The sequence below is a fragment of the Lutra lutra genome, chromosome 4 (genome assembly GCF_902655055.1).
Source record: "Lutra lutra chromosome 4, mLutLut1.2, whole genome shotgun sequence".
NCBI classification, from domain to species: Eukaryota; Metazoa; Chordata; class Mammalia; order Carnivora; family Mustelidae; genus Lutra; species Lutra lutra.
In genome coordinates, this window is record NC_062281.1 from 141,868,996 (window position 1) to 141,990,496 (window position 121,501).

At 37.0% G+C, this 121,501-nt stretch overlaps 1 protein-coding gene, 1 non-coding gene and 1 pseudogene across 2 annotated transcripts; 1 reads left to right on the forward strand and 2 right to left on the reverse strand.

Annotated features, from left to right (window-relative positions):
• Positions 1-14,481: 14,481 nt before the first annotated feature.
• IL23R (interleukin 23 receptor) lies at positions 14,482-79,543 on the reverse strand. Its single transcript, XM_047726341.1, has 11 exons — positions 79,472-79,543; positions 77,816-77,918; positions 74,375-74,671; positions 69,503-69,626; positions 55,858-56,018; positions 51,194-51,339; positions 43,743-43,899; positions 30,481-30,570; positions 27,660-27,765; positions 18,213-18,303; positions 14,482-15,343 (listed from the first exon to the last, which is right to left on the reverse strand). Exons 2-11 carry the CDS (start codon positions 77,883-77,885, stop codon positions 14,690-14,692), a joined length of 1,896 nt encoding a protein of 631 aa, XP_047582297.1. The 5' UTR covers positions 77,886-77,918; positions 79,472-79,543; the 3' UTR covers positions 14,482-14,689.
• LOC125099525 (U6 spliceosomal RNA) lies at positions 59,262-59,368 on the reverse strand. Its single transcript, XR_007127239.1, has one exon. It is a non-coding gene; the product is annotated as a U6 spliceosomal RNA (small nuclear RNA).
• On the forward strand, positions 61,122-61,434 carry LOC125098013 (60S ribosomal protein L36a-like; annotated as a pseudogene).
• Positions 79,544-121,501: the final 41,958 nt, after the last annotated feature.

Sequence of the window (121,501 nt, forward strand, 5' to 3'; positions counted from 1 at the left end):
CATCAAAATAGGAGTCTGCAAATGAGGCTGGCTTCATGGATGTGTGACCTGTGCAGTTGCACAGGCCACAAATTGAGAAAAGCTGTGCTTAGTTTAATTCTCTGCTGTTGTCTTCTCGAAATTCTTAATGATTTTTTAATAAGGAGCCCCATGTTTTCATTTTGCACAGGCCCCTTAGTTTATGTAGCTGGTCTAGGCTGCAACTAACTACACTTAACAATCCTTAAACAGCCATTTAGCACACTGAGTGGGAGTTTCATATGGCCAAGACTGTTGTAGATATAGACAGACTCTCTGGGCCTACTACAGACCTGCTGAATTAGAATCTGTATTTTAAAAGTTCCCCTGGCAATTTAATGCACATTAAAGTATGAGAAGTGTTCATTAAGAACACCTCATTACCATAAGTGCCCAGAGTGTAGCTAACCTCCACTCTCCTCTGGTGGGCATGTGACTTGGCCTGGCCAGCAAGAGCAGTGCATTCCTGGACAACAGTGATTGATTTGTTTAGAAATATGTATATGATGCATGTTATGCCAAACACACTGTTGGAATTTACGTAGGAACTACTCAACTGAGACTGTCTCTTTTTCCCTGGGACTGCTAACAGTTAAAGTGACCTGGGTGTGGAGTTGTTGGGGCCACCGCACGAAGCCTGAAAATAAAACCAACATTGCAGAAAGACAAGCTAAGAGGAGAAACTGAGTCTTAATACTGTTGCCTTCGCACCTGGGTCAAAGTGTACTTGAAGCTAAATCTACCTTGAACTTTTGAATTACTTTATCCAATAAATTTCCATTTTCTTTTAAGTTCAGTTGAGTTGGCTTTTCTCCTCTTGAGTACCAAAAGAGAGTGGATGGATAAACTCTTACTCATTTCTACATAAGGGGACTCTCAGAGGTAGAGAAGTATGGGTTTTTGTTTTTGTTTTTTTAGATTTTATTTATTTATATGACAGACAGAGATTGCAAGTAGGCAGAGAGGCAGGCAAAGAGAGAGAGGGGGAAGCAGGCTCCCCGCTGAGCAGAGTGCCTGATGTGGGGCTCGATCCCAGGACCCCAGGATTATGACCTGACCCGAAGGCAGAGGCTTTAACCCACTGAGCCACCCAGGCGCCCCAAGAAGAATGTTTTGCTATAATTATGTGTGTAAACCAATATGTGCCTTTTTTGCTTGAACTATCCAGTTTGGTTATCAAGCTGCAGAAATTCAGTGGATAATTACTAAATTTCCTCTTCATCTTACTTTAAATAATACCAGTCCTGGATCAAAAATGTTTTTCTTTGCTTGTATTTTTCTGCTATTTCAAAACATGCCTTTCAATTGTAGCTATTAATAAATGACCAATTTCAATGTGTAATAATGTTTTATATGTTTCAATAATGTTTCAATGTTTTCTTTTGGACTGTAACTTCCTTGGGCAGTTGACTGAGCCAACAATGCTAAGAATGAAAAACTCCTGTTTTTATGTCAGGAATAAATGGCTAAAAGCATTTCTCCAACACTTGCCCTTCCCCCAACCCCTATTCTTTTTCTCCTTTAATTGTAGCTTAAGTTATGTTATCTCAAGGAAATGATTGACCCACATTTTTTCTTCAAGGTAATATTAGAGCTTTTTTTCCTTCAAACTATTCCAAACTAAATTTTATTTATCTCTGACTACCTGGTAGGTAGCTCAGTGCCTTGCACATTTTCTCAACATGGGCCTTTTGAATTCTGTTAAATTAAGTCTACAAGATAAAGTTTATAAGGTTTGTTAAGGTAACAAATCTAATTTGAATATAGATCATTAGAGCTGGAAGGGACTGAGAGATTCTTTAGCTGAACGCTTTTTTACATTCTCTCTCCCTCCGTCTCCTTCTGGCTCTTCCTTTTTCCCTTCTTCCTTCCTTCTCCCTCTCTTTTTCCCTCTACCTCCTTCCCTCCCTCCCTCCTTCTGTCTGTCTGTCTCTGAGAAATAAAACGTCATAGATACAACTAAAGCCCACCCTACCATTCCCTCCCTCTGCCTTCCCCTCTAGGTAAGCTATATGGTGAAGTTGGTGTCTATCAACCTAGTGTATGTTTTTATATTTCTATGATGTATTTTAATGTCTGAACATTTTTATAAATGGAATCATTTCAATGTATTATTTTGCAGTGTGTGTTTTTTTTCATTCATTCTTATATTCTTGAGTTTATCCCTCCTGATACATTTGGATTAATTCTAGAACAAGTTTGTATATGAGCATAAGGAACCATGTATAGAGCTGCTCACTGCGGCATTGTTAGTAATAGTGAAAAAGCCAAAACTACTCAATGTAGGGGAATGGATGAGCCATTTCTTATAATGGAATGGCAATCTACATTTAAAACAGAACTTCTGTGTTTTACATGGTCAAGAGAGGTTATGTGAAATGAGACATGCCATTCAGGCAGGTAACAGGAAACCTAAGCCCATACCCAAGACTCTAGGTAGAAACCAAGTGCTCCTTTTTACTTAATTAACATTATATGTTGAAATAACTTCAAACTTACAGAAAAATTGTGAAAACAATATATACAAATAATTTTGATATACCTTTTACTGGATTATTTTTTATGTTTTGACACTCCCCTCCACTTTCTCTTGAAGCAATTTCTCTCTTTTTAAAATATGTTATATAGTTGACACAGAATGTTACATTAGTTTCAGTTATACAATATGGAAATTCCCATTCCCTATACATTATGCTATGCTCACCACAAGTGTAGCTACCACGTGTTACCATACAATGCTATTACAACATCACTGACTATGTTCCCTGTGCTGTGCCTTTTATTCCCATGGTTTATTCATTCCATAACTGGAAGCCTGTTTGTCATAATTTCTTTACTAAACCATCTAAGAGAGGTTGTTTGCATATATTATGTCTCTTTAGTTATATTCTAGTGTGTTTTCATATAGATAAAGATATATTTTTAAGTATTCACATTACAGGTATCAAATGCAGGAAATTTAACTTTGATACAGCATTTTAAAAATAATCTACAGTTTATATTAAGATTTTGTTGAATGGTCTCATAATAATCTTGACAGCAAATCTCCCCTCTTACTTGCTTTTGGCATAGGTTTCAATTTAGGATCTTGCAATGTATTTGGTGGTCAAGCTTAGATTTTAAATGATTATTATTGCTGAATCTGAAAATATTTCACAGGTGTGCCTTTTGTAATTCCTCTATTACACATACCTGCAGACTTTAATACATTCTTGGTGTAACTGTTATATTCTTGGTGCTGTACACATTATTATTACCAAGAAGATTCTAGCCTTGTATGGCAAATGTTGTAGACACTATTTAAACAGTACCTCCCATACCTTGAGGAATTCACACTAGGATACAGTGCTAAATGAGGGACATGGTGCAAATGAGGTGACCTGTGTTCAAAGCTAGGTAAGCGATGCAGGATCTCTCTGACCCAGTCTCCTCAGCTATAAAATGGTGATGATAATGCCTCACAAGTTGTTGGGAAGTTAAGTGAGGCATGGGAAGCTCCCAGTATGAATTTGTAGAACTCATTTATGGCAGATTTTTTTTTTTTTCAATTTGTGTACTGAGATTTAATTTTATGGCAACTAGTAGCTCTTAAGTCTGTTCACACCAGGAGATGTGGGAGGTGACACTTAGGTCATTTCTTCCCCAGTTTATGACAAAGTTACCTGGTTCCTGTGCAAACACAGAAAAAGTGCTTTCTCTTTTACATGTTATACCACATAAAACTTGGTTCCGTGCAAAAGATTTTTGTTTATGTAGGCATAGTAAAGGAAATTTGCATCACTTCACTTGAACATTTTGGTTAGCCATGCTTTACTTACATTCTGAAACTCAGTCATGTAATTTAAAGGTATTTTCCTCTTCTCAGATAACGTGCAATATCTTTATCAAGACATAATTATTGAGATGGTAAGATAACAATTATATACATTTACAAAAACAAAAACATTAGAATTTGGTTTCTATTTTAGTCTTCCAGATAGGATGCATAATGAGTTGATAATGCAATCCAGTGGTCCTTCACAGGCTTTTAAAATTTATGGTGTTTTCTTTCAGCTGAATTGCATTTATTGCCAATTCCTCTGTCTGTAATTGCAAAGAAATTGATGTAGGGAGAAGTCAGGATGGCTTGAGATTTAACCCAGTAACATTTACTGAAAGCAACACCAAATACATCTTTGTGCAATAGTCCCTATTCAATATCAGGTAAATTAGTGTATAAGAGAAAACAAATGCCATCATTGTTAATCATAATTAAAAGAAAGTGATATAGATTCTAGGAGCAAAATACAAAGCCTTTTCTTCTTAATTCTAGGGGATTGTAATATGACTCTCAATCATAAATAACAGAAATACAACTCTAAGAAGCTTAAGCAGAAAGAATGTATGATAAAAGTTTCTCATATGCTATAAATCACAAAGGTGATTGAACCTTATTAACAATTATAAGGAGGGATTCAGGTGCATTTAGGATTCCCATTCTGTCCTTCCTCTTTGCCCTTTTCTGTTCATCAGTTTATTGTTTTTGTTTTATGTCTACAGACCATCCTCCTTTTATTCTGGCCACACAGAGAAGAGCATGACTGACAATAGCTTCTAAACTTTGCATCTAAAATTTTGTCACTGGAGAGAGTCCCTGTTTTTTCCAAAATTGCTGAGGAGAGCCTTTGCTTAGTCCAGCTTAGGTCGGGTGAGCACCTCCAGCCCAATTGTTATGATTAGAGGCAAGTCCTGGGGCAGGACTCATCCACACTGGGTGAGGATACTTCACATCAGTCAATTGGTGCGAGCTGACCAGGGTGACACCAAAGGAACAGTGGAGAAAGAAAGGGGTAGTTTCTAGAAAAGGGGACCTGGGGAGACAATATAGGACCACCATAGGGGTGTGCTCCAGCCATTCTGTGAAAAAATAATTTCTGATAGCTTATTGCATCCATTATGATTAATTCAGATACAGATAGCAGGACCAACAATAATGGTCATTTCAAAGCATTATTCTTGGGGAGCCTGGCTGCCTCAGCTGGAGGACCATGTAACTTTTGACCTCGGGGTCATGAGTTTGAGCCCCATGTTCAGTGTAGAGATACTTAATAAATCTTAATAAATTATTACTTAATAATAAATTAAACAAACAAAAATATTACTGTCATATGAAAGTAAGAGATAAGTGATCCAGGACAGCTCCTCAAAATCATCTGGGACATGGCCTTTTTTCATCTTTCTGCTCCACTATCCCCAGTGCATGGCTTCTATCTCCAGGTCACCTAATGGTCCCAGATGGCTGCTGGAACTCTAGCTACTATGCCCAATTTCCAGTCAGGAAGGAGGAAGGGGGGACATGGAGGGGAAAATATTTATCCACTTTTCTGCCTCCTTCTTTAAAAAAAAAAACTTCCAGAAATCCTTCTAACAGCTTCTGTGTATCTTTCATTGACTGGAGCTTAGTCACATGGCCACACCTAGTGGCAAAGGAGGCTGGAAAATGTGTCTTTGTGGGGGGTGCATTGTTGCTTCATTACTGGAGGAGTTCTGTTAGTAATTAAGGAAGTGAGAATGGATGTTAAATAGATAATTTGAAGTCTCTACCACATTTACTATGAGACAGATACTGGTAAATGGAAAAAAGATGAATATGATATGTAAATTGATACCTATAGCCAGTCTCTAAGAAGGCACAAGGTGAGGGAAAGAGTCCAGTGCTAGATGGAGACATTAGCCCAGCAGGGAAAACATGTATCTTTTTTGTTTTACAGAGCTAAGGAGAGAAGATGGGTGAATGCAAGTTTGTAGATGGGATATCATGAGGTGGAGGGGCCTCCGTTGATCTACATATGTTGTCTCTGAGAAGAGGTGACGGAAGAATTACTGCCAAATAATAATGAACAAAGGCAAAAAGTTTCTTTTCACAAAGAGGAACAATTAAGTGGATGGTTCTCAACCCTGGCAGTGCATAAAATACCCCTGACGAAAAAGTATCAATGAAGCTGGCATGGTGAGCAGGCTTTGGTAGTTTGTTGTTGTTTAAGTTCTTAGGTGATTCTAATGTTTAGGTAAATGAGAACCACTTGCCCATTTCAAAACAGCTGATTTGCTGTAGGTTGTAAAAGGGATCTGGACTAGGAGTCAGGAGGAGGAATTGCCTCCTCCACAGATGACCAAGACAAGCCCAGCTTCATTTAGAAAAGGAAGATTTTCTAGATTGAAACACAATTAGATGGCATTTGAAACAACAAATAAATGAATAAGTATATTTTATGCACTATCTCTACTTGGCTATTTTAGGTAGAATTTACTGACATTTCTTTAAGCCACTATGAGATTGCCCAGTCTTTTAGAATTCAGCTGTTGTTTTTTTATGAGTAAACTATTTAGCTATTTAGCTCATCTTCTATAAGGGGAAACCCCTGTTTGCTGGTTTTCTTTAATACATCATGCAATTCATCTGGCCCTTATTATCAGCCAGAGAGCTGTCTAATTAGTCTGGTGGCCAGAAACCTTTCCTCCTGAAGAAATGAAAGACATTGTTTGCACACTGAGGTGTTGTTAACTCTGCCATATGCAACTCTTTGAAATAACAGTTTTGGTCAAAAGTAAAAAGTGGTTAAAAAAGCTGTCATGTTGAAATGATCTAAGGAATAAAAGAAAACTGCACAGTCAAAAAGAAAAATGTTTATGTTTACATCGTATTACTGCTTTCTCATCAATTAACACAGTGTCAGTTTAGAGAGAAGCAACAATGATGGTGATAAACTAATAGAGTTCTGGAAGAGCCTCAGAAAACACACTGAGGTCTGAAAGTTCTTGGACACCTTCGTGTATTGATTTCCTTCTCATGTGAAGCACATGGAATTAATAGATTAGACCATTGTTTATTTATTCATTTTTTAAACATTAGTTGAGCACCCCACTATGTGGCAGGCACTGTTCTAAGCATTAAAGATTTATGGGGAGAGAAAGGCAAAATTCCTGCCGTCCTGGATCTTATATTAGAGTAGGTGACAATGAACACATTGTCTATAAAGTGCAGTGTACTTGATTTTAGGTGGTAGTGAGTGCTTTGATGAAGGAAAAGCAAAGGAGAGTAGGAAATATGGGCTGGGGCTGGGGGTTGCAATTATAGATAAAGTGACCAGGGAAGGGCTAAAGGCAGTGTGTTCATGAGCAATGCAATGGTCTTGAGGAGGAGCATTCCAGGAAGAAGGAATAGCAAGAGCAAAGACTCTGAGGTATTTACTAGGTGGCCAGGGGGACAGATAGAGGTAAACTATGTAGGACCTCAAAGGTCACCACTGTGACTTAGACTGCTGTTGTTTGTGGGATAGAAAGCTGTTGGCAGATTTTAAACAGACAATTGTTGTTTCAGCAGGATCATCTAGGTACATACAGTTTTGTTAGTGAAGATGGACCTTAGGAGATTTTTATAATAACCCAGGCAAGGGATAATAGTGATTAAACTAGGGTGATCAAGTTGAGGTAGTAAGAAGAAGTGATTTAATTTCTAGATATGTTTTGAAGGTAGAGTGGGTAGGATTTCCTGATAGAGTAGACATGAAGAGTGAGAACAGCAGCAATTAAAAAAAAAAAAAAAGCCAAGGGTAATAACTAGATTTGTGAGCATTGGAAAAATGGCAATACTCTTTACTAAGATGGGGATGTCTGTGAGAACACAAGGCTTGGGAGGTCATCTCATATGGGTATTACAGGCCATGAGGATGTGCAAATGGATATGTCAGACAGACAGTTGAATGAGTCTGGAGTTCAGAATAGAGGCTGGACTGATCTGTTTTCATGATGTGTAGATAGTGCTTAATGCCACAGGAATTGTTGAGATCACCAAAGGAGAAAGTAGGGCCTGTGCTGTGGGGTCTCCAGTGTTTATATGACAGAGATACTAGGGGAAAGCGGGAAATGAGACTGAGAATGGGTGGTCAGAGAAAGAGGTCATGGGCTTGTGGTGTTCTGGGAGTGAAGTGAAGAAAGTACTGCAGGGTCAGCTCTCTGCTTTTTTTTTTTTTTTTTTTTTTGGCAAGGTACACGAAGGTCTGTATCTCTGTCCCAGAAAATAGGACAAGGAGAGAACACCTGAAACTCTAGTGATTGCCCAAGGTCACAGAGTTGGCATGGGGTAGATCTGAAAATCAAAACCCCTGATTGTTTGACCTTAATCCAAGTTCTTGAAGGGAAAATGAAGGAAGAAAATTTAGTTCACATATTTGCAACAGCAGGTATATTTGTAGTTCTACATGCTTTTCTGCAAATTTTTTGCTTAAGTGAGTATTTCCATTGCTTAGTAAAACAAAAGAAACAAAATGGAAATTAAAAAACCAAGAATTTTAAAGAGGGCTTTTAAAAATGAACATTTCATTGAAGCGATGAAGATAGGTTGAATCTATTATGTATTGTGTTTCCAAAGCATGTCTGGGTTGGTTTTGTTTTTGTTTTTTGTTTTTTGGGTTTTTGTTTGTTTGGTTTTTTTTTTGTTTTTTTTTTTTGCATTACAATTGCATTGCTCTGGGCTTTCACCAGCTCCCTCCCATCCTTCCCTCACAGGGCTTTGCATAGGCTGCCTCTCTTCAATCAAATGCAATCTCCAAAGTAGCACATTGAAGGGAATGTGCAATGAATACTAAAAAAGGAAAAATGAACCTGCAAATACATCGCAGCTGGCAGCTTCTTAAAATCCTAATCTCTTCATTTAATGAAATACAAGTGATTTTCAATTTCAGCAACCAAGACAAAATAAATCTTCTACATTGACTACCAAAGTAAAATGAGGGCTGAACTTCATTTAAATCAGGACAAGAAGAGGTTTGGAATAAGTATCACATCATCTATCAATATCAGACTTTGCTTGTTTACTAGGAAGTAACTGAACACTAAAACAAAAACAAGAGTAGGGTGGGAATTGAAGGTCAGTGTTGCTCACTAGGTGGACAGGTCTGGTCCTGCACTACCTAATAGTACATGCTTTGCAGGTTCTCCAGTGCTCTTTCCTCTCCTCCTCTTTATTCCACATGTCTACTGCCCACTGACATTCCCTGCCTCACTCTCCTCTCACATACCTCATATTCCCATTCTTGCTGCATCCATGTAGGCAATTCTCATGTGTGCGTAAGGATCTATACACCAAAGGAATTATTACAGGAATGGGTTTATCAGTGAAAAATTGTAAACAATCTAAATGTCCGTAAACAGAATAGGAAAATATATTAAAACATGTTTATTCTATGGAATACAATTCAACTGCTGAAAAGAATAAGATAAAGCTATACATAACAGCATGTGAAGATTTCCAACATATATTGCTAGGTGGAAATAGCAAGTCACAGAGCGGTACCATATGTTAACCATTTGGGTTAAAAAAAATGGGAAAGAAAAACATTAATGTGTTGAGAGTCACTAGATGATGGGGGTGGAGCACAGGAAGCAGAGGTGTGAAGAGGTACTGTCCCATTTCACTCCATTTACACTGGTATTACTTAGATTTCTTAAAGTGTCTTTTTATGAATTACTGTGTAGCTTAAAAATTAACTTTAAAAATGTCACGGTTGTATTCTTTCTCACTTCTAATAATATTCTCAAGCAGGATATGAACAGAAAGAAAACAGTCAGGTTTATTGACTTCCGTATCTCACACTTGGACTCCAGTGTTTGACTATGATTTCCTTCCTGTGCTCTGACAGAGTCACTAATTTTAGGTATGCCTTTATGGTTAGAAACAGCATTTTGCTTTGCTTGAATTTTTGAACCAATAATCTCAGGAAAGAACTATGTTTCTGTAATACCAGTATAGTATAGTGTGTTTTTTTCTTTTCATAAAGTTAGGCCAGAATCCTCTTACCACCCCAAACAAAAATAGACCATTTAAGAATAAGTTCCTAATTTGTTGCTAAATGCTAATTATGAGAATTAGAGAATAAGTTGTTTTCCTGAATATAAGCATAAAGAAAATACATCTTCAGAAAACTGATGGAAATCCTAGATATAAAAGATGCATAGTGTTTATCCTAAATTAAGTTGAAAAGTGAAATTAGCAAGATGGCTAAAGGAGTTTTAACACGAAACATTAATTGGAATTTAATGGTGTAATTTTAGCAGTGGGAAAGAGACATAATAACATTCTATCAATCCTTTGTTGGAGTTCCTTGTAATATTGCCTTAACTGTAGCATCCAAGAACGTGTTACACAATCCACTCTATGAATCAGAATCCAATTATTTTATATTGGTTTCATGCTTTTACCCAAGAGAAATTCATAAATTGTTTTTAATTACTTCTTTTATTTTAAATCAGTAGTGTCTGCCAAGTGGATAACATTTCCCATTAAAACATCACCTCCTATAATTGGTATAATTACTTAGTAAAGAGATAAACCACAACACAATTTGCCAATCTTTGGGTTTATAATATCTAATTATGTTCAACACATAGTATTTTATTCTCACGGATCACAAAAAGAGCATAATCTTGAACAAAACCCAAACATTTATGATAAAGTAATTAGAAAGAAACAAGTTAATTATTGCATATAGAACTGCCTCTTTGAGCAGTCTCTGAGAGAGAGCTCCTTTTTATGCAGCTGTTCAAGAAGTAAGGAGGTTTGAGGGCATTTTGGGTGCCCTTCACTTGGGCTGGTGGTCTTCTGGCTGGAGATGGAAGATTTGGTACAATCCCAAGATAGAGGGTTTTCAAGGAGGACCAGGACCCAGGTCACATATTTGGAAGAGAGAATCCCCAGCCTGGGATTTTCATCCTGTATGCATAGGTTGATGCAGAAGAGGGTTGTTGGGGACAGGCATGACATTCAACATCTGTTTCAGCAGATTTGCTTTCACCTATTTTACATTTTGGGCTTCTACAAAAAATTTCATTTGGAGAAAGGGTATCAGTTGCTAAAATTTATTTTTGAAAACCTCTGTCTATGCCATGGTCATGCGCTGCCTCTATGACAAAGAGGGAATGACTGAACATATATAAGAAAAGAAAAAAAGGTGGGAAAACCTTGCGATTGAACCAGGAGGGCAAACATTAGACGAGAACCACATGCTAACACTCATAAGCCTTTTTATATCGTCAGTTGTGTATCTAACTCTGGTTAAAAACACATTCCTAATTTAAAAAATAATAAAACACACACATAAACCAAGAAAACAACCCTAAACAATACTTCACTTGTGCCTTCCCCTATTGCTTCTATATAAGAAAAGAGTGGAAGAGTGTGAAGAAGATACTAGAACAGGAGGAAATTGGATGTCCCTTAATCAGTTTTAGTATTGCCTGGAATTGGGATTCCATTTTGCTTCAGCATTACTGAGGATTAATCTGCTTTTCTTTCTTTGTATTTCTCTCTCCTTCTACCCTTTCAATGGTATCTTGAGGGACTTTTTCTGCCTCTTTCTTTCTTCCTCCTGCTCCTTACAAACACTATGAGACTCAGAGAGAGAAAGTTAATAAAAAGCCAGATGGAAAGATAAATAGATATACATATTTGTCCCCCAGTCTACAGAAGATGCTGGCTGAGAATGGGTAGGTGGCAAGGGGTTGGGATTAGGGCCAACTTGTACAGGAGACAAAGAAGTAGAGATATTAGTCACTGGATAACTTTTCTATAGAAGGAATTTGAATTAGCAAACTGATTCTCACCCACTGGCTCCTACCTGTGATTCAGATGGCAACATCAGTGTCCCTTCCTGGAAGAGAGCTTCCCTGACTGCCCAGCAAAAAGTGGCCACCAAATCACTCTCCACTACATTACCTCATTTTACCTCTCTACACAACATTTATTATTATATGGAATTTTTATTCTTTATTTTTTTCTGCCTCTCCCCAGCCCTAGCTTTAGCCCCTTCCCCACAAAAATGTAAGCTCATTGAAGGGCATATATTGTCTGTTTCTTGGCCCTAGAATATAAGCCCCAAGGCTGTAGGGACTTGGCTGGTTTTGTTCACATCTGTATTGCTCAAAGTGCTTTGCACATCCAGTACTTCAGTGGATAGTTGAATAAAAGAATCATGGAAAGAAAACCCTTTCTTACTGACAAGGTTGCATTGTGGTGAAACAGTTGAAACTTTCCCTTAGTTGGAGCAATGGCAGGCACATTGCCTGTATTATAGGTAGAGCTTCAGTTTTTAGTCCATTGGACCTACAAGGGTTAATGGCAAAGATGGAACTAGAAGTATCTTCTCTGTGCTGAACAGTGATGTGGGTATGGAAAAGACACCATAGGAAGAGAAAGGAGCCTCCTTCTCACTCCAGAGGACAAGAAGTTCTAAAGGACGCATTCTCTGCAATGGAAATTTATGTAGATCAAATAATGCTGCAGTCTCTTAAGCTTGACAATAGCTTTTTTGATGTGTGGCAGATTACAGTTATAGTGAAATATACTATGAAAATATTCTTCATATGTAAACAGATGTCTTCATCAGGTTGGTAGACATCAAAGATTTGTCTCAGTCTTTAGCTATTTCTATCCCTGTACTTCCTGCCTTTTTGCTTCATTATATTCTCCCTTCAAAGAAGAATAAAGGAAAGGCATATGATCGTTTACAGGTCATGCTTAATATTAGCATTTCATTAGTGAAATAAAATATACTCCTTTTAGAATATGTAAAAAAGTACAACAAATATACACAGATTTTAGGACAAACAAAATAGAAATTCATAGTAAGGGATACGTTTTTTACACTGTGAATAGTAATGTTCCATTTTGGAGCAAATGACTTTAGTACATGACATAAAGTAAAATAAAGATTGTCAATGCGAAAAAAAGTGAATTATAACAAATTGCTTATATGCTGGGCATTAAAGTCTTCATAGATAGAACAACCATATGATTTATCATCCAAATGGGATGCTTCTAAGAGTGAAAGGGTACACTGGTCATAAATAGCACTGGAGCAAAAGACCACAAACCAGCGTAAACCAGGGTGTATTGTCCTCTTCCTCATGGGGACACTTAATGACAATAAAACAGCATTTGGGTTTAAAAAAAATTTTTTTTAAATTTAAAGTTGTTTTTTTTTTCTTAAATTTATTTGACAGAGATCACAAGTAGACAGAGAGGCAGGCAGAGAGGAGGAAGCAGGCTCCCTGCTGAGTAGAGAGCCTGATGCAGGGCTCTATCCCAGGACCCTGGGATCATGACCTGAGCCAAAGGCAGAGGCTTTAACCCACTGAGCCACCCATGTGCCCCCCCTTTTTTTAAATTTTGAAGAAAAGCCAAAACAAAACAAAATAGCTTGTTCATGTGCTTAACACACAGTAGGCAACTGGTCCTTTTAAAATTAACTGCTCAATTTATTATAATAAAATCAAACTAATTAATCTGAATATAAATTATTATTGTTGATAACTGTTCAAAGGAAAAGAGAAATTCAGTGGATAGTCTACTCTATTTTCAAATTATTCTGATCGTTAGAAAAATTTTTCCCTGGACCATAAAAATTAATCAGAATAGAGAAGTCTGCAGGATGCCAGGGTGGCTCAATTTGTTAAGTGACCAACTCTTGTCTTTGGCACAGGTTATGATCTCAGGGTCATGAGATTGAGCCCCATACTGGGCTCTGTTGAGTGTGAAGTCTGCTTGGGATTGTCTCTCTCTTTCTGTCCCTCCCACTCTGCTCACACTCTAAAAAAATTTTTAAAAAGTAGAGAAGTTTGCTGAGTACCATTTTTCAGCTGAAAATATACATTTCATATTTTAAGATGACCTATCTTTCAGTATTGACCTGGGTGGGTGATAAAGTTCACCTCCAGTCCTAGACCTTATTGAGTATAGCTATCAGGAGCACCATGTTGAGAGGATTCTGAGGTCACCTTAAGGCTTAGCAGAAAGGTGTGTGGTGATCAGTTAGTGATGTCTGCAGGAGACATGGGATATGGGGCAATGGTAGGCATGGCAAGTGTTGCCATCCCAGATTTGGACAAATATGGGTTTTAACAATGATTGCCTGACATATATCTAATACACAGTTGATTACAAAAGGAATAATTACACCTTGCTGATAATGCATCTACTACTTCAGTTCTGCCATAGTGTAATTAATTCACCAGCTACACCATAAGACAACAATGCCATCACACTTAACCTGAATGAAGACAGCAGTTTCATTATGTCCTCACATCATTGTTTTATCACTCTCTTAGTCCAAAATCAAAATAAAGGAACATCAAACCCCTAATACCTGCATAGAAAGTAGTAGAAAAAAATAATACAACAGACATGCTAATTAATGCTCCTCTGATTCTATTCTTATTTTGTTGTTGGGACTATATTTTTATCACTCAAGAGAATTTTAAGCCATAAAATGAAAATTAAACTTGCTTCTCCTCTTGCAAACAAACACTAATGTCTCAATTTTTAAGAACTATTTCCAACATTTATTTCACCACCACATATCTTGCAGTATTTATCCTTTGTACAACAGAGAGATCTGTTCTATGCCTTGCAATGAAGGGAAATAAAAAGAATATAATTGTTGATACTTCTAAAAAAAATACAGAAGGTGTACCTAATATTGGTGCTTCCTTTGTGACTATGCAGTATGTTCCATCTTTGGAACTTAACTCTCTAACTTTAAAAAAAATAGGTCGGAATTAAACTTAGATTGAAGAGGAGATGATCCAACTTCAGATTGCAAGGCAGCTTTCCCATAATCACTTTGACTATGCAGCTCTACTTTTCCAAGAGTGAAATCGTATTGAAGTGGTTTTCCAAAATATTTTGTGGAAAATAAGAATTAATAGATGGCAACTCCTCATTCATAACCCCCAAACAGGAAACAAATTCATCGGGCAACAGGGTCTGTTCTGGAATAGTTTCATTGGGTGAAGCATTTTCCAAAAGCATGGTAGTTTCTCCCTCAACTGAGTTTTGCATGTCCAGAGGGCTGCATTCTCCTTGATTTAAAATGAGGCTTAATTCTTCAAAAAATAGTGTGTTGCTTAGCGAATTCATACTTGAGACAGAAAAAGCAAAATTAGGGTATTTTTTAAATCTGGCATTTTCCCCCAGGTCTAAGGAATCAGCCATTGGTTTGAGAGTTGATGAAGATGCGTCATCATTTTTGCTGAGATGGTTTCCCCCAGTGAGAAAATTTGAAATCTGGGGTTTATACCCAGTGCTGAGACCAGGAATATACACAGCTGTAGCGTTGGTGAGTAGTGACTTCTGCAGGCAGTCTCTGGCCTCCAGGGATAATGTTTTCTTTTCTGTCTTGTAGTCCATGGGCTTGTTTTCTTCTGGGAGAAAGATTTCTATCTCTGTAATCACCGGATCAACATATAGGACCTGCTCGCTGGAATTATTATTCATAAATTCACTTTTTTCCTAGAAAGAAAGATTTTATTTTTATTTTGCAAAAGGCATTTAATAAAGGAGCTAACTGGATAATTAAGTAAAAACTGGAATTCTGCTTTCCCTCAGCTTTCCTTTCCCCTCCCTCTTCTGATACTGTTTCTCCTCTCATACAGTTTCCTCCTTTTGTTACCCTCCTCAATTCCAAGTCTTTATTAAATTCTCCCACAAGGAGACTAAAGAAAGGAATAATAAAAATAATCCTTGTTTAAAGCACATGTCTTGGTTTAAAAATTTTAAAGAGAAAAATGTATCTTGCATATTAACTTGCATATTATTTCAGTACCTTTTAATATTTGGAAGTTTAATATATTGGAATATTTCTGAATATCATGGAGCATTACTACAAGAAAATACCTCATTGCTTAAATAAAAGAAAGTGCGAGAATCCTGTTTTGCTTCTATTTTCAAATAATGTAATAATAAATGCTTTGTGCTGAAGTTCTAAAGGTATATGCAGCTATTCACAACTCAGACATGAACAGGAGGGTCAGTGAAGAGGGGTTTTATTTGTATAAAAGCCTGATGACTTTTCTGGGTAAGAAAATGACTTGAGGCCTCAGAGCTGATGGCTGGCTTCCTAAGGCAAATAACTCCCAACAACTGCTGTGATAAAATTATAGCCACTTGCTATGGACTGAATGTTTGTGTTCCTCCAGAATTTATATGTTGAAGCTCTAATCCCTAGTGTGATGATATTAAGTGGTGGGGCCTTTGTTGGGTAATTAGGTCATGAGTGTGGAATTCTCATGAATAGAATTAGTGCCCTTGTAAGAAGACATGGGATTGTTATCTCTCCTCTGCCCTGTGAGGATACTGCAAGATGGTGGCCCTCTTCAGGAGAGCTCTCACCAGGAACTCAGCCTGCCAGTGCCTTAATCTTGACTGTGAGAAATAACGTTTGTTGTTTAAGCCATCCAGCCTATGGTGTTCTGTTATAGCAGTCCACTAGAACACTACCCCTTAATCTTTAGGCAGAAAACAAAACTTCATCTGAAGGTTTGTTTCTAATTCCAGTAGCCCAGAATGGGAAGAAAGTTTGGCAAAAAAAAAAAAAAAAAAAAAAAAAAAAAAAAAGAAAGAAAGAAAGAAAAGAAAAAAAGACTTTGAATAAAGCAGCATGAAGTGTCATTCAGATTTTCTTCAGATTCAGCCTCCTAGGGAGCATGCCAGGTTTGGGTTGGGAAGGGCAGACATGTTTTTGAAGGTCAGATGAAAATCAAAGAAACTAGGCATGTTATAAGAAACAAAGAATACAAGGTGGCTATGTTCTGTAGAAGGAGGTTTTTTCTTCCGGCTGGCAACTGAGTGATGTGGGTGGGAGTCAAACTGTAATGAAGGACATGGAAGAGCAAAAGGGACCATTCCAGAGTGAAGATAATAATGGAAGAAGAGGATCTGACCACAACGAGGTCAGGGACAGTTCTCTGAGCCACAGAAAATCCCCAGTTCCCTTAGATAATAATTAGTGGAGGAATAAGAACTACCTAGTAGAAAGAAAAACAGGATTACAGTATTTATTATCTATAGTTTGATGAATATATGCTTGTCCTTCAGTTATTTGTTAACTATGTACTTCATCACATATGTAAGTTTAGTTGTTCTAGATCACCCCTGCACTATTAGTAGGCAATATTATCTCCTTCAAAATCAGCTGTGTGTACACACTTTCTCACCTTCAATTATCCAGAGATAGGAATCCTCCCTTCTGCCTAAGGTGAACCTTTTCACCTCATCCCTTTAGACCATCCCCTCCTCTCTTTTTCACAGTCTTGTTTGACCGATATTCCCTCTTTCTCTGTAGTAGTCCCTCTTAAGCCTGACCAATTTAGTATAAATATGCTTCTGACTCATGTCCCTCTGAAGCTACTGTTGTTCATTGACTGCATGCGGATATGAGTTCTGTAACAGGACCTTCTATGATCTGATCCTAGTCACCATTGCAGCAATATACCAACCATTCCTATCAAGCTTTTCAATAAAGCAATACCTAACAAGCTTTTCTCATTCTGTGCTTTTTCTCATGCTGTCCTCTGTATTTTGAATGTTTTCTGTTTCTCCTAAGCAACTCCTTCTCATCTTTCCATGTGCTTCTTGAATACCCCCCATCATGTTTGGTTTCATTTCTGTCACTGCACTTCTATCAGAGCACTGTAATGCTTGGATGATATCTCTGTCCCATCGGCTGGGTTTTGAGACACTTAATGGTGAAACCAGACTGCCAAAAAGTAGAAGGAGCACACATAGCAGAATCTTTTCCCTCCTAATAATCAGCAACAGTTTCTCCATAACTGGCAAAGTCCCCTATAGTCTCTGGGTCTTCCCTGCACACTTTCCTGTTCTTTTTGAAGTGGAAACCTGGCCCAGGCCTGGTGACATTATCTTCCACAGTCCTCTCACATTTATTTTCTCAAATCCATTGGATATCAGGAATGAAGCTGATCTCACCTGATTCTCCAATCTCATGTGAAACAGAAGACTCTTTTTGTCTTTGAGCCTCATTTTACTGAGCTTTTCTGCCTTTCTCCTTTCATCCATGAAGTCATCTATCAACTATTGGCCACAAGGTGACTGACACCTGGCCCACAAGCTTCCTCTTCCCTTTTCTCTTTTGAATAGCATTGTTTCTTTCTTCCTTCTCTCTTTCCTTCCCCTAACTTAAACCCCTCATCTCCCTTAAGTATAATTTGAAATATATATAATTCTGTTTTGACATATGTTTATACTATTATGCTAAAATGTACACACATTTATTTATTTGAACAGAAGTTCTATTCTAATTATTGGATTGCACTTTTAGTCTTAGCCGCCACTTAGTTTTTATTTGATGGTGTTTGGTTACCTGTAGCATTTTTACAACATTACTGTTTTCCATATTGGGAATATCTTCATGAAGCCACTTTGGTATTAGCAATAAGAGTCTTCTTTTAATCCTAGGAAATAAAAATAACACATTAGAAGAAGCATTTTACTTAAAGATTGGAGCAGGCAATCACATAGGAGGCCAGGAAATCACCTGGAATGGAATACATAATAAAGGTTAAACTTCCTGATGTAGATTTCCATCTCCAACTTGAGTAAGTTAAGTGGGAAGTTGATTCAATATCTTTTCAGATTTCCTCCTCTCTCTATTGTTCTTTTTTTTTTCTAACGAGCCAGAACATTTCAAAACACTCACACTAGATTCAAGTTGAGTGGGAGAACCACCCTGGAAATAAAACTATATGCGTGTGCAATATGGCTAACCATTATAAGCAGATATCAGTGTAGAAAGGATTGGAAAATATTAGGGATATTTTGTAGAGCTTTCCAAGCTGACCACAGCCACAGAAAAATATTGAAAAAGAGAATGCTGTATAATAAAATGGTATAGTTCTAGCTCCTCTAATTCTGAATTTGTTCTGTTTCCATAGAGGGTTGAGGTGATAATGCTGTCTCCAAACGTTGTTTATGTGGATAGAGTAGGAGGCTGAAGAAGTTGTCTTGCAGTTGTATGGCACAGTGAGAATATTGGTTTTTTACTTAGGTTGTGTGTTTATTAAGGACCACTGGGGTGAGGTGATGGAAAGGAAAGGGAGAAGTTGTGAACACCCCACTTCTTCCCCAAGCTACACTGGGCACTGCAGAAAGAAGCACTTTCTGCATTTTATAGTACAAATCGATTTGAGCAGAGGTTGCAATAGGAACTTAGACTAAACTGATCTCTGGTGCATTTTTACCTGTAAACAAAGTATCTGTTAGCAACAGATCAGACTTGTTTATCTGTTTAAGCAAGTTTTCTAAGGACTTTTACTGAGTAACAACCAAAATGCTGAATGAACTTTGCTCATTCAATTTGACCTATTTGACCTTGAACTGTAGGGTAAAAATAATTTCTTTACACATATTTAGACAATGTTTTATGACTCAATTTTTTTTTTACTAATTCACACTCTCTTTCTGTACTTAAAATGAGACCAAATTAATAAGTTCATGCTATTACAGAAAATTTTTTACAGCATGCCAATACAGTGAGAACATTTAGATCTATATATCTACATAGATATCACAAATCTATACATATATATCTATATATATCACACACACACACATATATATGTATATATATCTACATAGATATATCTACATAGATCTATATATCTACATAGATATCACAAATCTATACATATATACATATACACACACACACACACATTCATTTTTGGTTTCAGTTTAAAACATTTTCCAGTTTTGTTTCGAAGTAAGGCTTCTATAAGTTATGTGTAGTTAGAGTAAATAAGAGTGTCTGCTTATATATTAAAGAGTTGTATTGAAATGATCTCATTTCATTTATCTTTTTTTTTAATTAATTTTTTATTTTTTCAGCATAACAGTATTCATTATTTTTGCACCACACCCAGTGCTCCATGCAATCTGTGCCCTCTACAATACCCACCACCTGGTGCCCCCAACCTCCCACCCCCCACCCCTTCAAAATTCTCAGATCGTTTTTCAGAGTCCATAGTCTCTCATGGTTCACCTCCCCTTCCAATTTCCCTCAACTCCCTTCTCCTCTCCATCTCCCCTTGACCTCCAAGCTATTTGTTATGCTCCACAAATAAGTGAAACCATATGATAATTGACTCTCTCTGCTTGACTTATTTCACTCAGCATAATCTCTTCCAGTCCCGTCCATGTTGCTACAAAACTTGGGTATTCATCCTTTCTTTTTTCTTTTTCTCTTTTTTTTTTTTACAGCTTTATAAACATATATTTTTATCCCCAGGGGTACAGGTCTGCGAATCGCCAGGTTTACACACTTCACAGCACTCACCATAGCACATACCCTCCCCAATATCCATAACCCCACCCCCCTCTCCCAACCCCCGCCCCCCATCAACCCTCAGTTTGTTTTGTGAGATTAAGAGTCACTTATGGTTTGTCTCCCTCCCAATCCCATCTTGTTTCATTTATTCTTCTCCTACCCCCTCAACCCCCCATGTTGCATCTCCTCTCCCTCATATCAGGGAGATCATATGATAGTTGTCTTTCTCCGATTGACTTATTTCGCTAAGCATGATACCCTCTAGTTCCATCCACGTTGTCGCAAATGGCAAGATTTCATTTCTTTTGATGGCTGCATAGTATTCCATTGTGTATATATACCACATCTTCTTTATCCATTCGTCTGTTGATGGACATCTAGGTTCTTTCCATAGTTTGGCTATTGTAGACATTGCTGCTATAAACATTCGGGTGCACGTGCCCCTTCGGATCACTACGTTTGTATCTTTAGGGTAAATACCCAGCAGTGCAATTGCAGGGTCATAGGGTAGTTCTATTTTCAACATTTTGAGGAACCTCCATGCTGTTTTCCAGAGTGGTTGCACCAGCTTGCATTCCCACAAACAGTGTAGGAGGGTTCCCCTTTCTCCGCATCCTCGCCAGCATCTGTCATTTCCTGACTTGTTAATTTTAGCCATTCTGACTGGTGTGAGGTGATATCTCATGGTGGTTTTGATTTGTATTTCCCTGATGCCGAGTGATATGGAGCACTTTTTCATGTGTCTGTTGGCCATCTGGATGTCTTCTTTGCAGAACTGTCTGTTCATGTCCTCTGCCCATTTCTTGATTGGATTATTTGTTCTTTGGGTGTTGAGTTTGCTAAGTTCTTTATAGATTTTGGATACTAGCCCTTTATCTGATATGTCATTTGCAAATATCTTCTCCCATTCTGTCAGTTGTCTTTTGGTTTTGTTAACTGTTTCCTTTGCTGTGCAAAAGCTTTTGATCTTGATAAAATCCCAAAAGTTCATTTTTGCCCTTGTTTCCCTTGCCTTTGGTGATGTTCCTAGGAAGATGTTGCTGCGGCTGAGGTCGAAGAGGTTGCTGCCTGTGTTCTCCTCAAGGATTTTGATGGATTCCTTTCTCACATTGAGATCCTTCATCCATTTTGAGTCTATTTTCATGTGTGGTGTAAGGAAATGATCCAATTTCATTTTTCTGCATGTGGCTGTCCAATTTTCCCAACACCATTTATTGAAGAGGCTGTCTTTTTTCCATTGGACATTCTTTCCTGCTTTGTCGAAGATGAGTTGACCATAGAGTTGAGGGTCCATTTCTGGGCTCTCTATTCTGTTCCATTGATCTATGTGTCTGTTTTTGTGCCAGTACCATGCTGTCTTGATGATGACAGCTTTGTAATAGAGCTTGAAGTCCGGAATTGTGATGCCACCAACTTTGGCTTTCTTTTTCAATATTCCTTTGGCTATTCGAGGTCTTTTCTGGTTCCATATAAATTTTAGGATTATTTGTTCCATTTCTTTGAAAAATGGATGGTACTTTGATAGGAATTGCATTAAAGGTGTAGATTGCTTTAGGTAGCATAGACATTTTCACAATATTTATTCTTCCAATCCAGGAGCATGGAACATTTTTCCATTTCTTTGTGTCTTCCTCAATTTCTTTCATGAGTACTTTATAGTTTTCTGAGTATAGATTCTTAGTCTCTTTGGTTAGGTTTATTCCTAGGTATCTTATAGTTTTGGGTGCAATTGTAAATGGGATGGACTCCTTAATTTCTCTTTCTTCTGTCTTGTTGTTGGTGTAGAGAAGTGCAACTGATTTCTGTGCATTGATTTTATATCCTGACACTTTACTGAATTCCTGTACAAGTTCTAGCAGTTTTGGAGTGGAGTCTTTTGGGTTTTCCACATATAGTATCATATCATCTGCGAAGAGTGATAGTTTGACTTCTTCTTTGCTGATTTGGATGCCTTTAATTTCCTTTTGTTGTCTGATTGCTGAGGCTAGGACTTCTAGTACTATGTTGAATAGCAGTGGTGATAACGGACATCCCTGCCGTGTTCCTGACCTTAGCGGAAAAGCTTTCAGTTTTTCTCCATTGAGAATGATATTTGCGGTGGGTTTTTCATAGATGGCTTTGATAATATTGAGGTATGTGCCGTCTATCCCTACACTTTGAAGAGTTTTGATCAGGAAGGGATGCTGTACTTTGTCAAATGCTTTTTCAGCATCTATGGAGAGTATCATATGGTTCTTGTTCTTTCTTTTATTAATGTGTTGTATCACATTGATTGATTTGCGGATGTTGAACCAACCTTGCAGCCCTGGAATAAATCCCACTATGTCGTGGTGAATAATCCTTTTAATGTACTGTTGAATCCTATTGGCTAGTATTTTGGCGAGAATTTTTGCATCTGTGTTCATCAAGGATATTGGTCTGTAGTTCTCTTTTTTGCTGGGATCCTTGTCTGGTTTTGGGATCAAGGTGATGCTGGCCTCATAAAATGAGTTTGGAAGTTTTCCTTCTATTTCTATTTTTTGGAACAGTTTCAGGAGAATAGGAATTAGTTCTTCTTTAAAAGTTTGGTAGAATTCCCCCGGGAAGCCGCCTGGCCCTGGGCTTTTGTTTGTTTGGAGATTTTTGATGACTGTTTCAATCTCCTTACTGGTTATGGGTCTGTTCAGGCTTTCTATTTCTTCCTGGTTCAGTTGTGGTAGTTTATATGTCTCTAGGAATGCATCCATTTCTTCCAGATTGTCAAATTTGTTGGCGTAGAGTTGCTCATAGTATGTTCTTATAATTGTCTGTATTTCTTTGGTGTTCGTTGTGATCTCTCCTCTTTCATTCATGATTTTATTTATTTGGGTCCTTTCTCTTTTCTTTTTGATAAGTCTGGCCAGGGGTTTATCAATCTTATTAATTCTTTCAAAGAACCAGCTCCTAGTTTCGTTGATTTGTTCTATTGTTTTTTTGGTTTCTATTTCATTGATTTCTGCTCTGATCTTTATGATTTCTCTTCTCCTGCTGGGTTTAGGGTTTCTTTCTTGTTCTTTCTCCAGCTCCTTTAGGTGTAGGGTTAGGTTGTGTACCTGAGACCTTTCTTGTTTCTTGAGAAAGGCTTGTACCGCTATATATTTTCCTCTCAGGACTGCCTTTGTTGTGTCCCACAGATTCTGAACCGTTGTGTTTACATTATCATTTGTTTCCATGAATTTTTTCAATTCTTCTTTAATTTCCTGGTTGACCCATTCATTCTTTAGAAGGATGCTGTTTAGTCTCCATGTATTTGGGTTCTTTCCAAATTTCCTCTTGTGATTGAGTTCTAGCTTTAGAGCATTGTGGTCTGAAAATATACAGGGAATGATCCCAATCTTTTGATACCAGTTGAGACTTGATTTAGGACCAAGAATGTGATCTATTCTGGAGAATGTTCCATGTGCACTAGAGAAGAATGTGTATTCTGTGGCTTTGGGATGAAATGTTCTGAATATATCTGTGATGTCCATCTGGTCCAGTGTGTCATTTAAGGCCTTGATTTCCTTGTTGATCTTTTGCTTGGATGATCTGTCCATTTCAGTGAGGGGAGTGTTAAAATCCCCTACTATTATTGTATTCTTGTCGATGTGTTTCTTTGATTTTGTTATTAATTGGTTTATATAGTTGGCTGCTCCCACGTTAGGGGCATAGATATTTAAAATTGTTAGATCTTCTTGTTGGACAGTTCCTTTGAGTATGATATAGTGTCCTTCCTCATCTCTTATTATAGTCTTTGGCTTAAAATCTAATTGATCTGCTATAAGGATTGCCACTCCTGCTTTCTTCTGATGTCCATTAGCATGGTAAATTCTTTTCCACCCCCTCACTTTAAACCTGGAGGTGTCTTCGGGTTTAAGATGAGTTTCTTGTAGGCAACATATAGATGGGTTTTGTTTTTTTATCCATTCTGATACCCGGTGTCTTTTGATTGGGGCATTTAGCCCATTAACATTCAGGGTAAGTATTGAGAGATATGAATTTAGTGCCATTGTATTGCCTGTAAGGTGACTGTTATTGTATATTGTCTCTGTTTCTTTCTGATCTACTACTTTTAGGGTCTCTCTGTGCTTAGAGGACCCCTTTCAATATTTCCTGTAGAGCTGGTTTGGTGTTTGCAAATTCTTTCAGTTTTTGTTTGTCCTGGAAGCTTTTAATCTCTCCTTCTATTTTCAATGATAGCCTAGCTGGATATAGTAATCTTGGCTGCATGTTTTTCTCATTTAGTACTCTGAATATATCATGCCAGCTCTTTCTGGCCTGCCAGGTCTCTGTGGATAAGTCTGCTGCCAATCTAATATTTTTACCATTGTACGTTACAGACTTCTTTTCCCGGGCTGCTTTCAGGATCTTTTCTTTGTCACTAAGACTTGTCAATTTTACTATTAGGTGACGGGGTGTGGACCTATTATTGATTTTGAGGGGGGTTCTCTGAACCTCTTGAATTTTGATGCTTGTTCCCTTTGCCATATTGGGGAAATTCTCTCCAATAATTCTCTCCAATATACCTTCTGCTCCCCTCTCTGTTTCCTCTTCTTCTGGAATCCCAATTATTCTAATGTTGTTTCGTCTTATGGTGTCACTTATCTCTCGAATTCTCCCCTCGTGGTCCAGTAGCTGTTTGTCCCTCTTTTGCTCAGCTTCTTTATTCTCTGTCATTTGGTCTTCTATATCGCTAATTCTTTCTTCTGCCTCATTTATCCTAGCAGTGAGAGCCTCCATTTTTGATTGCACCTCATTAATAGCTTTTTTGATTTCAACTTGGTTAGATTTTAGTTCTTTTATTTCTCCAGAAAGGGCTTTTATATCTCCCGAGAGGGTTGCTTTAATATCTTCCATGCCTTTTTCAAGCCTGGCTAGAACCTTGAGAATCGTCATTCTGAACTCTATATCTGACATATTACCAATGTCTGTATTGATTAGGTCCCTAGCCTTTGGTACTGCCTCTTGTTCTTTTTTTTTGTTGTGAATTTTTCCGCCTTGTCATTTTGTCCAGATAAGAGTTTATGAAGGAGCAAGTAAAATACTAAAAGGGGTGGTAACAACCCCAGGAAAATATGCTTTAGCCAAATCAGAAGAGATCCCAAATTGTGAGGGGGGAGAAAGGGGATAAAAAGGGGTTCAAAAAGAAAAAAAAAAAAAAAAGAAACTATTTAAAAAAAGAAAGCCGATAAAGAAAAAAATATAAAAAGAGGAAAAAATATATATATATTAGATAAACTATTTAAAAAACGTTAAAAAAGAAAACGGTAAAAGTTTAAAAAAATTTAGCAGAAGAAGAGAAAAAGAAAAAAAAATTGAAAAAGAAAAAAAAATTAAATTAACTGCAAGGCTAAAAAATCATGGGGAGAAAGCCATGAGTTCCGTGCTTTGCTTTCTTCTCCTCTGGAATTCTGCTGCTCTCCTTGGTATTGAAACAGCACTCCTTGGTAGGTGAACTTGGTCCCGGCTGGGTTTCCCGTTGATCTTCTGGGGGAGGGGCCTGTTGTAGTGATTCTCCAGCGTCTTTGCCCCAGGCGGAGTTTCACCGCCCTTACCCGGGGCCGCGCTGAGTAATCCGCTCGGGTTTGCTTTCGGGAGCTTTTGTTCCCTGAGCGCTTTCCGTAGAGTCCGGAGGGCGGGAATGAAGATGGCGGCCTCCCGGTCTCCGGCCCGGAGGAGCCGAGAGCCCGGGCCCCCACTCCTCAGTGCGCCCCCAGAGAACAGCGCCCAATGATCCCGTCACCCTGGCCTCTGGCCGCGCTCTGAGCTGACCGAGCCTGCGACCGGTTCAAGGCAACCCCGAGCTGAGAGTCACTCCTCGGCTCTGTCTCTGCAGCCGGCTTCCCCGTTCTAATACCGGTAAGCTCTGCGACACTCAGACACCCCCGATCCTTCTGCGACCCTGCGGGACCTGAGGCCGCGCTGACCCGGCCTGGGCTTCCAGTTAAGCCTCTGGAGCGATGTCCCTCAGCGGACCAGACTTTTAAAAGTCCTGATTTTGCTCCGTTGCTCCGCCGCTCGCCGGGAGCCGGTCCCTCCCCCCGCGGTCTATCTTCCCGTCGCTTTGGATTCACTTCTCCGCCAGTCCTACCTTTCAGGTAGTGGTTGATTTTCTGTTTCTAGAATTGCTGTTCTTCTTCTCTTCAATCTCCCGTTGGATTTGTAGGTGTTTGCAATCTTTAGATAAGCTATTTAGCTGATCTCCCGCTACCCGAAGTAGTCTCAGCCTGCTACTTCTCCGCCATCTTGACTCCTCTCATTTCATTTATCTTTTTAAAAGGAATACTTACTTAAATAATTAAATGAGCAAAGAATTATTCTATTTTCTTACTTGTCTTGCCAACTATAAATTAATTTTTGTTATTAATAACAAACTTAATGTTATTTAAAGTTTCACAGTATCTTTGGACAATAACAAATATTAATATTTTTATGTTATATAAGTTCAAACTTTAAGATGTTTCTGGGGGATTTATAATCAACTATGTTTTTAAAACAACCTAAAACAAGCTTTTCTATTAGTTTACACACCTTGTAATGATATCAAGGATATATTTATTAGTGGGTAATTAAACATTTGAAATATTACTAACCTCTGAGGAAAAGCCTACATAAATTAAAAAAAAATCAGAAGTTTATCTCACTTAGAATAGCTCATTCTAAATTTTCTTACTGCCTTTTGATTATTAATTTAAAAGAAAGAAAGATTATATCATGAAGCAAGTGATGGCAAGAAAGAGAAACCCAGTGCCAGTTAGGCAAAGAACATTTGTATGGTTAAAATTTGTGCATCATTAGCTATACAGGGAGACTGCCACATCAAACAGCTCTAGTCTATTCACAGATTAGAAATACTCAATGCATCTAGTAAAATTTAGAAAATTGAAGGCTTTGCTTTCCTCAAACTTTCATTTATCCATAACTAGGCATAGATCTTTACTAATTCCATTCTGGAAAACAGTGATTGAAGGAGGTCAAGAATGGGCATGGTAGCTGGATACTAGCACGCCAGCACAATTGGTATCAGAGTGATGAATTCAAATGTTGCCACACTGCTCCTCACACTGATTCAGAGGATTTGTTTAGGTAGGATTTGAGGCAGATTATCACCTAACCACTTTAAAGAGTCCAGGCACAGTGAGCAGGCTATGTAGCAAAGGAGAGAACGTGGGTTGTGATGTCAGCCAGGTCTGGGCTCTTCTTGGCTTAATGCTTAATGACCTTGGGCTGACCACTTAACCTCCTGAAGCCTAAAGTAAGTAATCTGTAAAATAAATCTTCGGGTTTTCCTGGCAGGGTCATCACAAGGATAAACGAATGACCTGTGTCAAGAGTTTGGCATGAGTTGGTAATCATTAAACACTGCTCCTTTTATATTTTTCTTTCTCTGATTAAAAACGTTGATGGGTTTTCCTAGTAAATAACTGAAATGACTAGGTTTGCTATATGTGGTCTAAATCAGAAAATAGAAATTCTACAGAAACCTACCCAGTTCTGAGTGATCTGTTAAATATCCCAATCAAAGAAAGAATTGATAACATAACAGCAAAGAAAACCATTCCTGATAAAAGTCCAGTGTCTTGTTGCCGGTTGTCTGAAAGAAAGAAAAATAACTTTAGCTAAGCATTAGTGTCTGTGGGATGTCAGAATCATTGTCCTCTCTACTCTGTGCGAAGCAAAAGTCATTGATCTCAAAGGAAAAAGGGAAAGGGAGAACAAAATTAACTTTAAATTAACTGGGCTGTGTGTACAGTGACTGTCCTTCCAAACTGCACGACAATACCTTTTTTTCCGAGAAAATTAGGCCGCATGTATCTGATATCAGTGGGTTTCTAGAAGTGCATCTCTGGCAAATGTGGTCAGCATTAGACATTTTTTTTTTTTCTGAGCTTGTGCATGCATATTTTATATAAAACGGTTTAGTGATGAACCTCATTTGGTTTGTCTGACACAAGTGAGAATTCCCAATTGCTGGTAACAGAGTCTAAAGCTGGCCACAATCACAATTGAGGTTTATTGGGTTTTCTTTTTAACCTTTAGAGCAAGACAAAAGTTATGTAGAAGTTGTCACCATTCTTCAAAATTTATTGTTCATGAATTTTTTTCTGCTGAGAAAGGACTTTTGCTCTACTTGAAACAATATATAAGAAAGATTTTCAAGTTGCTATATATTTTGCACTCACATTTTATCTTAAAAGCAATGCTTTTCTTGCATTTTGAAGCATCAATTAATCACCCCAAATCTTTAGATAATTAATATGGTATATTCAACACACGTTACCTACTAGGCTCATCACATTTTCTCCTTAGTACATGAAAAAAATCCTATTTTCTATTTTCAAATATAGACTATCACTGAGACATGACTATCAGACTGAAGTTTGTTTTGAGTGATGATAGATACTGGCTGCCTTTCCATCCTCATTCTTTCCTTCCTCATTCCCTTTAGCAAATATGTACCAGATACTTACAATGTGGCAGACACTTCACTGGCCCTGCCCTCGGTATTTCTCAGCTGTACCTGACATGCACCTGGGGTTTTCCAGGCTGCCTGGTCCCTCTCTCAAAGCCAGCTGGTGGGCAGGGGCCAGGCCAGTGTAGCTAATTTACTCCAAAGTCCTAGGGGGTGGGGTGGGGGGGCTCTGGGTGGCTCAGTCAGTTAAGCATCTGACTTTGGCTCAGGTTATGATCTCTGGGTCTTGGGATTGAGCCCTGGGACCAACCCATGTTGGGCCCTGTGGAGTGGGCTCCCTGCTCACTGAGGAGTCGGTTTGAGGATTCTTTCTCTCTTCCTCTGCCCTTCCCCCAGCTCACATGTGTGTCTGCTCTCTCTCTCTCTTACAAATAAATAAGTCTTAAAAAACAACAACAACAACCTCCACCCTCCAAAGACCCAAGGGAGATATGTAATGAGTGTTTTTCTAGGACTAAAACTCTATTGCTGAAGATTTCATGCAACTAATGTTGCCACATATCTTTAAGCATTAGTGCCTGGGAGAGAATAGAGAATTCCCACAATAACATGGGGCCAGGCAGCCAGGCATAGGGTTCTAAGGATACAGCAGAGTGATTAAGAGGCAACTGAAGATACATGGATTCACATTGGGCTCTGCCCCTTACCGGCCCAGTAACCTCAAGGCAAAATTATAAACTCACTGAAACTCAAGATTCCTCTTCTGTAAAACAGAGATCATAATACCTATCAAATAGGGCGGCAGGGTGCTCCTGGCCTCCCCAGTTCCCACAGAACTATCAAGGTGCAGACCTGGGTAGGTATCTGTAATTAGGTATCTATACTGGGCCTAAGCACTTGATTTACATGTACACACACTGAGTGGCCTCACTTCATGTTTCTTTATGAAGAAACACTTCATATTTCTTTATAATACTTAACTGCCACCTGACTCTTTTCTTGTTGTTGTTCTGTTTATTGTTTTTCTCCCCATCTGTCCAAAATGGAAGCCATGAAGACCAGGCCTTTGGTCGTTTTCTTTTCACTGCTGATTCCCCCCTACCCAGAACAGTGACTGGCACATAGGAGTTGCTTAATGAATAAATGAATAAATGAATGAAAGTCTCAAGAATGTCAATGTAACCTGCAAAAATTCTGATACTATTCCTGCCAGATTTCAATGCAGGGAGATAAATGGTATATCAGTGGTCGGAGGTGAAATAGTTATGCCTAAAGTTTTTCAATTTGCAATTTCTATTTAGGGTATACTGGTCCATTGCACTACCTGATCTCATAATTTTTTTATGCCTAAAACATTTAGGTAAGCTCATCAAAGGAAAGTACTGGGTCATCCTAATGAAACAGGAGCTGGTATGTACAAGAAAAAGAGCACAGACTTCAGGATTTGAAAAACAGGATTTGAATTTTAGTCTGTCACTTAGTATGACTTTGGACAAGTTCCTCAGTTTCTCTGAGCTCCAGTTTTCTCACATATAAAATAGATACATAATACTTTTCTCACCTGGTTGTTTTGAATATTGAACAAATGGTGTATACAACCTCCTAGCACATGGTAGACACTCAAATAATGTTTTTTAAGAAGGAGTTTTGGGGTCGTGAGACCCAGCACCCATTGAAATGAAAATGTATCCAACCCATAGCAAAGGCTGGCTAAGTCCACCTGAATCATTCTTTAAATTCAGTTTTAAGTGATCCTTATTGATTATTTTCCTATCAAAAACATGTAGCTTATCTTATTATCAAGAAATTTATGCCTGAAACATGATTTTTCAGTTGGAAGATTAAAATGGCTGATAAGTAAAGACTACGCAAAAAACCCAAGTAGTATTTTCTTACCAGAAGTAAGACGTCCTTTAAAGATGGAAGCAGTTAGATGCTCAGAATTCTGAGTATCATGTTGGAATGATTTCTGTGTGACCTGGGGAACTTCAACAAAATGAAATAGGGTGAGCTTCTTACATTTTGCATTTAGGTTACCCAGTTTCCTAAAAGGGTTCTTCACTTGTTTAGAGATGATTAAAGTATACTTTAATAGGCTTGAATGTGGAATAAAAGCAAAGGCCTTCAAATATGTGTGTCTTTTCTTCTCCTTTTTGTTTAATTGGGCAAATCCTAAGGAAGGAAACACTGAAAAGACAATAAAAACTACCTAGGGTTTGTAAAACTTCAAGGTGTGTCCTCTAATTTCATGAGGCTTCTAGGCAACAAATACCAAGGAGCTTTACTTAATTCACTGACCAAAAAAATGTACAATAATTGGTCTCTACGTGATTCCTTCCAATAGATGATGCAATAAAGTTTAGGTTTCCTGAAGAGCCTCCAGGATGTTTCATTTCTGCCTTTGCACAATCTTTGAGATACTGCTGGGGAACAGTATCTTGGCTCCATAGAAGAAGCCCAATTTTGATTAGCAGACACTTTGAGGTTATAACACAGGTGTGGAATTCTATTAATGACTTCCCTCTGCTCCTTTCCCACTGACAAAGATCCTGACCAGCCCTGATTAGTCATAACGACTGTCCAGACACAGCTAATGAAAGCTTCTGACCGGGGTGTGGTGAGCAGCCTTGGCACCTAACTCGCTTTCAGTCTGAACCCAAAAGAGTCCTGGTGCTTTCTTACTCATCTCCTCCCTCCTGATATTTAAAAGCTCCCAGAGGTGACTTCAAGGACACTATTCTTCTAGCTGACAGAAGACATTCCTGAAAATGGTTCTAAGCTCTGCATTCCCAAGTGTGCCTCAAGCCCTATTTATTCAGTTATTCTGATTTCAGTGTTCATATTTTTCTTTTTGAAGAATTACTTGCAGGACCAGGGAGGAATCATGATTTGAGGCACCTTTAACTGCCACCATGATATCACAGGCTTGTATAACAAGCTGTATGGCCCAGACAGCTCTCTTTGAGAAAATTATCACGGAGTTTCAATAAAAAGGTTCTTATGGTCTTTGGAAACTTTTGAAAAAGGTTGACCTGGGTGCAGGCAAAAGCTCAGTAGTTTTCTAAGAACAATGGGTAGGGAATTTTAGAAGGTGAAAACATCAGAAGAACCAAAAGTTCTTTTCTGTGTTTTTATTCTGTCTTCTCTACATCGAGAGGAAAATGTTGCACTGTGAATTGTGACAAATCAGGAATTCTTTTTGGCTTCTCAATGCTTCACTAAGTCTCTTTTGTTCCTGAGTATGTGGTTTCATCAAACTCTGGGAGCAAGGTTATGCCCCAATGGTCACCAGCCAGGTTTATTCATCTAAATTAGTATTTTTGTAGACTGATGTTCAGTCTTGGGAAGCCCAAGCAGGAGTCTGCATCTACATGATTTTGAGATTTTAAGACTAGATGTATTACATTAAAATGTAATGCAATTTTTAACTTGGCAAGATCATAGGTTTATAGCATATGTTGCTAGATTATTTTTGTTTTCACTTTCATTATTTTAAAATTAGCATTTTTATTTAAAAGTAATATGTGGTGCTGTGGCTTTTAATGCAGGTTAACTTAATTCTGTTGTATAAAGTACAGGTGATTATTTAGCAATGAAATTTTGGTTATTAATTTTTTTTACATAAAAATAATGTACCTATCTAACTAGGGCTTTATTAGCCCTAATAAGGAGAATAAACACAATTATCCTTTAGGGTCTTTTTGTTATCATAGTTTCAAATCAACCAGGTGCATTAATTTAAATTAGATTAGTCATTTTTAAATTCTTTTAAGACATGATTAATTGTCAGAGCATAATTTCACAAAGAATCAGATATCTGAAGTAAGACAATTTATAAACAAGATTGTCAGAGAGGAAATCAAGCCAATAACAAAATTTTTAAGCATAGGACTGAAATTAAACTGTATATAGTGTAATTTCATGATATACTGCCACCATGTGGCTAGGTCATTTCTTTTAAATCATACCTAATATTTATCATTATAAAAGCAGTAACCTTAATAGAGAGAACTGTAAGAGGAAAAATAAAAGGGAGAGGAAAAGAACCATCCCTAATCCTATCCCCTTAATCCTTTTGCTGTTAGCATTTTATAGTATTTCCAAGTATTTTGACACAGAAAAGCATTCAAAAACGCAGAATGATGTACACACACACAGAGAAACTTTAGAACTAAAAAAACATTTGTGTCTATCAGCTCTAATCATCAGTATGTTGCCTAATGTGCCAGAAAAATACCATGATATCTTCATTGTTGATTTAATATCTATGGTGCTATAGCCATAATGAGACCATTCTGTCTGGGCTCGTTTCCCTCCTAGCACATACCTGAGTATACTCAGAAACTCAAATTATCTCTAAGTTGGTAAGAGTTTTTATAAACCTTATGCAAACTGGTATCTGACTTTAGAATTAGTCTTTTCAAAGACAGTGCATTTAAACGAAATTTAGAGGGGAGTTAGAGTGGTTTTTTAAACAAAAAATGTAGTCTCTTGTTCTTGAATAAGACTAGAAGCATATAGCATAACTACAGTCTGTACCATATCAAATGCCAGCCTATTTTAATCAAATATGCTCAACAGTGCTTGGTTTTAGTCATGATGTATTTCATCTGTTTCTGAGGGACGATACCAAATCTTTTCTTGAGCCTTTCACTCTATGGCTATACCCTGGGGCAAAGTGTGTTTTATTATTCTTTTTAGGTGACCATTAATTGAGTACTGAATATGTTCCAGGTAATGTCCTAGACATTACATGCTTTCTCTCATTTAATCCTTCTATCAACCCAATCAGGCAGAAAATATTATTGTCCTCATTTCATGGATGAAGAAACAAAGGTGTACAAAAGATAGATGACTTAACCGAAGTCACCTAGGTAGAGGTCAAAGAGTGAAAATTCCCATTCAGTCATGATGCGTAGTTTTGCTGGTCACTGGCTCCATTAATTAATAGCCTCACTTCCACAGCAGGATGGCTGTGGATGGGGCAGCTCAGTCAGCCGTGTAGCAGGGGCCCCCAAGCTGAGACTTAGTCATTGTACCTCTGGGGGCTGGCCACGGTTTGTTAGAGCTGCTTGGCCTTGCAGGACTCCAACCCCCACCACAGCGAGCTATGGTTGGGCTCACCCATGTAGCACTGATTCCTAGAATCTTCCAACCTACAGTTCTTTCCTCCTGGAAGCCAACTACTTTCTTATTTATACATATAAGGCACACTAATTGTAGGATGCTTAAAAAGTATGGAAGAGTATAGAGAAGAAAGTACTACTTTATATTTGTTCACAGACTAGAAGCAATCATTTAAAAAAAATTTGTGAATAATCTTTTGTGTGTCTCTGTACCATAGTGTAGATCACACTCTTTGCTAAGTGTTGTGTCTTGTTTTTTCCTTTCTTTCAATATTATATCATGAACATTTCCTCATTTTATTAAAAGGTGTTCAAAACTGTCATACTAATAACAATTTAATATTGTGTTTGTGTATTTATTCAGTCATCACCCTGTTGAGAAACTGTCTAGTTTGGTGGTTTCAAATAAATCTTTGGATTCAGACAAAACTCACTTCAAATTCTGGTTCCACCACCTGGAAATGCATGGCTCTGGGTAAGCTGCTTAACCCTTCTGTGTCTTCATTTACAAAATGAGATAATAACAGCACTTCACCCCTGAGATCTAATGGAATAGTTCATATCAAGCACTTAGTACTGTGCCTTACGCAAATTAAAAGCTTAATAAGCATTAGCTATTGCTATTATTGGACTTTCAGGTTGTTTCCAAATTCTTACTATTATAATTAGTTTTTGGGTAAATATCATTGTACATAAATCTTTTTTCCATATCTCTCATTTCCTTTTTTTAAAAGGATTTTATTTATTTATTTTATTTATTTATTTATTTATTTAATTTATTTTATTTATTTATTTATTTATTATTTTATTTATTTATTTATTTTATTTATAGTAGATTTTATTTATTTAAGTAGGCAGAATGGCAGGTAGGGGGGTGGGGAAGCAGGCTCCCTGCTGAGCAGAGAGCCCGACCAGGGGCTCAATCCCAGGACCCTGGGATCATGACCTGAGCTGAAGGCAGAGGCTTTAATCCACTGAGCCACCCAGGTACCCCTTATTTTCTTAAAAAAATATATTTTAGGGGTGCCTGGGTGGCTCAGTGGGTTAAGCCTCTGCCTTCGGCTCAGGTCATGATCCCAGGTCCTGGGTTCAAGCCCCATTTCGGGCTTTCTGCTCAGCAGGGAGCCTGCTTCCTCCTCTCTCTCTGCCTGCCTCTCTGCCTACTTGTGATTTCTCTCTGTCAAATAAATAAATAAAATCTTTAAAAAAAATATTTTATTTGTTTATTTATCAGAGAGAGCGATATAGAGAGTAAGCGCAAGCAGGGGAGCAACAGGCAGAAGGAGAAGCGGATTCCCTGATAAGCAAGGAGGCCGATGCGGGACTCAGTTCCAGGACCCTGGGATCAAGACCTGAGCGGAAGGCAGATGCTTAACCAACTGAGCCACCCAGACGTCTCTCTCTTTATTTCCTAAGGCTAGATTTCTTTAGTGGAATTACTGGCCCAAAGGGTATGGACATTTATAAATCTTTATTTACTTTTGCCTTTGCCAATCTTGGTGTCAAAGCCGTGCTACCTGAGGCCTGTATCTTAAAGGCTTTGACCAGAGCTGACACAATAACTTTTCTAGACCCTCCTTTCAGTAGCTTCTAGATAAAAGAGGTATCATATTAAAAGACACAGAGGCACAAAGGGTGTTTTTCAAATTATTTTTCTTAAAACAGAAAAATCTCCTTTTGGGTTCTCTCTTTCTAATTTCCTTCTAATAATCTCAGCTGTTTCACAGTGTTTATGTGCTATTTTCCCAGGCCAGTTTAGTTCTAGGGTTGGAATTTGACCTTATTGGGTTAAGAGTAATGGTAAGGATTTGACACTAGTCTGAGTCAGTTGGCAAAGCAGACGACAATGGGCAGACCTATCAAATAGGGAAAATGGTATGTCAGGACAAACTCATTACCACACCTAGAAAAACAAGTCAAACGATGAATAATTTCATGAGTTACAGTGTCATCCTTGTGTATTACAGATAGGTGGATATGCCTAGACCTATTCAAGTATTATCTTCATGCTTATGTTCCTGGCTCTAAGTACTTCCTATGTCTAGGGAGAAGAAGGTAAGAAAGTGATCACATGTTTAAAGAAAAAGATTAAGAAGAGAAAAAAGTAAAAAGCAGCAGCAAACCCAGGAAATTTTCCTAAGTGACATGGAACACACAGAGGCATGGGTCTGATGTCATTGTGTGACAAAACTCTATGTGCAGGAATGGGCAGCTTCCAAGTCTTACTCAGTAGTTTTAGATTCTTCAAAAGTGCGACCTTGCTCTCAAGCATATAGCATGTGCCAATTCCTGAGTCTGAATAGACTAGTGGACATTTGTCATTTTTTAGTTGCCCAGCCCCAGGACGTACTTCTTTGTGGGCATCCTAAAATAGGTAAGAAGCAGGTAAGGCTTCCCACTGTGGAAGCCTTGATGGAACAAAGCCTCCCTCTCCCCATTGCCAACAAGTAGCTACAAGCAGATGACCTAAACCTACCCATTCAGATGCTTCCACAGGTACAGAACATTCAGCTCCAGGAAATTTCTTATAGCAGCAGCTATACCCAGGGTCTGGTAACAGTTAGCATCATGGGCAGTCCAGACAGGGCGCAGGGCAGGTAGTGGCAATGACCACAGTGCCAGCTGCAGGGTCTTCACCAGATTCTTCCTAGGCTGCAATTTTTGGCTGCGGTTCTGGCTCTTGCTGTCCCTTGTATCCTACTTATGATCATTTTGCCAGCCTTCATATTGATTTCTAGCTATCTTTCCAATAGTTCCTTTTCTGCTTAAAAAGAACCGATTTGGTTTTTTTGCTGGCATCAAATCATAATAACTGTAAAAATTGCAATAATAGGTGGTGAGGTAGATAGGTGAGATGTGGTAGGACAAATAGTGATCTCCCTACCCCCTCAAAATATCCCTGTCCCAATCCTTGGAGCCTTTGAGTTTATATATATATATTATATAATTGATATAGCAAATATTTATTTGCTGTACTTATATTTAACTATATTTTATATATAATTATTTGCTGTGGTTATAAATATTTATTTATAAATATATAATATAATATTCATATAAGTATATTTATATAAACAAATAATATATAAATATTTAATATTATAAAATTTATTTACAAATAAATGTTTACATATAAATTATATAATTTATGTAACAAATATATATTTATATATATATATTTCTATATATAGACTTGAGATGGGGAAATTATCTTAGATTATAGGGGTAGGTCTGAATGAAATCACATTTGGTGGGATGGTCAAGGCACAAGGCAGGAGGGTCAGAGAGAAAGAGAATGGAAGATACTATGGTTCTGACTTTGAAGTTGGAAGATAGGACCACAAGCCAAGGAACGAAGTCATCCTCTAGAATCTGGAAAAAGCAATGAAACTGATTCTCTCCTAGAGCCTCCAGAAAGAACATAGCTTTGCTGATATCTTGATATCAATTTTGGATTTCCCACCTCCAGAATTATAAAATAATAAATTTGTATTGTTTTAAGCCATGTAGCATGTGACTTAAGCTTGTAATAACTTGTTAAAGCAGCAATAGGAAACTAATATAGAAGATATTACTTCTTCATGGAAAATCATAATCTTTATTCTTTATTAGTGGATATTGTGAACCTCAGAGAGATTGTAACTCTTATGCATTATTTTTTTATTCTATAGAACTCTGATTCTTTATTAGGAATAGGACATGAAGAAGATTAAATAAATGCAGGTGATTAAACTGAGTAGTATATCAGGGAACATTGTGTGTCAGTTTAACCTGGTTTAGTAACCATGAATCTACACATTTATTTACATTTATATCTCAAATGTGAATGACTCAGAAACCCCTAACTACAAGTAATGGAATTTTTGAAAAGTACAATTCTGTGTGCCTGCCTCTAATCTATGTGCGATTTAATATCATTTATATTTAGTTCCATTGACATAACATTTGTCTTTTTCTCTTATAGTCTTTATAAGTTCTGAAAAACTAATGAGAATCTTCAAGGAGTCATCAGTAATGCAACAACCAATGGTGTTTTGTAAGAACAAAACATCATGTGGTTTAATACCTTTGCTCATACTTGCCTTCCTCTGGAGAATTGTCAAAAAAAGAATAATACGATTTCTCTGGGAAACTTTCCTACTTCAAGTAGCAATTCAAGCAAGTTAACTAATCATTATGAAATATGACTGCCCTTCCCTCAGGCCTCTGACTTGTCGTTAAAGGGATTATGGAGCCTGTGCCTTTCCTTCATTGCAAAGAGACTTGTATACAGCAGAGTTGAACAACACTCCTGCTCAAAAGTCATCTGTTCAATATATATATTTCAGTAGTATTTAATTTAGGGAACTGGTTTTCACATTTACAGTGTTGGCTTTCTACACTCAGAAATTATCTTTTCCCCTTTGGGGTTCTTTCTGTACTGCTTAAAGACCCCAGGAACAGAAATTTTTTATAGTGACTTTCCAGGGTGGTGGTGTAGTAGCTCCAACTTTAGCAGTCCTCAGTGGTTCTCAGAACCTCAGCTGAAGCTTCACATAGAGAGGTGGGGCAGGGTCCGGGCAGAGGGGGTAATATGGGAGTATGATGGTTCACTGGCACAAAGGTCCTGCATCCTGTGCTTCTAGGGATCCTGAGCTGCCAAGGTGGGCTGGAGTGCTCAGTAACTCAGGAAGTGGTGGGCAGGAGAAAGAGGAGCCGAGAGAGGTGACCAGATAATACTAGAGATAATGGCCTGAAATTCTCATGTACCCACCCTGTTCTGACCCCCAAAATCACTATTACTAAGGCAATAGCTTGGGCAATCAAGTCTCCCCATTTCTGTCCACATTTCCTGCCCACACCCTACGTCATATTTCATGACACTTCTTTCTCTTAAAGGGTGTGTCTAACCCCTAGAGCAGTGGTTTTTACACTTTACTGTAGAAGTATCACTTGGCTAATGGCTCAGCAATCTGCATTTTAAACTCCTACCCAAGCATTTCTAGTGCAGATGGTCCACAGACTCCACTCTGAGAAGCACTGCTTTCTCAACCCTTTATTGGACCAAGACCAGCTAGCAAAACACATTATGAATGCCCCTGTGGAGGTCCTATCTTTTTATTTTATTTTATTTTATTTTTTCAGTATTCCAAGTGGAGGTCCTATCTTTAAGAGAACCACCTTTTCCACCTCTACTTTGTCTTCATCTCAGACTGCCCCATCCTATTCCCTGTTCTCCAGGTTCCTGGGGTCCTGTGGTTTCATTTTCATTGCCATAACCCAAACGTGCTTCCACATCTTGTATTTAGGCCAATATAGAATTAGTTGATAGCATCCTGTAGTTTCCTCTTTTCTCATGTATTTGCATTTTCATAACAAACATTACATTAAAAGTGAACTTCTCCTGGCATTGTTTTATTTTTAGCTAATGTACAGAGGAGGATTTGGTGGGGTGGCTGAGGGGAGGTTGACAAAGGACCCTCTTAGGTCTCTTAGGAAGACCAGCAAAGCCATAGTGCAGGTGCTGGAATCCCACCGGATGGCTGATGTCCTGGCTTTACTGTTACCGGCTTTAGAACATTTGAAAAAACTGATTAATCTCCCTGGTCCTCATCTTCTTCAACTGTACAACTGTAATAAAACTTTCATAGGACTTTAGTGATGGATAAAGGACAATTCGTATGTAAAATGCTTATCATGGTACCAAACACATAGTAAGCATCCAATAAATGTTAGTTATTATCTATATTATATTATTTTTATATTTTACAGATAATATAATACAACTTATGTGTTATATATAATTTATATATTATAATTTATATTTATATACTGTAATTCACATATATTATATATAAATTATATACAATATATAAGTTATATTAAACTATTTTATTTTCTATTATTTGCATACACTCTTTATTACCAGGATAAAAAAATATGCATCTCCAATCTAGAGAAACTTCTCCTGTGTGTTTGCTAAAGCCTGCTATTATATTCTGAGGTTTATTTTTTTTTCTTTTTTAGTGTAACACTTTGTTTTTCATTAAAGTCCAAATACTCAGGGTGCCTGGGTGGCTCAGTCGATTAAGTGTCTCCCTTCGGTTTAGGTCATGATCCCGGGGTCCTGGGATGGAGCCCCACATTGAGCTCCACATTGAGCCCATATATCTGGCTCCTTGCTCAGTGGGGAGTCTGCTTTTCCCTCTCCCTCTGCCTGCTGCTCGCCCTGCTTGTGCTCTCTCTCTTTGTCAAATAAATAAAATCTTTTTTTTTTTTTTTTAAAGATTTTATTTATTTCTTTGACAGAGACAGATCAGAAGTAGGCAGAGAGGAAGGTAGAGAGAGGAGGAAGCAGGCTCCCTGCTGAGCAGAGATCCTGATGTGGGACTCGAACCCAGGACCCTGAGATCATGACCTGAGCTGAAGGCAGAGGCTTTAACCCACTGAGCCACCCAGGCGCCCCTCAAATAAATAAAATCTTAAAAAAATAATAAAGTCCAAATGCTCTAAGGAAGGAAAAGAGAATAAGTGTAATAAATCATTTAATTCTTACTATAAATGAGTTTGTTTGGGGTTTTTTTGGAAACTAGGTTTTTAAAAACCAAGGGAAGTGATACAGAAGAAAGCTGGGGGTTTGCAGGATAAGCCACATCTACTGCATGATTTACTCTGCAATACCATTTCGGCATAATTTTGAAAATACATTGCTTGGAGATATATCTCTTCAGTGGTACATACATAAGGATTTTAGAGGGTAAAATAGCAAATTCCTGCATGGGGGGATATTTATTGCCTGAGCTATCTTTCTTCATAAATAAATCAGCCTTTAATTAGTGGGAAAATTGGCTGGTTAAAAAGCCCCATTTTCAAACAAGTTGGTTAATTAAGGTATTATAGAAATTGTATTTTTTAACTTTTTTGATTGTGAAGGAATTCAAATCTTAGTTGTGAGGTTTGATTCTTACTGCTTTTGTTTATAAGATATTTATAGTGCTATGTAATTTATTTTTTTATGATTGTTTTTATTGACTGTCTTCTCTAAACGTCAGAGATCTTTGTCTCCTTTGTTCACAGAGATTCTGCAAGTACATAGCAAGTGGCTGGGACATGGTAGAGGCTGCTTGAATATTTCATGAATGGCTAAATGAATGACTGTCTTTTCCTAGATATCTTTTAAAAAAGCAATTAATATTAAAGATTTATTAAAAAGCAATTTGGCAACTTGCATTAAGCATCTTAAAATTTGCTTAAGTCTTGATTCAATAAGGTCTAAACACATAAGGAGAGTTTACCTAAAGGGCTATTCCAAGAAGTTTATTGATAATGGAAAAAATGGCATGACCTAGTACTGCTGAAATGGGGAAATGATTCAGTGTATTAGAGTACACCATACACTGTATGACCATAAAATAGATTTTTTAACTCAACAAGAGAGATGAAGTAAGAATATAAAACAATATATACACTACAACACCAATCATTAAAAAAATGACAGCGAAAGACACATACCTTGATTTTACTTATATGTGGAATATAAGAAACAAATCAAATGAACAAACAAACAACCTCTCTCTTAAATGCAAAGAACTGGTGGTTGCCAGAGGGGAGGGGGGATTGGGGGATGGGTGAAATAGACAAAGGAATTAAGAGGTACAAACTTCTAGTTATAAAATAGTTAAGACATGGAGATGAAAATTATACCATAGGGAATATAGTAAATAATATTGTAAGGATGTTGTATGACAGATGGTCACTACATTTATCTTGGTGAGCACTGATTCATGTATAGAATTGTTGAATCAATGCCGTACACCTGAAATTAATATATCATTGTATGTTAGTTATACTTCAATAATAAAAAAAATGTGCATGAAAAACTAGTGTTAAATTCATTAAGATGTAAACAGCAGTTATTTCTAGGTTGTATATTATAATAAAGTTGCATTGCTTTTACAAACAAAAAAATTTTTTGAAAAGGTTTAATATTAGCACTTTCCCTGCACATAGTCACCATTTTTCATTTAATGTGTCTTGGAAGAAATTTGTATGGTTCCTCTTAGCTATGTGTTGAATTGGATAGATGCAGTTTTTCAGGAATATCTAATTTTAACTAGCATTTTTGCCTCAAGTGATTTCTTTTCCCCCTTAGGAAACAAAGACTTTACATTTAGACTCATTGTAGGGTGGCTATGGGTTCTATTTTCTTCCACCTGAGGTTTTGGACCTTTGCCTTTAAAGGAGAACATTTGTGGTCCTATATTAAACTTGTAGAAAACTTCAATAAATTGCTCCTTCACTTTGATGTAATCGGTTAAAGAAAGAACTTGATGAAATTGCTGAAAGCTGGTGATGACTAAGAAAACTTATGTTCTTGTTTAGGTGCTTTTAGTCACTAGCAATGTGCTATTTAGCAAGTCATGCCTCAGTTTTCTCATTTGTAAAATGATGCCAAGTAGACTACCAAATATGGCTGGTGTAAAGATCAGACAAGCTTATACATAGTAGTACTTTGCAGATGGTAAGTAAATATTAGTCATCATTTTGAATCATCTTGCTAGACAATTCTAAATTTCATTTAAAAATAACTGAGTTATCAACTAAATTCTCACTGTTATAAAATGGCATATAAAGTCTGAAGAACTTTTAGCAATATAAACTTAAGAAAGAATATTGTAATTTAAAAACTAACTTTTAAAAAGGAACTGATAGGGGCGCCTATGTTGCTCAGTCGGTTAAGCCTCTGTCTTAAGTTCCTCAGTTGGGTAAGACTCTGCCTCAGCTCAGGTCATGATCCCTGGGTCCTGGAATCAAGTCCCACATCAGGCTCCCTGTCAGCAAGGAGCCTGCTTCTCCCTCTCCCTCTGCCACTCCCCCTACTTGTGTGCTCTCTCTCTCGCTCTCTCTCAAATAAATAAATAAGATCTTAAAAAATAAAAATAAAAAGGAACTGCGAGCATTGCAAATTATTCCCTTGATAATTCATTTCTAAGATTTAGGCATTAGGGGGCGCCAAAAGAACTGTTTAGTTTGCCATTTCACTCCCTCTGCTTATGTAGCCGCCATCAATGTTTATAATGTATGCTAAAGTGTTTAAAAAAAAACCCACTCAATTCCAAGATGCTATATTATAATATTATAATAAAGATGGTATTAGCAATCCATGTGATTATAATTAAGTGCTTCAGTTCTGAAAAGAAAAATTTCAATCTAGTATATAAGCTACTTACAATAGGGAGACATCATGAGGTTAATGAAAGACATTGTGGAGTATTATGACATTTACAATAGATTCTCCTTGCTACTATTGAAGTCTATTTAGCCAAGATTTTACTGAATGATGTGTAAATGGATAGAAAATTAAACTAATAATATTAAGAGCAGGGAAATATCTGAAGATAAACAATAGGTCAGCTAAATTTTGCTGAGAGAATTAAGTAATCCCATGATTAAGTGTCTTAACTTTCTGATTACTTTGCATATGGTAGGTAATCAATACTTATTGATATGATTTGATTTGTGTCTCTCAGGAGAATATATTGTGTCAGAGTGGCCTAAAGAGTTTAACCTAACTCTTAATAATGTGTTTCAAAACAAAGTCTTAGATCATTATATGCCTCATGGTCATTCTGAATGCTTGTAAGAAATGCTTACTCTTGAGCAACCTGCACACCCACTCCCTTAGACCCATGGACACAGACCCTCGGGGAGCAGGGACGATGAACATATATATCAGCTGGTTTTTAATTGGTTTTTATTCCCGAGAATGTTTGAGAACCATTACATAAATTATAGTCAGCCTTAACAAAATCAAAGCAAAATGACAATTTAAATGTAACCACCTGCCCGACAATAGTTTTGTCAATATTGATACAAGAAGAGAGAACATATATATGTATATATATAAATATATAAATTATAAATTATATAAATATATAAAAATATATATTATATATATATATACGTGTGTGTGTGTGTGTGTGTGTGTGTGTATTTAGGAAAGACGGATGTCAAAAGAAAAGCCAAAGAGATTAAATATATAAATACACTCACCTGTTTCAGGTGTTTTGTGAGAAAAGGGGGAACTCCAGGGTTGCCAGTACTTTTTACCTGTTTCTTGGCATCTCACTTGAAATATATAATTAGTGTCTGACTCCAAGTAGAATTCTGACTGTTGCTCATATGTAAAATTGGCATCAAATTCCTTAACCTAAAATGAATGAGTAACAACGATGAAACAATACAGTGTTCTTTGAAAACGAACAGTTCTTCCATTTAGGCAGAAATGTATGGAGCACCTATTATTATTATTATTACCATTATTATTATGTTCTAGGCACTCCTCTAGACCCTGGGAAAACAAAGAATAGGGCCCTTTATATAAAGCATAACCATAAATAACCAAATACGTGTTATTTAACATTAAAAGTGAAATACACATTGCTTTGTATTTGACAGTGCATTCAAGCTTTTAAATCTCAAGTTAAGTCCAAAATGTAATATATTCTTAATTTTGGAGTAGCTGATTTTGATGGGATGGAGGAAATGGGGAACCTAAACGCAGTTGTTTGAATTTAGACTTTCTTCCCCCCTTCCCCTTCAATCTCTCTCTCTCACTCTCTGTGCAGTTGGATATTTACATCAATAATTCTTCATGAATATTGAAATAATTTCACTTGCTAGTGATGACTTTTGGAGAAAATTACTCACAAACTAAGCTGCTAAACTGGTCCTTATTGTAGACTTTTGCTGATTCTATAAAGCCTATATATGTGTGTGTGTGTGTGTGTGAGAGAGAGAGAGAGAGAGAAAATAAAACACTTAAGAAGGCTGAGCTATGAAAATCCAATGGAAGATAAGCATGCACATAGCTGAGGTCTAAACTTACAAATCATTTTCTGGAGCACTATGACTTGCTATAAAACATAATGAAAGGCGACCCCCTGACAAGCTGGTTCAAATAGGAGAGAAACCATTTACATACCTTCCGTATGTTGTAATAAGTGGATTGACTGAAAAAAAAGTGAAGCATGATTGAAAGTAACCATAAAACATGGCTAAAAATGCACTTAGACAATAACAAGGAAGAAACAGTTACAAAGACTCATGAAAAAGAAAGTTGAAACTGTAAAGATTTTTTTAAAAAAGAGCAAACTATCATCAACCCTACTGAGGGATTCTTCTGTGGAAACGCAATCTTAACATAAATCTTTAAAATCTGCAATGTGGTGAAAATGTAAAATTCATGAAACTATCTGTTTTGGGAAAGTCATGCTCCATCTAAAGTACCATTCCGAGTTTCCATAAGCTATGTCTCCACCCTTGGCCCTTGGAATTTTGTGCCATGTAAATATGATGGGCAGGCATCTAGGGTCTCCTGGGATCCAGGGAAGATTTTACTTGTATTTGGAAGTTTGACTTTCAAATGTACTCTGCTTCTATTTGCTTCTCTTGGAAGGGAGTTATTCTCTAGTATGTCTCTTGCCATTACATTTATAGATAAGTCCCCTTGAAGAAGAGAAATACACTAAAGCACAGCCAGAATTCTAAAATGCAAGAATTTTACAGAACTGTTAACAGACTTTTTTCCACCATGAGGCAACCCAGGTGACTACTCAGGGTCTTGTAAGCACAAGTTGTTACCTCAAGTTATTTTCGGAGGCTAAAACAAACATTGAGAGATGTAATTGAGTGCCTATGTAGAGGGTATGATCTCAAGTGCAAGAAATATGACTATTTTTGGCAGTTTATTTCTATTTAAAATCTTAATTCTGAATAGAGGTGAGGCATAGAAACTGATTCTCCATCAGTCTGAGGTACCCTCTTCTCTTAGGGTTACATTAAGTTTCCGGGAGCATCACTGGGTGGAGGGAAGGAGCACCTCCAGCCTAGTCAGACAGGTCTCTAATTTCCACTTCCTCCAGCCCTCTAGCTGGGGCAAGCCCAGGGTGAAGGAGCCCTTCTCAGGGACCTACCACTGTCTAAACTCTTTTGGTTCCTCTTCCTAACTTCCTCCACCCTTCTAACTTGCCCCTCTGTCTGCCCAGTTAATCTTTATCTAGTGTTTGGTGGAGGAGGGAGTGGGATGTTGATTGAGAAAACTTGTCCTGACTAATCACCGTTCTTCCAAGTCTTTGTGTTATACCAGCATTTACACTTTTGAAATGAAAAGGTCAAATGTTTGATCCTTTGCTATCTGTGTACTGTTCTAGTAGCCTTTCCTGGAAAAGAAAGAATGCTTGGTTTTATGCACTCCAAGAACTGAGAAATGTTTTTACATTTTTAAATGGTTGTATGAAAATAAAAGAACATTCTGTGATGAATGGAAATTACATGGAATTCAAATTTCCATTTCCAAACTTGAAATTTTACCATGCCCATTCATTTGTATATTGCCTGTGGCTGCTTTCACACAACAAATGCAAAGTCAAGGCGTTAGATCAGAGAACTTATGCCCTGCAAATTCTAAAATGTTTACTCTCTGGTCCTTGAATAAGAAGTTTTTTCACTTTCCGTGCTGATACTGCTCTTGCAAACATGGTGAATGTTTATAAAACCCACTGCATTTTCTGTAAGAAGTATAGCAAACTACCCCACAAAGTGATACAGTACAAGAAGGGCAAGGATTCTCTCTAGGTGTAGGGAAAGTGGCATTATGACAGGAAATAGAGTGGCTATGGTGGGCAGATAAAGCTGATCTTTTGGGAAAAGTCTAAAACGTGCAAAGAAGATTGTGCTGAGACTTGAATGTGTTGAGCACAACTGCAGATCTAAGAGAATGTTGGTTGTCAAGAGATGCAAGCATTTTGAACTGGGAGGAAGGGCCAAGTTCCAGTTCTAAGTTTCACATTTTGTTTTGTTATGAAGACAATAAAATCTTGGGGTTATATTAAAAAAAAAAAAAAGGTTACCAATACTCTAATCGAGTTTAGTTAGAGAAAGGAGTCACCCTTAATCCACTTACTGGAATGTGCAGCAAAGACTTCTCTGCCTTACCATCACTACAGTTGGGCTCTTATTAAAGGCAAACAATAATTTTTATAACTAATGTTTCACATGTCATCTGCATGAACTACACATTATAAAAATCATTGAAGATACAAAAAAACGATTATGGAACAGCCTGCTTTCCAGGGGATTATAGTTAAAGGATGGGGAAATAGAAGTGTAAGCAGGTAAATATACAGCACTGTATTGCTCTTGATATGGGATATACAGAAGTGAGCAAGGATTGCTGGTGAAGACTGTGAGTTTAATTTTTAACACAAGTTTGAGGTGCCAGGGAGATAATCCATGAGGATAAGCAACAAGTAGATAAATATTTTCCCCATGGTGTCAGCCCTGCAGGATCACCTGAAGGACTGGCTGGTTTTCTTCAATACTTCAAAGTCTGTATAGGTTAGTTAAAGGCAGATGAAAACCAACCTCAATTCAATAATCTTGATTTTTCAGGAGGGCTTCCTTTGCTCCACCAAACTTGTTGCATGGCTCTCCTTGAGGTTAAGGCTAAGAGTAACAATAGCCAGTATTTACTGAACTTGAACTCTATTCCAGACTCGGGGCTAACTATATTATTTGATCGTCCCCACAACCATATGGGGTAGGTGACTGTCTTATTCCTACATTAGGTATTGGGATAATGAGGCACAAAGAAGATAAGGAGCTTGCCCAAGGTTGCATAACTAGAAAGTGCAGAACCAGGCTTTAAATTCTAGTACTGTGCTCTAAGCCACATGGCTTTCTTGCATGGCTGGCTGCCTGTCTCTGAAGTAAAGAATCTCCCTCAAGTAATATGACAGAGGCACAGATGAAGTTGAAGATCAAATCTGTAGTCCTTTATATCTCCTCCTCTTCTTGCCTCTGATTTCCTGTCTCCTGACAAGGGGACAAAGACAACACTTTGTGTATGACCCAGATGAAATTGATAAAGTAGCAAATGTTAAAAATCAAACTTTCATTCTGGCTCTTACTGACTAGACTTGGGTCATCTGGATAGAAATGGTAATTCACATTTTTCTGTGTGAATGGTTATATTTAGAGGAAGCATGGTAGAAGGGATAGGATATAGGTTTTGGATTGAAGCCTGTTCTTTCATTTCACAAGTATTTTGGGGTGCCCAAAGTGACATAAGGTCTGTGAAAGGCATTTAGTTACTAAAAGTGTAAGCTTGAAAAAAACTGGCTTGAGTTCTTTCCAGCTCTACATTCTCATTTCTGTAGCGGAGCTGATACTTACCTGTCTCAAAGGATCATTATGAAGAGTAGATGAGATAACAAATACTCTCAGCTCCTTCATTTGCCTGCTTCTGGGTTACCAAATCTCAAAATGGCATAGTAGCACCAGCAGGGGAAGCAAAGAACAAGAGTTTCAAACAGAAAACGGTTTCTGAAAACTGCTCAGAGATACTGAAAGTGTAATTACTTTCTATTTTCTAAACATTCTCATAGCCTATAATCTCCTCCTAATTATGCCAAATAAGAGATTTCTGTATTATCAATAACATCCTATGATCAACACTAAGCAAAAGGCTCCAGGTGTCCTATTAGAATTAAATCCTATTGACTCAATATCTAAGAATCAGAGGATTTCATTTGAGTTGTTCCCAAATTTACCTAAATTTCACATTTGCAAGAGGACTGACTGTGGAGCTGTGTTTTATTTTTATCCTGCTTGTCCCAGGCTTTAAGCGCAGACTTGCTGGGCACACATACGCCATAACTATTTAGTCAATGAGTCCGGCAGGATCTTCACTTGATAATTGGCCAAATGATGCAGAACGTGGGATCACTTCTAAATGTAATCTAAACTATAAAGTTCATATCACATTTCTGATTTAAATGAACACGGGGTAAATAAGGTTGATGTTAGGGATTTATTTTTAGAGAACAATCCTTAAAGTATGTCATGCAATCAGTATAGTTTTACCCTCACCTTCTCGACACTCTGCAGCAAAGCTGATGGTTAGCATGACTCCAAAAATTAGTGTTAAATACATATCATTTTATTTAACTCCCTGAAAACAGATAAAGTCAAATATGGTACATAACTCTTAATTAAACAGAGCCAGAAATTCCAGTCCTTAATTAGTTTGACTAAATGGCAGTTCATTTTACTTAAAAATAATAAAATGGCATTTCTTTTAAAATACACCAAAACTGGAACTTTTTCCTCAGTCAGACTAGTGTTCTTCCATGGTTCAAATTAGTTTTTATTATGATGTCACAAGTGCTGTCATGTGACATGACTTCATTAATGAACCTTGTACCTATGACTCTCCTAAGTCAGTCGGTAACTTACCATTGGTATTTAAGGATAATTTGTCTAGACATTCACTTTTTACTTTAACTTCATATAAGACTGAGGCCTATACTAGTTTTTTAAAATTTATTTAGAGATATAATTTATTTATTTGGCAGAGAGACAGCAAGAGAGGGAACACAAGCAGGGGGAGTGGGAGAGGGAGAAGCAGGCTTCCTGTTGAGTAGGGAGCCCAATGCGGGGCTCATCCCAGGACCCTGAGATCATGACCTGAACCGAAGGCAGATGTTTAATGGCTGAGCCACCCAGGCGCCCCTGAGGCCTATATTAGTAACAAATTTTACATTTTGACTTGCATTTTTAATTTAAAAAGAGACTCTCATAAATCGGAAGTCCTTTTTTTGAAGTTATTACCAGAGATGCCTTTAAATTTCAGCATAGAATGCTTACATCTTATATATCATCACTGATATAAATTTCACTCTAGGAGGCACGGAATTAAAAGGAGCCAAATAGAAAAGGAGCCAAATAGATCTCTCTTAGTTGGATACTTGTCCATTTAACAACTTAAAAAAGGTTAAGAGGACATTTTCATGAAACACATATCCGTTTGGAAACATATGGTAATGATTATTAAAATTAGAGTGGTCTTAGGGCCCCTGAATGATTCAATCAATTGAATCTTGGCTCTTGATTTTTGCTCAGGTCATGATTTCAGAGTCGTGGGATCTAGCACTGAGTCAGCCTCACACTCAGTGCAGAATCGGCTTGAGATTCTCTCTCCCTTTGCCCCTCCCACCTTTCTCTCTCTCTCTCATATAAATAAATAAATAAAAGGAAACAGTCAAGAAAACAAAGAGGCCACCCACGGAATGGGAGAAGATATTTGCAAATGACAGTATAGACAAAAGGTTGATATCCAGGATCTATAAAGAACTCCTCAAACTCAACACACACAAAATAGATAATCAGATCAAAAAAGGGGCAGAAGATATGAATTCTCCAATGAAGACATACAAATGGCTATCAGACACATGAAAAAATGTTCATCATCACTAGCCATCAGGGAGATTCAAATTAAAACCACATTGAGATATCACCTTACACCAGTTAGAATGGCCAAAATTAGCAAGACAGGAAACAACACGTGTTGGAGGGGATGTGGAGAAAGGGGAACCCTCTTATACTGTTGGTGGGAATGCAAGTTGGTGCAGCCACTTTGGAGAACAGTGTGGAGATTCCTCAAGAAATTAAAAATAGAGCTTCCCTATGACCCTGCAATTGCACTACTGGGTATTTACCCAAAGATACAGATGTAGTGAAAAGAAGGGCCATCTGTACCCCAATGTTTATAGCAGCAATGGCCACGGTCACCAAACTGTGGAAAGAACAAAGATGCCCTTCAACGGATGATAAGGAAGATGTGGTCCATATACACTATGGAGTATTATGCCTCCATCAGAAAGGATGAATACCCAACTTTTGTAGCAACATGGATGGGACTGGAAGAGATTATGCTGAATGAAATAAGTCAAGCAGAGAGAGTCAATTATCATATGGTTTCACTGATTTGTGGAGCATAACAAATAGCATGGAGGACAAGGGGAGTTAGAGAAGAGAAGGGAGTTGGGGGAAATTGGAAGGGGAGGTGAACCATGAGAGACTATGGACTCTGAAAAACAATCTGAGGGTTTTGAAGGGGCGGGGGGTGGGAGGTTGGGGGAACCAGGTGGTGGATATTAGAGAGGGCACGGATTGCATGGAGCACTGGGTGTGGTGCAAAAACAATGAATACTGTTATGCTGAAAATAAATTAAAAAAAAAAATCCAGGGCATGGGCATTTGCAAAGACAATAAATAAATAAATAAATAAATAAATAATTAAATAAATAAAATGTATTAAAATAATAATAAATAAATAATAAACAATAAATAAATAAAATAAATAATTTGTTTTAAACAAACAAAACTAGACTGGTTTAAGGAGTAGTTGTAGGTAAAACTAGAGTGGTTTAAGGAGCGCCTGGCTGGCTGTTGGTAGAGCATGCAACTCTTGACCTTGGGGCCATGGTTCAAGCCCCATGTTGGACATAGAGATTATGTAAAAAACCCAACAAGCTAGACTGGTCTGAGTATCAGATAAACAGATGAAAACATGTGAAATAGAACATCATAAATCCATTGCAGGTTGGCTTTTCTTTCATTCACTTATGTGCTAAAATAAAGAACAGTGAAAATTAGCTTACCTTCCAAGTTTGGTTTGTTGTAGTCCTGTATCTCATTTCACAGAAAACCTTTTCAAATGTTGTTTGACTATGCCAGTGAATTATGGTCTTGGGCACTGCAGTATTTATATCCTCAGCCCTGGAAATGATGGATGCAGAAGGTATCACTAGAAAAATAAATGAATAAATAAATACTCAGCAGTTTAAAACTTGCCTTGGGAGAAATCAATATCTTTTCATTAATAAATAGACATTTTAAAACTCAAAATACTAAAAAAAAACAATTTCATGATCTAATTAACAATATTTACTTGTTTTCTAAGCTATTGTGTAGGCAAAAACTGCTGCTGTTAAGTGAAATTCTATTCAACCTAGTTTCTATTTCTTTTAAGTGGGACTCTTATAGTCCACCTTTCCTCCACCCCCTATTCCCTTATAATCCTAAATGATGAAATTCCAAAGTCTGGCCTTATTAACAAAAGAGAGTGAAAAAGAGATAAAGGAGATATCTCTTTCTTCCTGCATCTGTTTAGGGAAAAATGATGTTTTGCATTCTAAACTTAGTTCAGAGAATCTGATTTGATAAGATATTAAATTGAGACCTTTCACAATAATATTTTTATTCTCTTGTGTCATAGGGAAACATATGGAAACATATGAATAATTAAATCTATTGGTAACTTATTTTGCTATCTATTAAAATAAATCTGTACTTGAAAGTATGATTTGAACAAAGCAAGTCTCATAAGACTCTAAGCCTTTATAAATTATTGCCATGCTCTGTGATAATAATTTTCAAAAGGAAAGTGAAATTATGTTGGGTTATGTTACTATAGTTTTGTTGTACCCTATAGGAGTAATGGTGTAACTGGAATTTCTGTATTTCTAAACTGTATTAATTCTTGTACATTTGTTGTGTCTGAACAGAATTAAACCATTGGCACGTCCCATTTCTCCCATGTGTACAGTTGTTGTGTCTGAACAGAATTAAATCATTGGCACGTCCCATTTCTCCTATGTGTACCACAGAACAATGAAAACCCATGACTTTGTTAGACTTATTATTTAACAAAGAACTGAAGAGCCTATATGTGTGTTTTTAAGGACCATTATTAGAGCTTAATATTCTCTATGGATTAGTTTCCTCTTCATTTATTCTAGGTGTATAAAGGATTCTTTGGGAATATGATTGTTTAATTATTAATGATTTATTATCTAAAACTATTTGATTTAGGTATATGATTTATACAGAAATATAAAAATTAAAGAGTTGCTGTTTAGTAGCACCGTCCTATAATACTATAATAAAATCCTTGAGCTAAAGCTAACATAGGAAGGAAGTAATGACAAAAATCAGTCTAATTAAAGAGATTACTATACTGAACGTTTATCATCCAAATGCCACTGTTGATTTCTTTTTACTGGTATAGGCTTCTTGTAATGAGGATCAATATTTGCAGATTTCTGTAGTCAGAGAAGTTGTTTCCCAGGGTTCTGAGACCAATTGGGACCATTTAAGCACCCTCAGGCTAAATTACCCACCCACTCTTCCCTCTCTTTTCTGATTGGTAGAGTAGCACAAGCATTCCTGAAACCCTTCTGCAGAAAGAAATACTCCAGGGAGGAAGCAAAGTCTGTTTAGTCCTTTGAGAAATGCAGATGGAACAGTAAGTCAGGTTTAAAATAGAGTCAGCACAGGGCAGGTCAATGCAACAGAGACCTAAGCTTTTAGGTTTGCATGACCTCATATGTTTTCAAATAAACATGCTATATAATAAATACTTGACTGTGTTAAAAGACTGAAATGTTGAACGTTTGCTCCCATTGCTTAGGTTTCAAACATTCCCATCGTATCTTAGGTTTTTAAAAAACTGTCAAATTCATCAGAGATACCATATGTTTAGTTAGTCTTCATTTGTATTGAAATGAAGGACCGGATTTATAGTCTTTTGGTATCTTCTGCTCCATAAATATGAGCTTAACTGAAATCATCCCTAATGATAAAAACAGAAATAATTGGTACTAGGATGTCCAAATAGATGTCCAAATGTCCACATATATTTACCTATGTGAGAATTAACGTTCAAAATGGCAACTGGAAGACACTGCACTTTCTGCACTGGCATTTATTTCTCCACAGAAGCTGAGGCACCCCTCTCACAGTCCTTTTGGCACAGTGTTACTGCACTAGTAGCTCAGGCCTGCCTTTCAACCCAGCCATCTAACTTAATTAAAGCCCAGTCCTGTAGCTGTTATGTGGAAATTGTTCTCAGGAGAATCCTCTGCCTCCAGTTTCTTAGAACAATTCATTTATCTAACTTGCACTGTCTCATTCTTAAAAGTGTGACAAATGAGTATAGCTCATCCATTAATTATCTGGTGGCTTTGTTGGGTGGAGTATCCTACACAGTCAACCTATATTTTTCTACCTGAGTTTCTAAGAGTTTGTTTTGAGATTTAGAGGGAAAAAAAGGAGGTGGAATAACAACTCCAAACAAGAGGCTTTCTGGTCCACAGTGTGAGAAGTCAGATTTGAAAGTGGTAGCCAGATGAGATTTTCCCTTTGTGGGAGAAAGGGTGGTGATTAACCTTCTTTACAAGACAGCAAGTCTGCAATGAAATCTGGATCTCCTCCTTACTAGCTGTAAGGATACAGTATATAATTAATATATATATTATAATATATATAATATAATACAGTAAATAATATATATTGAGCAATAAGGATATTGCTCAAGGATCTTGAGCAAATTATTTATCTCTTTCTTTATCTGTAAAATGGGTACAGTAGTACCATGTATGATTGTTTCTAGAATTAAGTGTGATTTACATGTTAATTGTCTGGAACACTGTAGGCATTTAATAAATGGATGTGATGATAGTAAGATCATAAGATCACAATGATAATAATAGCAGTAATACTACTAATAAATAATTTAGTTCTAAAAGATGATATTACCAAAGTGATACAGGACATGGTAGCCTCTAAACATCCTTAATCCATTGAGGGGACCCTGTTTTAAGAAAAGGGCATTTTATGGCATCCTACCTCAAACTGTAAATTTACAAAAACAGGTGCACCATGGTCAAGAGAACTATACATTGTGGACTACATATCATAGTCAGCAGTGTTTGTTTTCAAATCCAATATTCAGAGCATAGGGACAGACTTTTCAACCAAACCTGTTAGCTGGAATAGTTGAGTTTAGTTGAAGCAGAAGTTGAGAAGTTGAGATATTAGTTCCAGTGGAAAACCCGAGTGGTCCCCAAAGAATACCCATGTTGTACTGCAAAAGGTGTCACATCCCCTAGATCACTAATCAGCAGGGAAGTTGTCAGACACATACCATGCTTTTAAATAAAGACTGAGGATAGAAGATGAGGATATTGGAATTGGAGCTTCCTAGCTCCACAGTCTCAAAATTTATAATGCTTCCTAGCCTTGATTCCCTTAAGTAGAAATTATAGTCTCTTCTACAAAATAGGGTTGTTTGGGGGGTTAAATGAGGTAATTTATGTAAAAGCAGTTAACACTTAAGAAAGCGCTCCATAAATATGAGCTTAACTGAAATCATCCTTAATGATAAAAACAAATAATTGGTACTAGGATGTCCAAATAGAGGGTGATTCACTTGGTGCTCTTTGGCTGAACTTTGGCTTCAGGACTGGGATGTAGCTCTTAAAAACTCAGGGGCAATTACCTTTTGGAATTTATCTTAAGGGGAAAAAAAAAAAAAAAAAAAACCAGGGATGCCTAGCTGGCTCAGTTGGTTGAGCACTTGCCTTTGGCTAAGCTCATGATTTCAGCGTCCTGGGATGGACCTGAGTTGGGATCCCTGCTTAGTGGGGAGTCTGTTTCTCTCCCTCTTTCTCCCCTTCCTGCCCATGCTTGCATGCACTTTATCTCTGACTCTCTTAAAAATAAGTAAATAAATAAAATCTTAAAAAAAAAAAAAAAGGAAAAAGAAGCAACTATTATGAAAAAATTTATCCAAAAGGTTGTTCATGGTACTATAGTTTATAATGGTGAAAATTTGAAAGCAGCCTACATTTCCAACAATAAAAGACTGATTAAAGACATTCATTAAAAATAATATTGTAGATTCAAAAAATAGAAGTATTTATATTATAAGTTTTAGAAGGGAAGTTCTAAAATATCTGAAGCAAAACCTGGCTGGTAAAAACAGAGATGTCCACATAATTCACCATTTTTTATGTTTTTTGTAAAACTTAAAAAAAAACCCCACAACTTCCAAAATAGTATATACAATAGAATTCTTTAGTATGCTGTACTTCTCACAATGTAAGACTTATCACAGTTTATTATAATCCTTGTTTCTTTCCATCTTCCCTGGTAGATTGCAAGGTATTTAGGGCCGTAGATATCTTTCTTATCTTATTATCCCTAGCCCGTAGAACAATGCTTGAACATAAGAAGTTCTCAATAAATAAGTGTAAAACCACATGCATCCATGTAGAAATAAGACTGGAAAGATATGCAACAAAATGGTAGCCGTACTTATCTTTGAGTTGTCTCGGGCTGGTCAATTACAGGTAGTTCTTGTTTTCTGTATCATGACCTGCAGGACCTTTGGGGGAACTCCTTTCAGAGCTAGATTTCGTTTGACTAGGTCAGAACAAATGAGTTGTTTAGTTATAAAGACATATTAATTTCTCATTCTTACCTATATCATCCAGATTAATTTGCAGTTGTTTTGACTTCTCCATACCCAATGCATTTGCAGCTTGGACCCAAACCAAATATTTCTTGCCACCTTGCAATGAATCAGTAGAGATGTTAATACAACTTGAAGAAAGATATTGTTGCTCTTCTTCTGTCTCTAAACTTAAAAAAAAAAAAAAGGTTATGATGACCAGTTATGTTTGGTTTGAATGAGTTATTCTTCAATTTTTAAAAATATTTTATTTATTTATTTGACAGAGAGCTAGAGAGAGAGCACAAGTAAGCAGAGCAGCAGGGAGAGGGGGAGAGAGAGAAGCAGCTCCCTGCTGAGCAGGTAGCCCGATGTGGGGCTTGATCCCAGAACCCTGGAATCATGACCCGAGCTGAAGGCAGCCGCTTAATCAACTGAGCCACCTGGGCACCCCATTCCTCAATTTTTTGATACTACTTTTTTAGCCTGATTTCAGAATACAAAATTTATTTAATTTTGAAAATTTTCAAAAATAAATTCAAGACTCTTCAGGGCCACACTATGACTTTCATGAGTCTTATGTCCTTTTGCCTTTATGGATTGATTCTTCTACCCGGAAAAAAAATAGTACATGTGTGTGTGGGTATGTGTATACTTATATAGATACATATATATGTTCATATAGATTATGTTCTATTACTGTTGATATAAAAGCAAATATATCAGTATTACATCTTGAAACATTTTCTTTGACCTAATGGTTTTTTTCTTCTGATTTTATTTCATTTATATATTTTTTAAAGATTTTATTTATTTATTTGACATGGGGAGGGGAGGGAGTGAGAGCAAGCACAAGCAGAGGGAGAAGCAGGTTTCTGCTGAGCAAGGAGCCCAATATGGGACTCTATCCCAGGATCCTGGGATCATGACCCGACCTGAAGGCAGCCGCTTAGTGCACTGAGCCACCTAGATACCCCTTTTCTTCTGATTTTAAATGAAATTAAGCATTTTCATGGACTCCTAAAGATATCATTGGCCCTGGGCATTATGCCTACAGGATAAGTTGACTCTAGACTGAGCTTGAAATAAATGAGTACCCTCTGGGAAGGAGCATTGCATAGGAGCTCAGTACACGGGCTTTGAGTCAGACATTTCTATCAGGTATAGAGTGAGGGGTAAGAATGGCTTGAAGGATCAGGATAGGGTGAGAGATCTGGATGGGGTAGAGAAAGACCAACCTTCCAGGGGAAAAAAAAAAAAAAACCAATAACGAAACCCCCCCCGGCATGTTGTGAAACAAATAACTGAAGTGGCATGCCATTTTCAAGAAAGTTCAGCATGTTAATTCTCTGGAGCATGAATGTGCAAGAAATAACTTGAAGTAGACAAGATCAGAAAGACTTCCTGTGGACTTTGAAACGAGCACTGGCTGGATCTGGTGGCTGATAGGTGAGGGGAAAAGGAAGTCATTTGCTGCCAAAGAAGATGGAGAAGATAGAGGGGAGAAGCACAGTTTGGAGTGAGAAATAGAGCTACTAAATCATCACTTCAAATTATATTTATCTAAGCTTTTATAATGGAATGAGTGAGGGTCTCTTATCAGCCAGTTTAACTTAGTGAATTTTCAAATGTTATTTGTTAAGGCTAAAATTTTAAATTTTATTAGTTTCCACTGGCTTTTGTTAGCAAGTTTGAGCCTCTCAGTTATATCTGTTAAAAAATTTCTGGGGCACCTGCCTGGCTCAGTCAGTAGAACATGTGTCTTTTGATCTGGGGGTCCTGAGTTGGAGCCCCATATTGGGTGGAGAGATTACTTAATCTATCAGTCTTAAAAATTTCTACTCCACAATATTTTTAGGGGGTAGAGGCTGGAGGTAGTGGTGAGGAGAGTATTGGGAAATGTTTCTTCCCTTTTCTTCTGGTTTCAGTGAGGAGAAACTGTCCTCAAAACTCTTCTTTTCTGTCTTGTCCCTCCTTCCCTCATCCTTCTTGAAGATAGGCCTGATTCTACTAATGAAGAACTGGATTGCACACCTCACAGTCCCTTCCTCTCTTCCAATTTCCCTTGGGAGTCAGAAGACCACAGAAATGATCTTTTCTGGTCTTCTCTAATAAGCTATAAGATTTAGAGGAATTGGTCCCCAAGTGGGGTTGTGCAGCTGTTTAATACTGGCTGTGATTGAGAGCAACGGCAGTAACTCTGTTTATTCTGGGAAGATCAGTATTAGAAGGTTTACTTTTGCCACATACCAAAGCCATGCTCTCCATTAACAAGCTTCATCAGTGATAAATATTATAAAGTATTTTAAATGTTTCATTATTTAAATATATATTTTAAAATATTTAAACATAACTATTTTTATATTTCTGTTTTCACCTATTGGCTTTTTGATTTCTCTCAGTTGGTTTAGAATTCATGAGGAAAATCTGCAGAGATAAATATTGAGCCACCTCAGACTCTTAAACACCATTATCTGTACTCAGATCCATTCATAACATAAAAGTGGTTTTCATTAGACTTCACTAAGTTTGCATTTCTTGAACCCTTTCAACTACGAACTCTTTTGATTTCCTTTTCTTTAGTGTCTCAATCAGATTTTCTATATCTTGGTAACTACATCCAAATTACCATTTCCACTTGTTCTTTAAGCTTTTTGTTGTGACTTCTGCCTTCACTTTTCCCATGAAAATACTCTTCTAAAATGGTGTCCTTTCCAAGGTGAAGTCCTCTGAATCCTCTTTGTAGCAGTCATCCCTCTTGAAAACTTACAAGTCTTACTTCCCTTGGCTACCCAGACCCTGCCTTCTGAGTGAAAGAGCCTACATCTTTTTCTCACACATGCTTAGTGACGTCTTTCCTTCTTCGGCCCTCCACTTGGGTTGCCCTCTCTACTCCTCTAACCCCACCACAGTGAGGGTCAGTCTGTTGGTGCTTACTGTTCTTTCAGCTCACTCAACTTCCTGGTCCAGTGACAACAATGGACAAACATTCCACACATACAAATACTGAATATCTGCACTCTCACTGGGAGCTGCATTGGTATATCTGCCTGAGAACAGAACTATAGCATATTTATAACTGAATCGTATATTCTTCTTCTTGCCCATTTCTCCATTATTGTCAACAGCATGCTGCCTTTCTGATGTCCTTGGTTTGCCATTTTAACAACTTTTCCTCCATCACTTAAGAGCCAACGATAGAAGGTGAAGTATTTCTTTAACTATTACTTTCTTATCTTTTGTTCCTGTTTTGATAGCTATGGCCAGGGTCTAAGCCTTAGCTCTATATTATCTGTTTGGTATGTTACTTGTAGATTCCTATGTTAATTATATTACATTGTGAAACCTAACAATATAGATCTACTAACTTGGAGGGAAGCAACCTTGGAATCTGAACAAAGGTGAAAAGACAAGTACCCTAAATTCTTATATTTGACAAATAGGAATGCTTCACAAATTTGTATGTCATCTTCGATTAGGGGCCATGTTCGCTTTCTCCGCACTGTTCCAATTATAGTATTTGTGCTGCTGAGGCAAGCACTGCTCGGTTTCTTTATCTAATACCATCAACTTTTTCTGTCCTGGGGGACTGACTTGATAGGATTTATGTGGAAGGAAGAGTTTAAAAATTACAATCATTTCACCTCTACAGCTGCACGCTTCAAGCCCTATTAATGGGTGCATCTACTCAGCAACTCCCCCAATTTCTCCAGTATCCCAGCCAGGATTATAACTTGCCGGCCACTATGATCTCTTAGACTCTAGAGTGGCTTGTTTGCTGAGACACAGAACTCCAGGGAGGAAAAGAGAGACCAGCCTCACTCTACCAAGAGATAACTGCATTTATGAATCAAAATACTATAGAATTTATATATCTGTATTTTTAAACTTATAGCCACCACCAGAGCAGGAGAAGCTCAGCAGGCAACCAAGGAATCTCTTAAGGCTGACAGGGATAACGTGGATAAGGGTGAGGAGTCTACATGGCATGGAGGTGGCAGTAACTACTCCAGTTCAGCTCAGGTTTTTAACCCTCAGTGTATAGTTTCCAGTGCTGCCTCTTTCCTTTCAGCAGCAGGGAGATCACTATGAGCACCAGGCTAGGACAAGGACATGTCATAATGATGAAAACCTCAGTGCATGGGTTTTAGGAAAAAAACAAAACAAAACAAAACCTAGGTTCAAATCCCAGCTCTGCCCCTTGATAAAATGTGGGACTTGGAGCCTGTTACCTAACCTCAGTGTACTTCGGTTTACTCATCTGACAACAGAATAACATGGTTGTGATCATGAGTAATAAGTGAGTGAGATAAGGAAGCATGGAGCAGGTGGTTTCACATGCAATAAAGGGCTTATTAAACACAATAATTATTTTGAATTAAAAGGTATTTATGATAAGACTTACACATTCTACAGAATACAAATGAAACCTTTAAAGCTGTTATATTTCGACAAGCAACATTTCTTTGTATTACTTGTATATGAAATCAAATCCTTCCATTAAATTCAGGTGTTTGCATAGTTCCCTTATATTTCTTTTGAAATAAGATGGAATGTAAATAAATTACGGAGAGTTTGTTTCTAGGTATGCTAACCTCGAAATAATTTCGAGGTTATGAATTTTATTCATGCTCAATAAAATTTCAAATGTGAAAATAAGAAAATGGCAAATATAGGTAAGTAGCAAGTAGGGCATCTCTGAGTATTTTCCAGTTAAAGAAAACCACATGCATGTCCTTGGTTTGTGGCTAATTCTTTTATCTTTTATATTGAGACCACAGTCAAAATGGAAATATATTCTTAAACCGACATTAACCATAGTTATTAGGTAATTTAATTCTGCTTTTAAAGTCTAACTTCATATTAGCACCTAGATCACAAACACTGTTTTAGATGAAGAACTAGTAATAATGAATGAATGACTATAACTTTGGGGCTATTTTTACATGAAACTGTATATTGCAAAGTTTTCAAATTTCTTATTTCTATTTCTGGTTTCGGTGTGCTTATTAACACATAACAGATTATTTGTTGAAGGGAGTCAGCAGGATTTATATGTCTCTGAATTTTCCCATACACCTCACCCTAGCTGTTTTTAATAGATTTTCAGTAAACACTGCCAATCTATGGTAATAATGGTGAATGGTGTTTTCTATTTATTTAGCCACTCATTCAACAAATATTTATTTAACATTCACTATGGAGCACTCCTTAAGACACTGGGAGTACAACAATGGACAAAACAGATAAATGTCCCTCCCATTTTTTCTTTCTGAGCCTATAGCACTCTCACAAACATGGAGAATGTTCCTAAAATCCATCGGACTTTCTGCAAGAAGTATGGCAAGCACCAACCCCACAAAAGTGACAGTACAAGAAAGGCAAAGATTCTCTTTAGGCCCGGGAAAGCAGCCTTATGAAAGGAAGCAGAGTGGTTATGGTGGGCAGACTAGGCCTATTTTCCAGAAAAAGGCTAAAACTACAAAGAGGATTGTGCTGAGGCTTGAATGTGTTGAGCCCAACTGCAGATCTAAGAGAATGCTGGTTGTTAAGAGATGCAAGCATTTTGTATTGACAGGAGATAAGAGAAAGGGTCAAGTGATATAGTTCTAAATGTCAGGGTCAAGTGATATAGTTCTAAACGTCATATTTTGTTTTATCATGAAAACAATAAAATCTTGAGGTTATGTTTACTTCATTTGTTTGCAGTTGGTCTTTTAAGAGGAAAATAAACTAGTGCCACCAGTGAAGTTCCTCTTGTGGGGCAGTTTGTGCTTGATAACAAACAAAATATAACAGGTAAAGTCCCAGCCTTCATGGAGCACGCATTCTGGTGGAAACAAATAAATACATGATATGCCATGTGGTGCTAACGTTTAGAAGAAAAATAAAGCAAAAAGGGGGTAGGAAGTGCTTGAAGCAGGAGTGGGGATTTTTTTCTTTTTCTTTCTTTCTTTCTTTCTTTCTTTCTTTTTCCTTTCTTCCTTTCTTTCTTTCTTTCTTTTTTTTTTTTTTTTTGGAAGGTGAAGATGAGCAAGGCCTGTCTAAGAAGGTGACTTTCCTCCTCTCTGGAGAAAGAGCATTCTAGAGATACTCAATGACTCAGAATCTTGCTTGTCCTGTTCAAGGAACAGCAATGACATCAGTGATGTTTGGTTTAGGCAAGACTGATAGAAAGGGATTAAACATGAGATCAGAGAGTCTGGAGGAGGGAAATTTCAAAGTTATTATAAGGTCACACAGAGCCATTGAAAGATTCTGGCTTTGATCTGTGAGTGAAATAGGAGGTTTTGAGCAGAGGAGTGACATGATCTGAGGTGCATGTGAAAAGAATTACTGCAGCTACTTGTATATAATAATAACTATAGGAGGGCAAAAGTGGAGGCTAGGGCACATTTAGGAAGTTCTTCTACTAACTCAGATGAGAGATGATATGGTTTGGCTCAGGGTTGCAAAGTAGGTAGTAAGAAGAGGTCAAATATAATAGGTTTTGCTAATTAATTTTGTTAAGGGCATGGTGGGGAGGAATCTAGGACTCCAGTGATTTTGACCTAAATAATATGAAGATGGAGTTGCCATTTACTGAGAAGGGGGAATGCAGTGTGAGTAAAGGAAAACAGGGTATTTGGTACTGAACAGGTTGGCTTAGAGATGGCTTTTGGATGTCTAAGAGAGAGTGTTGAATAAGATGTTAGATATATGGTAGCTGTGGACAGAGATGTCGAAACTTGAGGTAGATAAATTGCGAAGTTTTACACTTTGAATTTGCATTATGTCTTTTAGGTAATGAGTATAGATAGAAATAAAAGGAGATCCTAGGAATAAAGCTATGGGGACCTATTACTTTACTAGAAATGAAGAGGCAGTGGCCAAAGAATCTAAGAAAAAGTGTCCAGGAAGTTTGGAGGAGAATCAAAAGGCAGCAGTGTCCTCCACGCCAAAAGAAGGAAGTGAAAATCTTAATTAAATGCTCCTGATAAGAAAGATAAGGACTGAGAGAAACCATTGGATTTGCTAATGGGGAAGTTGTCAGTGACACTGATAAGACCTGTCTCAGTCTACCACAAAAATTTGACTAAACTAGGTTAAAGATGAGAGAGGAAGTAGAGAGAGAAAATACAGACAACTCCTTGAGTTTTGCCACAAAGAGGAGCAGAGAGGGTAGTGGGGAGAGGAAGGATCAAGAAATTTTGCATTTTTGGGGGCGCCTGGGTGGCTCAGTGGGTTAAGCTGCTGCCTTCGGCTCAGGTCATGATCTCAGGGTCCTGGGATCGAGTCCCACATCGGGCTCTCTGCTCGGCAGGGAGCCTGCTTCCCTCTCTCTCTCTGCCTGCCTCTCTGTCTACTTGTGATCTCTGTCTGTCAAATAAATAAATAAAATCTTTAAAAAAAAAAAGAAATTTTGCATTTTTCAAGAGGGCAGATGCTGCAGCTTGTTTGAAAGCTGGTGGGAATGAGCCAGTAAAGATAGAAAAGGTGACCATGCAGAAAAAAAGAGAGGAAAATTGTTGGAGCAGTGTCCTCCAAGAGACAGGAGGGGTAAGATCTAGCACATGAAGTGGAGAGTTGGCCTCAGGGCAACTGTAGTTCATCCACAGTAGTAGAAAGGAAGACCAAGTATTTGGGTCAGATGTTAATGCATCAGTAGATGGAGGAGGCTTATGGTATTTCTCATTGCTCCTATTTTCTCAGTGAAATTAGAAAGCAGGTCATTAATAGAGAATGAGGAGGGAGAAAAGATACTGAAGACTAGAAATGAGAGGGAAAAGTAATGAAATAATTATTGACTTAGTAGGTGAATGACTTGGCCAGTGATAAGTAGCAGGATAGTGGGTGGCTATCTGGGCCCATTGAGATTAATGGCCATTAATATAAAGTCCCATCAGTCAGTAAGTTTGTGTTTGTCCCCAGTCAGAATTAGCTTTTCTAGTACGGGTGCAGAATCAGTGAGAAAATGGATTTAAAAACATGAACTGCTTATTAGGTCCTAGAAGAACTACTGAAATATAAGATCACAGTCTTCAGAATATTTAGAATCATGCCTAGGAACTCTTTCTGGTTATTAGGAATATGCATATGGAGGAGAAGTAGAAATGGCCAAAACAAGCAGAACTTATGAACTGACAGAATAGGCAATTGACCTAGAGGGTCTAAAATAATATTTCATCTAAAAATAATTGCCCTACTGATCTCTCACAGTGCCTGAAAATTCCATCATTGGTGTTATTCTAATAAGTTGATGACCTTGTCATGCACAGAAATGGTGCCTATCTATAAAAAAAAAAAAATCTCTAGAATTTAACATGGTAACGAGAAGTCACAAAATGCTAAATAAATATTTGCTAAATTAGCTTGAATGGAATAGAATGAAGGGCCATCATGCATTCATTTTTATCCAAAAAGTATTTATTGAGTAGAAGACACTGCAATAGACATTGCAAGAATTTCCAAGATAAAGAACATATTTACATGAAGCTGTTGAGGGTAAGAGACAATAGTAGGTAGCTGTTTATTAGCAGAGTTTCTTCTTCTTTGGTTTCCCCTATCACCACTTATTGATATATAGCAAAAGACAGAGGGGTAGAGGAGGGGGTGCGAATTGCTGTGCAGTTCTTCTGGTGGGGTTACCACAAAGATACTAGGGAGAAAGAAAGCTTTTGTAGCAACACAGATATAATTCCTTTCTTTCACAACTTAACCCAACACCAGTAGGGAAGCCCTGATGGACCCACAGGTTGCAGTGGAGGGAATACCACCTTTCTGCCACTAGTGGAACAAGGTGGGTGGACTGAGGTAAAATACCTCTTCTGTATATGTGATTTTACTGGAAAACAGAACCACATGGGTTGGAAGTGAAACCTTGCAAATGCTGATCTCTATACCTATCTGCCAAAGTGGAAAACACCCTGAGAACCAAGGATCTAGAATAACCTTTTTAAACTATCTCAACCACAAACTTTTTTCTGGGGGAAAAAAACCTTTTTAATGGTTATAAAAATTAACTTTATTTTCTCTAATTTTTTTCAACTCATTGGTGTGTTTTTAATTAACTATAAGATGAACAGATATTTATTCCCTTTCCAATTTGTCTTAGAGGAGCTCTTTCTTTGAATTTGCTACAGAAGAATGTTCGTTTTTATGCTAATCCTTCACATCTTTTACATCCTTTTTAAAATATGATAAAATTACATTAATCTGGACTTAATTCAGAATCTGGGTTAAGTTTGTCTGAGTTTGACTATAATTTACTGTTATATTTCAGAAATACTGTGAAAAAAGTTTTTCTAATATGTAAGACTTTATATTATTATTTAACTAGACTGTGAAGGGAGAATGCAGGAAATGTCTTTCTACTTATCAGAATAATCACTCAATAAATATTAATTGAGCAGTTACAATGCAGCAGGCCCCAGTTGAGGCTCAAGTGATAACAGAAGTGAACAAAAATTCTTGCCCATATTGAGTTTACATTTCTAGTCTGAATGAATGTGTGGAGTTTTCCTTTGACATAAGCACAACAGCTAAAAAATTAGTCTTACTTGTATTTTTAATTATTTTTTCTAGGAAAGTCTTACTTTTAGAGCGCATTAAACATCTCTTTCTAGATATTCATCTGTTTACAATAACTATTACTTGGAAATAATGTAAGTAAAATTATTGTTTATAATATCTTATAAATGATCATTTTTAATGGCTTTATGTTAATCTCCTCACCCAGATCAGTTTTGTTGTAAGAACAAATCAAACAAGCCTAGGATGTCAGCCTTGAGTGTTGCCATAATACTCTGCCTTTTTGTTGTTGTTTTTAAGCATTTCCTATTTGCAATTCATTTTTTATAGTTTGTGTTCTTATAAACTTTGGAACCCAGTATGGTATTATCCTCATTTCATAGGAAGCTACGGCTCGGCAAAGCTAAATAACTTTTCCAAGATCACACAGCTAGAAATTATGGCAGATACTGTTAGATGATAGTACTAGATTCTAGTAACAATACTCTTCTCCTAAGTACCCATCCAGATAGAGTAGACATGTAACCCAATGGGATGCCATGGAAATCTGTGGGTGGGGGGGATGTTATTTTTCCTTCACCACTTTTCCTGCCTGGAACTTGGATGAGAAGCCTAGAGGTGCAGCTTCTAAGGATTAAGGTCAACACAGTAAAGCTTGTAGAAAAGAAAGGTGGAAAAAGCCTTGGGAATATCATGCCAGCTTTGTAATTCCTACCACTATGGCTTGATATAAGTAAAACCCGATTTGTTTAAGTCATTGCATTTGGGTTTTCTGCTATTTGCATCATAAAAGACAACTAACTGATCAATCTCAGGACTGGAAATCAGAAGTAAACCTTGAAACTCTCTGTTCTTTCCAATGGATAGTTCTGAAAGCATGCTCTTTTAATAAATGTATTATTAACACTTTAAAGGTGACCTTTTGAGTACTGAGAACAATCTCAATACTCATAACTGCTACGGGTATTTCTCACTTTATAAGCTAGATGTATTTCTCAAAAAACCCATGTGTAAATAACTTAAACATATGAAACTGAATGCAATTAATGGATTTTAAGAGAAACTATAATAAATAGTCAAAATATTTGGAGAATTTTTTTAATGACACAAAATAGGGAATTAGGTGGTGGTTGGCAAATTTTTATTCAACAAATATATTTTCTCAAATTGTGGTATGCCTGTTCCAAATTTATAATGCAATTTCATTGTCTGGAACCTGAGTTGGCAAGTAAGTGGGACCTGAAAGAATTAACTCATATCCACTAGGTTGGCAATAACCAATAAGATAAAAATAAGAGTTGGCAAGAATGTAGAGAAGTTGGAATCTTCATATACTTCTGGTGGGAATGTAGTTGTTTTAAAAGACAGTATGGCAGTTCCTCAAAACTTTAAACAGAATTAACATATGACCCAGCAATTCTATTCCTAAGCACATGCCCAAGAGAAGTGAAAACCTGTGTCTACCGAAAATCTTGTACACGAATATCTCAGAAGCATTACTTATAATAGCCAAAAAGTGGACACAACCCAAATGTCCATCAGCTAGTGAATGGATAAAGTAAATGTGATCTATTCACACATTATTTGGCCATAGAAAGGAATGAAGTACTTATACCTGCTAGACCACGGATGAACCTTGAAATCCTTGTGCTGAATGAAAGACCCACTCAAAAAAGACCACACATTGTATGAAGTGTCCAGAGTAGGCAAATACCCAGTGGATGCCTCAGGATGGAAAAGTTGAGGGAAATTGAGTGATTACTAATGGATATTGTTTACTTTTGGCATAAGAAAATGTTCTAAAATTGTGGTGATGGCTGCATAACTCTGTGACTAATCATTGAATGCTATACTTAAAATAAGGTGAATCATATGGTATGTGAATTATACTCTATGAAGCTGTTATATTAAAAAAGAAAGAAAGAAATTAATCAATGAAGATCAGTGGACCCATGAGGTAGTAAAAATTCCAGGAGATAGCAAAAATCATCAAGGTGCCATGCTTTCTCTCTAAATCAGGCACTATCTAGTTTTTCTGTGAGCTTCCATTGTGGGGGCTGCTTCCATACTGCCTTCATTTTCAAATTTCTAAAGTTGACTTTATAAGGAGACTCTTGAGTTTTCTTGTCCTTGTGTCCTCTTTGCATGTCAAAAGGACTACTTTACCCTAGAGGCAAAGGGTAGAGGTTAAGTCTCAGATGTGTGTTAGAACCCAACTCTCTTGCCATCTTGGCCAAGTGACTTTGGAGTGGTTATATGAGCATTGTAAAGTGGGGACAGTAATGATAGTTACTTTACAAGGTGGAGTTGAGGATTGAAGATGTAGTGCACCTGACAACACAACCTATGCCTAATATCCATGTTTCCGTGGATTTCTTTGATACCCAGCCTTGCCTCTGTGTAATCCCTTCTTAGAATGAAAGGTGTGAGCATCTTGCCTGTGGCATGTAGCTGGTGACTGCAGGCTTTGCCTAGTTTTTACACAGAATTTCTCGAACAAAAAGGTTTTTCCTTTTATGTTTCACTTAATTAAAATTATTCTGAGTATGTCACAGGTGGAGAGAGAGAGCAATATTGGAAGATTTTTCTCTTCTACTGTGATGAGACCTGGTTATCATCTTTCAAACATGCCCTGTGGTCTGGTTCCCACACCATATCAGCAGAAAATAACTGAATTGGGAAGAAGGCAGTCAAGCCAGCCCAAGTTCAAATCCCGCCTCTCCCTCTCTAGCTATGTGGCCCTGGATGTATTGTCTAACCCCACCGAGCCTCAGTCACTTTGTCTACAAAAATCAGAAAAATAATCATATGTACCTCACAAGGTTGTGTAAGGGATTAAATGAAGTAGCACATATAAAGCTTGTGGCTGAATGCTTGGCAAATCGTAAGGGTTCCATAAATGCTTTTTAAAAAACAAGTAGTTTGGGAAATTTTTTGAGAGTTACAAACAGAAAAAAGTATATCTCAAATACACCATTGAAAGCATTCTTTAAAAAAAAAAACAAAAAACTAAACAAAATGAGAAACATGGATGGGTGACCAACTTAATCTTTTTTTTTTTCAATTAATGGTTTTATTTCCAACTTTAACACTAACAGAGGATTCCAAAACAGACTAACATACATGAATATAGTTTAAATGTAACAAAGAAAGAATTCAGCTATGTACATTGGAGGGAAGGAGATTTTTTTCTTATCAACCTTTTCCTATTTTGCCATTTCTGAAAGAGCATACATGTTTCCCAATTTAATTTAGTACATAGTAGTACAACTTTTATGGTCAACTATTTGTTTAAGCATAAAACTTAAGAGATTTTGGCTGCTTGGTCATCTTAGCTCTTGAGGTCTGGTTATTGTAAGAATGTAACAAAAGAGTATTTCCTCAAAGTCCTCTGGACTCCAAGTAGAAAATGATCACTTTTACTCAGTTATTACTTTCAGTTTTAAAACTGAAAGTCTTGTGTCCTGGGAACTTCCTTAGTCTCAGAAAAACCAGAAAAGATGGTCAACCTATACAGACATCTCTCTGCTCAGCAGGGACCCTGCTTCCTGCCTTTCTCTGCCTGCCTCTCTACCTACTTGTGATCTCTCTCTCTCTCTCTGTCAAATAAATAAATAATAATCTTTTTTTAAAAAGTTTTAAAAAAAAGATTTGGAGATCATTATTAATAACTAATGGCTTCCATGAAATAATGCTAATGGTGGACCTAGCCCTGTGCTACATGCTTTAAAAGCTAAATTCCACTGAAAGGATTAGAAAAAAACCTGTGCATTAGGTTCTATTGTTATGCCCATTTTAAAGGTTAAAAAAAAGACAATTTGGAGAGGTTGACCAAGTTGCCTAAACCCTAGAAAGAGGATAGAGCTGAGAGGAAAACAAAGGTCCTTTTAAAACTATTGTGTGCTATATTGCCATTAAGTCCCTGCCCCCAGTTACATACCAATGAATTAAAGGATAGAAAGTTTATAGAACATATTGTCCCAGAGAGTGAAAACATGAATGGCCCAAAAAGGGTGTGGGTAGCTTCACTGATGATAATTAGGGAATTGGGGGTTATCAGTGTACATTTACTGTTTAAGGCTCATTTTTTTGGATCCCTGCTGGAGGCAGAACACTGGCTGGACTGGAGCAGAATTGCTCATGTTAAACTATTGCAGGAACCTACCTCTTCACATACACCACATACTTTGTATCTATGTAGGTGGGCTTCCCAGAATTCCAGGTACAAGTCATGTTGCCTGAATATTCATAAATGACACAGGTTACCTTGTCAGGAACATCTGGTGGATCTGCAACAAAATATATCACTTAGAAGCCACCCAAGAAACATGAAAGTTCTTTATCAAGTAGCTAGTTGATAAACTTCCCATTTTATTTAGGAAACCAGCCCAATCAGCACTCAGTACCTCCCTCATTCCATCACTACCATCTCATCTAACAATCTACTTTACCATCAAGCATTGCTATTCTTTGTAATACTTTACTATATTCTCTACTCCTCTGGGGGTACTAATATGATCAAGTTTCTCTCATCAAAAAAAAAAAAAAAAATCACTCCTTAAATCCTCTTTCCTCATCTACTACTGTATCTCCTACTCTTTTTTTTTTTTTTAAGATTTTGTTTACTTCTTTGACAGAGAGAGAGATCACAAGTAGGCAGAGAGGCAGGCAGAGAGAGAGGGGTGGAAGCAGGCTCCCTGCCGAGCAGAGAGCCAGACGCAAGGCTCGATCCTAGGACTCTGAGATCAATGACCTGAGCTGAAGGCAGAGGCTTAACCCACTGAGCCACCCAGGTGCCCCTGTATCTCCTATTCTTAGTAGCTAGGCTAAGGGTCCTATATTATACTGGTCATTTATTTCATCTCCCACTTGCTCTTTATATGTATATAAGTAAATACACTCCTAAAATACATCTCGAAACAAAGTTATAGACAATAATTTAAGTATCTAGCCTCTGGAAAGCACTAGAAATACATTTAATGAAAGAGATTCTGGCCATATGATAAAGTGAAAAATGCAGGTTTCAAAATAGTGTAATATAGTGATCTCATTGGAGAGAGAGACAGAGAGAGAAGGGATTGGGAAGGAGGAGAGAGGGAGAAAGGGGGAGAGAGAGAGAGAAACTAAAACTTAAAAGACATATTTCAAATTATCAAAGAGGGATTGTTAGTAGTGAGATTATGGGAATATAGAGACGATGGGTATTTCCTTTCTGTTGGTCTAAATTTTTAAAAGCTTTCTATATTGTATGCAATTTGATTTTACAATTAAAAAGCAATTTCAAGCAGTAAGAACATACTAAACTACTTTAAAACATTCTGGTGAGTTGTAGCATTGAGTTACAATGGAGAGAAACTGGACTCCAAATTAGTGAAAAGAAATATTTAAGTTTTATTTGGGTCTTAAAGGAGGTGGATCTGGAAACATAAATTTAAGTCATTTTGAATATTGATAGAGTTGTGGTCCCTCACTGATTGCAGTGATTTGTGCTAAAGTTATTTTCCCCCCTCTAGTTTTAGACAGAGTATCATTGATTTGGCCATCGTAAAAGACAATGGTCAATCTTTTGGGCTATGTTATTCCACAGTATTCTCTATAAAATGAATGCTCAGGGTTATAAATGCCTCATGGTTAATTAACTTTATAAAAGATCAAATAGAGTATATACACACATGCAAATAAGTGCAATATTTGTTAATGTGAAGTATATGAAGATGGGAGTATGATTATAGTTATGAGAGTAAGACCTTGTTGTTGTTAATCTCATTGTCAGTTTACCCAACATCAAGGAGGAAAAACCTGCTTGATGGTCAGGTATCACAGAATACTCTAAAATACACAAGGATGAGGCTTATGTGTTTGCTTTATCCTACCAGTCCCATCCCTCCCCTATTATTGGAGCACTTAGTAATCACAGGCCAGATTTGTTAATTCAGAGTCTAGCCAAGGATCATTTTCTACTGAGAGTTTCTTGAAGGTGGAATCCCTCTTCTTTTAATTTCTATCATTTAAAACATTTTTGGTGCATGGCAACCACTAAGTAAAGATTATCTCATAATCTGATTAGCTTTATTAATAAAGTGATAATGAGGAGAATTTAAAATGAATGGAGGCCCAATGTTTCTGGCAAAGATCACTGAAATTCCTTTCTCAAGGAGAGCACAGGCTGGCCTAATTGTGCCAGGAATGATACGAGGTAGCAGTGTTAAAGACAAATATTAAGGGACCTTTTTGGATTAAGAGGCTGTTTTTCCCACAATAAGTAGAGATCAAAGATGGTCAAAATTTAAGTCAAAGATATTTAAATTTTTAAATAAATGATTAAATGGAAACAGACTGTTCCATGTATGGTTTACTTTAATTTGGTATTTGTAAATGAATAAAGACATATTATAATATTTTATCCCATGATTGGTATGAAACTAATAAAACAAACTTCCCATAATATGTGTGCATTTAATCACAGATGAGATTCTAGGAGCTGTTTAAAATGATGACTAAAAATGGAGATTGTGATATAATACCTTATATTTCACAAATTACATTTTAAAGTACAGAAACTTCTAAATATATTTGGATTTCTTTTCAAGGAAAACACTGACTCATTTATTTTCTCTCTCTTTTATGATCTGTTTCCAGTCTAAAAAATACACATAATCATTTTATTCAAAACAGTGATGATAAGTTAACATAGCAAAGCTCACAGGACAAATATCCTGTGATCAAAGTAACTCAGTGAAAGCAATGTGATTTCTAGAGTACCACAAAAACCTTCAAAAAACTTTTTTTGACCTACTTAACTAGGAAGTTTTGTTTGCTAAGAATGCAGAGCCCAAGAACTTAGGGGTTCTTGGATCCAAGAGTTAGAGTAAATTCTTACCTGGCAGTTACAATTGAACACTCATAACCAGAACCCTATGTAAGAAGTCACAAAGTACATAAATGGAAAGAGTGATGTTCTTTCTAAGCAGCTAGCCCCAGTGAATTGAAATTCTTCTGTGATGTTGTCCCAGAGGGGAGCAAAGGCCATTGCCTGATCCTGAACATGGCCTGGTGGTTGCATTTGGGGGCAATACTAGAAGACCCGTTGGGGGTAATTCGTTACTCAAATTTCATCACTCAAATTGCAACCCAAGGAAGGAGGCCATACTTCTTTTGGCTCCTTTCTTCCTCTGCTTAAATTAAAAGCTAACCTTTCCTCATATTTGGAGGAAGTCCTCCAAATATGGCCAACTTTATTCTTTGACCCCAAAACTTACTGTGGTCCTTCCTCAGTTCACTTCTACACCTCCCGTAGCTCTTTTTTATTTTGAAAATCATGCAAGATCAGGTTCCCAGAATTAAGGACAACAATGACCTTATTTAGAACAAGGAAGCCTCTTCCTTCTCAGGTGTCCACTCTAGGGGCAAGTGGTGACCACCAGGTGGTCTTGTTCTTGCTAGTTAAGATCTGGAGATGCGGAAGAATAAGAACTCATATTTGATTGTCAAAAATATGGAGCATGACAAAGACACCAAAGCCGTCTCTCTTTCTTCACTGGAGTTGAGTCCAGATGCTCTAGGGAATGAATCTCTGGGTTAAAACAATGCTGAATTTATTGATCTATTTCTCATAATACTATAACCAAGAATTAAGTATGTAGTTATACAAGTGAGCTCATATTACTATGATAACTTACACATCTTCAAGATACTATAAATACAAATTGAATTTAACAAATATTTTTAAGATGAATGTGATTTTTTTCTTTTTTAAAAAAATATTTTATTTATTTATTTGAGAAAGAAAGAAAAAGCCTGCATGCATGTGCACAATAGAACCGGGGGGGGGGGGGACAGAAGGAGAGGGAGAAGCAGGCTCCCAGCTGAGCAGGGAGTCTGACAAAGGCACTGGATTCCAGCACCCCGAGATCGTGACCTGAGCCGAAGGCAGCTGCTTAAACCATTGAGCCATCCAGGCACCCCTAATCTTTTTCTTAATAATTATAGTAACAAAAAATGATTCACTTTTGTGGCAGTGGGACTAGGAGCCGGAAATTAAATCAGAATCTCCTCATGTTTTATCAAAAGCATGCAATTTTAAGTGCATTTAACACACTGGTCCTGTACTTTAAAGTGTATAATATACTTTCAGATAGTTTATTAAAATTTGATGCTTAGTACAGCTGGAGTAACTGGCCTCATTTTACAGACATAGAATCAAGGCTTGGACAGATTAACTGGCCCAAGGTCGTGCAGCTGGTAAGAAGTATAGCAGGAACACAAAGCTAGTTTTGCAACTCTTTTTTCACCCTGAATTTTAGCCTCAAAATTTCTTGACAGGATCTCCTTCAAGGCAGATGATAGTAGTTTGGAAAGCAAATAAAAAAAGCATAACTGTAGAAGAGATGAAAAGAACAACACTTAAAATCTGAGGACACTGCCCCTCATGTATGGACAGGCTAGTGTCAACTTTTATTGAATGCATCAGAAGTATTTAAAAAATGTTGATACTGAAAGTTTATATGTCTGTCTTCTTTTAAAGAGTCAAAAGATTTAGGAATACGGAGTCATCATAAATGATGGAGCTGGGTGGTGGCTGTCCCCAGTAGACTATCTATGTGCTTTCCTCTCTGCACAGATCCCACCAGCCTCCTTGACTCAAATTTTACCAGACTGGCCCCTGGAAGCATCTGGGCTTGCAATTCCTATATTAAACTAATATAAGAAGTAAATTCTATCATTTTGTCTTTATTTTTAGATAAGATTTTATTTTTTAATTGTTTTTTAAGATTTTATTTATTTATTTACTTGACAGAGAGAGAGAGCGAGAGCGCACAAGCAGGCAGACTGACAGGCAGAAGAAGAGGGAGAAGGAGGCCCCCTTGCTGAGTAGGGACCTTGACAAGGGGCTCATTCCCAGTACTCTGGGAACATGACCTGAGCCAAAGGAAGACACCCATCCAACCCACTGAGCCATCCAGGAGCCCTAACAAGATTTTAGACTAGTTTGCTAGATGAGCTTTCATTTGAATTTTGAATGCACCCCAACACTTACATCCAGAAAAAATGTCTTTTCCACATATCAGTGTCTCTTGAAAATATCCAGGACATTTAGCAGTGCAGTACATAGAGGCGTGTGGTTCCACAAAGTTGTTATACCAAAGCTGAGCTGTCGTTTTGTTAATTCTTGTGATCTGAAATCTTTCTTTGATGCCATTTTTATAAAAATAAAGTTTCCTTGGTTGGCAGTTCTTAATTGCTGCTTGACAGTATATAGAGATATTCATACCCATCTTAAAAACTGTGGCTGGTTCTACCCAGATGTGGCCAGAGCAGTTTATATTTGTAATTCCTGGAAACAAATGGATAAAATTTTTAAAATTCCATGTAAAACATTAGAACAAGAGATTCAAAAGAATATGCCATTGCATTTAAATTTTATTCTTGTCTATTAACTAAATGATCTTCATTGGAAAAAAAATTTTAGGACTAACTGTCTTTTAATTGATTAGTTTATTTATTTTTTTAAAGATTTTATTTATTTATTTGACACAGAGAGAGAGAGAGATCACAAATAGGCAGAGCAGCAGGCAGAGGGAGAAGCAGACTCTCTGCTGAGCAGAGAGCCTGATGTGGGGCTTGATTCCAGGACCCTGAGATCATGACCTGAGCCAAAGGCAGAGTCTTAACCCGCTAAGTCATACAGGTGTCCCTGGTTAGTTTATTATAATGTGTTTTTACTGTGCTTCAGTTGATGCTCAGCAACATGATACAAATCTTTAAGGGTCAGCCTTTAAGCTACTCTGTCTCAAGAACAAATATAATTGGCTCTTCTATTTTAAAGTAGAGTGGGGTATTATGAGGCTATGCCATTTTCAATGGTAAGATTAGAAATAATACTTGGCACTGCAGAATCCAAACCCCATTCTCTATCTACTCAATCAATTGTTCATTGCTCTGTAGATAATGGCTACTTTTATCAGAAAATTATGAGTTTAGGGGTGCCTGGGTGGGTCAGTTGGTTAAACGTCTGCCTTTAGCTCAGGTCGTGATCTCAGCGTCCTGGGATCGAATCCCCCATTGGGCTCCCTGCTCAGTGGGAGCCTGCTTCTCCCTCTCCCTCTGCTGCCCCCCGCTAGTGCTCTCTCCCTCTCTCAAATAAATAAAATCTTTAAAAAAAGAAGATTGTGAGTTTAATGAATAAAATTATACTCTTACTAATGACAAAAATCTATTGTTTGATAACCACTTAAAATTCATCATTAATTTAATAATATGGGAAAATATTCAGAATATATTTTGTTAAAAAGCAAATTGCAGAACAACATATTTAATAGAGGCTCAATATCAGAAACAAATGAGTGAAGAGAAATACACTAAGATATTAACAATGATGGTCTGTGTGTTAGACTAATTTTTCATTTTTCATTTCATTTTTCTGTGTTTTAAAAATTACATAGTGAATGTATTACTTTTATAGCCCAAAATAATAATTTAAAGTCATTTTCATAAGCTCAAATGACAGTGCAATGCAGTATCAGTTAAATAAAATTCACATCAAGGAAAATATATTTTTGTCTTTTTCTGGAAATACTTGCATTAAAATATCTTAAAATAATGATAAAGGTAAATATTTGATTTTAAAAGGTCCTTATCTTTAGATTTCAATGCCTATAGAATTAACTTGTATAATACAAATGTAATTCAATATTTCCATTTACATAATGAACATTTATGTATAAACTATAAATATTTAAATGTTGAAGTACTGATAAAAATAATTCCATCATTATTAAGAGGACATTGAAACCAAAGACATGAAAAGGAAGTTTTAAGAAAGCATCCGACTGCTTTAAATAAGGTCAGCAACTCAAGGTTAGACAAACTGAATCCCCAGGACATTAAAAAAAATGTCAATACCAACATGAATTATTATGAGTAGTGTTTGAAAAAAATAGAAAATATAAAAAATGTCAGAAGACTTCAGATTTGGACAAATGTCCTGGTTTTCAAAAATAGAATAAAGAAGAACCCCAGAAACTTTGGACCACAGAGCTTTAGTATATTCAGGAATAAATTAGTAAGTCAATGATTTCTCAGTACCTAAAAAAAATCAGTAGCCAGTGGGAATCAACACAGATTGTGTAAGAATAAGTTATACAAATATGTTAATTTCTTCTTTTAATAGGGTTAGTCAATTGATCAGAGGAATGTTAAACTTCTCTTAAATTTTTGTTTAATTTTGGCAGAGCTATTGAAAAAGGGGGAACTTGGAAAAAATGTAGTCTGGATGATTTTAAAACTATTCATAGATTGAACAATAATGTATAAAATAATTTCTTTTATCTTTTTTAAAGATTTTATTTATTTGAGAGAGAGAGAGCACGAACAAGGTGAAGGGCAGAGAGAGAACCTGACTTCCTGCTGAGCGGGGAGCTCAGTGTTCCCAGGACTCCTGGATCATGACATGAGTTGAAGGTGGATGCTTTACCAGCTGAGCCACCCAGGTGTCCCTATAAAATAATTTCTAAGGGACAGCCTGAGGGTCTCTAATGCCATATTGGAGGGGATTGACTCATTTTTCTACACTCTATATTAATTACTTGAATGTATAAACACAAGTCCTACTTATTGTTTGCATATTTCAAGAAGCTGGAAAAAGCTAGCTGGGGACTTATTTCTTCTAAATCTTCTTAGATACCTGTGGTCTGACTCTGGGAGTGTCTGATACCTGCTGGAGGAATACTAATTCTGATGATAGGGCTACCTCTACATCCCCAATATAATCGTGTTCCAACTTACAGAAGAGAGTTTCCTTTTGTTGTTATTCTGAGTAACTTGCACAATTTGCAAAACTTTCTTCAAGGTCTAGAAACCTACCTTGGTGTTGCTGTCTCCCAATAAATGAATTTCTGCCACCTGCCCAGGATACAAAGCCCTCAGTAGAAACTCTCAAATGCCAACAGTTATCCTGCCTGAATTTCTGATGATCCCCCCTCCTGGATTCCTCAAAGCTCTTATGTCTGTATCTGTAATAGAGCTAAATGTTTGTGTGGGTTATAAAATGGGAATGATAATAGCACAATACTATTGCACAAAGTTGTGAGGAATAAAAGGCTTAGCACAGTGCTCGTTACATAGTAACTATCAACAATGGTTTGTGGAGTTGAATTAAATTCAAATGTTTGATGGATTATCATGCGACAGTTATAACAGTTCAAAGATAGAACAAGCCAACTCAGAATATTTAGGTTTTCATGGAAATATTCATATATGAGTTAGAGGTTTGATCCTTAGTGATGTTTGAGAAAGGAATCCTGCCATTAGGAGGGAGGTTGGACTGTTTTATTTCATTTACACATAAAATTTTTATGTGCATATAGTTTTCTCAATCTAACAATTTCTGATTCTTCAGAGATCTTACCATAATGCTTTGAAAATCATAAACACTCAACATTTTTTGGATAAAAAATAACAAGTACTAAAAATACTATACCTCCGTGACACCAATTGAAGAATATGTAAAGAGCTATTACCACATCCCATTGAATTGTGACCTGATTCATTCCTAAAAGCAGGAAAAAGCTTTTTGTTCCCCTCTAGGAAAGAAAAAATATGAAAAATGTTTAAATTATAATATTTTAATAAAATAACAATAATAAAAGGCATTACGTTTTTTTCCCAGCAGTTAGTATTGCCTTTGATGAGACCATTTCAATAGGAAGAAAAGAAGAAAGGAGGAAAGGAAGAAAAGAGGAAGGTGAGAACGGAAGGGAGGAGGAAACAAGGCAAAGAAAAGTCACTGGTATGTGAGGAGATAAAATACAGATGGAAGAATAAAGCAAAAGCATGGCTTTTATCCTTCAAAAGTCACTGCGAATTACCTTAGTAGATTTTTGACCCTTGATAAAACACACCTTTTTCTAATCTTATCTCTCTCATCAGAAACCTCTGCTCTAACTCCAGATGATAAATTCTCCTGACCAGATTTCTGTGCCTAAGAAGCTCCAGAAATATCAGTCTTTGATGAGTTAAACTTGGGAAAAGACAAAAATTGCAGAACTTCAAGAAAAAGTGTGCCTGGGTGGCTCAGTCATGAAGCGTCTACCTGCAGCTCAGGTCATGATGTCAGGGTTCTGGGATGGAGCCCTGCTTTGGGCTCTCTGCTCAACGGGAAGCCTGCTTCTCCATCTCCCATTCCCCCCTCTTGTGTTCCCTCTTTCACAGTCTCTCTCTCTGTGTCGATTAAATAAATAAAATCTTGAAGAAAAAGAAAAAGAAAAAAAAAAACTTCCAGAAAGAAAGCATAATTTTGATTACAGAAGATGAAGTAAGACAAAGGCATAGGTGCTCTCACCAGTTACATTTATTTAAAAAAAGCCTTTTCATCTGTAGATAGTTGAAAAGAAACTCATTATATAAATTCCAAACAATATTGCCATCAGTTCACAATTAGAGTTGCATTATTTAGTCGGTTACCTACATTATTGAACAATTCAGTTACTCAATAACCAACATTATTTAATTATTTTTATATGTTTAATAAAACCTGAGCCATTCATATAAAACAGCAAAACAAAATCATGACTTGTCATGTGTAAGTATCTGATAACATTTTTTTTTTCTTAAAGATTTTATTTATTTGAGAGAGAGAGCATGAGCGGGGGCAGGAACAAAGGGAGAGGGAGAAGCAGACTCTATGCAGCGCACGGAGCCTGACATGGGGCTCGATCCCAGGACCCTGAGACCACAAACTGAGCCAAAATCAAGAGTTGGATGTTCAACCAACTAAGCTATCAGGCACCCCATCCATATCTGATAACATTTTTACAAACTTGGGTACCCATGACCCCCATGAATATAAGAATCCCTTTCATAATTTGTTAGCAATGTTAGGTCTTCTCTTTTTAAATAATAGGCAAAGCAAGACCTAACATATTCCTCGTTAGAAGTTAACTACTCACCCAATAGAATATTTGCAGTAATTACTTTTTAAAATGATGTGATATCAGACAGTATTTTAGATTCACCTTTCATCAGTATCCACCATATGAAATACCACAAGAACTTAAAAAAAAAACAACCTGGCCCATGTATTTCCAAACAAAAATGTAGCTGTTTTTAGGTATTTGGGTGATCATTGTCTCTTTACCTTTTATTGCTGGAAGCACGTAATTCCACTTCAGGGCCAGGTTGCTATCTTGTAGCCTGCATCATGTCCTCCTTCTCCACTGCCTGCTTGTCAATAATTACTTCAGATTTTCAGCAATGAGGCAAATGGAAATGTCAGCAAAGCCCTGACCTACATTTCAGATTCTTGAAAAGGAACTCAAAAACTGTGCAATTCGAAATGACTGGCTCACATGTCACTATTTGGGAAAACCCAGATTACTGAACGTGAACTGCTTTGTTAGTACTTTTTTTCTCAGTTTAATTTAAAAAGATCTGTCTCATCCAAGAAGTAGAACACATATGTAGAGTCTATCTATCAAAATATAACACCAAAATATACAAAAATATAATGCTTAGTTTTAATGTACAATTAGCGTTGATATTTATTATGAACCAGTTTCTTAAGACAGTTTAAATGCTACTGTTGACCATTTATTTACTGAGCCTTTTTGAGTGTCTAATATGTGTCAGGTATTGTTCTGGGCATTAAAGATATAATGTTGATTAATTACCACTCAGCTCTTTTGTTGTATTATTTAAAGTGATTTAATTACAGATCAGTGGAACTATCACCCATGCTTTAACAGGATTCTATAAGCAAATAAAAAATTACCAGATATTTGGTGCATTTGTAGTCGGTGTCACCAGGGGCTTTTCCCAGCATAATCTTTCCTCCCACATCCTTTATTACTTCAACATGAATATCTTTCCACTTCATGTATTTCTTTTTATTGTAAATGACAGTTAAGTTACTTGTTTCAATGAAATTCTTTTTTTTTAACATTTTTTAATTGTTATGTTAGTCACCGTATAGTACATCATTTGTTTTTTTTTTTTTTTTTGAAGATTTTATCCATTTATTTGACAGAGATCACAAGTAGGCAGAGAGGCAGGCAGAGAGAGAGAGAGAGAGGAGGAAGCAGGCTCCCCGACAGGCAGAGAGCCCGATGTGGGGCTCAATCCCAGGACCCTGAGATCATGACCTGAGCTGAAAGCAGAGGCTTTTAACTCACTGAGCCACCCAGGTGCCCCACATCATTAGTTTTTGATGTAGTGTTCCATGATTCATTATTTACATATAACACCCAGTGCTCATCACAACATGTGCCCTCCTTAATACCTGTCACTAAGGTACTCCATCCCCCCACCCTCCTCTCTTCTGTAATTCTCAGATTATTTCCTGGAGTCCATAGTCTCTCATGGTTCATCTCCCTCTCTGATTTCACTCCCTTCAGTTTTCCCTTCCTTCCCCTAATGTGCTCTGTGCTATTCCTTACGTTCCACATATGAGTGAAACCATATGAAAATTGTTTTTCTCTGCTTGACTTATTTCACTTAGCATAATCCCCTCCAGTTCCATCAATGAAATTCTTAAAGCCAGAAACTCCATCCTGCCTTTTAAATGTTTTTATCTTTGGTATTCAGCACGTTAGAATACTCTGGGGAAACATTTGAAACATTTCTATGCTCAGATTTATTCTAAACAATGAAAATTAGAAATTGTGTGGGTGAAGGCTGGGCATTGATTCTTTTAATTCCAAGTGATTTCAATAAAGAGTCAGAGTTGAGAACTACCTGAATTTAAGAATAAGAGTGTCTTTGAAGACCGCACAGAGGAAAGGACTGTCGCCTGGGTTTTAATGATTAGTGACAATTTTCCAAGCTGTGAAAGAGAGGGTATGGGAAATATTTCACATATAAGAACAGAATGTGCATGTAATAGAGATGTTTTGGGACTGGCTAATTGCTTCTTCAAGTTGAAGGGAATAGGATATGAGCTGGAAAACTAAGGTCAGTGGCAGAATGTAATTCATAGGAGCCTTGTATTCCTGCTAAATGGTTTAATCTTTGTCTTGAAGTCAGTCAGAGATAGCCAAGGTTGGTAAGCAGAGAAATAACATAATTAGATTCGATTTTTAAAAGATAATTCTAATTATTGTGTGGAGAATTGAAAAGATTGAAGAGCCCAGTTAGGAGGCTATTGAAAAGCAAAAGTTAGTGAGGGTCCAAAGCAAAGCAGAGGTAGCCAGAACTTAAGGGGGAAATATGGAACTGAGAGCTATGTGGACGACGACTGGACAGTCCATTGTGACCAGTAAGGGAACAGAAGCCCCTGGAGTTACACAGTGAACGACACTTGTGTGTGGCGGGGTAAGAATTCAGGAGCATGAAGAGTGACTCTGGTGGTGATTTTTACTGACCTAGTAGATAACATTAACCGAGCACACAACAGGAAGAGATGTGGGGAAGTGATGAGTTTGGTTCTGGTCATGTTGATTTGGAGGAGCCAGACAGAACTCTCTGGTGGGACATTATAGATACAGGTAAACTTGGGAGAGAAGTTTGAGCTGGAGATCTAAATTTGGAAGATTTTAGCATGTCAATAGTATTAAAACTAAGATTAGAATAAGAAAACCGAGAGCACATCTAGAATGATAAGGGAAGGAAGTAGGGGGCCAAACACAGAAAATCTTACCAAAGGACAAGGAGTTTGTGGCCCTCATCAAATGGTCAGAAATTAAATATGATTAGAACTAAAAGAAAGTACTGGATTTGACAGTAGTCTTCCCTTAGAACAGTTTCAGAAAAGAAATGGAGGTAGAAAGGGGATTGAAGTGAGTTAGAATAAAAACCAAAGAGGACATTGGCTAACCTTTCAGGAATTTGGAGAGTGAAGATGAGACTGATGGAGAGCTCAGTGCAAATGAGGATTTATTTTTTTAGTGGGGGCCACTTGTTGTTTCTCTTTGGTGAGCAGTCTGTTCACATCTTCTATCCATTTCATTGGTTGGTTGTTTTTCTTATTGTTGAGTTTTGAGAGTTCTTTACATGGTTTTGGAAACCAGTTCTTTATCATATATATTTTACAAATATTTTGTTGTAGTGTGTGGCTTGTTTTTTCATTTTTTAACCAATGTCTTTTGAGATCAGAAATTTTTAATTTTGATCAAGTTTAATTCATTAATTACTTTATTGTTTCATTTGTTTTGTGCTGCTTGCATTCTCATCATTGGATTAATTCATAATCTTGTCTTATGTGTGTTTCTGTTTAAAGACACCTTACTTAATCTATATTGTTGATTAACATTGAACTCAGGGCCAACATTTTAATTCATGCCTGAACAAAGCTCATCTAACACATGGAGTTTCTTTGTAAAGTACATTGCTGCTTTCTTTTATTTATGAACACTAGCCAGTACTTCAGGACTATGCTTGGGGGCCGTTTTAGTGAAATCACCAAAAAAAAGTACAAAATGGGGGAAATGTGGTACTAAGAACAGCTCCCAAAGGACATTTGTTTATAGTACAAGAGCTGAAACAAGTTTTTTTAGCTGGGAACTTGCACATTGCGTGACTCAAAATTTTCACCACTCTGCACATGTCTTCAAATTACAGACAAATGCCACAAGTATTGATTTGGGGGTTACAACTAAATTTTAGCTGGTTAAAGAATTCACAAATTTGGAATCAGGGAATGATGAGGATCAACTATATCAAATCTCATAGGTAAGTGGTTTGACTTCATTTGCTAATCAGAAAGCATGAAGACCCACTGTCTTGGCTTTTTCTCCATAGACAAGGTTGCCATCTGGGTGTACCAGGACAGTCTAATTTAAACATGTCCCAGGGTAATTACAAAAAGCACTCCATTTTATGTTCAAAACTTTTCTAATGTAGGGGCCCTTGTATGGCTCAGTCATTAAGTGTCTGCCTTAGGCTCAGGTCATGATCCCAGAGTACTAGGATCAAGCCCCACATGGGGCTTTCTGCTCAGCAGGAAGCCTGCTTCTCCCTCCCCCACTTCCCCTGTTTGTGTTCCCTCTCTCTGTCTTTCTCTGTCAAATAAATGAAATCTTTAAAAAAATTTTTTTCTAGTGTAGGAGATATATTGCCACTCTTTTAAAGGCTTAAAAGTTTCTGAAAAGTCATACTATTTCAAGTTTTCTCTGGTATTTGGTAAAAGTTTGGAATAGTTGTCGGCTGAGGGGAATGAAAAGGATGATTTAGTATAAAATGCATGATCCAGAAAACATCATATTAAATTAGTAAGCATATTTTGAGTTAGCACGTCATCAAGGCAAATATATCATAAGGGAGCATTTCAGATTTTTCCCCAAATTTAAAAAAATCCTCTTTAGGGCATTTAAGGCTAAGAACAGAAGAAAACAGCTAGAACTATAGTACTTATGTAATCGTACTTTTCTATAAATTGACCTTACTATTGTGGATTGAAAATATCTCTAGTTTCCCTGTCCAGAGGCAACAAACATTGTCATAAACTAACTGGCTACTAGAAGGAATTCCTTGAAGTAGATTAGTTAGGCTTTCCCAGTTTAAGAAGTATAGCTGGACCAAGAACTAATGTTAATCTGGTTGCCTAGCAACACTGGTCTATCCACTAGGGAGCAGGCCTAGAGGGCTCTTCCTTGCCTCAAAACACTGATGCCAAATGTTGATGAGAATGAGCAGAACAGGGAGTGGACTGTTGACCCCTGAAAAGGGAACCTAGAGACTTGACCTGAAGAGAGATGGAAAACCTACCACCTCTATATGGGAAGTGATACAGCAGCCCTCGTGGATTTAATAGGCCTGGCTTAAGGCTATTAAATAATCTGGTTAGAGAAGGGGAGTAGGAAACTAGTCCTGAGTTCATGCTTGTATAGAGGGTACACCATTTTTACTTAGATTATTGCATTTCTTTGTGGTAGCTTTAGCAGAGGTGAGTGACTGAATATTGTCATGAGTAAAGCTCCTCAGACACTCCAAGGGACGTACCACTAAATTGGCAAATCCCATTAGGTAGACTTGATTTAGGAGGCTTAAGATTTTGTAGAGTGATCTAGCAATTCTGTGTGAAATAAAGAAATCAGGACGCCTGGGTGTCTCAGCCGTTAAGTGTCTACTTTTGGCTCAGGTCATGATCCCAGGGTTCTGGGATTGACCCCGCATCAGGCTCCCTGCTCAGTGGGAAGCCTGCTTCTGTGTCTCCCATTCACCCTGCTTGTATTCTCTCTCTTGCTATCTCTTTCTGTCAAATAAATAAATAAAATCTTTTCTTAAAAAAATAAAACTAAAAAAATCAGTATCACTGAAGGGTGGGAGAAACTGATAGGTGGTTGGATGAATTGGTTTTTGAAGCAAAGAAGATGGCAGTAGCTACCCATAAGGGCCAGAGGAAGTCCCCTGATACATGGGTATGCTCAGGGAAGATGCTTTATACATATCTGCCCAGTTCTTGGCAGGTAGGGTGCAGGGTACAGCCTAGTCTGTCTCTATACCTGGGTGGAAAATAGATGTCCCTGTTTAAGAGGGCGTATGGTACTATAATGGGTTAAGTGTGATTGCATCTGCATGGGTGGGTCTCCAGAGAGTGAGGATAAAAGCAGAAAAGCCCACTGTGACTGTGGATGGACTTGGACAGTGAGTCACATGTCATAGCCTGATTAAGACCTGTACATAGAGCATTAAGGGACTTAATCCCAGGTTAAAGGACTCTTCTATGCTCTCCAATATACTATAGACTGTATGTGTAATTGAAGTGAAGACTTCTTTGGCTAATTTATTGTGACATCCTGCTTTTCTGATGTTATAGGCCCAGTGAAAGAGCTGAGTATTTTTTAGTGCCTTTCTTGTACCAGCCATGTGCTGTATGTGGGGCTATGACTACAGAGAGGATGTTAATGGCTTTTAAGGATCCTTCAGTGGGAAAGGAGGTTGTATTTAAAAATTAAAGTGCAAAAGAATAAAATGCTAAATGGGAAGATAGGAAAACAGTTAAGGGAACAGAAAGGAATGTACAACAGCCTCAGGTCCACACTTTTGCAAGCCTCAGGCCTGAATGCCAACTCCTATAGGATAAAACTAACCTGGATCAAGGACTTGGGCTCAGTTTCTTGTGTGTTCCCTCCAGTTTGATCACACTTGTGCCTCTGAAGGCGATTTTATGCTGTCAGCATCCTCTTTCAACTGCCTCTCCTGCCCCGCCATCCTTCAGTGAGTGTGTACCATACCTTGCCCACTTTGCTTCACCAGTGGCGTCCAACTCAGTGTCTGAGCCTGCCCTGCTTTTCAACACTCATGACTGAGTAATTATAAAAAGTACTGTATTAGTTTTGCAGTCTTTAAGAAGGTAACAGAAAATGTTATTCATTTCAGAAAGTTTTTTATCAAAAATATTGAACTTATTTTTTTAACTTCATGGCCTTGAAGTTATATTTTAATTATCTCGAGGGTTGTCTTACCTGGAAGAACTCATTCTTCAATTTTGCCAGATAAATGAAGTGTCATTTTGTTAATTTTCTCAACCACTGAATTAATAACCCCATTATTCATAAAGAGATATATAGGCTCTTTGAAGAGAAATAAATATCATAAATCTTATGACTCATCCAGAAGATGGTACCTAAATGCAGCTGCTTGATTCCTCTCAGCGTCAAACTCCTGACGGTACATTTAACTATGTTGAAAGCTGACATATGTACAAGCTGAATCACTACTATTTCCTGTGAGATGTGCATTAAAGGTCAGTTTTATCTCATTTACTATCAGCATGTTAGAGTTAAGAATGCTTAGAAGTGGGGGTGATTTCAAAAGCTTGTCCTCATTTCTGGCTCTTGGACAGCATAAACACTTTTAAGGAGGTCAGTTTCCTGAGTCTGGTGGACTTCCCTCATCGTCATGTGCCCTTTTCTAAATTTGATTCCTCAGAGAATGAGCCTGGGTAAAAATAGCTGCAGGTGCTTTAAACACTCAAGGCTTCTCTAGTCTTTGCCTTGCATTTTAGATATATTTTTAGAAATGTGAAGCTTGCCAAAATACTTGCATTTCAGCTCATGTTGAGGTTCTCCAACCTTTAGCCAATTTGGGGATAGCCAATTTGGACCTGTTTTGGAATAGTCTGAGTGCCAGGCATCAGAAGCAATATGGGGACTTATGTTTTCTTTTAAAATCTTTTTTAAAAATTTCTAAATTTTAAATTTTGTATATCTTTTTTAAAAATTTACTTTAGAGAGAGAGAGAGAGATCAGGGAAGGGCAGAGGGAAAGGGAGAGGGGAACTCAAGCAGACTCCACACTGAACTCAGAGCCTGACACTGGGCTCAATTTCATGACCCTGAAATCATGGCCTGAGCCAAAATCAAGAGTCTGATGCTTAACCAACTGAGCTACCCAGTCATGCCAGTTATTGACTTAAATGTAAATGAAATTTTTGATGGACTCTCGCAGTTTTTCTAGACACTTTGGATAAAATGCATGTGTTAAAATGTTACTTGACTTTTTTCAGATTTAATGTACTTTATTCCATAAGGTAGTTCATGGCATATTTGTTCCTATTCTAGCTTAGTTGAACCTGTTTCATCATCTAAATCTAAATCATCATCATCTCAATATTTAATAATTTCTATTGTCTTTATCTATATAATCTTCTATATCTATGTCTATATCTATATTTTGTCTATTGTCTATATAAAAAGAAATATACTATTTATACTTATGTTTACTCTTTTAGATATTAATTAAAAATATGCCAGTGGCATCAGGGAAATACAAATCCAAACCACAATGAGATACCACCTCAGACCAGTCGGAATGGCTAAAATTAACAAGTCAGGAAATGACAGATGCTGGCGAGGATGCAGAGAAAGGGGAACCCTCCTACACTGTTGGTCGGAATGCATGTTGGTGCAACCACTCTGGAAAACAGTATGGAGGTTCCTCAAAAAGTTGAAAATAGAGCTACCCTTCGACCCAGCAATTGTAGACCTGGGTATTTACTCTAAAGATACAAATGTAGTGATCTGAAGGGGCACATGCACCCGAATGTTTATAGCAGCAATGTCCACAATAGCCAAACTATGCAAAGAACCTAGATGTCCATCAACAGATGAATGGATAAAGAAGATGTGGTATATATATACACAATGGAATACTATGCAGCCATCAAAAGAAATGAAATCTTGCCATTTGTGGCAAATGTGGATGTAACTAGAGGGTATTATGCTTAGTGAAATAAGTCAATCAGAGAAAGACAACTATCATATGATCTCCCAGATATGAGGAAGTAGAGATGCAATGTGGGGGGTTTGCGGGGTAGGAAAAGAATAAATGAAACAAGATGGGATTGGGATTGAGATTCTGAATCTCACAAAACAAACTGAGGGTTGCCGGGGGGAGGGGGGTGGGGAAAGGGTGGTGGGGTTATAGATATTGGGGAGGGTATGTGCTATGGTGAGTGCTGTGAAGTGTGTAAACCTGGCGATTCACAGACCTGTACCCCTGGGGCTAATAATACATTATATGTTTATAAAAAAATAAAAAAAATATATATTAAAAAGTCAGTGGGTACATATTTTTTTAAAGATTTTATTTATTTTATTTGACAGATAGAGATCACAAGTAGGCAGAGAGGCAGGCAGAGAGAGAGAGAAGAGGAAGCAGGCTCCCCGCGGAGCAGAGAGCCCAATGCGGGGCTCAATCCCAGGATCCTGGGATCATGACCTGAGCCGAAGGCAGAAGCCTTAACCCACTGAGCCACCCAGGCGCCCCGTGGGTACGTATTTTTAAAAGCTTCTTCTAGGAGTATTTAAGGAAAATATTTGGTAGACTACTGCACTAGAGATCAACTGTAAAAGCCAATCAAAAACCATGATGGAGGGATGTCTGGGTGGCTCAGTCATTAGCGTCTGCCTTCAGCTCCGGTCATGATCCCGGGCTACTTGCTCAGCAGGGACCCTGCTTCTACCTCTGACTGCTGTTCTCCCTGCTTGTGCTTGCTCTCTTGTTCTCTCTCAGTCTCTGACAAATAAATAAATAAACTCTAAAAAACAAAAACAAAAAAACATGGTGAGGGGCGCCTGGGTGGCTCAGTGGGTTAAAGCCTCTGCCTTCGGTTCAGGTCATGATGCCAGGGTTCTAGGATTGAGCCCCGCATCAGGCTCTCTGCTCAGCAGGGAGCCTGCTTCCTCCTCTCTGCCTGCCTCTCTGCCTACTTGTGATCTCTGTCTGTCAAATAAATAAAATCTTTAAAATATATATATCAATAGTGGTTTCTTTGGATTATTGAATTATGGTTATTTTTTCTTTCTTTTGCTTTTCTATGACTTTCAATTTTTTAGGATAAGTATATTATATATGATACTTTTAAAATATTGAAAAAAATACTAAATACGGGAACCCTGTCGGCATCCCTCAGTGAGAGGTTTTCCTGTGTCTTCACTTAATAAACTTCTATCACTTCACACACACACACACACACACACACACACACACACACACACAGAAAAGAAAAGAAAAATATTAATTACACCAAGGACAAGGAAAACTTTAAATGAGGGGATATAAAAGGAATTTCCTTCCTAGTTGATTCTAAAATATATGACTGCTTGAGGGAATTATTGATATGTCTACTGATGTACACATTTCATATGCATACTTAACTATAAGGGGTAAGAATGAGGAGAGTTCTTTTTTCCTATAGAAGAAAAATAAATTCTTTTACACCTTTTAATAGAGACCTTAAGCCTTTATGGCCCAAAGAAAAGAAGGCCAATGAAAAAATGCAATAATTATTTTTTAAATTGAAGTAAAATCAACAAATAAAATTCCCTGTTTCAAATGTACATGATGATTTCCTGTATATATATATATACATATATATATGTATATATATATGTCTCATATATATATATATATGACATGATTACCCAAATGAAGTTAATTAACACATTCATAACCTCACATACTTTTTTTTGTGAGAACACTTCAGATCTACCCTACCCTCTTATCAAATTCTTTTTTTTTAAGATTTTACTTATTTATTTGAGAGAGAAAGAGAGAGATAGTGACAGAGTTAATGACAGAGAGCATGAGTGGGGAGGATGTCTCTCTTAGCAGGGAGAACCAGTCTTCTTAGCAGGCTAAGACTCTAGTGCAGTAGTCTACCAAATATTTTCCTTAAATACTCCTTAGGCTTAGCATCAAGCTCCTCCTAAGCAGCAAGCTTGACGCAGGGCTTAATCCCAGGACCCTGGGATCATGACCTGAGCTGAAGGCAGACGCTTAACTGAGCCACCCATGCACCCCTAAAAGTTCAAATATGTAATACATTATTATTAACTATAATCACCATGCTGTACATTCGATCCTCAGAACTTATTCATCTTATAACTAAAAGTTTGCACCTTTCAACCAACATCTCTCCATTTCTTCTATCCCATAGTTACTGGCAAATACCATTCTACTCTCTGTTTCTATGAGTTGGACTTTTTTGGGGGGATTCCCTATATGTGATTCCATACAATATAAGTCTTTCTTTCTGGCTTACCTCATTTAGTATAATGTTCTCCAGATTCATCTATGTTGCAAAGGACAGAATTTCCTTCTTTCTCATGGCTGAATAATATTCTGGGGAGTGTGCATGTGTGTGTGCGTGTGTGTGTGTGTGTGTGTGTGTACGCATGCACGTGTGTATCGTATCTTCTTTACTCATCTTGTCAAATATGAAACTTAGGTTTCATATTTGCTTATTTTATATAATGCTGCAACAAACATGGGTTATAGGTATCTTTTCAAGATAGCAGTTTCAGTTCTTTTGGATATATACCCAGGAGTAGGATTGCTGGATATTATGGTAGTTCAATTTTTAATTTTTTGAGGATGCTTCATAATGTTTTCCATAATGATTGTCCCATTTTACATTCCCACTAACAGTATATGAGGGACCCCTTTTCTCCATATACATAATATTTGTTATCTGTTGTCTGTTTATAAAAGCCATTCTAAGGGGTATGAGGTGATAACTCATTGTGGTTTTGAGTTGCATTTTGTTGACAATTAGTGATGTTGAGCACCTTATCATGTACTGTTGATATTTGTATATCTTTTCTGGAAAAATATCTATTCAGTTCCTTTGTCTGTTTTTTAAATCAGATTATGTGTTTTGCTGCTATTGAGCTGTAGGAGTTCTCTATATATTTTAGGTATTAACCCATTATCAAATATATGGTTTACAAATATTTTCTCCCCTTCCAAAGGTTGCTTTTCCATTTTGTTGATTGTTTTCTTTGCTGTGCAGAAGCTTTTCAGTTTAATGTAGTCCCACTTCCTTGCTTTTGCTTTTATTGCCTGTGCTTTTGTTGTCATATCCAAAAGATCGTTGCCAAGACAAATGTTGAGGAGTTTTTCCTCCATGTTTTTTTCCAGGAGTTTTAGGATTTGGGGTCTTACATTTAAGTCCTTAATTCATTTCAAGTTGGTTTTTGTGCATGTGGAAGATAGGGGTCCAGTTTCATTCTTTTGCATGTAGATATCTGGTTTTCCCAGCACCATTTATTAAAGAGACTTATCCTTTTCCCATTGTGTGTTGTTGGCACCTTTGTTAAAGATTAATATATGCATGAGTTTTTTTCTGGGTTCTTTATTCTGTTCCACTGATCTGTATGTCTGTTTGAAAGCCAATACCATACAGTTTTGATTACTATTGCTTTATACTGTAGTATAAACTTTAGGATTTTTTTTTAGGATTTTTTTTTCTATTTCTGTGAAAAATGCCATGGGAATTTTGATAGGGATTGCACTGATTCTGTAGATTGCTTCAGGTAGTATGGACATTTTCACAATATTAATTCTAATCCAAGAACACAAGACATCTTTCCATTTATTTGTATCTTCTTCAATCTCTTTCACCAGTGTCTTCTAGTTTTAGTGTACAGCTCTTAGGTTAAATTACATTAAATTTAATTTAATTAATTAAATTAAATTAAATTAAATTAAATTTAGGTTAAATTTATTCCTAAATATTTTATTGTTTTTGATGTTATTATAAATGGAATTGTTTTCTCAATTTCTCTTTTAGATAGTTTACTATATAAAATGAAACTCATTTTTATATATTGATTTTGTATCCTAAAACTACTGAATTTGTTAGTGTTAATTATTTTTTTGGTGGTGCCTTTAGGATTTCTATATATACTATCATGAAATTTGCAGACAGAGATCATTTTACTTCTTGTTTTCTGATTTGGATACCTGTGATTTCTTTTTCTTGCCTAATTGCTCTGCTTGTTTAATAGAAGTGACAATAATAGGCATCTTTGTCTTATTCCTGATCTTAGAGGATAAGCTTTACACTGTTTTTGTTTGTTTGTTTGTTTGTTTGTTTAATGTTTTATTTAAATTCAAGGTAATTAACATATAGGGGTAGTTTCAGGGGAAGAATTTAATGATTCATTGGTTGTATACAACAGCCAGTTCTCATTACATCAAGTACCCTCCTTAATACCCATCATCCAATTACCCCATCCACCTACCCACCTTCCTTCCAACAGCCCTGTTGTTTCCTATGGTTTGTTTGTTTATTTCCTATAGTTAAGAGTCTCTTATGGTTTGTCTCCTTCTCTGTTTTCATCTTACTTTATAAAGCTTTTCACTCTTATGTATGATATTACCTATGGGATTGTTACATGTGGGTTTATTTTGTTGAGATACATTTCTTTTATACCTAATTTGTTGAGAGTTTTTATTATAAAAGAATGTTGAATTTTGCCAAATGCTATTTCTACACGTATTGTGATGATCATATGATTTTTATTCTCCATTCTGTTAATGTGTATCACATTTATTAATTTGCATGTGTTGAACCATCCTTGCATTCCAGGGATAAACCCCACTAGGTTATGGTATATGATCTTTTAAATGTGCCATTGAATTCAGTTTGCTAGTATTTTGTTAAGGATTTGTGCATCTCTGTTCATCAAGATATTGGCCTGTAATTTTCTTTTCTTGTGTCTTTGGTTTGGTTATCATGGTAATGCTGCCCTCATAAAATTATTCTTTTCCACTTTTTTTGAAAGAGTTTGAGAAAGATTAGCAGTAATTCTCCAAATGTTTGGTAGAATTCACAAGTGAATTAATCTTACCTTGGACTTTTCTTTGTTAGAAGATTTTAGATTACTGATTCAATGTTCTTACTACTTATAGGTCATTCATATTTTCTGTTTCTTTATGATTTAGTCCTGGTAGGTTGTATGTTTCCAGGAATTACTTTTTCTAGATTACCTAATTTGTTGGCATATAATTGTTCATAGTAATTTTTCAGATCTTTGTTATTTCCTTCCTTCTGTTAACCTTGTACTTAGTTTGTTTTCTTTTCTAGTTCCTTCAAATGTAAGGTCAGACTGTTTACTTACGATCTGTCCTTTTTCTTAATGTAGGTGTTTACTGCTTTAATAATAATTATGAACAATGAAACTTATTATCATTAATTATTATTAATTATATTGGCTTTGATGGAAATTTTATATCATTTACTAAAAACCATAAAAATTATTAGAAGAAAAAAGTTTTCCTTATCCATTCACTACTGTGAATTAATGGGAAAAATACTTATGAATTCTTTCATGATGTTCAAGATATTTCTAGAGAATTTTTTGGTTAGAAAAAAATATAACTAAGCATGATCAAAGCACACATTCATTACTGTTTTGCAGAAGCAGACCCTCTCCTTCCCCTGGCCTTCACATATAATTCTAATAGAGGCTCACATTGTAAGGGTGACTTTAGGCTGTTCAAATTAGTAAAGATATCAATAATATATTTTAATGTCCAAATCCATTCATGAAAACCGTTTTAAAGATTGAAGTTTCCTCTGCTAAGATTTAGAGTCTTATCAACTCAAATGAAAGAGTGAGGATCCCACTACATGAAAGCTAATGATCTTCAGTTGTTTTCATTGCCTCTGCTCCTCTCCATGAAATGAAAAACCTAAGACTTAAGAGGAGTTTGGATGATACAACTAACATTTGAAAAGCACCATTTAAATACTTATCTTCAGTTTGCAAGTGTGTGCTCAGGGATGTTTGTTTGTTTGTTTTGCTGGTACATGGAAACAGTGACTAGATTGTGCTTTCAGGGCAACCATTTCAGTGCTTCACTTGTGAGCTTCTCAAAGTGACAAGTCAATTTATTGCTAAAAAGAGCCCAGGGGGGCGCCTGGGTGGCTCAGTGGGTTAAGCCACTGCCTTCGGCTCAGGTCATGATCTCAGGTTTCCTGGGATCGAACCCCGCATCGGGCTCTCTGCTCAGCAGGGAGCCTGCTTCCCTCTCTCTCTCTCTCTCTGCCTGCCTCTCTGCCTACTTGTGATCTACCTCTGTCAAATAAATAAATAAAAATCTTTAAAAAAAAAAAAAGAGCTCAGGAATGGGCTTGAAAATTCGGAATGTAAGAAAACATACTAATGAACATCATCATCCAAGTTACACATTCCATGAACAGTTATAGGAGAAACTTCCGTCATGGGGTTCACAGCAATCATGGGTAGGCCTGAATCCTGCTCCTGTGATTTATGTAGCATTCAGATTAGGACTGCTCTACTAGCTTTAGCCTTATCTGAAAAAGTCATGTCCAGAAAAATCATATTTCTGACATACTAGTTTTATTTTTCCTAATACACATTAAAATAAGCACATGTGTTTAAATGGGATGTTTGTGTATAATTTAAAATTACTTATTTATCACCAGAAATACACACACTGCTCTAAAGAAACTTTTGAAGAATATTCCTATAGCAAACTGAATTTTTTTTTTTTTTTTTTAGAGAACCAAAAAGATCTTTATTTTTAATTGCTTTATTTTGGTATATTTTCTCTGCCTTTCTACCCATATATATTTTAAGATAACTGAATGGAAGTGTTTTTTATTAACAATATAAGATACACTATGGAATCATACTTGCCTTCTAAATGCATTGAGAGATATAATTCAAGGAAAAAGGAAAATTATTCTTCATTTTGTTCTGACCTTATATACTTAACTATGTTTAGAATATTCATTCATTGAAGAGATATTTATTGAGTTTTTCCTGTATTTCAGTAATTATTCTTATCCTGAGAATAAAGGGGTAAACAAAACAAAACAAAAATCTAGTTCTCATGGAGCTTACTTATATTCTAGTGTAAGGAGACAGATGGTAAGTAAAATAAATAAGTAAAGTATAGTTCTTTAGATGATGTTAGCATTTGGTGAGAAATAAAGTAGGAAAGGCAGACAGAGTTCAGTGTGCTCAAAGATCTTGCTAGCATATATCATTTGAGCAAAGATCTAGGAGAAATGAGGGAGAGGCAATGGGGTTCATTTGAAGAAGTGTGCTTTAGGGAGAAAGAACAGTAGGAGACAGAGGAAGTGGGAGAAAAAGAAGCTCTGATGTGCATTTGAGGACCAGGAAGGAGGTCTGTATGGAAGGAGCAAAGTAAGCAATGAGGAGAACAGTGAAAGATGAAAACTGAAGGAAATGAAGTTGAGTGCAGAAATCACTGCAGTGAGGGGTGATGGGCAATAGTGTATGGCAATAGTGTAAGCCTTCAACTCTTCTGATGATTGAGATGAGAAGTCATTGGAGGTTTTTTTTTTTTTTTATTCAATCAGTTAACATATAGTGTATTATTAGTTTTAGAGGTAGAGTTCAGTGATGCATCAGTCTTATATAACACCCAGTGCTCATTACATCAGGTGCCCTCCCTAATGTCCATCACCCAGTTGTCTGATCCCCTTACTCCTCTTCCCTCCAGCAACTCAATTTGTTCCTGGGGTTAAGAGGCTCTTATGGTTTGCCTCCCTCCCTGATTTCATCTTATTTTATTTTTCCCTCCCTCCCCCTGTGAGCCTGTTTTTTTTTTTTTTAAGGTTTTATTTATTTGTTTGACACAGAGAGAGAGAGGAGAGAGCACAAGCAGGAGGAGCAGAGGCAGAGAGAGAGGGAGAAGCAGCTCCCCACAGAGCAGGGTACTTTGATAGGTATTGCATTGAATGTATAGATTGCTCAAGAGGTATAGACATTTTAAAAATATTTGTTCTTCCAATCCATGAGTATATAATGTTTTTCAATTTCTTTGTGTCTTCCTCAATTCCATTCATGAATGTTCTACAGTTTTCTGAGTACAGATCCTTTGCCTCTTTGGTTAGGTTTATTCATAGATATCCTATGGTTTTGGATGCAATTGTAAATGGGATGGATTTTTAAATTTCTCTTTCTTCTATCTCATTGTTAGTGTATAGAAATGCAACTGACTCGTGCATTGATTTTATATCCTGCGACTTTGCTGAGTTCCTGTATGAGTTCTAGCAATTTTGGGGTGAAGTCTTTTAGGTTTTCCACATAGACTATCATGTCATCTGCAAAGAGTGAGAGTTTGACTTCTTCCTTGTCAGTTTGGATGACTTTTGTTTTTTATTACTGAGGCTAGGACTTCTAGTACTATGTTGAACAACAGTGGTGAGAGTGGACATCTCTGTCATGTTCCTGGCCTTAGGATAAAAGCTCTCAGTTTTTCCCCATTGAAAATGACATTTGCTGTGGGTTTTTCAGAGGTGGCTTTTATGATATGGAGGTATGTTCCCTCTGTCCCTACTCTGTGAAGAATTTTAATCAAGAAAGGATGCTATACTTTGTCAAATGCTTTTTCTGCATTTTGCATTCTGCATATTGAGAGGATCATATGGTTCTTGTCCTTTCTTTTATTAATGTAGTGTATCACATTGATTGATTTGCAGGTATTGAACCACCCTTGCAGCCCAGGAATAAATCCCAGTTGGTTGTGGTGAATCTTATTTCTAGTATTTTGGTGAGAATTTTTGCATCCATCTTCATCAGGAATATTGTCCTATAATTCTCCTTTTTGGTGCGGTCTCTGGTTTGGGGATAAAGGTAATGCTGGTCTCTTAGAATGAGTTTGGAAGTTTCCCTTCCATTTCTATTTTTTGAAATAGCTTCAGAAGAATAGGTATTAATTCTTCTTCAAATATTTGGTAAAATTCCTCTGGAAAGCCATCCAGCTGTGGGCTCTTGTTGGGAGATTTTTCATTACTGCTTCAATTTCCTTGCTGATTATGGTTCTGTGTAGGTTTTCTATTTCTTCCTGTTTCCATTTTGGTAGTTTACACATCTTTAAGAAAGTATCTGTTTCTTCCAGATTGCCTAATTTGTCGACATATAGTTGCTCATAATATGTTCTTATAATTTGTATTTATTTGGTTTTGGTTGTGATCTCTCCTCTTTCATTCATGATTTTATTAATTTGGGTCCTTTATATTTTCTTTTTGATAAGTGTGGCCGGGCTTTATCAATCTTATTAATTCTTTCAAAGAACCAGCTCCTAGTTTCATTGATCTGTTCTACTGTTCTTTGTTTTCTATTTCATTGATTTCTGCTCTAATCTTTATTATTTCTCTTCTCCTGCTGGGTTTAGGCTTCATTTGCTGTTTTTCTCTCCTACTCCTTTAGGTGTAAGATTAGGTTGTGTATTTGAGACCTTTCTTTTTCTTGAGAAAGGTTTATATTGCTATATACTTCCCTCTTAGAACTGCCTTTGCTGCATCCTAAAGGTTTTGAACAGTTGTGTTTTCATTTTCGCTTGTTTCCATGAATTCTTTAAATTTTTCTTTAATTTCCTTGTTGACCTATTCACCCATTCATTCTTTAGTAGGATGTTCTTTAGCCTTCATGTATTTGAGTTCTTTCTAAATTTCCTCTTGTGATTGTGGTCTGAAAATATGCAGGGATGATACCAATCTTTTGGTATCATTTAAGACCTGATTTGTGACCCAGTGTGTAATCTATTCTGGAGGATGTTCCACGTGCATGTGAGACGAATGTGTATTCTGTTGCTTTAGGATGGAATGTCCTGAATATATCTGTGAAGTCCATCTGGTCCAGTGTGTCATTCAAAGTCCTTCTGCTTAGATGATCTGTCTATTCCAGTGAGTGGGGTACTAAAGTCCCCTACTATCATCGTATTATTATTAATGTGTTTCTTTAATTTTCTTGTAAACTGGTTTATATAATTGGCTTCTCCCATGTTAGGGGCATAAATATTTACTACTATTAGATCTTCCTGTTGGATAGCCCCTTTAATTGTGATATAGTGTCCTTCCTTATCTTTTATCACAGTCTTTGGTTTAAAATCTAATTTGTCTGACATAAGGATTGCTACCCCATCTTTCTTTTGATGTCCATTAGCATGATAGTTTTCCACCCCCCTCACTTTCAATCTGGAGGTGTCTTTAGGTCTACAATGAATCTATTGCGAATAGCACATCAAACAGTCTTGCTTTTTTATCCAATCTTTGTGTCTTTTTGTTGGGGTCTTTAGCCCACTTACATTCAGAGTAAATATGGAAAGATAAGAATTTAGTACCATTGTATTACCTGTACAGTCACTGTTTCTGTATATTGTCTCTGTTCCTTTCTGGTCCATTTTACTTTTGGACTCTCTTTTCTTAAAGGATACCTTTAATATTTCTTCCAGGGCTGCTTTAGTGATCACAAATTCTTTTAGTTTGTCTTTGTCCTGGAAGCTATTTATCTCTCCTTCTATTTTGAATGACAGCCTTGATAGATAAAACATTCTTGGCTGCATATTTTTCTCACTTAAAACCCTGAATACATTATGCCAGTCCTTTCTGGCCTGCCAGGTTTCCATGGATAGGTCTGTTGCCAGTCTAATGTTTCTTTTCTTTTCTTTTTTTTTTAATTTTTAATTTTTTATTAACATATAATGTATTATTAGCCCCAGGGGTACAGGTCTGTGAATCACCAGGTTTACACGCTTCACAGCACTCATCATAGCACATACCCTCCCCAGCGTCCATAACCCAACCACCCTCTCCCTACCCTCTCTCCCCGGCAACCCTCAGTTTGTTTTGTGAGATTCAGAGTCTCTTATGGTTTGTCTCCCTCCCAATCCCATCTTGTTTCATTTTTTCCTTCCGTACCCACCAAACCCCCCACTTTGCCTCTCAACTTCTTCATATCAGGAGATCATATGATAATTGTCTTTCCCTGATTGACTTATTTTGCTCAGCATAATGCCCTCTAGTTCCATCCACATTTGCCACAAATGGCAAGATTTCATTTCTTTTGATGGCTGCATAGTATTCCATTGTATATATATACCACATCTTCTTATCCATTCATCTGTTGATAGATATCTAGGTTCATTGCATAGTTTGGCTATTGTGGACATTGCTGCTATAAACATTCGGGTGTATGTGCCCCTTCGGATCACTACATTTGTATCTTTAGGGTAAATATCCAGTCATGCAATTGCTGGGTCATAGGGGACCTCTATTTTCAACTTTTTGAGGAACCTCCATACTGTTTTCCAGAGTGGCTGCACCAGCTTGCAATCCCACCAAGAGTGTAGAAGGGTTCCCCTTTCTCCACATCCTCATCTGTTGTTTCCTGACTTGTTAATTTTAGCCATTCTGACTGGTATGAGGTGGTATCTCATTGTGGTTTTGATTTGTATTTCCCTGATGCCGAGTGATGTGGAGCACTTTTTCATGTGTCTGTTGGCTATCTGGATGTCTCCTTTGCAGAAATGTCTGTTCATGTCCTCTGCCCATTTCATGATTGGATTATTTGTTCTTTGGAGGTTGAATTTGGTAAGTTCTTTTTAGATTTGGATACTAGCCCTTTATCTGATATATCATTTGCAGATATCTTCCCCATTCTGTCAGTTGTCTTTTGGTTTTGTTAACTGTTTCCTTTGCTGTGCAAAAGATTTTGACCTTGATGAAGTCCCAATAGTTCATTTTTGCCCTTACTCCCCTTGCCTTTGGCGATGTTTCTAGGAAGAAGTTGCTGCGGCTGAGGTCGAAGAGGTTACTGCCTGTGTTCTCCTCAAAGATTTTGATGGATTCCTTTCTCACATTGAGTTCCTTCATCCATTTGGAGTCTATTTTTGTGTGTGGTATAAGGAAATGGTCCAGTTTCATTCTTCAGCATGGAGATGAAATTCTTTCATTTCATTGGACAGCATGGTACTGTCCAATTTTCCCAACACCATTTGTTGAAGAGGCTGTCTTTTTTCCATTGGACATTCTTTCCTGTTTTGTCGAAGATTAGTTGACCATAGAGTTGAGGGTCCATTTCTGGGCTCTCTTTTCCTTTCTACTGATCTATGTGTCCTTTTTTGTGCCAGTACCATACTGTCTTGATGATGACAGCTTTGCAATAGAGCTTAAAGTCTGGAATTGTGATGCCACCAACTTTGGCTTTCTTTTTCAACATTCCTCTAGCTATTTGAGGTCTTTTCCTGTCCCATATAAATTTTAGGATTATTTGTTCTATTTCTTTGAAAAAAAAAAAGGATGGTATTTTGATAGGGATTGCATTAAATGTGTAGATTGCTTTAGGGATCATAGACATTTTCACAATGTTTGTTCTTCCAATCCATGAACATGGAACATTTTTTCATTTCTTTGGTCTTCCTCAACTTCTTTCTTGAGTGCTTTATAGTTTTCTGAGTACAGATTCTTTGCCTCTTTGGTAGGCTTATTCCTAGGTATCTTATGGTTTTGGGTGCAATTGTAAATGGGATCGACTCCTTAATTTCTCTTTCTTCTGTCTTGTTGTTGGTGTATAGAAATGCCACTGATTTCTGTGCATTGATTTTATATCCTGACATTTTACTGAATTCCTGTACAAGTTCTAGCAGATTTGGAATGGAGACTTTTGGGTTTTCCACATAAAGTATCATATCATCTGCAAAGAGTGGGAGTTTGACTTCTTCACCAATTCAGATGCCTTTTATTTTTTTTTGTTGTCCCTACACTTTGAAGAGTTTTGATCAAGAAAGGATGCTGTACTTTGTCAAATGCTTTTCAGCATCTATTGAGAGTATCATATGGTTCTTGTTCTTACTTTTACTAATGTATTGTATCACATTGATTGATTTGTGGATGTTGAACCAACCTTGAAGCCCTGGAATAAATCCCACTTGGTCGTGGTGAATAATCCTTTTAATGTACTGTTGGATCCTATTGGCTAGTATTTTGGTGAGAATTTTCGCATCTGTGTTCATCAGGGATATTGGTCTGTAATTCTCTTTTTTGATGGGGTCTTTGGTTTTGGGATCATGGTAATGCTGGCCTCATAAAATGAGTTTGGAAGTTTTCCTTCCATTTCTAGTTTTTGGAACAGTTTCAGGAGAATTCTTTAAATTCTTGGTAGAATGCCCCTGGGAAGCCATCTGGCCCTGGGTTCTTGTTTGTTGGGAGATTTTTTCATGACTGTTTCAATCTCCTTACTGGTTATGGGTGTGTTCAGGTTTTCTATTTCTTCCTGGTTCAGTTGTGGTATTTTATATGTCTCTAGGAATGCATTGATTTCTTCTAGAGTGTCAAATTTGCTGGCATATAGTTGCTTATAATATGTTCTTATAATTGCTTGTATTTCTTTGGGGTTGGTTGTGATCTCTCTTCTTTCATTCATGGTTTTATTAATTTGGGTCCTTTCTCCTTTCTTTTTGATAAGTCTGGCCAGGGGTTAATCAATCTTATTAATTCTTTCAAAGAACCAGCTTCTAGTTTCTTTGATTTCTTTTATTGTTGTTTTGGTTTCTGTTTCATTGATTTCTGCTCATAACTTTATTATTTCTCTTCTCCTGCTGGGTTTAGGCTTTCTTTGTTGTTCTTTCTCCAGCTCCTTTAGGTGTAGGGTTAGGTTGTGTACTTGAGACCTTTCTTGTTTCTTAAGAAAGGCTTGTATTGCTATATACTTCCCTCTCAGGACCACCTTTGCTGTGCCCCACAGATTTTGAACAGTTTTGTTTTCATTATCATTTGTTTCCATGAATTTTTTCAATTCTTCTTTAATTTCTTGGTTGACCCATTCATTCTTTAGTAGGATGTTCTTTAGTCTCCATGTATTTGGGTTCTTTCCAAATTTCCTCTTATGATTAAGTTCTAGCCTCAGAGCATTGAGGTCTGAAAATATGCAGGGAATGATCCCAATCTTTTGGTACCAGTTGAGACATGATTTGTGACCCAAGATGGGATCTGTTCTGGAAAATGTTCCATGTTCACTAGAAAAGAATGTTCCATGTTCACTAGTATTCTGTTGCTTTGGGATGGAATGTTCTGAATATATCTGTGATGTCCATCTGGTCCATTGTGTCATTTAAGGCCTTTATTTCCTTGTTGATCTTTTGTTTGGATGATCTTCCATTTCAGTGAGCGGGGTGTTAAAGTCCCCAACTATTTTTGTATCATTGTGGATGTGTTTCTTTGATTTTGTTATTAATTGGTTTATGTAGTTGTCTGCTCCCATGTTGGGGCACAGATATTTAAAATTGTTAGATCTTCTTGTTGGACAGAGCCTTTGAGTATGACATAGTGTCCTTCCTCATCTCTTATTATAGTCTTTGGCTTAAAATATAATTTATCTGATATAAGGATTTCTACCCCAGTTTTCTTTTGATGTCCATTAGCATGGTAAATTGTTTTCCACCTCTTCACTTTGAATCTGGAGGTGTCTTTGGGTCTAAAATGAGTTTCTTGTAGACAGCATATTGATGGGTTTTGTTTTTTTAATCCATTACGATACCCTGTGTCTTTTGATTGGAGCATTTAACCCATTTACATTCAGGGTAACTATTGAGAGATATGAATTTAGTGCCATTGTATTGCCTGTAAGGTGACTGTTCCTGTATATTTTCTCTGTTCCTTTCTGATCTACTACTTTTAGGCTCTCTCTTTGCTTAGAGGACCCCTTTCAATATTTCCTATAGAGCTGGTTTAGTGTTTACAAACTCTTTTAGTTTTTTTTTGGTCCTGGAAGCTTTTTATCTCTCCTTCTATTTTCAATCATAACCTAGCTGGATATAGTATTCTTGGCTGCATGTTTTTCTCATTTAGTGCTCTGAAAATACCATGCCAATTCTTTCTGGCCTGCCAGGTCTCTGTGGATAAGTCTGCTGTCAATCTAATATTTTTCCAATTGTGTGTTACAGACTTCTTGTCCTGGGCTGCTTTCAGGATTTTCTCTTTGTCACTAGGACTTGTAAGTTTTATTATTAGATGATGGGGTGTGGACATATTCTTGTTGATTTTGAGGGGGATTCTCTGTGTCTCCTGGGTTTTGATGCTTTTTCCCTTTGCCATATTAGGGAATTTCTCTACAATAATTTGCTCCAATATACCCTCTGTCCCCCTCTCCCTTTCTTCTTTTTCTGGAATCCCAATTATTCTAATATTGTTTCGTCTTATGGTATCACTTATCTCTCGAATTCTCCCCTCATGGTCCAGTAGTTATTTGTCTCTCTTTTGCTCAGCTTCTTTATTCTCCATCATTTGGTCTTCTATATCACTAATCCCCTCTTCTGCCTCATTTATCCTAGCAGTAAGAGCCTCCATTTTTTATTGCTTCTCATTAATAGCTTTTTTTATTTCAGCTTGGTTAGATTTTAGTTGTTTCATTTCTCCAGAAAGGTCTTTTATTTCTCCAGACAGTGTCTCTCTAATATCTTCCATGCCTTTTTCAAGCCCAGCTAGCATCTTGAGAATCATCATTCTGAACTCTAGATCTGACATATTACCAACATCCATATTGATTAGGTCTCTAGCCTTTGGTACTGTGTCTTGTTCTTTTTTTTGTGGTGAGTTTTCCCACCTTGTCATTTTATCCAGATAAGAATATATGAACGAGAGAATAAAATACTAAGAGGGTGGCAAAGACCCCAGAAAAATGTGTGTTAACCAAATCAGAAGAGACCAAATCATGGGGAGAAGAAAGGGAGTAAAATGAAGTTCAAAAAAAATTAAAAAAAGAAAAAGAAAAAGAAAAAATATATATTAGACTGATGAATAGAACAGAGCCACCCACTTGATTTTGGGAGTATTTTGGTCTCTTAGAAGAAACTACCTCCCAAATTTTTAAAGAAAGGAAAGCATACACACACACACACACACACACACACACACACACAAATAAGGGTAAACCTGATAAAGGGATGGAATATGACTGTAAAGATGAAAATTTAAAAAAAATTCTGAAGAAGGAGTTGATAAGTTAGTTGGAAAAGAAAGAAAAAGAAAGTGGAGAGAATTTGCTCAGGCTGGAGACTAGAACAAACCCTGTGCTAGATTTAGGGTATATTTTGATCTATTAGAAGAAGTTGTATCCCAAAATTTTTTAGAAGAAAAAACCCTATGTGTATGCAAAAGATAAAGTTAGAGACACTGAAGGATAAAATATGACTATAATAAAAGGTTCAAAAAGATTTTTTTGTAAGAAAGGTCCTGTTAGATAAATTAATTAAAAAACGTGAAAAGAGGAAAGAGTAAAAGTTTAAAAAATTAGAATAAGAAAAAAATAAAATTAAAAAATTTTAATTAACTTTGCAAGACTAAAGAATCATGGCAAGAAAGCCATGAATTCCATGCTTTGTTTTCCCCTCCTCTGGAATTCCGCTGTTTTCCTTGAGCTTGGTTTTGGCTGGATTTCTTGCTAATCTTCTGGGGGAGGGGCCTGTTGTAGTGATTCTCAAGTGTCTTTGCCCGAGGTGGAATTGCACCACCCTTGCCAGGGGTCATACTAAGTAATCTGCTTGGTTTGCTCTCAGGAGCTTTTGTTCCCTGAATGCTTTCCGTAGAGCTCTGGAGGACAGGAATGAAAATGGTGGCCTCCCACTCTCCAGCCTGGAGGAGCAGAGAGCTCAGGGCCCCACTCCTCAGTGTGCCCTCAGAGAAAAGCACTCACTCAATCACTCCCATCTACCTGGTCTCCAGCCACACTCCGAGCTCACCCGGTCTGTGACTGGGCATTTCTGTCTCTGGCACACAGCCCCGTTTGGAGTCTCCAAACCCAGCAGATCCCTGCCACTCTTCCAGTGGGGTCTCCGCGGATCTGCCACTTGTGGGGTCCCTGCTCAAAGATCAGTGGTCTGACTGTTCTACGGATCACAGTTTAAGGTAACCCTGAGCTGAAAGCTCTCTCCTCTGCTCTGTCTCTGTAGCTGACTTCCCTGCTCTGATACCTGTGAGCTCTGCTACAGTCAGATACCCCCGATCCTTCTGTGACCTGCTGAACCTAAGACCATGCTGTCCCCATGAGGGCTCAACCCCCACTTACCCTCTGGAGCAATGTCCCTCAGTGGAGCAGACTTCTAAAAGTTGTTGTTTTGTACTGTGTTGCTCAGGTGCTTGCCCGGGAGCCAGCCCCTCTCCCCATGGTCTGTCTTCCTATTGCTTTGGATTTACTTCTCCACAGGTCCTACCTTTCAGAAAGTCATCGATTTTCTGTTTCTAGAATTGCTGCTCTGCTTTCCTTCAATCTTCTGTTGGATTTGTAGGTGTTCGGAATTGGTTGATAACTATCTAGCTGAACTCCTGCTACCTGATGTCATCTCAGCCTGCTACTCTTCTGCCATCTTGATTCCTACCCCCCCCCCCCAGTCTAATATTTCTATCCTTATAGGTTATGGATTTCTTGTCCCAAGCTGCTTTCAGGATTTTCTCTTTGTCTCTGAGATTTGCAAGCCTCACTATTATTTTTATTGATTTTGAGAGGGTTTCTCTTCCTCCTGGACTTGAATGCCAGATTAAGGAAATTCTCTGCTATAATTTGCTTCAATACACCTTCTGCCCCCTTTTTTTCCTCTCTTCTTTTCAGATCCCAATTATTCTAATTTTATTTCACTTTATGGTATCACTCATCTCTTGAATTCTCCCCTCATGATCTAGTAGTTGTTTATCTCTTTTTTTTCTCAGCTTCCTTTTTCTCCATCATTTTGTCTTCTATATCACTAATTCTCTTTTCGGCTTCATTTTTCCTAGCAGTTAAAGCTTCCATTTTTTTGTTAAAAATTTTATTTATTTTTTTGTCAGAGAGAGAGAGAGAGTAGGAGGCAGAGGGAGAAGCAGGCTCCCTACTGAGCAAGGAGCCTGATGTGGGACTTGATCCCAGGGTCCTGGGATCATGACCTGAGCCAAAGGTAGACCTTTAACAACTAAGCCATCCAGGTGCCCCTAGAGTCTCTATTTTTGGTTGCATCTCATTAATAGGTTTTTTTTTATTTTGACTTGATTAGATTTTAGTTCTTTTATTTCTCCAGAATGGATTCTCTAGTGTCTTCCATGTTTTTTTAAAGCCCAGCTAGTATCTTTATAATAGTTATTCTAAACTCTAGTTCTGACATCTTACTTATATCCATACTGATTATATCCCTGGCAGTCAGTACTGCCTGTTGTTCTCTTTTTTGAGGTGAGTTTTTCCATCTAGTCATTCTGTCCAGAGAATGATAGATAAACGGAGAACAAAATGCTAAAAGGGTAACAATGCACCCAGAGAAATATATACTAAGCAAATCAGAAGAGACCCTAAACCAAAAAAAAGTAGAAAGTATAACAGGAAGATAAAAAGAGAATATAGTCAGACAGATGAATGGAACAGAACAATACACTGGATCCTGTGTATATTTTGGTCTTTTTGTTAGAAAACTATATCCCAAAATTATGAAGAAAGAATATATATATATATTCTTTTAATATATATATGCATATATATGTATATATATGTGTGTATATATACATACATATGCATATATATATATGTATGTGTATATATATACATATGTACACATATATACATATATATATAATTAAATATATTTATAGTATAGAATGTTACTGTAAAAAATGAAAATTAAAAGACAAAAAAAAGAAAGAATATAATTAGACAGGTTAACAGACAAGAGCAATGCACTGGATCCTATGTGTATTTTGGTCTGTTAGAAAACATACATCCCAAATTTTAAAGAAAGAAAAACTTGGAGGTGCCCGGGTGGCTCAGTTGTTAAGCGTCTGCCTTCGGCTTCCAGTCATGATCCCAGGGTCATAGGATTGAGCCCCGCATCAGGCTCCCTGCTCAGTAGGAAGCTTGCTTCTCCCTCTCCCATTCCCCCCTTCTTGTGTTCCCTCTCTCACTGTGTCTCTCTCTGTCAAATAAGTAAATAAAAACCTTTTTAAAAAGAAAGATATATATATATATATACACAAAAATAAAATTAAATACAATGAAGTGATAGAATGTAACTGTAAAAATGAAAATTAAAAGCAAAAAAAAGAATATGAATAGACAGGTGAACAGAACAGAGTAGTACACTGGATCCTGTGTGTATTTTGGTCTGTTTATTAGCAGAAACTACATCCCAAAAGTGTAAAGAAAGAAAAACTTATATATATATGTATATATATACATACATATATACATATATAAATATTTGTATAAGTGTAAAATTAAATACAGTAAAAGGATAGAATATAACTGTAAAGATGAAAATTTAAAAAGACCTAAAAAAAGAGTTGATAAAATAAATTGGTTGAAAAGGAGAGAGAGAAAAAATTAAAATTAAAAAAGGAAAGAATCAGGAGCAAAAACTGTGTATTCTATATACTATTTTCCCCTAGTGCTGGAGTTTTGCAGTTCTGTGTGATTGGTAAACTTGGTCTTCACCAGATGTTTTTCCTGATGTTCTGTCAGTGAGGCATGCTGCGCTAATTCTCAGGTGTCTTTGCCCCAGGTGGACTGCACCACCCTTGCCAGAGGGCAAAGCCAAATGAGCTGCAGCTCTGGATTGCTCAATGTGGCTTTTGTTCCCTGAAGGTTTTCCACACTGCTTTAGAGGATTAAAATGAAAATGGCAGCCTCCCAATCTCCAGCCCTGGAGCTGAAATCTCTAGGTTCCACTCCTCAGTGTGCCCTCAGGGAAAAGCAGTGAATCACTCTTATCTCCCTGGTCTCCATCTGTAGCCTGCACTCCGTGTTCACCCAGCCTGTGACCAAGTGTTTCTATCTCAGGCAGGCAACCCTTCTATGAGTCTCCAAAACCTGCAGACTCCTGTGGCCAGCTCCCATGCCACTCCTCCTGGGAGTTGGGGGGAAGGGGAGTCTCACCTCAGTCCAGCCTCTTGCTGGGCCCCTGCTCAGAGAGTGGTCACCCAACCATGCTGGATCATGGTTTATGGCAACAGTGAGTTGAGAGCCCACTTCTGGGCTCGCCAATTACAACCAGCTTCCCCATTCCAATGCTCAGGAACTCTGCTGCACTCAGGCACCCCTGGTCTTCCTGATACCCTGGGGATCCTGAGACAACCACCTAGGTTTCTGCCCCACTCTGCTACCTGAGTTCCTTTCAGGCAGGGATGTCCCTCACCATAGCAGAAATCTAAAAGTTCTGATTTTGTGCTTTGCTGCTATCTCACTTTCTAGTAGCCATCTTTTGGAAGCACCCTCCCCCTTTGGTCTATCTTCTAATATATCACCTTGGATTCACTTCTCCGTACCTCCTACCTTGCAGAAAGTGGTCACTTTTCTATTTGTAGAATTGTAGCAATTCTTTTCTTCAATCTCTGACTGAGTTCACAGGTATTCAGAATAATTTGAAACCTATCTAGCTGAATTCCTGGGACCAGACAAAACTAAGGTCTCCTACTCCTCTGCCATCTTGAACCCAACCTCCATAGGAGGATTTAAACAGAGGAATGACAATGATTTGACTCCAGGGATTCTGTTCTAAACAACTAGAAAGATTGGATAAAGTGACCATTGAGATGGGGTAAACCTGAACAGGAAAATATTTTGCAGAGGAATGGGGAAGGGAATTAGAAATCTGTTTTGGAACATGTTAAGTTTAGAGTTCCTGATATGCCTTCAGACAGAGATGTTCAGTAGGCAGCTGGTCACATCAGGTTGAGATTCAGAGGAGAGGAGCAGGTGGGATAGAAAATTTTGAGTGTCACCTGCACACAAGTGGAATTTAAAGCCACAAATATGAGTGAGATTACCAAGAAAGTGGATATAAACTATATAATATATAAAATATAAAAATATTTTATATAATTTATATTTATATATTTTATATAAATATAAAGAATTACATAAAATATAAACTTCTGGGGAGAAGCCCTAGGACTGTGCCCAGAACATTGCTATGCAAAGATATCAGGAAAAATAAACCAGGCCAAATTTTCTACCAACTATTCAAAGAAGGTTACTAGGAAGTACATTTGTTTATGATTGGAAAAAAGAATTAAATGCCTATATCATAAACCTAAAGAATCTTGATGGTAACATAGACCTTAACCTAAGGGATGATGACATTCAACCTGTTGACATTTTGGCAAAAAATATCTTGGCCTTTAAAAAAAAAACTAGCTGACTGAGTCATTCATCAAATTCTAACTTAGGGATTTAATTTCAGTCAAATGAAGGGCAATGATTGAAACATGAACTGCCTGTCCAAAATAGGTGAATTAGAATAAATGGGCTTACTTGAACAAAAGAGAGAGAGATTGAGATCAAGATCTAGTTTTAACTCAAGGGTTTCAATGGGGAAGCACACAATTTCACAGTTTTTATTCAGTGCCTGTTATCACTTGAAAGGGTAACTGGGGAAATACAGATAATTTAAATTAGACACTTTTTCTTCAGAAAGATTGCAACAGAAAAATTGACAATAAGCTAAGTAAAACATGATAAGAGACATAGAGAGGCAGACACACCTCATGGAGGGTCAAGCTTAATAAGGTGATTCTCCATTGGGTGCATCTGAGAAGCTCCGTAGAGGACATGGCATTGAAGATAGCCCCTAAAATATGGGGTAGAATGGGATATTGACAGGTAGAAGATACAGTATGAACAAAGGCCCTGAGGTGGGAAAACTCAGGAGTATGTTTCACTGGTGGGTGGTCATGTCCCCAAACCCTTGTTATTGTTATCCATATTTCGTTCATTTTTTTCCTTCCAAAGTACAAAAGCAGAGATTGCATAAATAATTATTAGCTTGAATCCACTAAGAAAATAAGTGTATATTTGCACACTTGTGTTCATTGCAGCATTATTCACAACAACCAAGAGGTAGAAACAATCTAAATGGCCATCAATGGATGAATGAATAAGGAAATTGTGGCATATACACATAATGGGATATTCTGTAGTCTAAAGAGAAGAAAATTCCATCAGATGTTACAATATGGATGAACTTTGAGGACATTAGGCTAAATGAAATAAACTGGTCACAAAAACACAGATACTGAATGATTCCACTTCCCTGAGGTATCTAAAGTAATTAAACTCATAGAAACTGAAAGTAGAATGGAGTGCCAGGGATAGAGAGGAGATAGAGAAGAAGAAAAATGTTTGAGAGAGCTATTGTACAATAACATGCATATAGTTAACACTATTGTGCTCCATTCTTTAAAATAGTGAAGATGGTAAATTTTATGCTATGTGTTTTTTTACCACAATTTAAAAAAAAAAGAAAAAATGTGAATGTGCCCATACTCCTTTGACTGTAATTAAATCTAACCCAAATAGCTTAGTCAAACAAAGGAGAATTTATTGGTTCAGAGAACCTAACATAGGGTAAGGATACAGCAGAGCCTTAAAAAAAACTACCAACAAGGGACTCTAAAAAGCCCCTAGTTTTTGCTCTTTGCCTCTTGACTCATTTTATTTCTCTTTGCAAATGTACTTTCTCTACAGGCTGATGGTAGCTCCCAGGTTTTACACCTTGGTCTTTCTGCCATAGAAAGAATGCCTGATGTTCTCCCTCTGAGTTAAAAACATTGAGAAGAGTTCTAAGTAGCCCAGTCAGCCTCTGGACCAACTGATGACAGGATCTTATAAGAACATATTATAGATCTTATAAGAACTTGGTTAAGTCCTGTGGGAACCATATGATTGGGAATGGAATGGGGTGAAGGTTATATCAGCTAGCTATTAACATTTTAATGCTGTATAACAAACATCCCAAACTAGTGGTTTAAAACAACTGTCATTTATTTCCATCATGTGCTGATTGGTTGGTGCAGCTCTACTTCAGACTGTGGTGACCAGGATATCTGTATTCCACAACTTGGTCATCCTCCCTGGAGCCAGTAAGCTAGCCAGGGCTCATGGGCAGTCTCTGAAGTTTAGACCAAGAACCATCCTAATGTTGCCTCTCCTACTCTCATGCCATTGGTCAATGTAAATCACATGGCTAAACAATAAGTCAAAGGGCAGAAAAGTACTTCCTACCCACAGTGAAACTATAGTCAAAGTGAGATGGAGAGGATTGGAAAGGATGAGGCTGAATCATTTCATCCACTACAAAGGGTAGATGTGAGAAACAGCTCCCAGAGAAAGACTGGATGTTGGGCAAACAAATATCAATCCCAAAATGCTAAAGTGGAGAGCAATTGGAAGAGAACTAGTTAGTCTTACAATGTAACAAGTACTATACTAAGAATTTTATAGATAGAATCTGAAAGAAGAAACAGAAATGTTATATTTAACCTGAAACAATGTCATTTTGCCTATAAACTCTCTTAAGTTCTGAAGAAAGCATCCTTTGAGGATTCCAAGTTAATATCTCTTTTTCTAGTTGCTGCTTCTTTAGGAGTAGATCATGGCCTGATCTGATCTTTATGTTTATGAGAGAGAGGCATCAGGATGGTGCTTCCTTTTCCTCCTGGTATTGGGAAATCAAAGTGTTCATACTTACAAACACATTTAAAAAGGTGGTATCTAATATAAATTAGGTTGTCAAATTTTTACTTTCTCATTTGACAGACTAAATCTTGGCTGATGTATTTAAGTAATTTGTCTTCTTTAGGCACCTTTATACTTTATACATTTCATACAGCCTTGTTTATAAGAACATTTATATTTGGGTGAGATATCCTTCTTCAGTTAATACTAATCAGTTGTTTAAAAAAAAAAAAAGAAAGATTCAATGTGTTAGAGTTAAATCTTTGTTCATGTTTCACTCTAAAAGCAATAGAAGACAAATCCAGAGCTTAGTATTTCTCAGTAGTAAAGAACTCTCAAAGAGTTTCATTACTTCATATTGTATATTATATCTCTTATTTTCTGGATGGCAAAATTATAGATACATTCTTTTTTTAAGGCAAAATTTCAAATTAGAGTTACAAGAGAAAATAGTAAAGCTGAGTAGTTTTAAAGTTATTTTATTCCAACAAAACATATATTTTCCATAAATTTTTCCCATTACAAAAAACTCTGAAAATCCAATTTCCTTTTCTTGAACTATCTGTGAACCATGGTAGAGCATAGTAACCACAAATTATATACAGCACACTGATTTCTTATTAGATAACTCTAAATATGTGCAACTTCAGCTCTTTTTACTTTAAGTCATTTTCCCATTATGAATAAAAGATCACTTAAAAACAAAACAAAAAGATATTTTTATCACTTTGGCATGCTTGTATTTGCAATAGTCAGAATTTTTTTTACTATACCTGATAGAAATCCAACTCAAACTACCTAAGTAAAAAGTGAGAATCAATGGGGAAGGAATGTTGTAGAACTAATGTTATAAAACTTCTAATGGAATTTCTATGGGGAGCAGATCACTTAAGGTATCTCAGGGAGAGAACTTCTAACTTGACCTGACCAGGACCCATTCTCTTTCATATCATTCATCTCTCATCTGCTTAATTCTTCTAGACTTTGCTCTCTCCAAGTATCTTTCACATAGAAGTCCAGATAACAACTCTTTCATTGTTGAATGAAAAAGTGGTCTTCCTGAAAAGAGTCTCAAAGAAAGGTTCTGATTGCTCTATCATGGGAACAGGGTGGTGTTACTATCCCTGTGGGCTAGGATCTCTGTACTGTTATTGACAGTCCAACCACAGCTAACTGGGAAGAAGGAAAGGCAGTTTCTCCAACCAGAAGTGTAGCTGTTAGTAAATGAAGATGAGTAGAGGAGAGGTACTCTGCACTGATTAAACAAACAAAAAACAATAAATGTCTCTAGTCTTAATTCACTAGAATCTGAGCATGTTGACCCTTTTGGTTTTGGCCTTCTCTAGATATGTCTGAAGGTCCTGTGAGCTTCTATCCTAGGATCTGTTTCCATGAAGGACCTTGGTGCCTGTTTGGAAAGACTTCATTGCAAGGGAAGGGAATGTCACGGCACAGAGTAAGGTTTAAAGACAATGTCCAGGATAAAGGAAGAGAAATGATGATGAATGTAGCACTCTTTCTGTCTATCCCTCAGATTGGTTTTTAGCCATGCCCCCATAGATTTATGCCCAACCCCTAGACTGAAAAGGGTACCATAAAAATGTGAGTCAATAAGAAGAGCTATTATATAGTGATCTCTGTGGGACACAGTGCGAGAAGTTAGCGGTATCCATGACAAAATTTCTGTAGAGACCTGAGACCACACACCAGTATAGACATCTGCACTCTCAACGTTAAGTATCAACAGCATTAGCAAAGACATTGGCAGGCTCTGGGAATTAGTCTGACATGGCAAGGACTTGCAAGGCAGCAGAATTGGTACTTTGGTCATTACATGCATAGAAGACATGACCACATTAAGCCAGAATAGGAGAGAAGCTGTTGATTGGGCTAAACTGACAGGTTCTTCTGTCCTACATGATATTGATGGGACATACAGTCATCTTGTTTAGAATATCAAAAGGGCTTATGCATGGAGCTCATAGCTTGTGCTTAGCTGGCTTTTGGGAAATCAGCTGGGACTATTAACCAAAGTGCCTCACTTTTCCTCCTTCTATCTTCTCCATGGCTTGGGGCTGTTCAGAGCATGTTGCCTGTTTTCCGAAGAGGAGTCTCTGAAGCAGAGAAATTAGAAACTGCAGATATTTTAAGCCCAATCTTAAAGGCTGCATAGCGTTGCTTCTTCCACATTCTATTAACTAAAACTAACCACAGGGCCAGTCCAGACTCAATGTGGGAATGGTTTACATTAGGTGTGAGTACTGGGAGGCATAGTTCATTAGGGACTATTTCAGCAAAATGTCTTCCATAGCTAGAGAATGCAGTTTTACGGATTTTTTAAAATGATCCTGTTTTTCCCACAAGCTATGTAAGAAATACATTATAGCTAAAAATAATATTCACTAATTTACATATTAATTATTTCAATCAATAGGTATTTGATTATCTAATATGTGCCAGAGCCAGTGCATAGTAACAAAGACATTAACATGAATCTGACAGTGAGATGAACACAGATAAGGGAATAAAGAGCTACATGCAGTGCATAAGAACTAGAAAAAAGAGGGCCATGGGAGCAGAAAAAAGAGGAGATGGAACAAAGTGTCTGGGAAGATTTCTTCCTAAAAGGCAACAATTAAGTTGAATTTCTTTTTTTTTTTTTAAGATTTTATTTATTTATTCTAGATAGAAAGAACACAATGGGGGTAGGGAAAGGGACAAGCAGATTCTGTTCTATGTGTGGAGCCCAACATGGGGCTTGATCCCACAACCTTGAGATCATGACCTGAGGCAAAATCAAGAGCTGGACACCTGCTGACTGAGCCACCCAGGTGCCCCCTAAGTTGAATTTCTAAAGATACATAGAAAAGGCATTCCCAGGAAGAGAAGCATATTAGAAAAGCAGAATAAGTTACCTTTGGGAACCTGAATGGGATGAACATGAAGCTGAGGGGAGTGGCCAGTGACGTGTTACCAGGCTTGTCAAGGATCCTGTAGCTCATGCTGCAGGATTAGGGCATTATCTACAGGGGAATGAGAAGCCGTTTAAAATTTTTAAATAAGAACAGGATGTTAATATAATATTATTTCAGAAGGGTCATTCTGGGCTGGACTGTGGAGGATGGATTGGAGATGGGGGCAAGAAGATCAGTTATTTAGAAGGGCTAACCTGAGCTGTCCCAATTCAGACAATTGAGGGCTTAGCCTTAGGCACTGTGGAAAGAACAGAGAGGAAGAAGAATTATGGAGGAATGAGATTTGCTGATTGATTGAATGTGGAAAGTAAAGGAGAGGGAGAAATTTATTGGCAGATGTAGCCTGTATTAGTTAGGACTCTGTGCTCACAAAAACCCCTGAAATCCCAGAGCTTATCACAGAGGTTTTATCCTTACTTATATGGAGTCTCCTCTATCTTGTAGCTATGCCATCGGTAATTCATGACCTCTAAGGTTGCCATAGGTGAGGAAAAATATGTTGAGAGGAATACCATTTCTTAAATACACATTGGCCTGGAAGAGATATGCATCACTTCCATTCTTATTTTACTGACCAGAACTAGATGAATGGCCCCAACCTAATTGTGAGGGAGGTGGGAAAAGGGTTAGACACATATGGATATTTGGTGCTGTTATCATTACCAGTGTGGATTAGTAGTATGGACTCTCAAAACCTACTGCCTGAGTTTAAATCCCAGTTCCTCTACTTACTAGCCATGTAGCTGTGGCCAAGTCTCTGTTTCCTCATTTGTAAAATTATCTTAACAATAGTACTTACCTCATAGGCTTGTTTTGAGCATTAAATAAGGTGATGCACATAAAAGACTCAGTGCCTGGGACAAGGTAGGAACTCAATTAATGATATCATTATTCACATTAAAATGATTTCAATATTTCATTCTAATGATCAGGTGAAAGGGAAAAGGCTGTGGGATGGAACACGTTTGGGAAGGGATATACATTATCTTCTGGGGGCTCCTCAGTGACTCAGTAGGTTAAACCCCTGCCTTGGGCTCATATCATGATCCCAGGGTCCTGGGATTGAGCCCCAAATTGGACTCCCTGCTCAGTGGGGAGCCTGCTTCTCCCTCTCCTCACACCCCTGCTCATGCTCTTTCTCACTACTTCTCTCTCTCTCAAATAAATAAATAAAATCTTTTAAAAAATAATAAATTACCTTCTAGACATGTTAATTTGCAGTGTGTGGGACCTCCAGTGAAGATGTTTAATAGGCAATCAAAAAATAAAACTGGAGCTTTGGGGAAAGATAAGGCTAGGAATATAAGTCTAGGAATTGTCAGTAAGTGGAAGGAGATGATGAACGTTAGTTATGAATGAGATTGTTTAGGGGAAATGACTAGGCTGAGGGAAAAAGAAGTTTGAACACAGAACCCTGTATAATATCAACATTTAAAAAGTGAGGAGAGAAAGAAAAGCCCACTACAGAAACCACCTAATCAGTAGGAGGAAACCAAAAAGGAAGTAGAAGTTGAGTGTGAGAGTATGTCAGTCCTTTTAGAATTAATAACAATTTACCAATATTTAATTTTACATTTAGTTCAAAAACAATGATGGTGTTTTATACAAGCTTTTAATTACATTTACTTAACAGGTTTTTAAATGAATCATTGTAAGTAGATTAAGAAGAAATGTGAGTATAACACAAGAATACAAAAAAAATGGTTATAGTTATCAGCATTTATAATAATTCCTGGTCAGCATTTTGGTTAGGAAAACAGCTCCTCTCTTACTGAAAAGAAAGATCTTTCTGTTTCTTTTGGCATTCTATAAAGAATGCCAATATAAAGAGAAAAATCAGGCCTCAAGTAGCAGCAAAGAGTAAAGAGACATACAAATAAAGTGGTTTAAGTATTAATTCAATAGTTTCAGTGAACTGTAATAGTAATTTCACGACTGTAATAGTTGTAAAAATGGTCAGGGCCAGGGGCAGAAAGGAAGCATTGGAGAAAACTTTGCTGAAAACCCTACAATATAGTAGTAGTAGCTTAATCTCCAACTGGAAAAGGGCACATTTTGAGGAAGTTGTTTTGTAACCATTATCATGACATATTTGTGTCACTTTGAGTTAGTCAGTCTTTTCTACTCTGTCTGCCTTCCTTCCTAACTTTCTTCCTTCCTTTCTTCCTCTTTCTTTCTTCTTTCTTTCTCTTCTCTTCTCTCTTCTCTTCTCTTCTCTTCCATCTAGACTTTGGTATACTACCACCAAGTGGTAGGAGGATGTATACAAGTAAGCAAATATTTTTCTCTTCATTTTATTCTACTGAAATCTACTTCTGAAACTGTTTTTTTTTTCTTTTACTGAAGTAAAACACACATGCACAAACACACATGGTATTATTTATAGGTCCCTATGGCCAAATCGGTTGATGTCCTGTCTGTACTCACTCCCTCAGTCCACTCTTCAGGTCACCTGCAACTTCATGGAGAAATCCTTTATATGCCAGTAACATCTTACCTCAAACATTTGTGTCCCTCTGCCTGGAGACTTTCTCTGGTTTCAAGTATGAGCTCAGCCCATTTGTGGGCAGAGTGAAAGTGACAGGGATATAACGACACAGAATAACATTAATCGGTGAGAGATGAGTGTTGCAGATGAATACCCTAGCTTCCTTACCCAGGGAAGAGACAAACCTGTTTTGAGTTCTACATCAGTTCCATCCACTCTCAGAGCTACCCAAGGGAACTGAGCCCCAGTTGCCAGGAGCAGTGACCCCATTCATTACCATATTAAATTTTTTTCTTTTTTTGTTTTACTTCCTCATCACACTTTATGGGGTTACTTGCTAAATAAACTCCTTATACTTGCTAAATAAACTCCTTATACCAAAATACTCCTTATGTCTTTGCTTGTTCTGCTTTTGGGAGAACCCAAATAAGACAGTGGAACCCTTTATAATGATCTTTATATTTTCATTAACTATTCACCTTTAATTTTACTTTTGAAGCAAAAATTCTTCCCACCATGGTATCCTGCTATGTTACTCATTTTCAAACAATCTAAAGATTGTTTATCTCTTAGCAGACTATCAGATTTGTCTTGAGTCACAGACAGGATATTCACTCTGCTTGGCTTCTGCCCATGAAGTTCATTTATAGCTTTTGATCCTGTTATGTTGTGAGGAGCAGTAGAAAGATTCTGGCTTTGAAAGGAAAAGGAAAATTAACCTTTGACTACCTAAGTAAATTTGTCAGATTACTTTATCTGTCAGTTTTTTTCATCTATAAAAAGGAGATAATAATACCTCTTTCCTAAGCCCGTGGGGAAGATTGAATGAGGTTATGCCTTAACACAGTCTCATTAAAAGTGGTTTATTCCTTAATGATATAATGGACATGAAACATACCACACACGTCTTTGCTCTTTCTCCCTACCCTCTTTCTCTTAAAATTTTACCTTCTTTCTCTACATGGTACCAAAAAGAAAATAACAAAAGAGATATCTACAACAGTCTTATTTGTGTCATAAAACCTTCCATGATTATTTTTCCTTATTTATAAATAATTTATTTGCTCTTTTAACTCCATCCCCTCCCGTTCAATTTGTTCTGCTTTCTCTCTTTCTTGTGTTCTTTCTATCTTCTCTACTTTCCTCTGCCCACCTTTGACTGTGGTTTGTCACTGGTCTGTGAGGACTATAATAATATTTTTCTTGTTTAGTTTTAAAGTATTTTTTCAAGTAGTTTAAAATACTAAGACAGACTTCTGAGAACATTTTAAAAAAAAGTAATAGAACCCTTTTGCAAAATTTCAAAGAAAATGTATAAATTTTTTTTAAAGATTTTATTTATTTATTTGACAGGGAGAGAGAGAGAGAGAGAGAGCGTAAGCCGGGGGAATAGAGAGGGAGAGGAGAAGCAGGCTCCCCACTGAGCAGAGAGCACGGTGTGGGACTCAATCCCAGAGCCCTGGGATCATGAGCTGAGCTGAAGGCAGACACTTGATGATTAAGCTACTCAGGTGCCCCAAAAATGTATAAATATTGCAAAAATCATGTTAAACTGGCTTTCTATCACTGTTCTACAAAAGTTGAAAACCTGATTTTGGAATTATAATAAGGTTCCCAACATTAAGTTAATCTAAGCAGGAATTCTATGTTCAGTACAGCATTAGAGATTCTGTTTTAATTCAATTGGTTGTATCCTCACTAGTTTTTGCAATAAAAATGTTTATATCTTATTCTGAATCATAGGAAAAACTAATCTATTATTTCTACTCTGGGATACCACCTGTACTTAGGAGTCCCGCAGTCAAAATTAAAATGTCTTGCTCATTTCAGAGTTCTCCTGCTTTAGGATGAAAACAGATTATATTGTATTTGTAAACTATCTTGGAGAGCAGACTAATTGGAGAGGCTCCAGTTCTTATTCCCAGAAGTGAGTCTTGGGCCCTCCCTCAGGAAAAAGTGCCTCAGCCTGAAACAGAGAACAGAAGGATTTTAAAAGGGCTTGCTCAAAAGTATCAACAATCTTTCTTTTGTTTACTTTCAGCTTTTTATTTTTCATTGGTTTATCCTTTACTTTTGAAATCATTAAGTTATTATTGTGTTTAGTTTTATGTACTTTTGTAAAAACTTTTTTGGATGTTAAATGGAAAAACATTCTAATTTTTTTATTTTAAAAGGCTTTTGATTGTTCAAACCTCAGAAGAAGAGGCCATATTGGCCATATTGAAGTTTTTAAATAACTTTTTGGCTGCAAAACTAATACATATTCCTATGTATTCTCTATGTGTTAGTGCATTTAGAAAATATAAGAGTGTAAAGCAGTTAAAATATTCCAAGATATAATTTTACCTCCCTAAGATAACCATCTTTTAGGACATTTTATCACAGAACGTTTTTTGAGAACAGAGACCCATACTTTATTTTGTTAAGAAGAAAATAATTCTATATGTAAAGTCTTACTAGATGCTTTTTTTAACTAACACAAATATAAACATTTTCCTATGTCGTTAATGCTCCTTTATATCGCTTTTAAGAGATGCATTATATATAACTTCATATGGCTAGTCAAGAATTTGGACAAGAAAATGAAAAAATAGTAGTAAAGATCATAGGTTTTGGACACAAATATAACTGGACTTCAATTCTGAATCTGCAACTTAATAGCTTTATGATTTTGACCAAGATGCTTAATGTATCTGAATCCAATTTTTAAATCTATAGAATAAAGGATAAGTGAGACAATGTTTGTGAAACTAAGTATACCACTTGATAATAAATAAATAATAGATTATTATTATTTAATAGATTATTATTATTTAATTTATATTTAATTATTATTAAATATAATTATTTAATTATAAAAATTATTCTGTTTTTAATTTTTCACACTGTTATAAAGACTTGTTACATTTATATCATTATTTCTAATTCTTTGTGGATTTCTATAATTAATTTCTAAATATAAATTTTTGGAAGTGGAATTGTGGGACCATAGGTTATATATTTTTAAAAGTTTTCTGTAAATTGTAAGTTGCCATCCTAATAATTTACTCTTGTGCCCTCAGAACATATGAATATGTATTTCTCTGCTCCTTTCTCCAACTTACCAATATAAGGGAAAAATTCATATTTTGTTGATTTAATGCACATATATGCCTTTGAATAGTTTGTTGATATTAAAAATATAACTAATGGTCATTCGTAGTTATTCTTTTGCAAATAGATGGTTTATATCCAACACATATTTTGTTTTCAGTATGGTATTTGTCCTTTTCTTAATGATTTGTAAGATTTTAAAATACTCTGTGTTTACATATATTGGGCAGTTTCCCAAGTTCAATATGTTTAAAAATTTTGTTATGGTGTTTTCTCTAACACGCAGAAATTTTTAATATAAAGTCAGATCTAACAATATTTTACTTTAAATATTGCATTTTTGCATGGATATAGACAAAACATTTTAAGATGCTGTATAAAAGAATGTGTTTAAACTTGTGGTCTTTAATAAGAGGAAAGGATTTATGGAGAAAAAGTCTATGATTTAATAACTGAAATATTTAAGAATATGTATTTTCTTAGACTATAAAATCAAGTGCAGGCAACAGTTTTGAATTGTGTTGTGTGGACTTTGTGGGGAAAGGGAAAGGGCTAGGGGCACAGAAACATAAGGAAAGTTTTGAGTATTTGCCTTTTGCTAGGCACCGTGCTTGGTGCTTCAGATTGGTAAATCCTTTAATTCTCAGATTAGTCCTATGGGATCATTAATCTCCTAACTTTACCAATTCCATTCATTTGACAAATATATGTTGAGCACAGTATCAGTTTTTAGATTTCCTCTTACACAGAGTGAAAAAATAAATCCAAACTAGTTTATGCGCAAAGAAAATTTATTTCATCACGTAAGCTGACAAGGTCTAGCATCAGTGGTAGCTTTGCCCTGGGCGCAGATGATATCTCCAATATCTATTTGTCACTTTGTTTCCTCTGGATCAGCTACATTTTCAGACTATTTATGGTGGCCCCCAAAGCCAAAACAGACTAGGAGAAGAGAGAGAATCTGCTTTCCCAGAGGCTCCATATCCCAGAACTGAATTTTCTGGGTCTTAATTGACCTCACCTGAGTCATTCCCCTTTTCCTAAGCCAATCATTGTGGTCAGAGTTGTGGCCAGTGGTCTCATTAGCACTGAACAAATAAAGCGTTCCTCCTCTGGAGCCACAGGGTTGAATAAGTTCTTTTAAAGTGCCTGTGCAGGGGGAGCAGCATGAACAAAGACATAGAGATAGGAAAAACCTGGAACATCTGAAGAATTCCCATTAACTGGTAATGTTGTCACTTTGTGTACAATAGGTTAGCTGAAGAAAAGCTGGAAAAGAAATCAGAACTCAGTTCAACGTAGATAAGACTCAGATGATGCAAGTTTCCATATTCTATGCTGTGTAATTTTGACTGTATTCTGAAGGCAATGTCAAGCCCAGGAAGAGAATGAAGGGAGAAGAAAACAAAAAAAGAATCCCAGGGAGTGAGTGGAGAAACAGGAGTTCGTAACAGAGGGTAATAAGGAAATTGTCAGTAAGGCAGGAGAAGTAGTAGAGAGTGGGATCCTTGAAGCCAAGGGATGGTAACATTTCAAAGAACCAGAATTAATGTGTCAAATTCAAAACAAAGATCAAAAAACATAGGGTCTGAAAGACGTCCATTGGATTTGAAAATGGAAGAGATGGAATAAAGGGTGATTAAGGGACCAAAGAGCCAATTATCTGGAAGAAGAGAGGAAATGAACTAAAGGTATAAGAGGTTGTGATTAGAGATCATCTATCAGAGCTCAAGATTTTAGACTCATCATTTTAGAGGGTAAAGAAAAAAGTAAAGGTAGCTTTAATCTGGGAGGTTAATGAGTTTAGAGACAAAGCTTTTGTCTTCATGGATTTAATATGGAAAGGAATACTGAGAACAGTCCTAAATTAGTACAAGTGGGAAATGGTTAGAAATTTTGTTAGTAACTGGGTGTGCAGAGATCGTTGGCATAAACCTCATAAAAGGAGACCTCTCCAAAGGAAGAGAAATAATAATGATATGAAAAGGACAATAGGAAGGCTGAAGAATATTGACATGTCTCCTAGGCCTCATGGTTTATGTGAGAGAACAGAAGATGGGGATGGACAATCACAGGCTTTTCATCATTTCAGAATGGGTAAGTAAAAATTTAGATACTTTCTAAACCAAATATAGAAGGTGCGTA

Coding starts and splice junctions, on each gene's coding strand:
- IL23R (XM_047726341.1), bottom strand. CDS start 77,885: ATGAATCAGGTCACAATTCAATGGGATGTGGTAATAGCTCTTTACATA. Junction 74,672..77,815: donor CTTCAATTGGTGTCACGGAG/GTATAGTATTTT, acceptor ATTTGTTTCCAG/GAATTACAAATATAAACTGC. Junction 27,766..30,480: donor TAAAGGACGTCTTACTTCTG/GTAAGAAAATAC, acceptor TCTTTCTTTCAG/ACAACCGGCAACAAGACACT.